A 137,229-nucleotide genomic window follows, 5' to 3' on the forward strand; every position below is an offset into this window, starting at 1 on the left:
TTTGTGTTTTATTAAGTTTTATTGGAGTATAGTTACTTTACAATGTTGTGTTTCTGCTGTACAGCAAAGTGAATCAGCTATCACCCTAACACTTTAGAAGATAGAGTGGACTGGGGTGGGGGAGTGGAAGAGAGGAAGAGGTCCAGACTTGTCATTATCAGAGAAGGGAGGGTCCCACCTTCAGCTCTTCCAGGGACTAGTGCTGAAGAATGTGGATTTACCACATCATCCTTAATCTTTGGTGAAAACTCCCTCTCCCTTTGCATGGCTCAGAAATATAGCAGGACTGACCAGACACACAATGACCTAATAGCTAAGGAAGTTGGAGGAAGTTAAGGGCCCTCTCTTGCACAGAACTCTTCCAAAGCATGGGAGGAGTCCCAGCAATGTGTTAATATGATCATAGGTTTTTGTAGAATTTGAAAAAAAAATTTAAACTGCAGTTGGTCAAGACTGATGTCTCTTTCCTTTCTGACTCCTCCTCCATCACACTTCTCCTTTTGTCCAGTGGCAATGAAGAGGCCACGGGCATTTGGGGATTGACTAACGAAGTTGAGCTGGGAATACATTTAGTTTGGGTGTAGGAGTTACACATCTGTGATTTGCAGTTACTTCTGTGAATAAATAGTAATTATAGTGTTATGGGCTGAACTGTGTCCTGCTAAAATTCATATGTTAAAGTCCTAACTCCCCGTACCTCAGAATGTAACCATATTTGGAGATAAGGTCTATGCAGAGGTAATTAAATTAAAATGAGGTCTTTAGGGTGAGTCCTAATTCAGTATAACTGCTGTCCTTATAATAAGAGGAAATTTGGATGCAGACATGCAGGTAGGACCATGTGAAGATATAGGGAGAAGGTGGCTATTCACAAGCCAAGAGAGAGGAACCTCAGAATGAAATCAACCCTGCCAACACCTGGATCTCAGGTTTCTAGCCTCAAAACCGTGAGAGAATTTCCATTGTTTAAGCCACCCAGTCTAAGTATTTTGTTATGGCAGCTCTAACAAACTTAATACATACAGCTTCCAGGAATACTCCCAATGTCAAAAATTCAGAGTTTATGATATTCATTATTGCAAATTTGAAAATGCTCCAAAATCTTACACCACATATACTAAAGACATTTGGTAGTGTTTTTCCAAGTTTGACAAAAATCCCCCCAAATTATGTGACATTATTACTTACAAGGTGTGAAGGTGAAATTTTTTTTAATTATCAAGAATTTTTAAAAAAGTGATCATGGAGATAGAATCATCTCTTTACGGAAAAATTATATATAATCATCATATAAAAAGACTATCAGGGCTTCCCTGGTGGCGCAGTGGTTGAGAGTCCGCCTGCCGATGCAGGGGACACGGGTTCGTGCCCCGATCCCGGAAGATCCCACATGCCGCGGAGCGGCTGGGCCCGCGAGCCATGGCCGCGGAGCCTGTGTGTCCGGAGCCTGTGCTCCGCAACGGGAGAGGCCACAGCAGTGAGAGGCCCGCGTACCGCAAAAAAAAAAAAAAAAAAAAAAAAAAAAAAAAAAAAAGACTATCAAAGAGCAGGCAGCCAAAAACAAAATTGTGGGGAAAAATATTTAGGTTTGCCACATATGTAATTTTAAAAATTTGTTATTTTTCTTGATTTTGTGATATTTGTCAGCTTTTTAAAAGTTATAATTTTTAAAATATCTTTTCTCATTCTGAAATATTTATTTTACTTGAAAAAGGCCCCAAAAGTTGTATGCTTCAGACAACCGAAAACTTGGATCTATCCCTGGGACTAACGAAACAGATATGGTGAGTTTCTGCCCCAGTTAGGGAAACCCTGCTCCAGTGTTCTGCGCTCTGTCCTAAAAAACAGACGTGAGGGCTGACCAGTCACTGACCAGTCACAACTGCAAGTATTGAGGATTTGGGATAGCAAAAGCTGCAATGAAGGAGTTTGCAGAAGAGAGATTTCAACCGCCAAACTAAGATGTGAGAAGTCTGGAAAGACATTAGGGCCACAGAGTGACTCTAGGCGATAAGCCATGGAGGGAACCCATGGAAAGCCCCCACTTACCTCTCCTTGGGGATCTGCTCCTCATGCTGACTCTACCCTTCAGCATATCCGGTTTCAATTACAATGCGTGTACTAAAGAGTGGATGCTCTGCAGTGACATCACAACTTGGCCATTATGATGTAATGATGAGGTATCTGATTATTCTCGGGCTAGGGCTTCCCTATAAGGAACAGTCTCATTACTTGGTGGATAATTGGACTCTCTTCATTCAGGTGATGTGGGAGTCAATACTATGTTAGAACTTGATCTTTTCCAAATAAACAGAGGTCCTCGCTTTTCCTCTCCATCATATTTCTTGTCCTTTGTTTTAGGATTGCCCTTGATAGACAAAAGGGGCTTTGCTTTTCCCTCCAGTGCCTAAGGAGCAGAATGTAATTTAAATGGCCCCCTTAAGAAAAGCACCCCACCAAAGGGGAAACACGGGGCCTTCACCTGAGCTGTTCCCTTTAACTGCAGCAGCAGCTGGTGCTGGGTGCAAGGGAGCTATGAGCTGGGCCTGGTAACTTTCCCTACCACTACCCAAAAGGGTGGCGTGATACTATAGGGATGTCTCATACCAGGGCCACCCAACTCCTCCACATCTCCTTCCCATCCAACTTTGCATAGCCAGAGGACTCCAGCAGACAGGGAATAGGACTTTCCAGAAACGAGATGGCCAAGAAATGCAGGGTGCCTCTGGGTCTCTTGCCACCCTCAGCCCCAAACAAACAATACTTCTCAGTAGCTTATATTTTCTTTTCATATTTCAACTTTATTTCAAATACGAGGTCTTTTATCCAGAAGGGAGGGCAGTTGCATGAGGAAGCTGAAGTGAGGCACAATACGAGTGTGTCTGGGGCCTAGTGTACAGAGCTGCACTGTGAATAGGGTGGGGAGGCTCGGGAAGGGTCTGATGAGAACGGTGGTTTGAGGGGGATTCACATAGCAAACTTTCATTTCCTCTCCAGGTTAGCTATTCAATGGGTAGATTATTCAGTTGTTGTTGTTTTGTTGTTGTTGTTTTAGCAACTTCACTGTTCTTCAGCGATATCACTGAAAGAAGTGCCAAGGCTGGGGACATACCAGTCCCTTTTGTTTCTCTTTCTGCCTGGACAGGGAAGGGAATGGAAACTAGAAGCAGAAAATGAAAATTTCTGACGTGTCCCTTGCCATGAAAAATCATGGGTCTGACCCTGTGGAGAGAGGCCTGTTTCATAGCCTGGGAATGGGAGGTGGTCAGGAGGCCTGGGTTTAAGTCCCATCTGGAGTTGCACTAACAAATTCTCTGACCCTGCTGGGGTCCCTTCTCATCTCTGGACCTGTGTCCTCATCTCTAGAGGAGTCTGGACCCAGTGATCTCTAAAGACAAGCCTTTTCAGGTCTCTGGATTCTATGACCTGTGGATTGCAAGGATCCAGAGGGGCTCCAGAGAAACACAGGAGTTAGAAGCAAGGGAATGTGGGATTAAGTTGGCAAGTTGAGTTAGGGCTTATTGTGAAGAGAAATGATATATTCATAAAAGCTATATTCATAAAAGAAAACAAAGGAACAGGAAGAATACTTAGGAAGACATCTGAGGTCTGGATGAGAGGAAAGGGCAAGAGTGTTCCTGCTGTGTTGCTTCAAGGACCCGAGCCCCTGACCATGTAATGGTTTCTCTTATGGCCCTTCCCAGTCCATGGCTAACAGGTTATACCCTAAATTGCCCCCATTCGTACAGTCATCAGGCTTTAGAGGAAAGTCCCCACCACAATGCCTAACACATGACAAATCTCTGAAGTTTCTGCCTAATTCCTAGTGTTTCCCATATCAGATTAGACTAGCAGCTTACCCCCAGGCCCTGGGGCAGCTCTGTATAGGAAGAACCAGAAGACTCATGTCTTGGCTCTGTAAAGCTGAGAATAGGGGCAGGGGTGAGCCATGGTACTTCTTAGAGAAAAAGCTCAGGAACAATGAACTCTTCTTGGTTCCCTGCCCCCAACCATTTGCATTTATCTGCTTAGTAATACTCAGGTTCCCAGAGAGGGCCCAAGCACAGACCATCCAGCAACTGTCCTAGTCAGGGACCCTTCTAGTGGAAACTTTAGGGAATTGGCCTGCTCAAGGCTAGTTGGGGTAGTAGGAAGGGGCACAGCATACCAACAAGTGTGGAGGACTGGCTAGGGCCAGGAGAGAATCCCAATGTATGGCAAGGCTGGAGTTCAAATGGGTTCCCAAGTTTTCCAGCAGGCGCAGGTGCAGGCGCAGTGGTTCCTTGCTGATCCTGCAGAGCCGGGACACTGGCACAGGAGGCAGCAGCAAGCTCCTGGAAATAGCAGATGAAGCTTGGGAGCCTTGGTGCTTTGCCTTCTCCAAGCCAGCTGGGGAGGCTGGGAGGATGGGAAGGCAGAGCACAATTAGAAACTGTGGTCTTTTCCTAATAAGAGATGGTATGTGCCAAGGTTTTTTTTTTTTTTTTTTTTTTTTTAATGGCAAGGTTTTAATTTTGCTTTTAAAGGATAATATTATGACATCATGGTTATGCACTGAAGCTCTGGAGATTTCCTGGGTTCACAGTCCTAGCTCTGCCATTTACTAGCTGTGTGATCTTGCACAAATTACTGAGCTTTTCTGAATTGTTTTCTCTCTAAAACAGGAATAACATTACTCAACTCATAGGGTTGTTTTGTGGATTATAAAGCATGCAAGACACCAGATTTTACTGGCTACATAAGTCAATGTGAGCTCTTGCGACTGCTGATACACCTAACAGTAATGCATACACATTACGCAAGAGATTACCACAAACTGAGCCTTGACCCACTCTCCCGCTCCACTATCCTCCCTTGGGCTCTTCATTGGTGACTAAAAAGTGTATTGCTTGGTGGCTTTCAGTACACTTTCTCTCGTCACTCTGCTGGAACTTTGACCTGAGGGTGATCCACAAGATGCATAAAATTCTTTGTTTTTTCCACCAGGTAAAGATGATGCTTAAATGGGCATTTGTTTGAGGAATGACCCAGGGTTTCTCTCTTTCAGCCATTTTTCTTCAAAGGATTAAAGATTTGGAGAGGAGGGGCATGGTAATAAGCCCCATACTCTATTCTGAACGCATGTATGGGCACGTGTGCGTGTACCCTCGCTCACTAAGTGATAAAAGGGGAATCCAGAAAATTTTGAGAAATCAGTAACAGATAGAAATGGGTGTGGGGAGCTGGTTACCTGGGAGCTCCTTGTTCATCTGCAGCATCAGGAACTGCTTTTCCCTCTTCTCCCTTCTAGAAGACTGTCAAGAAGGAGCCTGAGGGAGGAAGGTGGATCAACCATGGTCTTGGAGAAAAGGAAGTAGGTTCTCCACTCCTTCTTCTTCAACAAGGATGAAGAGGGAGGCAGATGGAAATAGAGAAAGCGAAGGTAAATACCGTGTATGCTAAAAGAAAAATGAAAGTGATGAGAAGGGGACAAGGAAAGAGAAAAGCAAAGAGCTTAAACATAGGGTGAGAGGAGAGGAAAAACAAACAACCAGCTGAGGTTAACCAGGAGAGACATAAGGCATAAATGTGAATGGGTAGAAGAGTTCAGCTTTCCCATTTCACTTGCTCAAGGTATGGAGCAGACTGCCATCTTCTGGTACCATTTAATTTTCAAGGTGCTCTGATTCTTGATTTGAAATGTTTTGTTTCTTATACCTATAATCCTTTATACTCAAGAAAGTCCCCAACATTGTTTCCTTTCATTTTGGGGTCTCCCAAGCATCATTTTCCCCTAGAGAGGCAACTCCGCAAAGCTGTCTCACAGCACCCAGGCTGGAAGTCTGTTGGGGCAAGAGCAAAAGCAAGGGGCAGAGGATGAGCTGTGGTTTGAAAGAGGCCCTGGAATACCCTGAGGCTGCAGGCTGGTTGCTGCAGACTGGATGCTTCCTGGGCTCTGGAACAAGTGTCAAAAACTGGAGAACCATTCTCAGGCCCAACCACATGCTTGGGGTGCTGTGTGTTCTGAACTGTAAGCACTCCAACTGTAGGCTGGAGAATGTGGCTTCTAATCCACACTCTGCCCCTCACAGATCATAAAATGTCAGAGCAAGAAGGGGCCTAAAAGATCACCTAATCCAAATGCAGTTTCTCAAGGAGGAAACTCGGGCCCAGAGAGGTGAAGTAACTTGCCCAAAGTTATCCAGCTAGTCAGTGACTTCCTTTTCTTCTGTGGCAGAAGGAATCCTGTGATTCACCTGTCTCTTGACAAATACAGTCCATAAAGTGCTTAGAGATCATTAGAAGGCACCCAGAAAGGTAAGGCTGGCATTTTTCTGGAAGCCCCTGAGTGCACCAACACCTTAGGCACCACATTATTTGGCTACAAGGACAAGCCTGGAGTTGGTTTTGCTTTCATTTTCATCCCCAGGGCTGCCTGGAGGCTGGAGGAAGGAGCTCTGATGCTACCTGCCATCACTCCCCAGCTAGTCAGTGAAGACTGAAGCTAGGGGCTGGCAGGCGTGACAAGGGAATCCTGTCATAATGTCAGGGGCTGGGGAGCAATGGCCAAGTTCCTGGGACTTAAGCAAGGCAATTATGGCTGAGTTAAAGCTACGATGGGCAGGGCTGGGGAACCTGCGGTGGCTAAGGCCAGTAAGAGGGAATGAGCCAGCAATCTAAATGATTTCAACTGTGGTGGGCTCCTAGTTCACACAAAATACATCCTCGGTCCCAAAGAGTTACCCTCAACCTTTGACTGCCTAGGCCGGACGGACCTACTACTCACTTTCTCCCAATGCCCACTCAGGGAAGAGGACGTCACTATCGTCCTTTTACTTCTTTTCTAATCTTCCAGCACCCTTTCCGTCTCCCTCTATGACTTCGGTTCCTCCACTCACATCCATCCCAACCTCCCCGACTTTCGTTGATTCTACCCACACCCCACACCCCTTTGGTTTCCCCCATCCTCCTCGCCCTCCCGGGCTTGACTCTCTAGGGCAGCTCCCCGCCAATCTCGGTTTCTCCCATTCCTCCCCACCAAATCTTCGGGCTCCCCCAGCCCCCCGGTGCCTTTGATTTTTTTCCGCCGTCGGCCGCAGGCATCTCAGATAAAGTGGATCCAGCCCTGGAGCTCCGGGGCTCCACCACTGCCCGGGTGCTCGGGCCCACGGAGAGCATAGTCACGGCCGCCGTTGTTGTCCCAGAACTCGTGGCCGCTAACGCGGTAGCGCAAGGCGAAAAGCAGGGCGCCACCAATGGGTGGCGCCGGCAGGCGGAAGGCGAAGCGGTCGGCGCGCGGCGGGGGCGGGGCCGGACCGGCGTAGGCAGCGGGCTCCTCGCGTTGGGTCCGCCAGCCGTCAGCGCTCCAGCGCACGCTCACGCGCTTCTCGTAGGCCAGGTCCAGCACACGCGCGCTTCCGGCCACGCCCAGCGGGCCCGCCTCGGCGCGTTCCAGGCAGATTCGCTGCGCCCGCAAGCGGGCCGCGAAGCCAGGCTCGCTGGCCGGGTCCAGGGCAGCGCGCGCCTCCTGCTGGGAAAGGAGGAAAGGGGAGGAGGGAGCCCAGGAGAGGGGAGGGGAGGGGAGAGAGAGGGGGCGGGGTCAGGGCGAGGCATGGGACCAATCGGAGGCCGACCCCGGCGTCCGGGCAGTCAGAGGGGAGCCCAGCTGGGAGAGTGGCCTAGAGCCACCTGCCAATGGGGACACCAAAAGGGATGAGCAAGAGCAAGTATAGTGTTCGGGGTGGAGATGGGTGCTCCTAGATAAATCCACTCCCATAAACCCGCCGAGGCCAAATTGGGTAGGTCCCGGGGAAGGGGCGTACCTCTGCCGCCTACCTGGAGACCTCGGGCGCGGGGCTGGCACGGCGCGAAGTGGCGAAGGGCGTCCCTCTGCAGCTGGACCTGCACGTGGCGGGGTACCCGAGGCAGTTCTCCCGGGCGGAAGCGGCGCACCGCGGCCAGCTCCAGCCCAAGCGCGTCGGCGAAACGCACTCTCTTACGGGTATCGGGGCTGCGGCTGTGGGGCACCCGGGTACCGCTGCCTCCGGCGGGCGCAGAGCGAGCCCTGCGCTCCCGACTCGGAGCGGGAGCTCGGGATCGGGCCCCGAGGCGCGTCCCGCCTTCGCCTGGCTCCTCCTCCGGCTCCTCCTCGAGGCTGGGCCGCTGGCTGCGGTAGTAGGCGCGCTCTGTCAGCGCGGCGATGAAGCTCAGGTTGCGGGGGATGTCGGTGCGGGGGGACCGCTCGTGAGACATGGCACCCCCCGCCCCGGCGGAGCCCTCCCGCAGCGCCGCCGCGCTGCCTTCCTTTCCTGTCTCCCACCCGCCTGGTGTCGGCGCAGAAGCTTCAGGCGCCCTTCGCAGTTGCGTACTCTCCTTGCTGTCACCTCCAGAATCCTCCACCTCAGCTCCCAGGGTATTTGACCATCACCTCCTGCGTCTCTCTGCTCTGAGCGTGCGCTCAGCGGCGCTCACCCTCCGGTCCCGCGGCCCTCGCCGACAGCCCTCTGACAGGTGGCTCCCCATCCAGCAGGAGGTGGGCACTCCAGCCTACAGGTCCTGAGTGAGACCACTCTGCCTTTTTTCTTTTCTTTTTTTTTTAACGGCCTCAGCCTTTCGGCACGGGAAGAGTTAACGCAGGGAGTAGAGAGTAACCTTTCCTTTTCTTTTCGGGGAAGTTTCAAAAGGCCCAGCCTGTAACTTTCTCTTCAGGGCTCAACGTCTTCTTTCCCAAACCCTAGGCTCCAGGTTTGGGAGGATGATGGTGGGCGAAAACATGGGAAGGTCACGAAAGCTAGTTAGAGTCTCAAACAGAAGCTGAGATGTGGTACTCAAAAGGGTGGGTGGCCCATTTGAAAGAGTTCTGAGCTGAGAGTTGTGGAAAGACATAGTTTCTGGTCTCACCTCTGGTGCTATTTAGCTGCGTGACCTTGAGCAAGGCACAACTTCTCTGGACCTCAGTTTTCTCATCTGTAAAAAAGTGGATTAGAGTTCTGATCTCTAACCTGACTGTACGCTCTTTGACGGCAGAGGCTGTGTCTGATTCATGATCAGTTTCAGCACATAGTAGGCCCTCAAATTATTGAATGAATCATCACATATCTCTCTTGGAGCTGGGGCTGCGGGGTTCTAGTTCCAGTGGGAGCTCCAAGAAGGGCACAGAGCTGCTTTTTACTCCTTCATTTTTTTCTATATTAGTGGGGGAAAAAATGTGAAGTTTAGTTTTTTTCTAACTTCCTCCTGATCTTATGTAGCACTTACAGTGTGCTAAGTACAGTTGTTTTACAAATACTAACTCATATAATACAGCCATCATAGGACTAAGGAGTATTATGCCTATTTTATGGATGAGAAGATTGAGGGAGAGACAGGATAGGACTCTTGCCCAGGGTCACATAAATTAATATTTGGGGAGCTGGAATTAGAAGTCAGCAGTCTTGCTCTAGAGTCTACTCTTTTATCCACTTAGTTATAAGTGGATTAAAACATTTCATGGTAATAGTTAACATTCTCAGAGCATTGAAATGGGGAATCTTAGAGTGGAAATGGAGTCTCTAAATTTAAAGCAACAGGAGTGTTTAACCGTAAAATCACAAGTGACTAAGTTGGAAATAAATAGTGAGACATATGCTATCTTATTATATAATTTATTCCTGCTTGCATTTTAATTCCAGTACTAACCATAGCAATGCTGTTTAGCCAGGACTCATTTTTAAAGTGATATTGAGTTTTATTTTCTTATTTTACACATACGTATATAATCCATGGACACATTCTTTTCATATTTTAGGGTATAAAATAATGCTACAGTAACTTGTGTTACAGTCAAGCAGTTAAAAACTGTCTTCCTTGCTCTGCTAAAATATGTTATTGACAGAATAGGTAAGGTTCCACGTCAGCCTAAATGGCTAGAGGTTTTCTGGGAAAAGCTCTGTTGCCTTGTCTACGGTTTGAGATGCCATTCCTTGGCTCTGTAGTGTTGGCCTGAGAAGATCCTTGAGGTACACAGCTTTGGACCTGGTGTAATTTGTGTTGGTCCAGCAGTCTTTGTTTCTTAAACAGCCACTGCAGTGGTCTTCAAACATCTGACTGGGCCTACTCAATAACTGGCCAGAGGCATCGAGTGATTTCTTCAGTCAACATTTACTGAGGGTCTATTAGGGTGTGAGGACATAAAAGTGAATAAAATTCAGTGCCTGCTCTCACCGAGCTTATAAATAAATGGGTGGGCAGACAGAAATCTATTCGGATCCTGTGACAAAAGTGTTATTTCAAGTAAATGTCTTAGAAGAAATCAGGACTGCAAATGAAGGACTAGGCTAGATTATTCTATAAAAAAGAAGGCAAACTTGGGACTTCCCTGGTGGTCTAGTGCTAAAGAATCCGCCATCCAATGCAGGGGACGTGGGTTCAATCCCTGGCTGCCGCGGGGCAACTAAGCCCACGTGCCACAACTACTGAGCTCACGCACCTCAGTGAAAGAGTCCACGTGCCGAAAACTACAGAGCCCACGTGCCCACGTGCCCTGGAGGCCACGCAGCACAACTAGATAGAGAAGAAACCCGCACGCCACAACTAGAGAGAGAAAACCCGCATGCCACAACTAGAGAGAAGCCCGTGCACTGCAATGAAGAGCCCACGCCACAAGGAAAGATCCTGCGTGCCTCAACTAAGACCCGACGCAGCCAAAAAAATAAAGAAAATAAATAAATAAAATTACATTAAAAAAAAGAAGAAGAAGAAGAAAGCAATCTTGCTGGTGGCAGCTGGAATGATCAGCCCAAGGACAAAGAAGAAATGAGGATGGTTGAAATGATACAGTCATAAAGGAGTGGAATCGGTGGTATGTTCAGAATACTGGGGAGAACTGAGTTTGGGTTTGCGAATGATGTGGATTCAGTTTGGCCTTGTAAATGGTATGATAACAGCATTGATTACCTGAAGCAAAGAGGGACCTTGAAACAATACAGTGTTAAAGTTAAGACAAACTTTCAAATCAGAATCAGGTTGAGGCCCATCTTCTCAGTATGTGGCTTTGGGCAAATTATGTAACCTCTCCAAGCCTCACTTTCCTCATCCATAGAATGAGGATAACACAACATAAGGATTGGTGTGAAGATAAAATATCAAGTGTGTAAAGAAAGCACTTAGTACCTAATATGTCTTCAAAGTGTGTTAGTCATCACCATCTTTACAGAAAAGACCTTTCTTCTCTAGTTACCATAGAGGCAGATGGGAATACCAAGGCTTGGACTGGAGGTAGAAGCAAAGGGAACCAGCAGGGAAGGAAGATTGGGTTACCTCTTTCGGCCTTTGGTTGGAGAGCGCTCCAAATGGAGCTGAAGGAAGTGCCAGCTGCAAGAGCTGGTGGGCCCCAATCAGAATGCCTGAGGGTGCCCTCGTGTGGATCAGCTGTGGTCAGATGGCTTCACACCCTGTGTAAACATACTGCCTTGTATAAATGATAGACATTCATGTATGTGCATATATATATATGTAATCTGAAAGGATAAACATCAACCTTGACATTGGCAACCTCCAGGAAGGGAGGTGGAATTGGGGGAAGGGCAGAGGGAGGGGGATTGAGGACTTGTATTTTTTTTCTCTACACTTCCATATTATTTGACTTTTTCGTAATGAGAATAAGTTCATGTGTTGGCTAGAAAGAACTAAAAAAGAAACCAATCTAATTACAAAAAAAAAAAATAAAGAAGAAGATAAAGAAAAGTTACCTGCAGAAACTGCTTGCGATCCAAGTCCTGACTCCCTGATGCTTGGCTAAAGCCCCAGCTCACGTAGAGACCACTGGGTTAAAGGTTCTGGAGAAAAGAGGAAGTGAAGTGTTTGGTGTCTGTGTCACGTCTGCTAGTCCCACAGGATGAGGCACCTGGCAGGCAGTTCCCACCGGAATGGGAACTGCTCCTCTTTTCTGGGCACCCATTCCAGGGCTGGAAAAGTTCAACAAGTGCATGGAACATCAGAGACCTTCTGGAAATGCTGAATTTGCTCCAAGGTTTCCTGAGCCTCAGCCGGCTTCTCTGGGTAGCCTCCAGGGTCAGGAGCCCCGTCCGGCTCTCCATGCCCTCCTGGCCCTGCTCTTCCTGGCCTCCAGCGGCCCTCTCTCTTCCTGAGTTGTGGCCCTTCCCAAGCCTGCGTCCCAGCCCCGCCCCTCTCTCTGGACGCATCTCTGGGCCCCATCATCACCCGGCGCCGGGCCCTCCCTCCCGCCCCCCCTTTCTCCTCCCTCCTTCCTTCCCTCCCTTCCTCCCTCTCTCCCTCCCTCCCAGCTCCTGCACCAGGAAACAGCCGGATCCTGGCAGCGGCCTGACCCGTGAGATCCCTAACCTGGCAGGCAGGCGGGGTTGGAGACCGCCTGAGGGTGGGGGTGAGGGAGGAGCTGGGCCTTTGGGCTGCACTGGGGGGAGCGGGAGTAGAGATGGTGTCGGCAGGAAGCCCTTGGCCCTGGGTTTCCCGGGAGGACAGTCATTAAACATGGATTCGGCCACACAGCTGGTAGAGCGTTGGGGGCAGGGGCCTGGTCCCGGGAGCTGCAACCCCAGCCCTTCTCAGCTCAGACCCTGATCCCTGGTCTTCCCCACCTAGCTCTGATCTCCCCCTCCCCTTCCCAGGGCTCCACGCTGGGCAGGAGGATGAAAGGCCCCAGCTGGGGGCTCCTTGCCACCAGCGCTGGGTCCTAAGAGCTGCCATCCAGGCTGGGTGAGTGTCCCCTTCCTTCTCTGTCCCGGGCAACCCTTTGCTTCTCCCCCTTTCCCTTCAGCCCCTGTCTCCTCGCCCATCTTGTGCCTCTGCCAGCATCTTCACATCTTGCCTCTGGGGAGGTCCTAAGCCCCTTCCTCTAGCCAAAAAGGTGTGTACTGTGGCGGGGTTGGTGGGGGAGGTGTAGAGGTGTCATAGAGCTGTTGTTGTCTTGTTATGAAAAGAATCTGAAGTATTTTAGGTGAAATTTACTTGTTTTACATTTAATTTGGCATATTATGAATTTGAGGGCCAGCCCCTCATGCCCTGGCCCTGCACCATGGCCTAATTTCCTTGTTCTTACTCTTCCCGGCCCAGTGGTTTCTGAGATTTCCCCTCACCTCCCTCCCTGTCTCATGGGCTGGGCACACCTGAAATGCTTCCTTCTGGGTCTCTGACCATATATTCATGCCAGTCTTTTGTGTTTGACTCCTACAGCTGCCCGGATGGCGACCCCAGCCTCGGCCCCAGACACACGGGCTCTAGTGGCAGACTTTGTAGGCTATAAGCTGAGGCAGAAGGGTTATGTTTGTGGAGCTGGCCCCGGGGAGGGCCCAGCAGCTGACCCGCTGCACCAAGCCATGCGGGCAGCTGGAGATGAGTTCGAGACCCGCTTCCGGCGCACCTTCTCGGATCTGGCAGCTCAGCTGCATGTGACCCCGGGCTCGGCCCAGCAACGCTTCACCCAGGTCTCTGATGAACTCTTCCAAGGGGGCCCCAACTGGGGCCGCCTTGTGGCTTTCTTTGTCTTTGGAGCCGCGCTGTGTGCTGAGAGTGTCAACAAGGAGATGGAGCCACTTGTGGGACAAGTGCAGGAGTGGATGGTGGCCTACCTGGAGACGCGGCTGGCCGACTGGATCCACAGCAGCGGGGGCTGGGTAAGAAACTTCTCCATTGCTGCCCTGAATATCCCTCTGAAAAGTTGGTCTCCAGGGAGAAGACGGGGGCTCTGGCTGGAGCTGGGGGCGGCTGTGCTGGGAATGAGGCGCAGGGGCTGAGTCTCCCTGTTTGGGTGGAATCAGATGCCCTCACTATGGGTATCACTGGACTCTGCACTCCAGGGCTGCCATGCAGTCATCACTGGGTGGGCTCATGGTCCAAAGCAGAAGACAGAATATACAGTAGACAGTGTAGTGCCTGCAGAGAAATGGCATCCAGCCATCAGAAATTTTTTACACCTGAGTACATGGCATGGGGGGATCAGGGATCAGGGATGGGTGGTGGTCAAGGCAAGCCTTGGCAAAGGATGCCAGTTCTGAGCAGCATTTTTGGCCAGGGAAAGGATGGGATTCAGCTGACGTAGAGAAGGGCAAATGAGCCAGGCGCTCAGGGGGGATCAGAGGGGCTGTCAGCCAGGAGCTTCGGCCAGAGAGGAGCTGGGGGTGGGGTAGTGCTTGCAGTGGATGGAACTGGAACTCTCCCTCTCCTCTTTCCTCCACTCTTTCCTCTCCTGATATCCCTTTCTCCTTCTTTCTCTCCTACTTCCCTTCTCTCCCACAGGCGGAGTTCACAGCTCTATACGGGGACGGGGCCCTGGAGGAGGCGCGGCGTCTGCGGGAGGGGAACTGGGCCTCAGTGAGGACAGTGCTGACGGGGGCCGTGGCACTGGGGGCCCTGGTAACTGTAGGGGCCTTTTTTGCTAGCAAGTGAGAAAGTCCAGGGCCAGGTGGGGCGAGGTGTGGCTGGGGGACAGGAGAGCAGGAACAGAGCAGAGGAATGCCCTTGGAAGAAGTGGGGGAAAGGATGGGCATGGAACGGGGATGGGAAGGGGCAAGGTAGCGTGCAAGAGAGCTGAGTGTGCCAGGCAGGCGGTTGAAAGAGTGAACTGGAGCTATTGCGGAATGTATTGGGAAAGTCAGGAGATGGAGTCATTCCAGGGTTGGGGGGAGGTGGGAGGGATCATGCCTAGAGGTGCAGGCACATGAAACTCTACCTAGAGCTTGATTTGCAGCCCCGAGGAAGGTGGACTTGCATAAGGGGTTGGTGTCTCCTTTGAATGAGTGAGATTTGGGGCAAACACAGAAGGAACATCCCTTTGGAATGGGAGCTTGGGGTTCTCAGGGGTTAGGGAGAGGTGGCTGTGACCATGGGCTGCTGGGACATGCGTGTGCATGTGCACGGGTGCTCGTGTGCATGCTGGGCTGCTTGTCTAATCTGGTGGCAGTGGGATTCCTCGAGGAGAAAACATTCCCTCTTGCAGTGGTGAGAACAAGGGGCGGCTCTCTGTCCCTCCTCCCAACGTCCCCTCCCCTCTCCCCTTGTCCTGCTGCCTCAAGGCCGAGGGAGAAACACTGTATCCAGACTGAGGGCTCTGGCCGCTTTTCTGCAGCAAGTCGTCAGCAGGGCTTTGGAGAGGAGAGCAGCTCTGTAGCTGGCCTTGTTCCTTCATTGTCCCCCTTCCTTGTGCATCGCGCACTTGCTGCTGCCTCCTGGGCTCTGACAGAAAGGCAGGGCTGCGGAGCCGGCGGGGGATGGAGGCTGCGGGAGCGGGAGCCGCCTGCTGCCCTCCTCTCCCACTGGGGCACACTGGTGCCTAAATTGTTCCCTATCTCTGGGACCTTTTGTACCCAAACTTAAACTCTAAATTGGGGCTCTTACTGATTTTCCTTTTGAGTGTGTGGACGTAAATGCAGATCTGGAATACAGTCTGGGTCCTGCACTGTGTCTCGGAGAGACTGTTGATGTCTTGAGAGGAACATTCCAGCTCTGAACCCCATGAATGTGAGGGTGACGTGTACTCCGTGACTGGCCTATTCCATGTGGTGGGCTTTGGTGCTGCTTTATTAAGGGCCAGGTGTCTGGGTTCCACAGTACCTCCCAGGACTTAGAAACATGGATATTTTCTTGGAAGCCACGCTGTTTGCATGGGTTTTAATTTGTACCTCAGAGTCTGAGGATGTTAACTTTAGAGCTCCCTGTCCTCTAGAACAGATTCAGATGACAGCTTTTTCTTTTGAGAAAGACATGATTTCACTCCAGATGTATGCCCTGAGCCAGACCTCACTGCTGCACTTTCCTAGGTGCTAAAATTGCTGCTCTCCAATGCTGACTTCTTCTGACACAGTGCTCTAAAACCCTGCCCTTGATCCTGAGCACTGACCAGCTTAGCTAGACCATGGTTGACTCTTGGAGATATTCACTTGGTCCCAGAATGTGGCAACATAGTTGTACTCACTAGAATGTGGGACCAAAATTGGCCTCAGGTGTTTAGCTCAGACTTTTGCTTTTGAGAGAGGGCTGCACTTTTTAACGGTATTTATAGGGGAGGTGGTGGACTGCATGGGCCACTTGGTCTGTTGTGAGTATGCTGGTACCAGGCACTCAGAGCCAGTCTGTGGCAGGCAGTTGGGGTGGGGGGGTCTCTGACTTGCTCAGGACAAACTAGGCCAGTGGTTTTCCAACTGCTTGGCAGAGCCCCGAAGTTTCCTAGGGGTTGCCTCAGGAGTCCTTGGGGGAGATGAGGCGGGGGCACTGAGCAGGCCAGGCGACTTGCCCTCAAACAGAACAGCTCCCCTGTAGCTGTCTTACATATCGGGGTTCAGGGTAAGATTTTATTTGCATTAAGGGGTTTGCTGCTGAAAAACAAAGTTGGAAAACCACTGACTAGACCATCAGCTCCAAATTGGAGCCTGTGCTCCCCCAGGTTTGGGTCAGACTCTTCCCCCTACCCTCTACCACAGGACGCCTAGCCCTGGTAGCTCTCCTGGGGACCTTTAGCAAACAGAGGTAGCACGGACCGTGGTCAGGTTACCAAAAAGCCCGGCTCTGAGGCCTTCACACCTGGGTGGAAGGAGAGGCTGTTTTCTGAAAGGGTAAAAGGGCTTGGTCTGGATTCCCGGAAGCATAGCTTGGATGGGACCACAGAGGGCAGTTTTGACCTGTCCTGCCCTTCTGAGCTTGAGGGGGAATGGAAACCCCCGAGACTCTTCTGTCAGGGAAAACTAGCGACTCTCTTCTAGAGCCATATAGTTCCTTGGGATTAGCTCTTGGCCAAGAAGGCTGAGTATGGCTCCCAATTTTTAAATCCATTTCATTTTTTTAAAAATAAGGGAAATAAATCTTATTGCCATTTTTCAGAGATTAAATAGGTGGAGAGGGTGTTTCTTGCTCTCCAGAGCCCAAAGGGACAAATAGGGACTTTGCTTAGGCCAAGGAAGGAGCAGAGGTAGGGCAACTAGGTCCTGCACTTATTAATCCCACTCCCCTCTTATTCTAGGGCATACACTATTTTACTTTTTTAAAATCATAAAGCGGCGGGAGAACAGATTTGGTTAGTTTAGAAGAAAAGAAAAAGCTCTATAAATATAAATATATATTCCTGTATTTTTATTTAATAATTTATAAATACCAAGTTCATTTGACTTTTATTTTTGTGTAATATGTAATGGTCGTATTAAAAAAAAATAAATAAAACCCAGAAGTTTAATGAGAAGGACTGAGCAGGGTTTGTGACTTCTATACTGTATAGCCTGGGGTCAGGACATTTCTTGATCTAAGCATCTCATCATGACCTTGTTAAGGCCATGAATTAGATTAATAGGGATTTGGGAAAGTATTGAGATAAAAAAGTTAAAAAAAAAAAAAAAAGGAGGGAATTCCCCAGAGGTCTAGTGGTTAGGACTCTGTGCTTTCACTGCCGAGGGCCCGGGTTCGATCCCTGGTCAGGGAACTAAGATCCCACAAGCTGCGCCATGCAGCCAAAAAAAGAAAAAAGAAAAAAGAAAATCAGAGTTGTTCTCCCATCCCCCCATCCTAGCCAAATGCCCAAAGCCAAGAACTCCATCCGTGCCAACCCAAGCACTGAGATGGTGTGTGTATATGGTACTTTGGAATGGCCACAACAAAACCCAAAACAAAACAAACAAAACCTACCAAAAATCTTTATGATGTAATCAAGTCCCCTGTTGTGGTTCAGCCGCTAAATCAGAAGTACGTGATAATGAGCATTTCTCCTCAATATCCTGCTGCCTACTTCAGACTTAAAATAAGTCTGGCAAAAATGGAGCCCTTGCTTACTTTCCCGCTCCCCTGAGACATTTGGTTTCAGCCATTGTAATGCAAACTGTTAAACTGGATGGGATCTACAGGAATTTTCAGCCCATCCCTCTGTACTTCTAGTCTAGGACCACATCAAAATCATGTCTGACAGGAGTAGTGATCTTAATTTTAAATTACAAGTGGGAGTTTCTAGTCTTTCTATAATCCAATGCAATATAATGGTATTTGGGTTTATGTATTAAATTGTAGTGAGAAATACACTGCTTAGAGGAATCCAGTGTTGTATTTCTATTCTCTCTATATAGAAAAATCTACGGGACAAGCCATGTTAAAATCAAACAGTGGCTTGGTGAACATGGCTCTAGGGAAAAGGGAATTAGATGCTCTTAATAGTTAATATCGTCAGGCTATGATAGCTAGTGTATTTATCCCTACTGCAGTTTGACTGGTTTATAGTTTACCTAATTCCAAAAAGCATTTGCAGCATCTTACTGTAATACACAAAAGACAAAACAATAGGAAAATATAGATTTTTAAAGTAAGGGTAAAGGGAAAATTGAAATATTATAATAAAATGACAGCAAAAAGGAAAACTAACACAGAAAAGCATTCTATAAGCAGTATTCCCAAATACTAAAGGTAGGCTATGAATTCAACTCTGAGCTTCTTGGCAGCTAAAGAAAATTGGAAAACACAATGAGATTCACATCCCTCCTAGGATTTATAAAACCTTTCAGTTCCTCAAGGTAGGCAAAAAGTTTTGTGGCTCTTCTGAGAATACACTGAGTGATATAGTGGACACCAGCCTCTATAACACCTGACAGCAAATATGATGTTGAGTTTTACACTACTGTTTCTTGCAGAAACACCAAATGGGGATTCAGCAGGTCCTAAGCTTGTTCTATCAGGATCGTCACAGTTTAGCTCAAATATGCTCTATGATGCCACAGTTTAAAATAGGGCTAGGGCTTCCCTGGTGGCGCAGTGGTTGAGAGTCCGCCTGCCGATGCAGGGGACGCAGGTTCGTGCCCCAGTCCGGGAAGATCCCACATGCCGCGGAGCGACTCGGCCCGTGAGCCATGGCCGCTGAGCCTGTGCATCCGGAGCCTGTGCCCCGCAATGGGAGAGGCCACAACAGTGAGAGGCCTGTGTATTGCAAAAAAAAATAAATAAATAAATAAAAAATAAAATAAAATAGGGCTAAATTTCAGACTATCTAAATGGACAGATGGATTGTTTATTCTTCAGACAGTTCTCTGTGAATGTTATTTCTCCAAATGATACTTTTGATAAAAATTGGGCAACATTTAGTTACACTTTCTAGCAAATGGATGGATTACAAATATTCTGTGTTTTTAGTTGAGAGCAGATCCTTTGAAAACTTTAAAAGCTGCCTTAAATGTGGATACAGGTGAGATACAAATAAATTAACAATATTTTAAAAATCAACCAGAAAACGTAATATAATGGAATGCTATCTAGTTTTTTATTCATTCAGTCATTCATTCATTCAGCAAATATTCAAGCATCTTAGGTGTGCTGAGGACAATTCTAGGCACTGAGGTAGAGAAGTGAACAAATAGGCACAAATTTCTGCCTTCATGTTACTTTCATTCTAGTAATGGAAACAAACAAAAGCTAAATAACTACCTACCTACATAAATAACTCACAACATTCATTAACATAACATTTCGTGTTAGGTGCCAAATGCTATGGAGAAAAATAATTCATTAGGGCGGGATTGGGAAGGTGTATGTATAGGTTTCAATGTTAAATAGAGTGAGTGGGGAAGGCCTCATTTCTAAGGTAACTTCTGAGTAAAGTCATGAAAAATGAAATTGGAAAAATATTTTTATTGACATGGAAAAATATTTCTGTTATCTTATTAGGTAAAAAAGAAAATAGATTAGAAAACAGAATATATGGTATGATCCCATTTTGCTAAAAAAAATATGCATATACACACACATATATATACCTCTATATGTATTTGTGTATTGAAAGTTTCAGGAAGGGTATATGCCAAAATATCATTAGTGATTATCTCTGGGTGGTGGATTTTATGGGTGATTTTTTCTTTTTGCTATCAGTATTTTAGGATTTTTTTATAAGGAACATATAAAAAAGAAGTTTTTCAGGTACAAAGTTTTCTAAAAGTTAACCAAGCAGAATGGAAATTAAGCAGCCCAACAGAGGCTCCTTCTCACTTAAATGGCCACCCCACTTCCATGCAAGGTTGGACCTAGGGAGTTAAGGTAGGTTGGGCCAGACTTTGCATTAGAAAGTAATTGGAGTTGGCTCCAAAACAGAGGTAAGTAAATGATCAAGGCTCCAAGGTTCTGTGTCAACATTGTCCAATAGAAATATAATGCAAGTCATGTAAAGCAACTATACTCCAATCAAAAATTTTAAAAAGTCAAAAAAAAAAAAAAGAAATAGGGCTTCCCTGGTGGCGCAGTGGTTGGGAGTCCGCCTGCCGATGCAGGGGACGCGGGTTCGTGCCCCGGTCCGGGAGGATCCCGCATGCCGCGGAGCGGCTGGGCCCGTGAGCCATGGCCGCTGAGCCTGCGCGTCCGGAGCCTGTGCTCCGCAACGCGAGAGGCCGCAGCGGTGAGAGGCCTGCGTACGGCAAAAAAACAAAAAAAAAAACAAAAAAAAAAGAAATATAATGCAAGACATATGTAGTTTTACGTTTTTTAGTAGCCTCATTAAAAAAACCAAAAAGAAACAGGTAAAACTAATTTTAATAGTATTTTTTTAAACCCAGTATATAAAGACTACTATAATTTCAATCTGTAATTAATACTGAACAATTATTAAGTTATTTTACATAAGTATCTTTTTCATCCTGAGTCTTTGAAATTCCGTGTATATCTGACACTTCCAGCACATCTCAATTCAGAGCACCATTCACATTTCAAGTGCTCAGTAGCCACGTGTGATGAGTGGCTACCATATTAAATAATGTACTTCTAGATTAGAGGGAATTATTGCAGCCAGTGAAGGTAAAATTTTCAAAGCAGGAGTTAAAAATGGGGATGAAACTATTAGGAAGTCAAGTATTTATATGTTTAGTGAGAAAACTTTTCCCTTCTGGACAGAACTGGACATGCCCTCATCCATTTTTACTGATTTAATTCTCCTTTTCTCAACTCGACAGATCATTCACTTTTGTTAACACACTTTTCCTTCTTCTAGGGCAAAACATCACTGAGTTTCAGTTTTTCCGAAACTCCATGGCCCTCTATTGATAGGTTATTACTGAAGGAAAAGTATACTTATAATGGGTGAATCTTACATCATTACATACCAATTAAAAAAAAATTCATTCTCAGAGGAAAACTTATCTCTTTGATGTTCTCTATGCCTCAACAACAGGCAGGATATAAACTTATTACAGAAGATCGTCCATTCAGTTAACATTTATTGAGCACACAGTGATAGCCAATGGCAATACAAATATAATTAAGAAGGTGTCCCTGCCTTATACACTTTCAGTCTAATAGGGAAGTATATTACAGATCACCATTCAAGTATCTTTTTAAAATGTGTTTGTAAAAGTAATCATGCTTATTAGAGTAAGTTTGGAAGCTGGAGTGTTTTTTTTAATTTTAAATAAAAATAATATACGATATTGTGGGAAAAATCATAGAACATAGAAAATTATAAAGAAGATCAATCATAATAAGCCTACTACCCAGAGAGAATCACTATTAGCATTTTGGTATATTTCTTTTCCTTCAGTTGTCTGTGCTTATATTTTATGATCATACTGTATATACAATTTTGTACACTGCAATTCTGCTTACCATTATATTGCAAGCATTGTCCTTGTCACTAAAAATGTTTTGAAGACATAATGACTATATAAAATTACATATATGTGTGTATAACAATTTTCCTGAAAAGTGCCCACTTGGACAATCAAGTTGTTTACATTTTTTTTTCACTTTGATGAACATCTTTATTCTCAGATGTTTACCTAGGTTTTAGATTATTTCTTTAGAACAGATTATAAGAAATACAATTACTGTGTTAAGAATCTCAACATTTTAAAAACTTTTGTTGCATATTGCCAAAGAACAGATTGTACTGGTTCTTATTCCTTTTCTTCTCCAATGCCCAAGTTGTTTTTTTAAAAAATCAGATATACATAATTTTAATCATACTTTATATACAATTTTACATCCTACTTCTTTGGCCTAACAAAAAATATTTTTATAAGTTACCACACACTACGTGTAAACCTTTTTGTAAAAAAAACAGGCGCATAAAAAAATAAAAATAGGTGCATAATAATCTTGTGATGTAATTATAGTTTGCCTAAACATTTATCTCTTATTGGAATTTAGTCTTTTTCCAGCTTCAGCATTGTACGTAATGTTATCTTTGTGTATTAAAACAGACCTTATAGAAATTTTGATCTGAGCTTTGAAATCTGGTTTTGGATTCCCTGCTCACTTCTAATTAGTTATGACTTTGGGGAGTTACTTCATTCTTTCCTCATCCCTAAAAAAGGTTATGGTTTTGGGACTATTTGCTTCATAATGTTGTTATGAGAGTTCAATGAGATAACATAACAAGGAGTCTAGGATGCTGCCTGTTACAAAATCAAGTGCTCAACAAAACTGGGGTTCAAAGGCATTATTTTAAAAATCACATTGCCCTTAATTGGCTTTCTTAGTTTAAATTAGGTATCAATAAACATCCAAGTCTTGATTTGGTTAAAATCAGTAGAAAAGATTTTTCTTCCAGCAAACTCACAGTCTTTTAGAGCTTGTCTGCGATGCTCAACTTAGTTCTCCCAGACCACTGAAGCTGAGATGGCTGATGAAGTAATTTTCAGTGAAAATTTAAGCAACTGTGACTCTGCTCCAAGTTCTCCTGTTCCTGAGGTAAGGATTTGTGTGAAAAAATGAGGGTGAGGGGAAGAGTGGGGTATACTGTGAAGCTTTTGACTTTTGGTTTGCTAGCAGGAATCTCCTCTTGTTCAAATCCCTCTACCCAAGTCATGTACATCCTCTCCAGGTTGTTTAAGTAACTATTTGGTTGGGCTCATGTGAATCTGGCTCTCAAACCATAGCTTGGTCTGGCTGCAACTGTCCCTCTTGCAAACTTAGCACTGCCGTTCCTTCCTTTTTAATAAATGTGTAGTATCACCACTAAACTATGGCAACCCTGCTTTCCAGGGCTAGGTCTCATTGGTATCTGAGTGCAACGGTGAGGTGGAATTCCTCTGGGGTCTGAAGGAGGGTCTGGGAAAGCGTTGTATATGAAGGGTGGCACCCAGATCCCCAGTCAATGTATCCTTTGGTCAACAAACATTTATTTGGATACTTACTATGTGCTAGGCATATTGCCCCACGGTGGAGATGCAAATGTAGATAGAATCCAGCCTCTCATCTCCAAGCTCTCACAAGCTCTAGTTAGGAAAGGAAACACAAAATGGTTAAGTGCACAGTGGAGGTAGGCCCGTTTGTCATGGGAGAGGAGGGGAGGCCAGTTAGTGGAATGCTTCACAGGGGAGGTGATGATGGGGTTTGCAGTGGTCTGACTGAAGAAGGACTGCATGTACAGAGGCACAGACCTGGGTGCAGATACACCCACTGGAATGAAGAGTGTGGAAACAACATTCACGAAGTAGCCTGGTCTGGAGGTCTCCAAGGCCTCAGTAAGGAGTTTTGAGAGTTAACCCGGCCAGTATGGATTGGAGTGGTGACCCACTGGAAGCTGACCCATTAAGCGGCTGCAGCAAACAGTCCAAGCAAGAGAAGAAATGAAACTGGGGCATGACCAGAATGCTTGGAAAGTATGCCTGTGCAGGAAGACAGCACATACAGGGCTCATGACTAGTACTGGAGTGAGGATTCCTCCCTGCTTTCTGGTTTGGGGAGACCTGGTGGATGCTGGTGCCAATAACCTGGGTGGGAAAGATAAGCTCCTTCCTAGAGAGCGCCATTCAGAACCCTCCATTTACAGCAACATCCCATCTACTGGTGCATTCCTGGTAGAAGACGAGTTTCCAGAAACCGCCACAGTATTTCCGGCCTCTGCCTTCCAAGAGCTCACGAGTTGGCAAACAGCAGCATCAAGATGGCGGCCTCCTAAAGACCAGTCATGTGACCTCAGCTTTCACTGGGAGCCCGGCCGTCCGTTCGGGGGCAAGGTTCACCTGTCACGAAACGGGTGTCAGCCCTTCGAATCTCGCGAGCCAATCGGCATCTGAGGCTGGGCCACTTAGGCGAGGCGATCGGAAGATTGGTCCTTTCCACTCGCCTTGCCAGCGACCAATCACCGAGCGTCATACTTCGCGGACCCGCCCTTAGGCGGGAGAGAAGCAGGAATGTCTCACAGCTAGGCGGTATTGTTACCTAAGGACTTGAGAGGAGGTGGGACGTGTGTTGATTGACCGACCGATTTCTCCTACCGGGATTTGAGGATTTGGCGCAATCCCCCGCCTTAGGGGTGGGGTCTTATTTGATTGCCAAGTAATGTTCCCCAATGGACTCCTAGTTCGTGGTGACGGGCAGGCTGCTTGACTAATGAGTCCTCGGCGTGGCCGGCGCAGCTCTCCAATCGCTGGGCGGCTGGCGCCAGTCTGAGCGGCGATGGCGGCGGCGGCGGCGGCGGCAGCAGCAGCGGGGGCTGCGGGCGGTCGGGGCTCCGGGCCGGGGCGGCGGCGCCATCTTGTGCCCGGGGCCGGTGGGGAGGCCGGGGAGGGGGCCCCGGGGGGCGCAGGGGACTACGGGAACGGCTTGGAGTCTGAGGAACTGGAGCCTGAGGAGCTGCTGCTGGAGCCCGAGCCGGAGCCCGAGCCCGAAGAGGAGCCGCCCCGGCCCCGTGCCCCCCCGGGAGCTCCGGGCCCTGGGCCTGGCTCGGGAGCCCCCGGCAGCCAGGAGGAGGAGGAGGAGCCGGGACTGGTCGAGGGTGACCCGGGGGACGGCGCCATTGAGGACCCGGTGAGGGAAGGAGGGCGAGCGAGCAGGCCGGCGACCGGCCGGCCGTGTCACGGGAGGCCCAGAGCTCAGGCGAGCGGGAGGCGGGCGGGGGATGGGGGTGGGCGGGGAATAACGTGGCTGGGGCCGGGCTGGGGAGGCAGCCTCGACCGCCAGAAGGGGCCCAGCCGGGTTGATTCGGGCGTCATGGGTGCCTAGTGTTGTTCTAGAGAAGGTAGCTTGGTTTTCTTTTCATTATGACCCTCGCGTGGGGCGAGAGAAATGGCCGAGCATGGCTGGGGCCGCGCGCAGAAGGAGAGCAGGGTAGAGCCCCTGCGTTGGTTCCTCTTAAGCTGTTCTCCATACCCTCCCCACTCATTGTAGGAGCTGGAAGCGATCAAAGCTCGAGTCAGGGAGATGGAGGAAGAAGCTGAGAAGCTAAAGGAGCTACAGAATGAGGTAGAGAAGCAGATGAATATGAGTCCACCTCCAGGCAACGGTGAGTAACTGGCGGTTGCACGCGGAACCCGGGTACTGAGATTGGAAGGGTTATCGGAGCACGGTTTATATGGAATTAGATGCTCGGAACCTTGGAGCTGCTTGTCTGAGCAGTTACTGGGCAGTTGCTGCAGTCATAGTCCATTGTGTGTTTTTCTGACCTTTGTGAGACGGGGCCTATGTTTTGGAGATGGTAGTCTTGTGCCTCCCTTTGTCCCTGTTACAAATGTGTTGCTCTTTGTTCTTAGTCTTCCACTATCCTTTTTGGAGGTTGCCAGCTGGTATTTGACCTTCAAGTCCAATAGTTCTTCTTTCAGTTGGAGACCTTTAGTTAGGAGTCCTAAGATAAAGTGCTCAGCTTCAGGGGGCTTCTCCTCTAATCCAGAAATGTCCAGCCTCAGCCGACTTAATTTTGTTCACTTTTCAAATCATTTTAACCGAAGCTACTCAATAGGGACTTGATTTGGGGGCAGGAGGGAATTCCTGTATTGTTTTCTTTGATTTTTAAGACTGTATTAATCTATTCCTTAATTTTTCAAGTATTTAGTGAGCATCTACTGCATGCTAGACTTTTCTAGGTAATGGGTACAGCAGGGAACAGAACAGACCAAAATCTTTACCTTTGCTGCTGCTTGTGGTGGTGGTAGTGGTGCATAGATTGGCCAAGTAGAAAACAAGCGTTTTTTTCCTGATCCTTTTTTCTTCAAAGCTGGCCCAGTGATCATGTCCATTGAGGAGAAGATGGAGGCTGATGCCCGTTCCATCTATGTTGGCAATGTATGTACCAGAGCCTTGACTGGGGTTGGGGAAAGCTCTTAGTTTGGGGGATTATTTATTAGGAGTCTTGAAAGGAACCATTTCCAGGATAGGTGGTGGATTTAAGGGGTGGAGGGAGGGTTGGAATGAGGTGAAAGGTAACGGTGATTAGCAGAGGCTCTGGGGTTGGAAGGAAAAGAGGTTAGTTCCTTAGAGAACTAGATATTGATATGCTTTGGTGTGTATGGATGGCCCAGGCTAGGCAGGGTACCTGCGGAGATGGGAGTTTGCCCTGTTACCTGTGAAATGTACCCCCCACAGGTGGACTATGGTGCAACAGCAGAAGAGCTGGAAGCACACTTTCATGGCTGTGGTTCAGTCAACCGTGTTACTATACTATGTGACAAATTTAGTGGCCATCCCAAAGGGTAAGTGGGGAAGTTGAGGTCGTTTTAGTCACACTTAAAAAACAGATAAATTATGTTTTATATTGAGCAGTAAGTAACCTAGATGTTAAAGTAAGTAGTCCATCTTTTAAGATAGGTGTTAATGTTGATACATATCAAGGATTGCACATAAAGTTGCCTTCAGGGGCCCAACAGATAACAGAGATGGGGGCTGGGTGTGGGGGGATCATGAACTATAAGGGGGGGCGCCTTCTGCTTGGCCCCCACCTTTTTCTGCCTTGCGGAAAACCAGGCCCTCTGTATCCTATCTTATAATTTTCCAAGAGTAGCTGCAAATTTTGATTAAAATCTTCCATTAAGAATTTTTTGGACAAATAATTAAAAATATGAACACACTGTACTCAAACAAAGCATGCCTGCAAGTTGGATTTGACCTGTGAGCTGCTATTTGTATCCTCAGATAAAGTGGCAATTACCCTTTTCAGGTTTGCATATATAGAGTTCTCAGACAAAGAGTCAGTGAGGACTTCCTTGGCCTTAGATGAGTCCCTATTTAGAGGAAGACAAATCAAGGTAAGCCCTGTGCCCTTTGCTGTTCTGGTTCTCTGTAAGCTCTCCAGGTTGGCTCTAAGGCATTGTGTTGTACGTGTCATTCTCAGGTGATCCCAAAACGAACCAACAGACCAGGCATCAGCACAACAGACCGGGGTTTCCCGCGAGCCCGATACCGTGCCCGGACCACCAACTACAACAGTTCCCGCTCTCGATTCTACAGTGGTTTTAACAGCAGGCCCCGGGGTCGCGTCTACAGGTCAGGATAGATGGGCTGCTCCTCTCCCCCGCCTCCCATGAGCCCTGTATGCTTCCTTCTCTCCTCATCTGAGGAACCTCCCTCTTTTACCCTCCCCTTGGTTCCGGGGACTTAGTCTCCTGCCTGTGCAGGGTGAGGAAGGTAGTTGCAGGCCAGGAGGCCAGTCTCATCTTTTTCTGGAGCAGGAATTGGTGATAAGGGCTGGATCTCTCCACCCTGTTCTGAGAGATGCTTCTCCACCCAGCCTTTTTTTCCTTGAGAGTTGATGGCAGTGAAGGTGTTTACACAGAACAGGGCCTCAGAGCAGTGAAAGCACTGTTTGGACATTTGCTACTTTTCCCAGAGTTAGGGAGGGGCTGAAGTTTGAACCTCCCTTGGAAGAAAACCGGAGGCTAGTTGATCCTCCTCAACAGCCATGTGGGAGGATGTCGAGATATTTACTCTTTAGCCAGTCTTTTGCAACTTTCTCGTTGGGCCTAGTGCGGCACCCATGTTGTTGCTTTACTTTACTTCCATTTCTTTACATTTAAATAGACAGTTTAGGCATATAGACTTTGGCTTTTCATAAGATTTACCTGTCTGCTCCCAGGAGTTAGGGAGGATCTGTTGGTGAGAGCCTCGCTTTTAAGAGCTGTGGAGAACTGGAATCTGGATAAACAATGAGTCCTTTTTCTTGCCCCTATGTCTCAGATGCATTTCTTTATTGCCACTGTTTGGCGAGGTAATAACAGTTAATTCCCCACTGCCATTTGCCAGGTGTGTCACTATTTCTGGGATTGTGGGGGTCAGTTTTAGGACTTGGGAAACTTCTTTCCCCTCTTCCCTTCTCAATAACTGGGGCGAGGGCCCACGGGGAGGGGCTTGTACTGAACTATTTAGTGATCATGTTAACACCTAACTCTCCTTCTTTCTTCCAGGGGCCGGGCTAGAGCGACATCATGGTATTCCCCTTACTAAAAAAAGTGTGTATTAGGAGGAGAGAGAGGAAAAAAAGAGGAAAGAAGGAAAAAAAAAAAAAGAATTAAAAAAAAAAAAAAAGAAAAACAGAAGATGACCTTGATGGAAAAAAATATTTTAAAAAAAAAAAAGATATACTGTGGAAGGGGGGAGAATCCCATAACTAACTGCTGAGGAGGGACCTGCTTTGGGGAGTAAGGGAAGGCCCAGGGAGTGGGGCAGGGGGCTGCTCATTCACTCTGGGGATTCGCCATGGACACGTCTCAACCGCGCAAGCTGCTCCCCCTGTTTCCCTGTCCCCCTTTGCCCCCTTGCGGGCTGCTCAAGGGTAGGTGGGCATGGGTGGTAGGAGGGTTTTTTTTTACCCAGGGCTCTGGAAGGACTCCAAACTGTTCTGCTTGTTACCTTCCCTCCATCTTCTCCCTAGCTTTCAGAGTCCCCTCCTGCCTGTTCCTGTCCTGCCAGGTCTACCACCCACCCCACCCCTCTTTTCTGGCTCCCTGCCCCTCCAGATTGCCTGGTGATCTGTTTTGTTTCCTTTTGTGTTTCTTTTTCTGTTTTGAGTGTCTTTCTTTGCAGGTTTCTGTAGCCGGAAGATCTCCGATCCGCTCCCAGCGGCTCCAGTGTAAATTCCCCTTTCCCCTGGGGAAATGCACTACCTTGTTTTGGGGGGTTTTGGGGTGTTTTTTGTTTTTCAGTTTTTTGTTTTGTTTTGTTTTCCTTTGCCTTTTTTTCCCTTTTGTTTGGAGGGAATGGGAGGAAGTGGGGACAGGGAGGTGGGAGGTGGATTTTGTTTATTTTTTTAGCTCATTTCCAGGGGGTGGGAGTTTTTTTTTTAATATGTGTCATGAATAAAGTTGTTTTTGAAAATAAAAAATGTTTGGCCTTTTGGGTGTATGGATTATTTATCTTCCTGTTGTCTCTTAAATCCCAGATGGCTGTTAATTCTTTCTGGAAGTGCTGGTGGTGTGGAGGGGAAGTTCCCACCTAAGGAGTAGGAGTCAGAAGTACAACTAGCAGGAGCATTGTGTGTTTAGCTGAGCTTGATGGGGTTTTCTGGAAAGCATGTATCCCTGATTGGCATTTGAGAGGTACATTAAATGAGCCTGGGATTATAAAGGAATGGCCAGATTAGAGTGCTCTAATAGCACTTTAGTGTGTCCTCTTGATAAAATTTATGTGCAAATGAATTATCCACACCAACAGCCTTAGATTCTTATGTCGGGGTCTGGGTAGCCTTTTTTGTCTTCTCTATCCCAAGGTAGGCTCAAAAAATGAAAAAAAAAAATTAGGGTGACTTCCCTGGTGGCGCAGTGGTTGAGTCCGCCTGCCAATGCAGGGGACACGGGTTCGGGCCCTGGTCTGGGAGGATCCCACATGCCGCGGAGCAGCTGGGCCCCTGCACCACAGCTACTGAGGCCCGCATGCCTAGAGCCTGTGCTCCACAACAGAAGAGGCCACCGCAGTGAGAAGCCCGTGCACAGCAATGAAGACCCAACGCAGCCCAAAAAAAAAACCTTAAAAAAAAAAAAATTAGGGCTTCCCTGGTGACTCGGTGGTTAAGAATCCGCCTGCCAATGCAGTGGACACGACGGTTTCTAGCCCTGGTCCAGGAACATCCCACATGCCCCAGAGCAACTAAGCCCGTGCGCCACAACTACTGGGCCTGCACTCTAGAACGCGCAAGCCACAACTACTGAAGCCCGCATGCCTAGAGCCCGTGCTTTGCAACAAGAGAAGCCGCTGCAATGAATCCTGTGCACCGCAATGAAGAGAAGACCCCGCTTGCCGCAACTAGAGAACGCCGCAACTAGAGAAAGCCTGTGGGCAGCAACGAAGACCCAACGCAGCCAGAAATAAAACTATTTATTTAAAAAGTTAGCATTTAAAGATAATTGCAAAGCTTACGTTCTCTAGCAGTTCAGTGGCCACAATACGTTCAGCTAACTTGTTTTTCTTTTATAAATTTATTTTTTTTATGGCTGCGTTGGGTCTTCATTGCTGCATGCAGGCTTTCTCTAGTTGCGACGAGCGGGGCCTACTCTTAATTGCGGAGCACGGGCTCTAGGCATGCAGGCTTCAGTAGTTGTGGTGCATGGGCTTAGTTGCTCCACAGCATGTGGGATTCCCAGACCAGGGCTCGAACCCGTTTCCCCTGTGTTGGCAGGCAGATTCTTAACCACTGTGGCAGGGAAGTCCTAGCTAACTTATTTTGGATTGTTCCATTAATTAGGGCAAGTGGCTTTCGTTGTTTGAGTATCCTTAAGTTTAGTAGTTGAGTTACTTGGTCATGTTAATGACCTAATTTTTCCATTTTATATTCTAATGTTACATTGGTCTTAAAAGCCTTTGGTACTATATCACACACACACCCCTTTTTGTAGACCCTCCATTACTTACAGAGTTTGTAAGTATTAAAACCTCTATATGTTCTATTGGGCCGTTCACTTATGTTCCTAGGATTTTTGTTCATGATTGCCTCTGACTGAGATGCTCTGTTCAATAATCTTAGGTTAAAGAAATGGCTCTCCATATCCGTGGAGCCTCAGCCAACCTCCCAAATGGTTTTCTGGGTTTTTTTTTTCCAAATGGTTTTGTATTCTGAAATTTCAGGTATCGACCATCCATTTGATCATTTACCTCCTATTGTGTCACTTGTTAGGCATTTGGGGGTCTTCTCTAACTAGATTCAACTAGAGCAGTGTCTCATAAGCTGAGTACGGAAACTTTAGAGGCTGATTAGCAAGAGGCTGGATAAAGTGTTCAGTATTAACTATTTTTATTAGAAAAATGTGCAACATCTTAAGTGGCTTGATGCTGCTAATGCTGGGAAAGTCTTATCTATCCGCCAGGTGGCAGTAAGTGGCTATCTAAAAAAATCCCTGTAACCTGTTGGATCTTGGAGGATGCATTGCTTTTTTGACTCTTTGTTTTTAATTTTCTGTGTTCAGTCAGTTCTCAATATCCTGGTCTGTCCTCTATCCTACTTTAACTGCTTGAGCAACTCCCCACCTTGATTGTAGTGGACTCCTGGCAATAACCTGGCTCCAAACTCTTCGTATTTCCAAAAAGGCCCCTATGCTGCCAAGTGTGGAACTAAGGTTTTTCCCAATTTGATCCAGATTGATTTTTCCTGCCACATTCTTCCCTACATCTCATGTACTGTGCATTGCAGTTGAGTTTTACTTTATTTTCACGTATTGCTCATGCTGTTCCTCCAGCCTGCTATTCCCATCACATCTACTCTGTCAGAATCATAAGATAGAAGCCAAGGTGTATAAGCCAAGTAACGCAGCCAGGAAACTTATTTTGATTTCCTAGTTAGGATGAATCACTCCTGCACTCGGCAAATTGCTCCTATCTGTATTTGGCACTTCATGCTTTCATAATTAAAATAATTACATCCGTGTTTTCCCTTAAGGGCATGGATTGTGCCTTTGTATGGCTCACAGCACCTGCCACTTAGGTGTTCAGAAGGTGTTAATTCACCTTGGAGGGTCCCTTTATTCCGGGCCTGCTGATTCCTATTCTTTTCTTAAGTAAATAAATTTATTTATTTATTTATTTATTTTCTTTTTGGCTGCGTTGGGTCTTTGTTGCTGTGCGTGGGCTTTCTCTAGTTGTGGCGATCGGGCTACTCTTCGTTGTGGTGCGCGGGCTTCTCATTGCGGTGGCTTCTCTTGTTGCAGAGCTTGGGGGTCTAGGCATGTGGGCTTCAGTAGTTGCAGCATGTGGGCTCTAGGGCGCGTGGGCTTCAGTAGTTGTGGCACGCAGGCTCAGTAGTTGTGGTGCACAGGCTTAGTTGCTCTGTGGCATGTTGGATATTCCCAGACCAGGGCTCAAATCTGTGACCCCTGCATTGGCAGGCAGATTCTTAACCACTGCGCCACCAGGGAAGTCCCTGTTGATTCCTGTTCTTAACAGGAATTAGATTTCCTGCTTTACCTGGTCTGTTCATTTTTCCTGTATCATCCTCAGTGATTTTAGAGGAAGTAGCTTGGAAAGCAAGTTGCTTTCTTTGAGAAAGTTTGGTTACTTTTCTGTCAGTCATTCCTAATAAGCTCTCTCTTAATCAAGGGACAGCAATGAGTCCGGTCTCATTCGGATTCTGTGGGAAGGAAGTGTCCTTGAGGAGGAGAGATTGGGGAAGCCTGTCTATAAGATTCCTCTGGAGTGAGTCTGAGTCAGAGGTCCTTTGAGGGACTGTGGGTGATACGAAATGAGTGAGGACAGCCCAGTGCTTTCTCAGAATTTGCCCAACCTGACACCAGCAACAGAACAAAGCAGTGGCTGTTTTTTTTCAATAATGTAATAGCTTTCCTCACTTTTATATGGTTAGATGAGTAGATTTGATTTCTCAAATCATCTAATTTTAAAATGTCAACCCTGCTAATGCCTCTTTCTCCTTTATGCCTATGGTAATCATTCATTCAACAAACAGACATTTACTGAGTCCTTACCAAGTGCTGGGCACTGTTCTAAGTGGTAGAATTTGTTACAGAAAAAGGGATCACTAAGTAAAGGAACTTTAATTTTATTTGCTGAAGAAAGCTTGCAATATTTCTGACTTGCATCGTACCAAAAAGCTCTATGGATTTTTTTTTTTAGATATAATTCACATACCATAAATTTGCCTTTTAAGTGTACTTAAAATTCAGTGATATTTAGTAGATATATTTATAGTAACCATATTATTTATACATATATATGTACATACATATATAGTAACCATCACCACTACCTAATTTTAGAGCATTTTCATCATGGCAAATAGAAACCCTGTGCCCATTAACAAACATTCCCAATTTTCCCCCCATCGCAGTCCCTAGCAACTACTAATTATACTTTCTGTATCTATGGGTATACCTTTTCTGGATATTTCATATAAATGGGATCGTACAATATGTGGCCTTTTCTGTCTGGCTTCTTTCATTTAGTATGTTTTCAAGATTCATCCATGTTGTAGCATTTATCAATACTTCATTCCTTTTTATGGCTGAATAATATTTCATTGTACAGTTGACCCTTGAACAACATGGGTCTGAACTGCATGGGCCCACTTAAACGTGGGTTTTTTGCAGTAAATACGTACTATAGTGCTACATGGTCCATGGTTGGTTGAACCCATGGATGCAGAACTATGACATGGAGGGTAGAGTGTAAAGTTTTTGAGGATTTTGAACTGCATAGAGGGTCGACACTCCTAACCCCCAAGTTCAAGGATCAACTGTATAGATATACCACATTTTGTTTATCCATTCATCAGTTGGTGGATATTTGGGATATTCCCATTTTTTGACTATTGGGAATAGTGTGCTACAAACATCTGTGTACAAATTTCTGTGTGACCATACCTTTTCATTTCTCTTGGGTATATCTTTTCATGTGCTTACTGGCCCTTTGTATATCTTCTCTGAAGAAATGTCTAGCAGATCCTTTGCCCACTTTTTAACTGGGTTATTTGTCTTTATTGTTGAGTTGCAAGAGTTCTTGATATATTCTGAATACTAGACCTTTATCAGATATATATGATTTACAAATATATTTTCTCCCATTTTGTGGGTTTTCACTTTCATTTATTTATTTTTGGCTGAGTTGGGCCTTCGTTGCTGCACGCAGGCTTTCTCTAGTTGCAGCGAGCGGGCTTCTCATTGCGGTGGCTTCTTGTGGAGCATGGGCTCTAGGCACACAGACTTCAGTAGTTGTGGCATGCGAGCTCAGTAGCTGTGGCTTGCAGGCTCTAGAGCGCAGGCTCAGTAGTTGTGGTGCACAGGCTTAGTTGCTCCGTGGCCTGTGGGATCTTCCCAGACCAGGGCTTGAAACTGTGTCCCCTGTATTGGCAGGAGGATTCTTAACCACTGCACCACCAGGGAAGTCCCGGTTTTCACTTTCTTGATAGTGTCCTTTGAAGCACAAAAGTCACGAAGGTTTATGCCTATGTTTTTTCCTAAGAGTTTTATAGTTTTAGCTCTTACATTTAAGTCTTTGATCCATTTTGAATTAATTTTGTGTATGGTGTGAGGTAGAGGTCCAGCTTCATTCTTTTGCATGCAAATAATGCATTTGTCCCAACCCCATTTGTTAAAAAGCCTATTCTTTCCCCATTGAATGGTCTTAACACCCTTGTTGAAAATCAATTGACTGTAAGTCCACAGGTTTATTTCTGGACTTTCAATTCTGTTCCATCAATCTATGTGTCCATCCTTATGCCAGTAGCACAGTTTTCCTTACTGTAGTTTTGTAATAAGTTTTGAAAGTGGAAAGTGTGAGTCTTCCAATTTTGCTTTTTCCCCAAGATTGCTTAGCTATTCTGGGTCTTTGACATTTCCATATGAATTTTAGAATCAGCTTGTCAATTTCTGCAAAAAAGATGGCAAAGATTTTAACAGGGATTACACTGAATCTGTAGATCAGTTTATAGAAGATTGCATCTTAACAATATTAAATCTTCCAATCTATGAACACAGTATGTCTTTCCATTTATCTAGATCTTTAATTTCTTTAAACAATGTTTTGTAGTTTTCAGTGTACAGGTCTTGCACTTCTTTTATTAAATTTATTCCTAAGTATTTGAGGTTTTGCTATTTTAAATGGAATTCTTAACTTCATTTTCAGATTGTTCATTGCAGTTGTCTAAAAATACAGCTGATTTTTGGAATTCCCTGGTGGTCCAGTGGTTAGGATTTGGTGTTTCACTGCCAGGGGCCTCGGTTCAATCCCTGCTCAGGGAACTAAGATCCCGCAAGCTGTGTGGTGCAGCCAAAAAACAAAAAAACAATTGATTTTGTATATTGATCTTGTATCCTCCACATTCAATCACAAGTTAAGTAACCTTACTGAACTTGTTTATTTAGTTCTTATAGCTTTTTGGTGGATTCTTTAGGATTCTCTGTATACAAGGTCATGTCACCTGCAAATATAGTTTTACATTGTCTTTTCCATTCTTGGTGCTTTTTACAGGCATATCTCATCGTATTGGGTTTTGCTTTATTGCACTTGGTAGAGATTACATTTTTTACAGATTGAAGGTTGGTGGCAACCCTGCATTGAATAAGACTCTTGGAGCCAGTTTCCAACAGCATTTGCTCACTTCATGTCTCTGTGTCACATTTCGGTAATTCTCACAATATTTCAAACCCCAAACCAACAAAAAGTTTATGACTCACTGAAGGCTAAGATGATGGTTAGCATTTTGTAGCAATAAAGTATTTTTAAATTAAAGTATGTACATTGTCTTTTATAGATATAATGCTATTGCACACTTAATAGACTACAGTACAGTGTAAACATAACTTTTATATGAACTGGGAAACCAAAAGATTTGTGTAACTTGCTTTGTTGCAGTGGTCTGGAACTGAGCCCACAGTATCTCTGAGGTATGCCTGTATTTCATTTTCTTGCCTCATTTCCCTGGCTAGAACCTCCAGTACAATGTAGAATAGAAGTGATGAGTGCAGACATCTTTGTCTTGTTCCTGATCTTGGGGGTAAAGCTTTCAGACTTTCACTGATAAATATGATGTTAGCTGTGGGTTTTCATAGCTGCCTTTTATTCCATGGATGTTTAAGGTAAACACTGCTCTTCTCCATGTATACCATGTTCTGTCGTGTCTCTAGGCTTTGCACTGTTTCTTCTTCCTTTCTGTCCCTGGCAAACTCAAGACTTACCCTGTAAGGTCCAATCCAAATATCTGAGAATCTTTCCTTGACTGCCTCCAATAGAGTATATCCTGTCCTCCTTAGAGCTGCTACAGCACTTTTTATATTTTTCTGCATTTTCTATATAGGATTGTAATTATTTATCTCCCAGTGTTCTGAACTCTTGCAGGCAAGGACCATGCCCCCCTGCCCCAGATCTGAGGCAGCACAAGACAGTAGTGGATAATCAGTAAAAATCGGTTGCACGGTAGCCAGGCTAGGTTGACTGAATGAGGAATGGGAGTGGCTTTCATATCACTTCATGTAACTTTTTTTTTTTTTTTTTTTTTTGCGGTACGTGGGCCTCTCACTGTTGTGGCCTCTCCCGTTGCGGAGCACAGGCTCCGGACGCGCAGGCTCAGCGGCCAGGGCTCACGGGCCTAGCTGTCCACGGCATGTGGGATCTTCCTGGACTGGGGCACGAACCCGTGTCCCCTGCATCGGCAGGCAGACTCTCAACCACTGCGCCACCACGGAAACCCCTCATGTAACTTTTTTAGGTTAGAAATGTACCCCGTATATCCTTTTAATTTTCTCCTCAATAATCCATTATGGCTTTTACCTGTGAATCCAACTAAAACATTTCTAAGAACTGTTCATGCTTTGTCAGTACAACCTCTCCAAGGAAAGTAGTCATTTCCTTGTTTGCCCGTAAATGATCTCCAAGTTCCTGGGGTACCTTCTAAGCTTAATATTACAGGATAAGTAATACTTTCTTTCATGGTGTTTAGAATTATTTTCTATCTGGTATGTGGTAAGAAGATTGCAGGCTCTCAGTTCTCAAGATCTGGCTACTCTAATTACCAGTCACCTCAAAAGTTACCTCTCCAAACCTCAGTCTCCCCATCTGTAAAAAGCCTAAGAAATAATAACCATTTTTCATGGGGTTATTGATGACGATCCAGTGAGATCATGTGGTTGGTGACTTTTAGAGCAACTGACAGGATGCCAGTTGTAGCTACACACATTGGTCCTGTCCACCTAGACCAGGAATTGCTTGGGGATGAGGGACTGTATCTTTGTGCTTCCTTGATGCTTCTTGTATGCTATCATTCTCTTTGCCTTTACCTCTTTGGTTGAAGTCAGAGAGACTTGCTTTCTTTCACCTACCCTCCTACAGGAGTTGCTGTAGCTTCCTGAGTGTTTTTATTTTCTTGCCCTGGACCTTCTTCCAGCGGTATGCAGAGAATGGGTTCTTTGAAATGCCTCTTTGACACCATTCCTCACAGTGTGCTTTGGACAGTGTCATTAGCATGTAAGTAACTTCTTAGCTTTACCTGGGCTCTTCCAAAAAGTACTTATCTACCATCCTGTTGGTTCTTACAGAAACTCTGGAGACAGACAGCAATGAGTATGATCTCTCAGTGAGTGTTATCATTGGCAACCCAAAGTTAAAAAGTCAACATTGGAGTCAGTTTGGACCACATAGACCCTGTTCTACAGAATGTGTGATGCAGAATCTCTAACTGTGAGGGAACTATGGTGGAATAAAAAGAGCCGCCAGAAGGCCTGGATTTAAGTCCTCGCTCTGCCTCCTCATGGCAGTTCCTTCCATTTCTCTCATTTCCATTTCCTCAGTAGTTAGATAGGATAAAACTACTAATACCTATTACAGGGGGCTGTGAAAATTAAATGAGAAGGGTTCTTATGAGTTCTCCAGTGATTACTATTGAGAGCCCAGAAGCATGGCTTAGTTCCTAGAGCTTTGGGCCTGGGGCATGGACTGGCAGAGGGGAAGGATAGGAACACTGGTGTTGCAGGGATCTCTGGGTAACAGGGCCCCCCTTCTCTGGAAGAGGCTGGCCTCAAGATCTGCTTTTCCTAAGAATTCCTCTCTCCAGGACCTCCTCACCCTTTCCTACCTCCAGGCCTTTGCTCTCCCTATGTCCTTTGAATTGAGAGCTATGTACCTGTCTCCTGGGCCCTTGCCTAAGGTCTTTCTGCCTCTCTGAGTCTCACCTCCTTCAGGAGGCAGCCTTTCGATGCTCCAAACCACTGGTCTCTCTTCCTCCTCATTAATATTCCCAGTGTTAGATGGATTTTAAGCTCCTTGAAGGATGGCCCATGCCCTAAACATCCAGGATGCAACTGGTCTGTAAATCCGGCACATGAAACATTTGTTTAAAGAATTAACAAATACAACTTTTTGAACACCTATCGTGGGTCACATGTTGGTGTTTCAAAGTTGAGTAAGACGAAGTTCCTGTCCTCAAGGGGCTTACCATCTAGTGGGATAATTTAAGAGGCACTTACAATGTACTATCTTGTTTAATCCTCAGAGCAACCCTTGAAGGAAGCTGGAGGTTAAGAGACTTGCCCAAAGCCAGGCCAGGGCTAGTCAAAGGCAGGCCCTGGCACTGAGGTGGAAGGCCTAGTCTCCTACAGCCCCCTCCCAGGGGGGCCTAGAGACTCACTCCTCACTTCCAAGGGTAGCACGCAAAGATTGGAAGGAGTTGGGAAGCTGGCCACGGTGTGCATCCCTAGAGAGCTCCAGCTCCAGGATCCAGTTTTATCCCAGCTGTCACTCGTTAACTTTGTAACCTTGGGCAAGTTACTGAATTTCTGAGTGTCAGTTTCGTCATCTGTAAAAGAAGAAGAATACTGTCGTGGGCATCCATTGTGTTTACCTGCACAACTCCAGTCCTACTTCTGCCATCAGCACTCAGGTACTGCTTTCCCCTCCCCAGTTGTCAGTAATAGGGGTGGGGTGCTGTGATACACAAGCTAGCGAATCACTTGCTCTCTTGTCTTTTCTGGCTCCTGGCCTTTTATGACTAGCTCTGCTTTTCCTTCTACTCTGTGAGCTCCGCACCACAACCTGCCCCACCAGATCCCTTTAATAAATTGCCTTTGTGTTTAAGTTCATTAGAGTCAGTCCGTTATTATTGCTTGCAAAAACAAGAAACTTTAATTGATCCAAACACCTACCTTGCAATGTTGTAAGGATTAAATGATTAAACGAAGTTTGTAAAGTGCATAGCCTAGTCCTAGCAGAATAGCAAGCAGTGAGTAAGGGGTGGTGGTAGTTGTCTGTAAGTTAACATGGTGGGGGAGTGAGAAGAGGGGGCAGGTGCAGGGAGGGGGAGGGAGATTTTTACTGGTTTGGGTTCCACTGAGAAGGACAACAGAAGGGAGGGAAGTCCAGGCTATGATATGCTCATTTATTCAAAATGTCTTTATTGAAACAGAATGATAGAGCAAGAAAGAATGAGGTCTGGGAGGATGTCTTTGGGCATAGGATGGAGCCCAGACCTGGTGGATACAGTGTGGAGCTCCCTCCCTGTCCCCTGACTCTTGCCAAGGAAGTGAACACAAAGCAGCAAGGAGGAGATGGGGTTGAGGGCAGCCCTCTGAGCTCTCCATGATGACTGGCGTGAGGTGCCTCTGAGGCTTCAGGGCAGCCCTGCCTTCCTCATTCAGTCCTCCCGCTCTCCTTGCCAGGGCCTTGTGCCACCTTTCTGTATGGGCCAGCCTCCTGCCAGGGTGCTCGAAGGTCGCTCAGAGGGCAGGGTTGGGGGTGGCAAGCAGTGGAACGTGGTCACAGCGGTTAGGGGGTGGCTGCCGCAGCAGGGAAGGCCGGCGGCACAGCTCCCCATCCCGGAGCACCTCAGGCAGGAGCTTGCGTTTGGTCTCCGGCAGAAGCATGATGCTGAGGATGCAGAGGAGAGCACAGGCCGCCAGCACCACGTGCTGCAGGAAAGCTCCATGGCCCATGTGGAGGCGCTGGGCTGGGCCACTCAGCCCGCCAAGTGCCCCCAGTGCCATGATCAGGCCCAGGCCTCGGCCCCTGGGAGAGACGGACAAGGCACTGAGCCTGTAGCTGTGGGCCTCACCCCAGCTCTTCTCCAGCAGCCTCCCCTTTTTCATCCCTCAGGCCCTGTCCTCAGCTGGAGACCTGGAGACTCCCCTGGCAGCACCCCTGCTCTCACCGGACAGTGGTAGGGATGACTTCAGCAGCAAGGAGGGTGCTGAGGATGCCAGCAGCTTGGGAGGAGAAGAGGCCAAGGACAGAGAAGGTGGTGATGGCAGCCTCGTTCAGATCTGGAGGACCAAGAGAGGAAGCATGTGAACGGAGGTGGGGAGATCATGTTTGGCCTAGTCCCTGCCATCATCCCCTCTGATCCCTAGCTGGGTGGGTCTGGGCATTCACTCATTGCTTGAGAGAACAGACAGGATTGTGCAGCTAGGGGGAGAATTGTGGAAGATCTGGGCAGGGTCTGGTCTGGTTTTGGGAGGCCTGTGCCAGAAGCAGTGGCTGAGCCCGTCTGAGGCACCTCTGCTGGGGTTCCTTTGCTGAGCCCACACCATGGGGAAGGGAGGATGCTCACAATCCCACAGGCCCAGCAGGACCAGGGACGCAATGCCAGTGAGGGTCATCGAGAGAAGCAGGATGCCCCGGCGGCCAAATCGGTCCACGGTGACTCCCAGGAAGACGCAGGCCAGGGCAGCTGTGCCGCTGGCCAGCAAGGAGCACAGGTAGAAGTCTGATGGGCTCCCTCCTCCTCCCACAGGCTGGTAGCAGTGGCGAATGGCGTGGGCAATAAAGCTGTGAGACAGGGTGGGGAGGCGAAGAACGGCATCTGAATCTCCATCTGCAGCCTTTCACAGCCCTGGCTGGCCTCTATAGGGGTCCTCAGGCTTTCCCCACCCGGCCAGCCCCCATCCCAGCTATTGGCCTGGCCCTTGGCTCAGACACCCAGGCTCACTTGGTGAATCCCAGGATAAGTAGATTTTTCCAGATGTTGCGGTAGTTGAGGAGGGAAGCGAAGGAAAAGGAGGATGTTGCAGGGAGAGGGCAGGTGTTCTCCAGGTCTTGGGAGAGAGAGAGGAGCTATCTGTTAGAAGGAACAGCTGAGAACCCAGGGTCCTCCCACATGGGTGGTAGGGACCCTGGGAGAAGGTGGTACAGCTACAACAGAGGGCACCATCATGTGTGCACCCTGAGGTATCACCTGTAGGGACCCCTGTCTCTTACCCTGCAGGGCCTCCTGGGCCTCCTCTCCCAGCATCTGCCCATGGGGCCGGTTCCGCTCAGCCAGTATCCTCAGCACAGACTGGGCCTCCTCAATCTGTCGCTTCACTATCAGCCACCGTGCGGACTCCAGAAACAGGCCAGGCCAGCTGGGGGTGGGGTGGGGGGTACACTGTGAGGCCTCCTGAATCCTGACCCTGGGACGGAAAACTCCCACCTCTGAGGGGCTGGGGCTGGAGCAGGCCTGGACAAGGGGCAATGGAGAAGAGGAGGGGTCTCCAGGCTAGAGCTAGGTTGGAGGCAGAGACGGGAACGGCCAGACAACAGGTGGAGGGTGATACTGACCCATAAAACAGGAAGAGGATGCAGGGAGCGGTGATCATTCGCTGCAGAAATCGCCAGTCCTTAGAGACAAGGGCCAGGCCCAGGAACAGGAAGTGCCCCCCTACCCCCACTAACTCCCCTGCCAGGGCCACCCGAAGCCTCTGGGTTGGGTCGCACAGCTCCAGGCCTGGAGATACAGCAGGGACAGGGAGGAGAGGCCAGGGAGGAAGGAGGCGAGGGAGAGAAGGGGGGAGAGGGAGGGAGGAGGACAGAGAGCAAGGTCAGCCCCTGAGTGGAGGCTGCAGCCATCGCCTCCCACAGGCCAACCTCTAAGGCAAAGAGTGGAGAGATGTTCAGTTCTCTCTCCTCTCCCACTCAAACCTGGGAGGGCTCAAGGGTCAGAGTCCCTGGTGGGTTTTCAGCATTCCCAAATTATGGGCCCTTTCACACCAGACCTCTTACTTGACTTTCACATTTAACCCTTGTTCAAGGTCATACAGCTACTCAGGATTTCATTTTTAAAATAAGGCTCATTCCCTGACAGCAGTAAGTCCAGAGCAAGGAAAGCCTTAAAGATCATGGGAGGAGAGGGGTGTGGAGAGAAGGAAGACCCCTGGATCCTTCAAAGGCCTGGGCAGAAAGACAGCTGAGATTCCGGACAGTTGAAATCTGGGGCTGAAGAAGGGACTGAGGGGATCCTAGGGAGCAGTGGGAATGGCCTGGGGATACAGACAGGCAGGCATGAGTCCCTAGGGAAGGAGCTCTGGGGGGGTGCCACTCACGCATCAGGTAGACCCCAAGGTCAACACCGGCAAGCAGAAAGCCCAGGAGGAATCGGAGGGCCATGACACCTGTGGAGGAGCCTGCAGCAGCCCCTCCCACTCCACAGGGGCCCACCAGTCCCAAGGTCAGCAGCACAATCCCACGACGGCCAAACCTGGAAAGTAAGGGAGAGCCTCTGATCACCCAGACTCCCTGGGGGAGGAGTTGCTGGGTGGGGCCCAGCTGCCCACTTCAAAGCTGGAGGTATGAGGATGAGGCCCTGGAGTAAGGCTAGAGAAGATGGGAGAGGATGGGGACCATGGTTGGCTACTGGGCGCTGGGGCGAGGCTATGGTTCTGTGGGGGTAGGACCATTGACTCTTGGGATGGGGCTATTGGTCAGAGATGAGGGCATTTCTTCATGGAAGTGAGACCAACCATCAGAGTCGATGGGATATTGCTTAGGGGACTTGGAACCATTGGTCCTTGGGCATAGAGCTATTGGTCAGTGGGGATGGAGCTTGTCTTGCTCAGACTGGTCAGAGAAGATGGGGTCATTGATATATGGGGTTGGAGCTATTGATCTATGGAGGTAGGCCATTGGCCACTTGTCCATGGGGATAATATTGGTCAGTGAAAATGGAGCTCTTGATCTTAGGGGACTGAGTAATTGATTTTGGGGGATGAAGCCATTTTTCCGTGGGGTTGGGGCATGGGTCTACTAATCCATAGGGGTGGTCAGTGGGCATGGGGCCACTGACCAGAAGATGGAGCCATTGATCCATGGGAATGGAACTCTTAATCTATGGGATAGGGCCATTGATCAGCAGGGATTATCACTAATCTTTGAAGATTGGACCGTTTGATCTTTAGGGATGGAGCTATTGATTCATGGGATAGGGATCTCAGTCCATGTAGATGCGGCAGTTGGCCAGTAGGGATGAATCTATTAATTCATAGGAATAATCAGTAAGGATGGGGTCACAGACCAGAGGAGATGAGACAATTGGTCAATGATGATGGTCACTGACTATAAGTCAGTGAGGACAGGGCTACTGAAGGCTAGGCTATTGATTTTGGGGGATAAGACCACTGATCTATGGGGATGTAGACTGGGGTCACTGGTCATTGGGAAGGGGGCACCGATAGCCTAAGAGTGAAGCTACTGACCCAATAGGGTGGAGCCATTTTTCCATGGGGCTAAGCTTATTGGCTAAGGTTACTGAATTTAGGAGACTGAATTATTGATCTTTGAGGATGAGGTTCTTATTCCACAGGAATGATGCTACTGGTCTGTGGGTATGAGGCCACTGATGCATAAGGATGGGCTATTGGCCTATGGGTTTAGGATCATTTGACTATTGGGCAGTGAGGATAGGCATTGATTTTAGGGAACTGGATTATTCAATGTTGGGTTGCCTTTGATCCATGGGAGGTGAACTATAAATCCATTTGGATGAGACTGTAGACCAGTGGAGATGAGTCTAATAATCCACAGGGATGGTCAGTGGAGATGGTGTCGAGGATCCGAGGAGATGGGAGTTTTGACCCCTGGGAAGAGCTATTGGTTGGTGGGGGTGGGCTGTTGACCTTTGCGATGAGGCCACTGATTCCTGGAAATGGGGCTTTTGATCTGAGAGGATCTGAGAGCACTGAAGGTCTATGAGGATGCGGCTGTTAGTCTGGGGGAGGGGTGCTATGGTGGTCACTGATCCATGGGGGTTGAACCATTGACCCCCATGAGGGTAGTCATTTGTTTATAGAGTTGAGCTGTTGGTCAGCGTGAATGGAGCTGTTGATATTTAGAAATTAACATAATGAGCTTTAGGAATGAGGCCTTTGAGATGGAGTTAACAGTCCAGGTGGATAGGGCTGTTAGCAAGGATGAGTCTGTCAATCCATGATGATGGTGAGGGAGGTGCTTGGTGGTGATAGGGACGATAGAGGAGAAGTTAGGACTTTCGATCTGTGGATATAGGGGTTTTGGTCAGTCGGGATGGGCCTATTGTCTTTTGAGATGAGGCCATTGATCCATGGATCTAGGCGTTGGCAAGGAAGGAAGAGTTATTCCCTGTGTGGAAGAGGTATGGAAGGAGTATTTCTTGATGGGGAGTGAAGCTGAGACAGGGGTGAGGCTGCATATCATTGAACAGAAGAAATCCAGAGAACACTGCAGAGTCCACCGAGTCCCCTTCAGCCTCTTGCCAAGGCAAGCTGCCTGGGCCAGCCTCCCTAGCACCCCCTCCTCTCTACTCGCCCAGCTCTCACCTGTCTGCCGGGTAGCCCAGGAACAGGTAGCCAGAGGCAAAGCCCAAGATGAAGAGGATCTGCTCCAGGATCACCTGCCAGCCCAGGTCACACACCAGATCCCACTAGAGACGTGAGAGGGACGGAGCGGGTGTGAGGCCCCTCGCTGGTCGCTCTCGGCCCGCCCCCAAACCCGCGGCCCACCAGGCTGCCTCACCTGGCCGATGGCGTTGGTGGTGAGCACGGGGAGGCCGTTATAGTCCCAGTCCTTGAGGCAGTGGTTGAAGTCCGGCGGGGCGAAGCCACTGCACGAGGGGTCCGTACTGGTGGCGATGCGGCTGGCGGCGCTGGCTGCTAGGGCGGCGCTGGCGACGCTGACGCCGCTGGCGTTGGGGGGCTGCTCCCAGCCAGAGGCGTTGGGGGCGAAGGCCCCGTAGTGGCAATGCAGCGGGGGCGCCAGCGTGAAGATGGGGTCCGAGGCCATGCCCAGCGCCACAAAGAGCACGGGCAGGCAGCAGAGGCCGAGCTGCAGCTGCTGGCCGCCGCCCAGCGCCCCCACCTGGGCGAGCAGCGCCTCGAAGCTGAGGGGGCCGGGGGGCACGGCCAGCGACAGGCTGCTGCCCATCCCGTCGCCACCCGCGTCGCCCTCCCCCTCCCGCTCGCGTTCGCGCTCCCGCTCACCCTGCAGCTGCTCCGTGGGCACCGCATCTCCGAGGGTCCCGACCTGCTATGTGTGGGGGGGTGAGGTAAGGGGTGTGTGGGGTGGTGGCAGGAGAAGGGTGAAGCGGAGAAAACCGCAGAGTAAGGGAAGAGGCCGGGAGCCAGCGGGAGGAAGGCGGGCGGCGGAGGAGGGGGCGCGGGAGGAAAATGCCGGGCGCTTGGCGGGGGTGCGGGGAGATGATGGCGTAGCCCCCAGGGCGCGGGCACTTACTCCGTTGGGGCTGGGGGTGATCTCTACAGTGCTGTCGATTTTGCTGCCGCCCCCGCCATTGGGCTCGGGGGTCCCGGTGGCCACCCGGGGAGCCAGCTTGCCGACCGCAGGGGCCCTGGCGGCCCGCACCGAAAGGATGCACTGCCTTCTGGCCCAGTGGCGCGCCCGGTGCCCGGACACAGAAGCCGGAGAGACCCTGCTCTGCAGCTCTGCAGCCGCGGGCGCCTCCTTCGTCTCCGCGATCTCTGCGCTGCTTTCCCCTCCCCTTCCTCCAGACTCTCCTCCCCTTCCCACGTCAGCAGAACCTTCGGTCCAGACTCTTCGTCAGAGAGAGGAAGGGGGGCCAGGGCCCAGCGGAGGGAGAGGATGGGGCTCTGTCTCCGTTCCCTGGGTCTGCGGGCCATTGCGGTATAAAGGGGGGGAAAAAAAACAAAGACCCTGAAGGATAGTAGATCCCAGGCAGATGCCAGCAATTCCTCCTTTGCTTCCAATTCTTCCTTCTCATCTACCCATCCATCCACCTACCCACCCACCCATCCATCCATCCACTCATTCATCAGTAAAATGTATTAAGTGTCTGCTATGTTCTGGCCTTGTGCTGGGCTTTGGGGATAACAGGATGGACAAGACCGACCTTGGAGTAGCTTACTGAGGAGACAGACGGGTATACTGGAAATGATGATACAGGGCATGCATGTGGTGGACTGGGCTGGGCACTGTACTCAGCCTTGGCCTTAGTCCTCTACAAGACCACTTGTCTGGTTTCACCACCCCCTCCCTGGCTGAGTCTCCATCATTTCTCAACAGCATTTGGCACTGTTGGCCACCCCTTCCTCTAACCACTTTTTTCCTTGGCTGCTAAGTCCCACACTCTCCTGGTTTTCTTTCTCTTGCTCCTCTTTTCTCTACTGCAGGCTTATCCTCCTCCTCCTTGCCATCATTCAGTGTCTGCGATCTTCAGAGGCTTGGTTCCAGGTCCTCCTCTCATCTCACACTGTTCTTTCCACCTCGGGATCTCACCTCTGCCCACGGCTTCTATCACCCCCAGTATAAACAATACGAGCCAATACAAACCTGATCCCCAGATCTACATTTCCAGTTCCCACCTCTCTTCTGAGCCCCAGACCCATGAAGCCACCTCTTATTTGACCTCTTACCTTGGATGACTCACAGGGATCTCAAACTCAATACATCCAAGACCAAACTCATGTTTCCCCCCAACCCCCCACCACCCTGGTTGTCTTCTAGTGCTTCTTTCCTCACTGAATGGCACCCTCATCATCCAATTGTGGCCAGATGCTCAGTTGACAGCCCTTGGAGCGCCCTCGTCCTTACCCCCATGTCAGATCCTTTACAAAACCCTGTCCATTTTACTTCCTATATAGTTCTCAGATATTCTGCTTCTCTCCAACTCTACCACCACTAGTCAAGCTACCTGTTGTACAGACTTAGCCTCAATTCTTAACCAGTGTTCTGCATCTGCTTTGTTTCCATCCCTCTTCCCCATCTGTTGTTCATAGTGCAGACAGAGTGATCTTTTCAAAATGCAGATCTGGGACTTCCCTGGTGGCGCAGTGGTTAAGAATCTGCCTCCCAATGCAGGGGACATGGGTTCGATCCCGGGTCCAGGAAGATCCAACATGCCGGAGCAACTAAGCCCGTGTGCCACAACTACTGAGCCTTGCTCTAGAGCCCGTGAGCCACAACTACTGAGCCCACATGCCACAACTACTGAAGCCTGTGCGCCTACAGCCCGTGCTCCGCAACAAGAGAAGCCACTGCAAGGAGAAGCCTGCGCACCACAACGAAGAGTACCCCCTGCTCGCTGCAACTAGAGAAAGCCTGTGCGCAGCAACCAAGACCCCACGTAGCCAAAAAAAAAAAGCGTATCTGTTCATGTCCCTTTCCTACTTAACAGCCTTCAATGTCTTCTCACTGTCAAGGTAAATACTAATTTTCTAGACACCTCAAACGTGATCCTATGCTCTCTGCAGCTCCACCTCACATCTCTCCCCAAACTCTCTGCGCTCCAGTCACACTGACATTCTTTCAGGTTTTCCGGTGCCACGGATCCCTTGCATTGAGCTGGTCTTTACACCTAGAAGGCTTCTCCTCCCCCTTAGTCAAGTTCTCCTCATCCTTCAGCTGTCAGCTTAAGCATATTTGCCTCAGAGAAGCTTTCCCTAACTCCTTGAACTGCTACTCAGAGTGTGATTTACAGACTACCAGCAGCTGTATAACCTGGGAGCTTGTTAGAAATGCAGAATCGCAGCCCTTTGAGTCATAATCTGCATCTTAACCAGATCCCTAGGTGTATGTACATTAAAGTGTGAGATACACTTCTCTAAGAGATTTGATATCTAATAGGTACTTTATTCTCTAATTCCAGGTAAGGGCTGAAAAGGCATGTCCTATCAGTCTCAGCCAGGAAATCCATTCCCTCGTGTCTCCACTGAACCACACTTCTAATTTGTCTCCTCTGTTGAGAAATTTTCCAACTGTGGGAAACTATCGTAAGGCACTAAGCAGCCTCACACCACTTTCCCTCCCCCAACTCATTTTAGCGTCTCTTGTCCCTTCGGGATTTACTTTTGGTGTTGTCACAGCCAACATGCCTTGGGGGTTTGTTTGTGTCCTTGTGTCTGTCCTGGAATTATAATCCCTTTAACTTTCTGTGGTGCTGGGCTGTTCACATGCATTATCTTGTTAGGGCCTCACAACAAGCCTGTGAGATCATTATGCTCATCCTCATATTAAAGATGAAACCAGGACTTGGAGGGACTGAGGGGATTTACCTGCAGACATATAGGTACATGGAAACTTGCACTGAGACCTCTGACTCTAATTCCAGGCTGATCTCTTGAAATTCTTTCTGGAAGGTGATGGAGGATGGCCCCTGTTACAAGTCTTCAACACCTGGGGTAAATTTTGGTGGCCTCAGAATCTGAAAATGAGTTTCCTTTTGAGAGTGAAATGAGAACAAAGAACCCAAAATGGAGGAGGCAAATGCATGGGGAAAGGGGCCAAGAGACTAAGACTGTGATTGAATTTTGGGGTGCCTCCAATCCAGTCACTGTGCCAGAGTAGCATCTTGGGAAAGCAGAACTGAAGCAATGGATCTGTGGCTTGGACTACTTCCCTTGTGGTAAATGGCTGGAGTGATCCCCTATCTAAGCCATGGCCCATTAATTTCACCAAAGCTCTGTGGACTATGGACTTCCAACGCATTAAATTCACTGGCCCCTCAGCTCCTCTAAAAAATGGTGTGTCCAGAAGGACAGTCAGGAAGCCTGGAAAGGGGAGTTGAAGGGGCTAGACCTTCTTGGGTTAACTGAAGGGAGAGGGTGCCCAGGCCAGCAGCGCTCTCCAGTTGGCCAGAGCTGTCCTATGGCACAAAGCTGAGGACAGCTGGGGTGACGTCTTCAGCATGGCATCATGAAGGCTCTCTTGTGGCCACCCTCTCCACATGTGCACCTCTCTAATGACATCACTTGACATTGGTCTTGGAGGAGAGGCCTTGGTCACAAATCAGGGCCTGCCTTCCTGGTATGCCGTGTTGCAGACTCTTCTTGGTTCTCTCATCCTCCGAGTCTCAGCACAGATACCACCTCACCTCCCCAGCAATTCTGTCTAAAGTCTCCAATGGCCTCTCCCCTCATCTAGTTAGTCTGGCATATCACCCTGTTTATTTCCATTACCAGCAACTGTCAACTTTGTGGCAGGTTTCTTTCTTTACTTACTTCTTTTAGCTGACTTGTTTATATCCAGCCCACCCCCATGATGTACCTTCAGAACTGCGCCTGGCACATCACATGGGAGCGGAGAACCTGCCAGATGAATAGTTGTTGAAGAAACAGCAAAATTTTCCCCAAAACCCTAAAGGCAGCCTGCCCACAGCGTGCGTCTCATCATTTTGGCCAAGGATACCAGGCCCACTCCCCAGGCTCCCAAGAAGCAGAGTCAGGGAACCAGACAGCCTGGTTTATTGAGATGCACCAGCGCCCAAGGCCCATCTCTCCTGCCTCCTGTGGGGAGGAGCCCTCTGGCCTCTCCCAGGCCTTCCCATTCTGGGTGGCCAACGTCCTGCCCTCACTCTCAGCTAACAGTGAGGCACTGATGTTTTAGAGCCAAGACACAGGACAGGAAAGGGGCTCCGGGTGGCCCCTTCCCCCAGAACCTGAAAATGATTCAGGTTTCAGCTACCTGAACCTCTGTGGGGCCGAAATCCCAGAGGCAGGCAGCCACGTGGTGCCCAAGAACCTCTGCGTCAGGCTGAGGGAGGAGGAAGGTCCAGTTCCTCCTTGCCCTGGAGGGCCTGGCGCCTGCCCCTGACAAAGCAGGGAATAATATTAAATATAAATAATTTATACAAAATGGCTCGTACAAAAAGCTGCGGGGTAGGGGAGGAGGTGCCTCTGTGAGAGGCTGAGATGACTGGGGCGGGGGGAGGGGGAGAGATGCCTCCACCTCTCCTGTCCCTAAAACAGAACCCTCCAGCTGCCCAAGGCCTGGAGGGGGCTCTGGCAGGCAGGCGAGGGCAGAGCAGGGCCAAGGGGCTCAGGGGGCCAGGCTGGTGAGCAGGGTGGTAAATTGCAGGGCCCGCCCTGCCAGCTCCGCCACACACTGCACCATCTCTTGGGCCGCTGGGCCGGATGGGTAGCCCATGGCGGCCCCCTTGACGGCCAGCACCGTGGCCCGCAATGCCTGGCCCAGCGCTGTGCCTGCAGCTCCGACCTGTGCTCGCAGAGGGGTGGAGGCTGCCAGGCGGCCCAGGGTGTCCCCAACAAACACCAGGCGGTGAGCGGCCACCAGCACCTGCTTGCCGTGGGGCACGAAGAGGCGCGGGGGCTGGTTGGCCCGGGTGCTGGACATCAGGGCCGCCACGGCTGCCTGCAGTGTTGAGTAGTGGCCCTGGCACTGCCCGGCGTAGAAGTGCAGGAGCTGTAGATCTCCGGCGGGAAGAACCAGTGGCTCCCCTGGGGACGGGGCCTCCTGCGGGCCGAGAAGAGTGGTCAGTGGGATTGCTCTCATCACTGCCGCTTTTGTTCTCATTTCCTTTCTCCTTCCCTCCCTTTGTTCCTCATTCCTTCCTTTCTCCCTGAGCTCAATTCCTTTAGATCGTACCTCTGCCCATCAGACAATTTAGATTCTCATAGCGAGTGGCAGGAAGGTGCCCAGAATTGATGTCAGATAAATCTGGATACAGACAACCTCAAAATCAAGTCTCTGAACTTCATTGTTTCCTTGTCTCTAAAATGGGGAGCCTAGGACTGCACTGTCCAGTGTAAACGTAAGGCGAACCACCCATGTAATTTCATATTTTCTAGGAGCCACATTAAGAAAAGTACAAAGAAATTGGTACATATTTTCTAACTCCATATATTAAAAATGTTGTAATTTCAACACTGTAATCAATATGAAAATTATTGAGATTGTTTTTCATACTAAGTCTGCAAAATCTGGTGTGCACTTTATATTTACAGTACATTTCAGTTTGGACCGGTCACATTTGGAGGGGATCGGAAGCCGCATGTGGCTGGTGGCTACCAGACTGGATAGTGCAGCTCTCGTCTCTGCCTCCTAAGGCTGCAGTGAAGATTAGCTGATACGATATACAGAAAGGGCTGAGAACAGAGAATTGCACACTGTAAGCACTATGTGAGTGCTAACTATGGCTGTGATCAGTGCTGACGCACGCGATGTGCTGAGCATAGGGTCTGGCACTTGGTACAAACCTGACAAATGGTAGCTACTGTGATTAGGACCATTCTAGATCAGGTAGAGGAGACCATCTCACTTTCCCGAGGCCCAGAGAGATTAACTGGCGGCTTCAGAGCCCCCGGCTTCTTAGTGGTGGAGCATGGATTAGGAGCCGGGTCTCTTAGGAACCCAGGAATTCACAGTTGGGAGGGGCCTCAGAAGTCACCCGGCCCAGCAACTCTCCTGCTCCCTTGACTGCTCGGTTTTCTGACTCTTCTCCAGCACATTCTTTCCTCTCTTTCCGAATCCCTGATGTCCTTTTCTAAGTTCCAGCTCCTTCCCGAATTCTAACTCCTCTCTACTCCAACCGTCCTGTTTCACTGAACTCTTACCCCCATCCTAAATCGATTTCCCTTGATGCTCAAGTTGAGAATAGCCCTTCTTCCAAGTTCCTGCTCCTCCTCCCCCAGTGCCCCTTCTCTAGCACCACCCCCGTGGGGTTACCTGCTGCTCTGGTGGCCCCCTCTCCAGCAGTTCAGGATCCCCTGGGGAGGCCTTATCCCGGGGCCTGGCTCCCTGAGCTTTATCCATGCCCTGCAGTTGGGGGGAGAGGGTCTCAGTGCAGGGGTGGGGGAGCAGGCTGAGGTCTAGCCTCCATGGTCTTCCTACACCTCCCCACTCCCACGTGCTCCCGAAGGTCTCTCCTGCCATCAGATCTGCAACCCCTTGACTCTAGGTCCGGGAGAGCTCTGGTGGCAGGTCAGAGGTCTCAGGGACCCCAGGCTGGGTTTAGGGGGAGGAATGTGGCACCGATACAAGTGATGTGGCCAAGTACTGGGGCCCAGGCCATAGGGTACAGGGCCATGGATGGGGATGAAGGGAAGGGAGGAAGCCAGGGTCTGCATCTGGGGCCTCAGGCCTCCTTGCTCCTCTCCGCACCCCCGGCTCTCCTGGAGCCATTTCTGGTGGGGCTGGCTGGAGGCGAGCTCACCTTCAGGTGGACATAGTCATACTCCTCGGCCATCGGGATGCCCTCATACTCATTGTGGTGTCCTTCTTGATGGTCCTCCACCTCCCCGATCTCTGGATCCCCCTCGACCTTGGGGCACCCGTAGCCCGGCAGGCGGGGTGGGGGCGGGGGCAGAGGCCGGTCCTGGATGCTGCCCTTCCGGCCTGGAGCAGGAGAGGGGGCCGGGGAAGGGCTGGGGGCCTCTGGGACAGGCAGGGCTGGCAGAGGGCGGCGGGACAGGCTTTCAGCTGAGGGCAAGCGGGGCCTGTGTGTGGGTGTGGGGCTTCTGGCCAGAAGCAGGGCCAGGGCGTCCAGGTCATTGGAAGCTGAGGCTGCCAGGGGCTCTGGAGAAGGGGGTGTCTCCGGCCCCAGCAGGGGGACGTCGTAGATGCCCTCGTCAGTGCCCCCGCTTTCCCCGTCTGCCAGCAGTTCTTCCGGTGCTTCGTACAGATTGAGCAGGGCGGATGCTCGTTTCAGGTTGGAGGGGGCAGCATAGAGGGGGGGCCCTGGCTCCCGGCCCCCCTCCCAGTCCAGATCTGGCTCCAGGTCTGACTGTGGCTTCGGGGCCAGAGGCACATCATAGGGAGCTTCATCTTCTCCAGGGGACTGCGGGACAACCCAAGCCAGAGGGCGGGAGAAGGAGGCCGGGGAGTCATAGGGGCCATTAGAGGGAACTCGGAGGGCAGTGGGGGGTACGTCATAGACCTGGAGAGGAAGCAGTTGGTTACCCTCAGTCTCAGCAGTGGGCCCCCATTCCGCTAACCCCCACCACTGAGAGCCGTCTGTTCCCTGCCCAACATACACACAAACCTCTAGCCCCTCACCTCCAGGGCATCTCCAGGGGCAGCCTGTTGGGTCCCACTGCCTCTGGGGACCTTGTAGATGGGATCAGGGGAGGGCGGACAGGGTCCAGCCAGAGGTCCCGAGGTAGGACAAGGCCGAGCTGGGGGTGGCACCACATACACCTGAGGGATGAACACAGGCAGGTGGGTCAGGTGGTGTGGGGACCAGGGGATCAGATAATGTGTGCCCGGGAGGAGCTTAGACATCTTCCAACACCCTCCCTGTACCAGTGGGGAAAGAGCCCAGAAAGGGTTGGCCAACAGGATTAGCAGAGCAGAGCCGGTGCAGAGCTGCCGTCTCAGGGCTCTCCCTCCTCCACGTGCAGGCACCGGCGGATGGCATGTCCTGGCCTGGGGTTTTGGGGGACTCCAGCTCTCACCTCCTGGTCCTCATTGCCGTGCTCTGGGGCTGGATGTGGCGAGCCAGGCTGGGCTGGCGGCACCTGGGAGAGGCCAGGCTTGGGTGTCGGGCCATTGGGAAGGAGCTTCACTCTGTTGGCAGGCACAATGCCCTGCTGGCCATGCAGGGAGCAGAGGCACCAGCCGTCCAGCCCACCAGCGCCTTCCCTCTGCAGCACCCGTAGAACGTCCCCTCGGCGGAAGGACAGTTCCTGGGGGGACTCGGCGGTGTTGTCGTACAGTGCCCGGGCCAGCTGGGCCTGGTGGGTGAGGTGGGAGTAGGGAGAGGGGTCTTCACACACATATCAGGTCATGTCACCCCCTGCTCAAAACACAGAGCTCCCCACTTCCCTCAAGCTAAAAATCTGACCTCCTGACTCAGCTCTTCCTGACTGGGCCCTGCCTGTCTCCAGCTTTATCCCTTGCATTCTCCCTCTCTATTCCTTGATCTAGACAAGCTCTTTCCCACCTCAGGGCCTTTGCAGTTCCTTTACCTGTCCCCTGACTGTTCATTTGACTGGCCCTTTTTCATCCTTCAGTTCTTCTGAAATGTCTTCTTCTCACTCTTCTCCCCACCCCATTCTGTCTGTCTCCACCCATTGTTTCCTTCACAGTACTTTATACTATTTGTCTATTTACTTTAAAAAATCAATTTCTTCCCTTGTACTGTCAGCCCTGTGAGAAAAGGGATTTCTATATTCCTAGCCTCCGCAATAGGCCTAACCTGGAATCAGTCCCTCATGAACATATGTTGAATGAATTACGTGAGGAAGTACTGAAAAGGTCTCCCATAGAATCTCCTTTACCTTCCCTGTTTCCCAGTCAGCATCCCCTATAAGCAGGTTAGATTAAGCAGCCGCAGAGACCCCGCATTCTGAGAACGAGTGGCAGAAGCCCAGCCCAGACAGAGCCTCGGCATAATAAGGAAGAAAACAGAAACCAAAGCAATTGTTTTGTTCTCAGTCTGAGGAAGTAAGGTTCTACCAGCAGAGGCTGAGGTTATCATGGAGAAAAGTGTATACGCTCGTGTGTGTTTGTGTGTGTGTGTGTGTGTGTGTGTGTGTGTGTGTGTGTGTAGGCAAGGGGGCTGGTGGACCAACCAAGAGCAAACATTTATCAGCCTGTTTCCAGTCCTGTCTGGTGGGGACATCTAAGCTTTTTCCTTGGAGAGCTACAGGCTCAGGTAAGCCACAGACATCAAGTGCAAATTATATAGCCAGACACTGAGCGAGCGTTTGCACTGATCATCTCATCTCATTTAATCCTCACAACAACCTGATGAGGGAGGAGCCATCATTATCCCCATTTGGAAAGGAAATTGGAACAGAGAGGTTGGTACTTTGCCCAACGACATACAGCTGGTGCGGCATGATTTGAACTCCAGGCTGTGGGATTCCAAAAGCCTCTCACTCACTCCTCTGCTGCCTCTTCACAACCACAAGCCTAAGGATCTACTTTTGGGGAGTTCCCTGGTGGCCTAGTGGTTAGAATTCCAGGCTTTCACTGCCGTGGCCCAGGTTCAATTCCTGGTCACAGAACTGAGATCCCACAAGCCGTGCAGCGCACACACCCCCAAAAAAGGATCCACTTTTTTCTTGTTATATTAGTAACAGTAGTTAAGTCAAGAGGGCCCATGACATATATCCAGACAAAACTATAATTCAGAAAGAAACGCACACCCCTAAGTTCACAGCAGCACTATTCACGACAGCCAAGACATGGAAACAACATAAATGTCCGTTGACAGATGAATGGATAAAGAAGATGTGGTACATACATACAATGGAATATTACTCACCCATAAAAAAGAATGAAATAATGCCATTTGCACCAACATGGATGCAACTAGAGATTATCATACTAAGTGAAGTAAGTCAGAAAGAGAAAGACAAACACCATATGATATCACTTATATGTGGAATCTAAAGTATGGCACAAATGAACCTATCTATGAAACAGAAACAGAATCATGGACATAGAGAACGTACTGGTGGTTGCCAAGGGGGAAGGGACTGGGGGAGGGATGGAGTGGGAGGTTGGGGTTAGCAGATGTGAGCTATTATATATAGAAGGGAGAAACAACAGGGTCCTACAGTATAGCACAGAGAACTATATTCAATATCCTATGATAAACCATAGTGGAAAAGAATATAAATAAGAATGTACATATATATGTATAACTGAATCACTTTGCCGTACAGCAGTAACACAACATTGTAAATCAACTATACTTCAATTAAAAAAAAAAAAAGGGACTTCCCTGGTGGCGCAGTAGTTAAGAATCCGCCTGCCAATGCAGGGGACACGGGTGCCAGCCCTGGTCCGCGAAGATCCCACATGACGCGGAGCAACTAAGCCCGTGGGCCACAACTACTGCGTGCTGCAACTACTGAAGCCCACACGCCTAGAGCCTACACTCCACAACAAGAGAAGCCACTGTAATAAGTAGCCCGCTCACCGCAACCAAAAGTAGTCCCCGCTTGCTGCAACTAGAGAAAGCCTGTGCACAGCAATGAAGACCCAAGACAGCCAAAAATAAAACAATTAAATAGGGCTTCCCTGGTGGTGCAGTGGTTGAGAGTCCACCTGCCGATGCAGGGGACACGGGTTCGTGCCCCAGTCCGGGAAGATCCCACATGCCGTGGAGCGGCTGGGCCCGTGAGCCATGGCCTCTGAGCCTGCGTGTCTGGAGCCTGTGCTCCGCAACGGGAGAGGCCACAACAGTGAGAGGCCCGCATACCGCAACAAACAAACAAACAACCAGAATTAAATAATAAAAATTTAAAAACAAAATAAAAAGATAACAAGAACAAAAAGACTTAAAAAACAAAACAAAAAGAGGACCCGTGGCTCAAACATGACTCAAGTTCATAGGAAGTCTTCATGATGCCCAAGTTCCCTTTGCTAGTCTCTCTTCACTGGGCTCTGGTTCCACCAAGTTATTTGGTAGAATCAAGCTTAAGTCACCCACAATGTCAAAATATATTCCACTTCAGTTATGTTTCCTGAGTGACCCGAGCCTGCTGGCAGGATCCCAGGCAGTGGTGGAAAGCAGGTAGTTAGGCATTACTGAACAGGTAATCCATGTGGGCTGACTAACTCAGTGAAACATCTCAAGCTCAAGATCTCTGGCAGGCTGCATTTGGCCACCAGGCCCTGGGGGAAGGATGGCTGGCTCAGCCAGCATGAGTGCATGTTCCTCGTGGCCGGTGTTTCCCTCAGGTGGAGAGGTTGTCCAGCCCTTTATGGCTGGGTGGTTTTAACAATAAGCTGACTTCTCTTGCCTGATTCCAAATTATCAAACCCTTTTCTGATTATATTTTGGCTTCTAAAGGATGTTGTCCCACAGAAAGCCAATACGCTAGCCAGATGACACAAATTCCTGGTTAGCTTGGCCTTTTTCTTTCTAACTGTAAATTCGAAATTGGTGTTTTGGATCTAGCCAGGGGGTTAAAAGCATGGTTTCTGAGGCAGACAGATGTGAGTTTGAGTCCTGGCTCTGCCACTTTCGAGCTGGGTGACTTTGGGCAGTTTGTTTAACCTCTCCAAGCTTCAGTTTCCTCCTTTATAGAATTCCATATCCATAGCTGAATATCCACTTTCAGCTAATAACAGTACTAGCCTCACAGGGTTGTTGTGAGGACTGGGTGAGACACTGCATCAAAGAATCAGGACAAACCCAGACAAAGCTCAGGGCCAGCTTAGGGCCAGTAAATACTCAATAAATATTAGCTGTTATTAGGATCCCGTGAGTTTCATAAGAATAAATACCAACACCCCTTGCTCCCCCAGGCAAAAGATCTACCTCCTGGGACTACAAAGCTGACCAGCTGACCACTTGGCTCCTGAGAAGGCATCTTTATGACAGAGTACCCCACTATGTTCAGGACCTCCCCTTCTTCTGGCTCCGAACTAGGGTCTGCTTGCCATCGTATAGATTGAGGAGCTGAGAGGTGTTTGGTCTGAGAAGGAATGAAAATCTAACTCATCCTCGAGGGGTGTGGGAGGATGTCAGAAGCCATGCTTCTCTTCCCAGCCTCACAATCCTCCTTCGCAGGATGCCCATTCAGAGGGGGCCAGAAAGCAGGTGGCAGCCTCGTTTTCCCTGGGAATCCTAAGGCCTAGGGAAGGGTGGAAAGGGGACAGAGTTGCTTGGATTCAGACTACAAGCAGTAGAGGACAGAAAGCAGGGGCGGGGCTGTGAAGAGTTCCTCCCTGTGTCAGGTTTGAATTCTGTCCAATGGGACCAAACCTCTGGGCCTTGCAATTGCGGGAACCCAGGCCAGAGTCCCTGATAGACTGATTGATGATGGGTGTGGCCACCCCAGCTCTACCCCCTCCTCAGGGGCCCAGCTGATTTGTGAGGGAGTGGCTGTCTTAAAGGGGGGTGGCCGTGGGCCACACGCTCACTGGGAGGCCTCCTCCCACTGGCCCATCATGCCAGCTGTCTCCTCCCTTTGTCCCCAGTCCTAGGAAAGTGGCCAGAGGCTGGCTGACATCACCTCCCTTCCTCCCTCTATTTTCTCTTGCTCCCTGCCCGATCTCCCTCTTTTACTTTATTTCCCACCTTTCTGCCATCCCTCCTCTAGAGAAGGGCCCCCTTGGGCCCTTTGCCCTCTCCTATTTCCCTGGAGCCACCTCCGTTCTTTCAGCCCTCTCCCAACCTTCTACTAGCCTCCCAGTCACAAGCCCCTGCCAACCTCCAGTGGCCATCTGTTCCCGCCCATAAAGAAGCAGATAGGACTCAGGCTTGCCCCCTCCCCTCCTTCCAGGAGCAGCCTCTGGAAAGAAAAAGGGGAGAATGGGGAGGAGGAGGAGAAGAAAAGGGGGAGGCCAGATCCAGTAGGAGCTACGGATGAGGAGTGAGAGGGGGAAAGGGAAACAAAAGTGCCAGAAAGGGGACACAGTCTTCCGAAGAATCAAGGGGCCAAGGAGCGAGACAAAGAGAAGGCAGAAATAAAAGTGACAGCGGTGCAGGACAGGCTGTGGACGTCTCTGCCCGGCAGCCTCCTCTCTCTGGTGGACTCACCGACGTGGCTATGGCCATGGCCTTGGCCTTCCGCGCGGCCAGCTCCAGGCCAGGCTCGGTTTCGCTGACTTCAGCAGCGGCTGCCCCGCACCATGGAGGCGGCCCCCTGCTGCGGCGCCTGAGTCGTGGCCTCCGCAGAGGTTGGAGGAGGAGAAAGAAAACCCACGAAACTCCCCAAATGGGAGGCAGCTTGGCCGGGCAGGAGGAGGAGCGGGGCGGGCCGGGGCGTCGCTGCGGGACCTCATCCAAGGGCGCGCGCTCTGCCCCGTCCCCGCGGCCTCCCGGGGGCTGCCGGGTGGACCAGGCCCCCGGAGCTGCCTGTCCTAGGCCGAGGGGGCACCCCGGATCCGCACGGGCCCAAAGCTCCCTTCCAGTGCCAGGGCGGGCGGGGAGGCGGGAGCTGAGGCTGCGCTCGACGCCTCTCCGGGCCGCTCAGGGCGGCCCCGAGGGCAGGGAGAAGCCGCCGAGGCGGTCGGGCTGGACGAGCGAGTTTAGGGGCCAAGCCTCCCCACCCGGCTGCCGCGCCGGAGAGCGGTGCTCCCGAGGCTGAGGGGCGTCGGAGGCTCTACGGCAGCCCCGCTGCGAGGGAGGGGGCTGGGGGGCAGTGAAAACTGAGACGTTCGTCCCTCTTCAAACTCGCCCGACTTGGCGAACCGAGGCCAGGCTGGCGCCGAATGCCTCAGAGAGCGCGGCGGCTGGGCTGGGCGGCCCGAGTGGTTGCTTTCTGCCCAGACTCTCGCAGCCCCGGCGAGGAGGCGGGTTCCCAAGCACGCACACTAGCTCGCAGCGCGCCTGGGGGTCTGGGGGCGCCGCGACGGCGCCTCACTACCCGCACGCGGGCCCGGCTCGAAGGGGCGGGACGGCCTTCCCCACACGCCCCTCTCCAGCCCTCGACGCCGGCGCTCCCGCTCCCACCCTCGGCCCCCGGCCCTCGGCGCTGGCCCCGCCGCCCCGCTTACACGCACCCTTGGCGGGCCCTCTCCGCGCGCCCCAGGGCTAGGGGCAGCCCGGGTGTCTCTGGCAACCGAGAGAAAGGCCACAAAGCAAAAGAAGGAGCAAAGAGAAGGCGAAGGAGGAGCAGAGGCCAGGGTCCTGCGGACTCGCCTGGAGGTGGGGCTGGGGGGGGACACAGAGCGCTGGGAAGGCTCCGAGGGTCGCGCGCGGCCTTCAGGCTCACCCCCCCGCTCGCGGCTCCCCTTCCCTCCCCTTCCCGGGCTCCCGGCGCCCTTTCTGTGCAGCTCCTTTCTCCTCCCCTCGGGCCCTCTCCGCTCCGGCGCGGGGCTCAGTCCCGGGGATTAAGAGAAAGGAGGGAGGGGAAAAGGGAGGGGAAGGGAAGGGGCGGAGGAGAAAGAAGGACGGTCCCTCCAAAGGCGGGTGTTGAGTTTCAGCTCAGGACCCTCGGGCCAAATTGCACGCCCCCTCCCGGCTCCTCTCCCCCGTCGGCTGCAGCCCGGCGTCGCGGCGAACCTCCAGGTGGTCTGGTTCGCTCCCTCCCGGGAGCTTTCCTCTCCCCGTCACGCCCCCGATCTCCCCCGCCGGCCCCGCGCCTCTCTGCATCCCTTTCATTAGCCCCACATCTGTCTTTCCCTTGGGAGGGAGCACGCTCCTTCCGCCTTTCTGGGGTTCTCCGCGGAGCCTGTCTACTCCCTTGGCAGGGCCTCCGCAGGGGTCTGGGGCTGGACACGGATTCGAGCCCTGGCGAGAGAACGTGATGCCGGAGCATCTGGTCCCGGAGCCGCGGGCGGGCCGGTTGTGCCGCCTCTTAACGCTTCTCTGCCAGTCTAGGCCCGTCCCCTGCCCTCACTCTGGCTCGCTCCTGAGGAGCAAAAGTGGGAACTTAGGGCACAAAAGGGCAGGCCTCTTTCAGAGGAGCTGGGATTGCCCCCAGGCTTCAGCTGGAAGGACGCGGCTCGGGTCCCAGTTCGTGTGCGCTGCCTCCCTCCAGTTGCCCACCCCCTCCCCGCCCACCCCGCGTTCTTCCTTTGGGAAGAACACATCGAGGCCTCTCAGAGGCTCCAGAGAAGCCTTCCTTCTTCCATTTTTGAGGTTCCTGGAATTTAAAAAGTGAGATGCCAAACTGGATTGAAAAACTGTAGCATGTTTTCAATATTTACATTTAACACATTAACACTTCAAACACGTAAAGTAGACAATGGCTCTATGTATGGCGTCATTTGGAGATAACATCAGAAGTCTAATTTAAGGCCCTTTGTGAACCTGAGGCCGGGGATACAGAGAGGCTCCCTACCTCCCCTCCCATCCCCCTCCACCCTCGCATTCCACAGGCCCACTCTTCCAGGCATTTGCCAGCAGGGGAGGGGGAAGCACCTGACCCAGCTCCTTCTTCTCCCTGTTGCTTGGGCACCTGTGAACAAACTCAGACTCCTTTAGGATGGGAGAGGAACTTTTAACATTTCCAGATGCATCTCAAGGGAGAGCTCCCCCATTCCAGTTTCAGCCTGGTCCAACTTCTCCCAGACCTCAGCCCTGGGGGGCCTGGCTGCCTGGAACACAGATATTCAGCTTCTGGGGAGTGACTTGGTATATGATCTCTGCCCAGGGGACTGCCAAGGCAAATTGGGACTCAAGATGGAGGTGGGCAGGAAACCCTTTTCCAAAGATGAGTGCTCTGATTGGCACAGGGGAAACAGATGGAGGTCGGAAAAGGCTAAGCAGGAGGGAAGTGCTGGGACCCGGCAAAATGGTGGTTTGAGAGGAGGGCAGTGAGGCTCACTGCCCTCATTGTAGCTGAGCGCCTAGCTAGTGCCTGGAGCTAGGTGAGGGGGTTAGAGTGCAAACCTGCAGGAAAACAAGTCTGTGCTTCTGGAGTGCCCAGGCAGGAAGTGGAGCCAGTCAGACTCCGGAGTGAATCCTGGTTTGTCAGCTCTGTGACCTTAGTCAAGTTCTGGAACATCTCTGAAGCTCAGTTTCTCATCTGGAACAGTGGCTTTGGTGAGGAGTAACTATATGTAAGGTGCATAGCACAATGGCCTTTCCTCTTCACCTTGGCTTCCCACAACTCCCCCTGCGCCCCCAGCTTGTACCTTCATGAAAGTTCAAAGTGTTTCTTTGTTGAGGGCAGGAGGAGCCTTCTTCCTGTCCTTATGCCTCATCTCTGCCCTCTCCTTCGCAAACTGAGGTTTCAGGTGATGCTAACTTGTTCAAGGAGAGTTCTGGGCTCCAGGTTAGGTTGGAGAAAACCCAGGCTGGGTGGTAAGCTAAGACCCTGGGTGGGCGGCAGCCTCAGGCAGGGGGGCCCTCAGCTTCGGGGCTTGCGTTTGCCGCTATTCAGGGGGTAGAAAGGCAGGAACCCCTCCATCAGGCTTTCTGGGTCCCAGTCTTCTCTCCCACTCTTGTCCTTTCCCAGCAGGGCCAACCGGCTGATCTCCTCCTCATCCCACCCTGTGACCTGTTCTTGTTATTCCTGCTACTCAGAATTTCTCGGGTGCTCATGGATTCTTCCAGTTCTCCTCTTTTTGGACCCCCACAGCATCCAGATTGGCTGCATTCTAATCCTGGCTCCCACACTAGCCACCTCCAACCTTGGCAAGCTATGTGACCTCTGGGAGCCTCTGGTTTCTTGTCTGTCAAATGGGATAATAATGGAACTGAGGATTAAGAGAATCCTGAGAACTGGAGTTCCCTGGTGGCGCAGTGGTTAAGAATCGGCCTGCCAATGCAGGGGACACGGGTTCGTGCCCTGGTCGGGAAAGATCCCACATGCTGCGGAGCAACTAAGCCCGTGTGCCACAACTACTGAAGCCCGTGCGCTTAGAGCCCGTGCTCCACAAGAGAAGCCACGGCAATGGGAAGCCCGCACACAGCAACAAAGAGTAGAAGCCCATGTGCAGCAACGAAGACCCAATGCAGCCAAAAATAAATAAATAAAATTAAAAAAAAAAGATTCATTCATTAAAAAAAAAAAAAAAAAAGAATCCTGAGAACAGTGCCTGGTCCATGATGTGTAAATGATGGCTCAAAGCAACTGTTACTACTGTTACCTGATGCCAGTTCTGTGGGGCAGCAGAACGTCAAGGACATGGAACTTGCCTTCAAGAAACCCACATCATGTAGATCATGCTTGAATACAGTTGATACCTTCCCACTGAACTTGACATAAAATCCAAATACTCCGGACTTCCCTGGTGGCGCAGTGGTTAAGAATCTGCCTGCCAGTGGGTTCAAGCCCTGTTCCGGAAGATCCCACATGCCGCAGAGCAACTAAGCCCGTGCGCCACAACTACTGAACCTGCGCTCTAGAGCCCCCGAGCCACAACTACTGAGCCCATGCGCCACAATTACTGAAGCCCGTGCACCTGGAGCCTGTGCTCCGCAACAAGAGAAGCCACTGCAATGAGAAGCCCACGCACCCGAACGAAAAGTAGCCCCTGCTCGCCGCAACCAGAGAAAGCCCGCACGCAACGAAGACCCAACGCAGCCAAAAATAAAAAATATATATAAATTAAAAAACAAAAAACAAATGTTCCGCCACAGCCTTTAAGATCCTATGTGAGCTGGTCCCTGCCCACCTCTTCACCTCATTTCATCCCACCCTTTCCCTTAGCCTTTGCTTTCTACCCACACTGTCCATTCTGTTTCTGAAACATGTCAAGCTCTTTCACCTCTAGGACTCTGCATGTCCTGTTCCCTCTACCTGGACCACTCTTTCCCAGACTCTTTCCATCATCTTGTCAAATTCCACATCTTCAGAAAGGCCTTCCCTGGCTTTTTTTTTTTTTTTAAGATTTTTTTTTTTTTCCCTGCGGTACGCGGGCCTCTCACTGCTGTGGCCTCTCCCGCTGCAGAGCACAGGCTCCGGACGCGCAGGCTCAGCGGCCACGGCTCACGGGCCCAGCCGCTCCGCGGCACGCAGGATCCTCCCGGACCGGGGCACGAACCCGTATCCCCTGCACCGGCAGGCGGACTCCCAACCACTGCACCACCAGGGAAGCCCTAAATATTTTTTTTTGATGTGGACCACTTTTAAAGTCTTTATTGGGGCTTCCCTGGTGGCGCAGTGGTTGAGAGTCTGCCTGCCAATGCAGGGGACACGGGTTTGAGCCCTGGTCCGGGAAGATCCCACATGCCGCAGAGCAACTGGGCCCGTGAGCCACGGCTACTGAGCCTGCGCGTCTGGAGCCTGTGCTCCGCAACAAGACAGGCCGCGACAGTGAGAGGCCCGCGCACCACGATGAAGAGTGGCCCCCGCTTGCCACAACTAGAGAAAGCCCTCGCACAGAAACGAAGACCCAACACAGCCATAAATAAATAAATAAATAAAGCAAAACTGTCAAAAAAAAAAAAGTCTTTATTGAATTTATTACAATATTGCTTCTGTTTTATGTTCTGGTTTTTTGGCTGCGAGGCATGTGGGATCTTAGCTCCGACCAGGGATCAAACCTGCACCTCCTGCATTGGAAGGCGAAGCCTTAACTCCTGGACCACCAGGGAAGTTGCCTTCCCTGACTTTTTAAAGTTAAGTTGCCCCTCCCTCCACCCACCCCCCACCTCCCAGTAATTCTCTATTTCTTAACACTGTTTCCTTTTCTTCATAGCACTTATTATTATCAGAGATTATCTTGTTTCCTTATTTATCATCTGTCTCCTTCTAAAACGCAAGCTTCTTGAGGCAGGGACCTTATCTGGCTTGTCCTCCTCTGCGTTCCTAGCATTTAGAATGGTGCCTGGCATATAATAAGTGCTCAATAAATATTTGGCAAATGGGCGAATGAACAAGGCAACCATGACTGTAGGACAGAGTTGAGTAAGCCAAAGGCCCACCATGGGGGAGGCACCAGCCTTGGGCTGGGGGAGGGAGTTGCTAGGCTTTTTGTCCTTCACTCTGATTCCCTGCGTGTCTCCCAGGCCAGACTGGGTTCTCTTTGAAGACAGGCTCCAGGCACCTTGTAAGTAAAGGTGATACTACAAATAATTAGCAACCGGTACCATCGTGGCGTCCCCATCAGGACACAGGAGCCTGTTCCGGAGGCCTCCGTCTGGGCCAGGCGGTCTCCCTTTAGTTGCAGGATCACAGGGAGGTTGTAGTGTGGACGTGCTCCAGCCCTGAAGACAGTATCTATTTACCAGCCGGGGCAGCAGTAATATTTCAGCATTTTAACCACCAGTGCCCCTGCCTCACCTCAGGTGAGTGCAGATGAGCTTCAGTAGGCCCTGCAGGGCCCTGGTTTCAGCACTGTTGCAGGGGCTGCTAGGCTGGTTGGCACTTTTGTGGCCACCTAGGTTACCCCCAGCCCTCCGCCCAACCCGCACCAAACATGCACATTTCTACAAGAGAAGAGAGGCCCCTAGGCGGAGAGCTGATCAGAAGCAGGGGAAGGACTTCAAGGCAGTGGGTGAGAACTCGGATGACTTTCTGAGGAAGGGCAGGACAGCCATCGTAGCGTTTTGCAAGCTTTCTTGGCCGAGGTGGGGTGCTTCCTGTCACATCCTCCCTGCTCTTTCCTGCTAGGGGCTGATCTCTTCCCAGAGGCTCAGGGGTGGGACTCTCAGCTGGTCCCCCGTGGCTGCCAGGTCAGGCCCAGGCAGGTGAGGACACATGGGGAGGCACCCTTGATATTGGGTGCTGGGTGAACTTTCCTTTGCTTCTGCCTCTACATTCTCCCCATTGCCACCCCCATCTCTCCACACCCCTAGGGATTCCCTGGAAGCTGAAGCGACTCAGGGATTCTTAGTCACCCCAAGAGGAAAACCCTCTGGAAAATGTTTCTCATGGCAGGGAGTCATCCTGAGGAGACCCACAGCTGCTCCTGAGATAAGGGGGGAGACTGAGCAAATGGGAAGAGGTGAGTGGGGACGTGTGGCTCAGAGCGCAAGTTCTGCGTCAGGCCTGGTCAGGCAGGGGACTGCCCTTCAGGGGTTTCCTTAGAGGAGGTCCTGGTACAGAGGCAGGGGACACCCCAAAGGCCTCTCCTGGAGGGAATGTCCCACGCAACCAACGTGGGTCCTTCGCGGCATCAACAAGTGAAACAAGTAGCTGGGATCACTTCCAGCTCTTTCAAGCACGCTGTCCTGGATAGGGGCCAAGATCAAGAGGTCCGGGCCCGTGTCAGCCTCTGAGGTTCTGATTGGTTTGGGGGAGACCCAAGGGATCCAGCTCTTCTGGAAGGCCCCCTCAAAGCCTTTTCTGGGGTTGGGGGTTGCTCGGGAACACCAAAAGCCACCCCGGGGGCCACGAGCCAGACCTAAGGCTGGGGAAGAGGAAGCTGGAGCCGCGGATCCCAGCCAGCAGGGCTGAATGCCTGAGCGGGCAGGAATGCCCTGTGGCCTGGGGCAGGTTCAGGAGAGACCTGTCCCAGCCCATGCCCAGGTGAGTAGGAAGGCCCTTACAGGGGGGCTTCCCTTCCATCTGCAGCCAACCAGGGATCAGCAGAGTGTGGCATCTCCATGCCAGGAGCTTAGCTTTGGAGTTGATCAGGGCTGGGGTGGGAAGCCAGTTTTGCTTCTTCCTAACTGTGTGACCTTGATGAGGTTACTCAGTTTCTTTGGGTCTCAGTTCTTCATCTCAATATGGAGACAATAGTTTCCATCTCATAGTTTTATTATAAGGGTGAAATGAGCTGATGCATGGGCAGGGCTTGGCACCGTCCTGGCACATGATGCTCAGGAGCTGAGGGGCGGATGGAAGTGAGAGCATGCCTGGGAGCACAGGGCCAGAAGGTGGGCCAGTGGGAGCGGGCTGATGGATTCCTGGCCTCAGTGCTCTTCCTAAGTGCCCCTGCTGTCTCAGCCACCACCTGTTTCCCCTTAGCCCTCACCCCACCTCTACTTCCAGGCCCCTGCAAACTCACCAGAGCAGCTTCTCCCACTTCAGAATGACCCCGACCTCAGCACTCCTCTGCTTTGCCCTAAAGCATTCGAAGGATTCCTTCTCACTCTGCCATTTAAGTTATTCCTGGTTCCCTTTGTTTATTTCCTGAGTCCTTGGTTACCAGTGGGGTATTTTCTAAGGGAAAACACATGCAGATCAGGAAACATCATTCTAGAGACAATGTCTGTGTATGAGTGTGTTGAGGTGGAGCGGGGTGGCATTGTGGGTGTGCGGAATGAAGGGGGTTGATGGACAAGGATGAAGAGAAAAAGGTGGGAAGGAGGGAGGCAAAGAGCCCCCCCAGATGGGGTGGCCCCTGGCTGACCTGAGTCTTCGGGGCCAGGCCCAGCTGGAGCCTTGCCAGAGCGCACATACTCCCTCCTGGCCAACAGTGGTCCATGGAGCTGAGACTGAACGGGCTCACCCCCTGGCCTGAGAGTGGCAGCTCCCCCTGCCGTGGTCCTCATGCCCAAGGCCCAGTGAGTAGGGGTGGGGGCCAGCTGATCTGAGAGCTGGGTGTTCCTGTTGGCTCTTAGATGAGACTGTCGCCTTGCCCCTCCTCTTCCTGGCTCTGCCTTCTCATTCATGCGATGGGAAGGTCACCCACCACTTCTTCCATCAGGCCCTGCACACCCAGCCAACAAATTGATGGCTCCAGGCCTTCCTGGCAGCCTGTGGGGTTAGGCCTGTATGCCTAGCCCGAAGAGGGTCAGGGGACGTTCAGGTACGGGGGGCGGGGTGGCCCCCGGGGAGGGTGGGTAGAAGTTAGGGAGAGGGTAATGGATAATGAGAAGTCATAGATGATTGTGGTCATAGAAGTTGGGGTCATCGAAGATGAGGAAGCAGTCAGACAACAGAAGGGGTCAGAGAACAAAGAGATAGAGGGAAATGTTCACTAAGGTCGGTGACCAGGAGGACATCTGAGAAGAAAGGGAAGAGAAGAGACAAGGCCATGGGTGGGAGCAGCAGGGATCGTAGAAACGAGGCCTCTTGGAGAGAGACCAGGATGGTGTTCCCTAATTTTGGGTACCAAGCGAACCAGGGAAATTCCAATAATGCCCGTTCTCAAAGGCATAGAATAGCAGGATACTATTGCTTTGACCCATGCCCGGAAAAGTATAAAGAACAAAGTTTACCCAATAGGTTAATGGGCTTACAATGATGTGAATCACAACTTCCGTGAGTCTAGCATTTAAATCAGCTTTTGAAAACACTTGCAAGTTTTTTGGGTTTTTTGTTTTTGGTTTTTGTTGTTGTTGTTTTTATGGTACGCGGGCCTCTCACTGTTGTGGCCTCTCCCGCTGCGGAGCACAGGCTCCGGACACGCAGGCTCAGCGGCCATGGCTCATGAGCCCAGCCGCTCCACGGCATGTGGGATCTTCCCGGACTGGGGCACGAACCCGTCGGCAGGCAGACTCTCAACCACTGCGCCACCAGGGAAGCCCTTGTTCTGTTTTTTAATCTCAGGTCACACCCTCCAAAAGGTAGTGGAAAAAAATTTGAATAAACAAAACAGGTTTGCTGCAGATAAAACTAGGACTCCTAAACTGCTCCAGTCAACCTGCTTCCACAAGGCCCTGCTGTCAGCCAGCGCGACACCCAGGCTGGGCCAGCAGCATCCGGCATGTACCAAGTGGGTGCGCAGGGGCCTGGCTGAGACGTGCTGAGCAGGGCAGGAGCAGAGGTGGGGCTAGGGTGGAGGAAGCTCTCAGGTTTGGGGCTGGGGACCAGATGGGGCATGAATCCAGGAGCTCAGGGAACAGCTAGGGGAGGGGGCACCCAGACTAAGTGGAAGCAGTTTTCTCACTGACCTTCTCCTACAGGTGGTTGCATTTTTGGCAATGGTCTTGGGAACCCACACCCTCCATTTGCGGCCCCAGAAGGGCTGTACCCACTGGCCCAGCTGCTGCCCCAGCAAAGGACAGAACCCCACTGAGGAGTGGCTGAAGTGCAACACTGTGCTCATGCCTCCCCCAGAGACCACCAGCCTTGCCCACCACCCAGAATCCTGCAAGGCCAGTGAAGACGGACCCCTCAACAGCCGGTCCATTGCCCCCTGGAGATACGAGTGAGTCTGCTGGCCCCTGTCCCCTCCCGAACACCTGCTCATGTGCTGGTCAGCGTGTGTGTGAGGGACCAGGGGAGTTCCAGACAATTCCAGCCTACCTGCCCCCTTTTACCTCAGGGAGGTTATCAAGTTTGGGTGTTAGACAAGGCCTAGCTCTGACTCTTATTGGGTGACCTTGGGCCAATCACTCAAGCGTTCAAAGCTTAGTTTTTTTCATCTGTAAAATGAAATAATATTCCACAAGCTAATGATGCAGATCATAGGAAATAAGATACGAAAAATCTGTACTTAGTGCAGAAAATGTTGGTTTCTTCTTCTTCCTCTACTTCTTCCCCGCCTCCTCCTCCTTCTTCTCCTTCTCCTTCCCCTACAATGGCTGTGTTTTTCTAACTAAAATATCAGAGAATAATGTACAGTACAGGCACGAAGCAGCCCAATACCAAATGCTACTGCCCTGAGCCATGAATGGGTTATAATTATACCCTCCCTCTGCTCTGGGCGGGGCAGCTGGGTGGTTGGAGCCCCAGGCTGGTTATCTTTGATCATGAGCAGTCTTATTCTTTTGCTGTGTGCCACACACATAATCCTCTATTTGTGTCATGATGTAAAAAAATGTTAGGAAGCCCTGAAATCGGGACAATGAATAAAAATATTAAAAATTAGTGCCTTAGGGATCCCAAACATATTTCTCTTGCAGTCTTGCATCCTCACGGGGTGTCTGTGTTCCCACTCTCTGTAAGTCTAGTTCTGGCTTAGCCTTGTCTTTGGGGATGGATGGAGAAGGTCAGTGGGTAGGGAGGGGTCAGCTTTGATTGAGACTAGATCCAGGGTGGCGACTGTAGGTCACTATGCTTTGAAGTGGTCTCAGAAGGCTGGCTAGGTTCTGGGCTAAATCTAAAGAGGTGGGAGCCCCTTTGGGGAAGCTGGGTACCAGATGGCTGACTCGGCTAGGATCTAGACCCCTGGTTGGGAGGCCGTGAGCCCCCGATAACCACTCTGCTGTTCTTCCCCAAAGCGTGTTCTTTGCAACTCTTGTCCCACAAGCTGTTCCTCAGAAAAAAAAAAAAACGATGATGTCAAGTAAGTGGGGGAAAAACTGCTGCAGGCCCCACTCCTTGGAGGTTCCCAGTGTGCCCAGCACCTTCACGGCAAGAAGTCCGCAGAGAAGAGACCATTAAACTCAGCGCTTCCCAGACTCATTTGGCCACAGACGCCTTCTGCTGCAGTGTATTTATTGGGGAATGCCACTCTGGGAAATGCCACACTAGCTGAGCCCCAGTCTGCGAAGTCCTGTCTATTTGGAGGATGGTTTTACAACCTAGGGGCTGTTTCCCTCTGGGCTTCTGGGGTCCCAGACCTTTGGAGCACCTACTTTTCATGCCTTTTAGGGACCATGAAATCCTTTTAGAATAAGTCAATAAGCCTTACCACACACTCTTATGTGTGCTTATAATACATGCACAGCCTGTGTCTGGAGGACGGGCAGGATATGGCAGATAGTGGCTTCCTCTGGGGAGGGGGACTGGGGAGACAGACTGTCAGCCTTCACTTGATGCTTTCTTATACTTGGATATAAGAGCAGTTTTTACTTTAAAAATTTTAAAAAAAACCCTAAAAAATAATAACAATTACAAAAAGGAACCTCAGGCTAGAGCCCAGTGTATGTATCAGATGGAACCAGTGCTGGTCTGGTGGAGCTGCTCACCTGCCCCACCTCCCTTAGGGCTCTGGGACCAGCTGGAAAGTCACTCTTCTATTCCCGACCCTCACTGACAGTTGGGGGAAATAAAATCCAGGGAAGAGGGGGTGACTTGTTCAAAGCCACCTGACATGCTGGTGGGTACCAGAGCTGGAATAAGAAGCCAAGCCCCCAACAGTCCTGGCATTTCCACCCTGGGCCCTCGCTGCTCCTGGCCAGTCCCCTGTTTGCCGGCCAGCCTTACCCCCAGGACCTGACCCTTGCCACCCCTGCAGGTTGGACAGAGACTTGAACTGGCTGTAAGTGGTCTGTAAGACGGGAATAAAGACACAGACCTACTAGAGAATGGACTTGAGGATATGGGGAGGGGGAAGGGTAAGCTGTGACAAAGCGAGAGAGTGACATGGACATATATACACTACCAAACGTAAAATAGATGGCTAGTGGGAAGCAGCCGCATAGCACAGGGAGATCAGCTCGGTGCTTTGTGACCACCTAGAGGGGTGGGATAGGGAGGGTGGGAGGGAGGGAGACACAAGAGGGAAGAGATATGGGGACATATGTATATGTATAACTGATTCACTTTGTTATAAAGCAGAAACTAACACACCATTGTAAAGCAATTATACTCCAATAAAGATGTTAAAAGCTAAACAAACAAACAAACAAACAAACAAATAAATAAAAGTGGCCTAATTTGTCTTTGGCATTCCTGGTGCCTGAACATCTTGTGGTGCCCAGCCTGGTCCCTCTTCCTCCCCACTGTCAGTCCTCACCTACTGCTCTCTCCCTCTGCCCTCCAGAGTTTCTGCTGTGGCCCCCCATCCCTCCCCTTCCCTGGCTCCCTGGCCCAGCCCTAAACACTGGGGTGGGGGTCAGGCCGCCCTCCTGGCATGCTGGAGAGACAGAGGCCCATTGAGGTACTGCAGCAGGCACACAGCGCCCCCTTGTCCCCCAACAATCTGCCTTTGTCCTCAGTTCTGGCTGCTACTGCTTGGTTCTGGGGGGTGCTGCCTGGGCTGGGCTCCAGCTCGCACCCTCCCTAAAAGGAAAAGGGAGAAAGGATGGTGAGGAAGAAGGTTAAGGTTAGGGAAGAGGGCCACAGACTTCCTCAGGCTTGGGTCCTTGGGGGCTCCTAGGCCGGCCCATTTCTCAGCTCACCTCCCAGCTCATCGTGGTTTCTCCGCGGACCTCTTCCTCCCCTCCCTTCTCCCCTCTGTGGGCAGGCGGGGTTGGGCTCCAAGTAAGGGGAGGGTTGACCACTCCCCCCTTGCCCGCGCCTCCCCTCCCATGTGCTGCCTGGGGGGCAGTGCACGCACCAGCCGAGCACTCTGGGCAGCTGGGTGCAGGCCCTTCTGGGCAGCCGCCTTCTCCAGGGTCCCACAGCAGCCCTGCCTGCTTCACTTTCAGGTTTCTCGCAGTGCCTTCCTGCTCCTCTCTGCTTCCCCATCCTGTCAGTTTTCCATTTTCCTGTTTTCCTTCCTGGCTGGTGGCAGGGGCTGTGCCCGGTGGGCCCCGTGGAGATGCTCAGTGCTTGGAATCGCCGGGACCGGCCCCCTGAAGAGGGGGCAGCTGCGGGGCTCCAGGGCTTCACCGTGGACAAGACGTTCCTCTCGTCCCTCAAAGGCATCCTGCTGGAAACTGAGCTGGTAACAGCTGCCTCCCTGATCTGCAGCCTCCATCTCCCAGCCCGCCCCCCCCCACCAGGGCTCAGCCCTCAGCAGCCTCCCTCCCCAGGCTCTCAGGACACCCCTCTGGCCCCAGCTGCCCCACTTCCCCACCCAGCCCCTCATCTCCCATCTGGAGGCAGCCACAGCAGGTTTCAGTTGCTGCAGGAAGGATTGAAGTTAAACAGAGGACAGCTCTCTGGGACATCGAGGGGGTGTGAGGCACAGGGACAGCGGGGACAGCGGTAACGCCAGCCGGTCTTTCCCCGGGCTTTAAGATGGCCACTTCTTGGCATGTCCAAGAAGTTCAACTACCAAAAAGGGCAGACGTCCTGCAGCCCCACTTTATCTGCTGCCTGCTCCCCATGAATATCTGTCCTCAGGAAAGGAGCTTCCCTGAGTCACTTAGCAAGACCTACTAGTAAACTTAAGTCCTCTGCATATACGCCATGCTACATCGCCAGAGCTGAGGGGACCCCAGAGTCCACCCTGGAGCATCTGCCTTCTAAACCTTGCCTCTTGGCATGGAACCAGAGGCTCTGGTCCTTGTCAGAAGAGTTTTAGGCATCCAGGAGTGGGGGAAGTGTTACGGGGCATGGGGTGCCTCCTGGGGGCACAGGCTGATGTGGGTGCCACTCCAGGGGCGGGCATTCCCATTGTACTCGGGGCTAAAGGGGGACCCACTATCTTGTGGATTTCACAGAGTGGCGGCTCCTGGAGCCGTGCAGCGTGGCCAAACTGCTGGGGCTGCTGGCATCCCGAGGCAGGGGGAGCATGGGCGGGCAGAGGTGGGGGGCCAGAGTCGGACCTCAATCGGTAAAGGCCCTGGATGTGGGTGGCTCCAGGGATGGCGAGACCTCCAAGGACAGGTGGTGGGGCCGGCTGGGGGAGCTCCGGGGAGGGAGAAGGCAAAGGCCTGGCTGTGCCTGTGTCCCCTTCCTGGCAAGCTTCCCACCCTCGGTCCCGCAGGCCCTGACCTTCATTATCTTCATCTGTTTCACGGCCTCCATCTCCGCCTACCTGGCTGCTGCGCTACTGGAGTTCTTCGTCACGCTAGCCTTCCTCTTCCTCTACGCCACCCAGTACTACCGGCGCTTCGATCGGCTGAACTGGCCCTGTCTGGTGAGGGGCCCTGCCTCCCCCACCCCGTTCTGGTCCCTTTCTTCTCTGCACGTTGAATTTTCCTCTCCTCTCCCAGCCTCTCTCCTTTTCCTGGTTTAACAAGGAGTCCGGCTCCCATACCCAGCACTCAAAACACTCCTTTGACCCACATCCCTCAGATCTGCTCCCTTGTCCAGGTCCAGGTCCAGCCCCAGCCCAGGCCCCTGGCTTCTCGTCCTGGTCCTGGTCGCTCTGCATTTATCTTCATCCCTCCCCTGGGCAGCTGTGTGAGCTCTCTCTCTCTTTGTGTCTCAAGCATTTGATGTCGTGTCCAAGGGTATCTCCATGTAGGGATTCACAGTGCCTGAGGGTCAAGCTGCTGACTAGCCTGGAAAACCTCAGGGTGATGCTCCCTGCCCTCTGCTTCCCTTTGACCCTGCACCCCCAACCCCCAGGACTTCCTCCGCTGTGTCACCGCCAGCATCATCTTCCTGGTGGTCTCCTTTGCGGCTGTGACCTCCCGGAATGGAGCTGCCATTGCTGCTTTTGTGAGTCCAGCCCCACAGAGCTCTCTGGCTCCCCAAGGACCTTTGGCTGGTGGTTGCACACTTTGTGTGCCTCTCTCCACCCCAAGCTCAACCCAGTGCCCAGGGTCTGCCTCACACCTTGCCCCATATCACCCACCTCCCTCTCCCCAGTATCAATGGCCCGATGGTCTTTGTTGTGCCATCCCTGCTCCTACGCCCACAGGTTTTTGGCATCATCCTGGTTTCCGTCTTTGCCTACGATGCCTTCAAGATCTACCGGACTGAGATGGTGCCCAGGGCCACCCAGGGTGAGTGCCTGTGCTCTGGGGAGAGGAGATGTCCCCTCCACCCGCTGCCCCAGCTACCCCACCCTGCCATGCCCTACCCCACCTGGCTCCATCTTCACAGGGGACCAGTAGTGATACTGGGGCTACCTGGCTCCTGAGCCCAGCCAGAAAAGGGGGACAGCGGAGCCCAGACACGTCTCCTTTGGATTCACTAGCTCCCCAGCCTACTGTCCACCACCCCAGCCTACAGCGATGGAGCCAGGCCTGAGAAGTCACCGGGGATTTGTCTGTGGGGCCTGTGAGATCTGGCTTCTGATGAAGCTCGGCCAGGGAGGGGGTGTTATGGACGAAGGGGAGGGTACAGGAGGAAGCTGGTCATTCCCAAATTAAAAGACTTGAATCCTACTGGTGAATCTTTTTCTTCCCCCCATATTAGGCAGACTAGGAATGCCAAAGAGTATTCATGGGAATGTTGCCTGGAGCAGGTCATGGTCCCTTCTCTGGGACCAGGTGTGAACAATGAGGAAGTGGGGGCTTAGACATCCTCCAACATAAAGCTTCCATGCCACAACTCTCGTGTGCAAGGCCACCTTGCGGTGTGCCTTGTGGCCGGGCACCCAGGCTTCTGTGTCTGAGAAGGCGCGAGCCTTCCGGATGTGAATGAGCGCCCACTTGCCAAGCTATTCACACCCCCATCTTAGTGGGTTTGAGGTGAGGTGCTTGCCTGGGGCGTGTGTAGAGCTCCCCCTGGTGGTGTGGGGAGGACTTGGCCCGCAGGCTGCCAGGGAGAGGTCAGCATCAGATGAGGGCAGAGATTCCCACATTGCTGGAGCTGCATGAGCCCTCAGATATCAGCTGGTTCAATGCCCTCAATTCACATAAGAGAGGACACGCCCAATTAGGGGAAGTGACCTCTTTATTTGTGACAGAGTTAGGGCTGGAGCCCAGCTCTCCTAACACCTGAACAGGTGTTCTGGATATTGTACTGAGCCCCTGTAACTCATAAAAAATGGCCCAGCCTCATTTCCAGCTCCCTCCACCAGCAGGTCCACCTTCCCAGCTTGCCAGTGCCTCAGCAGGACATTTCCTGAGCATCCCATGTGCAGACCCCGTGCTGGGTCCCAGGGGTTCAGAGGTGCCCAGCAGGCCCATCCTTGAACGTTCACAGATGGGAAAGAAGACCAGCTAGTGAAAGGCAGTCATGGCTCAGGGGCACTTTGGAGTCGGCCCTGCCTGGCCCATGACCGCTCCGTGTGGCCGGGACATCCTTGCCCAGCCCCGCAGAGCAGCGTGGCCTAGCTCGTCCAAGCTGACTTGCTAGCCCCTCTCCAGTGCTTCTGTGTCCCTGCCCTGAAGTGCCTTCCTTCTTCTAGGGCGCTCCTTCCAGATGCAGGCCCCAGCACCCAAGCCCTGCCTGAACCTGAACTCTGGTAGAGTTGTTCTGCTCCCCTCGGCGCTAACCACCAGCCACTCCGGGTCTGGCTTTTCCTGCCTCTGGGTTCCCGTTCTCCTGACCTCATGTCCTGGCTCCTCACCGGAACTGGTAGCCTCTCCAGGGCTAGAACCGACTGGCTTTTGTGTTTCTCTGGTCTCTGCTCGCAGTTCTCAGGACTTTACCGACAGGCCATTCTCAAGACTGGTGACCAGCCTTGGGCAGGGGGCGGTCAAGGTCTCAGAAGAGGGAGCGGAAGGGCTTAGCCAGGGGAGTCCAGGAGATCGGGGTGGGGGCAATGAAGGGATGAGAAGGTGGTCAGGAGGGCCTGGCCATATTAAAGTCCAGCAGGGGGCAGGGATTTGCTAGGAGCAGAGTGGGGTAAGGACCCGCCTTGTCCCCTGAGCAGCCGTGTGACACGGGCCAGCCTGTCCCTGGTGGGAGCTCAAAGGGAGCAGAGTGTGCTCTGTGGTGCGCACCTGCGCGGGCCCTGCTCATCTGTGTCTGTGTGAGAGGTCAATATGAGACAAGCGGTACTTAGGTTTGGTCCACACTTTGGTTCAGTTTGGTGTCAGCTGGCTCCAGAGTCTCAGGATGCCCTCACGATGAGGTGTGGCCCACAGACCCAGCCGACTGTACCGGGGGCTGATGGGGAGCGGGACTCCCTGTGGGTTACTTCTAAGGGGCTGACCAGAAAGGGACCTGTGTCACCCTCTTTATCCACATCTCCATCCCCAGCCAGCTCTGAGCCTCTCCTGGCATCGGAGGAAACAGGTGTCCCAGGACAACTTTAACTCCTGTGGCCTCAGGGGTGGGGTAGGTGGAGGGTGGCTTCAGCTTCTGCAGTGCAATTCTGTCTCCTAGTGTCTAGAACTGGCTCACCCTCTGGTGCGTTTGTTTCCTCCACTTTTGGAATTTCTCCCTCTCGTCCCTTGTCTGGTTGGCTGAGCAGTAGGGGGACTCACGGCTCTGGCACCTCAGGGAAGCCGCCTCACCTCCATGGGCCTCGGTTCCTCTTCTGTAGATGTGGGGTGTCTTGGCTCCCCCAGCTCTGACACAGGGGCAGGGCCCCCCTCCCCCAGGAGTCCAGGATGGCTCCTGGATGGTCGGCGGGGAAGGATAGGGGCTCAGGCAGAGTCTGGCACTCATGTTTATTGCAGGTCAGCAAGAGCGAGGTTCAGAGGTAGTGTCACTCCTCATCGTGCATTTTTTGCTGAGAAAGAATAAAAGGTGTGAGGGGGCAGCTGGCGGGAGGGAGGAAGGGTGTGGGGAGGAATCTCTAGGGCTTTGAGGGGCCTAAGGGAGATGCCCTTAGTGGGGAGAGGTTCAGGCCTCAGGGATCTTGGGGTCCCATTTAGGGGTCCTTGTGGTTCGGGGGGGGTGGGACTGGGCTTTCTAAGGAGGTTCCAGTCTGTGGGGGGGCTTCTCTGAGCAGGAGGGGGGATGCTCAGGTGTGAGTGCTGTGGGACCCTCAGGGCTATCCAAATACAGGGGGAGGAGTGCCCACTAAGAGGGCACTGACATTGGGGCCGCGCTGCTGGGGGGTGAGTAGCAGGGTCTGGGGAGGGACCCACCTTGGCGCCGATGTCGCGGCTCTTGGCCCGCAGCTTGTTGACCTGGGACTCGGCGATGTCCGCCCGCTCCTCTGCCTCATCCAGCTCGTGCTGCACCTTGCGGAACTTGGACAGGTTGGTGTTGGCCTGTTCCTCCTGCGGGGGTTTGGGGGGCGGGAGGATGAGGCGAGAAGGGGCCCAGCCTCCTAGTCTGTCCCTGACCAGGGGCTCAGTGCTCTTACCCCTCACCCGTGTTCCTGCAACAGCCTTGCCAAGGGTGTCCTGCTCCTGGCTTGGCCCCCTCCTCAAACTTGTCCAGCACTCAGACTCCCAGCCACTCACTGCCCAAGAGGAATCCCACGCTGCCTGGTCTCCCTGCCCTCAGAATCCAGCTTCACCTCACCTGTCCAAATGTGACTCTGACAGTGCTCCTGGACCGCCGGGGGTTCCTGCACAGGTGTGCTCATCAGCACGTCACATCCACACTTCTGTGCTCACCCGGATGTCCTCCCCACTGTGCTATGCCTGCTCAGGTCCTCTTCCAGGCCCAGTTCTCCTGCCACCTTCCAGCCTTCAGCACTGGCTGGCCCCCTGACCTGCATCAGCAGCTGCACTGCCTTCTCTTGGGCTTACCGGTATATGGATTATAAGCAGCTTGTGGGCAGGTCCTGGGTGGAATAAGCTTTGCTCTTATTAACTTAGAGTGCCTGACACAGCTCTGAGTTTGAGAGTTAAAGTGAACAGCAAACCCTCCATCCAGGCCTCACGCTGGGGTGGACACTTGTTGGTTCTGACACATAGGAGGGGTGTGTGGAGAAAACCATGAACTCACCGCCTCCTCGGCCTGGCGCTTGTAGGCCTTGACCTTCAGCTGCAGCTTGTCCACCAGGTCCTGCAGCCGCAGCAGGTTCTTCTTATCCTCCTCCGTCTGGGGGCATATGGGCGGGAGAAGCCAGTTTTAGGGGCGGGGGCAGAAGCGATTATCTCTCCCTCCCTCACCACCCCATCTTCTCCTCACGCCTTAGCTGCTCTTCCCTCCAACAGGTCAGGTCAAAGAGGTGGTGGGGAGGGCTTCCCTGGTGGCGCAGTGGTTGAGAGTCCGCCTGCCGATGCAGGGGACACGGGTTCGTGCCCCAGTCCGGGAAGATCCCACATGCCGTGGAGCAGCTGGGCCTGTGAACCGTGGCTGCTGAGCCTGCGCGTCCGGAGCCTGTGCTCCGCAACGGGAGAGGCCACAACAGTGAGAGGCCCGCGTACCGCAAAAAAAAAAAGAGGTGGTGGGGAAACTTCATCTCTGACACTGCTTATAGGTCAAAGGGCACGGCAAGGTCCTCAGTCCAGGATCTAAAAAGCAAGGAGGGCTGTGGCCTTAAGGTGAGAAATGGGAGGAGGGGCTCGGAACCAAATGGGATTTCTTCATCTGATAATATGGAAACATCAGGGCTGTTCCAGCTCTAATCTGGAGCACCAGAGGTGCTCTTGGCCAGTGGTTCTGGAGTGAGCAGAGAGGACTAATGATGAAAGCAGAAAGAAGGGATTATCATAATCCAGATCATTCTAATCTATCATAACCCAATATACGTTGTACTGGGTCACGTATTGGGCACCAGGATCACTGGCTCCAATGTCACGTGATCATTCCTGATCATTGCATGTGCTAGGACGCTACTTCCACTTATGCCCACAATACACCTGAAGTTCTACATCTGTATCTCTTCCCTGTGCCTCCCATATCCAGCTGTCAAATGGACCAATACCCCCTTCCTCTGTCTCTCCTGCCCAGGCACACTGTGAAAATAACAGGTCAGAGGCATAAGCTCTGAGCTATACAGATGGAGGGCTTAGAACATTTTGGGATTTCTTTCTCCAAGGCCTTCTGTTTGTTGTCCCAGAAGTTCCATGGAAGATCTGAGCCTTTTCCCATCCTTGACTTTTATCACTAAAATGCCACACAATGCCCCTGCCTCTGAGACTGGTGGAAAGATTGCTTGGACTGCTCTGAAGCCTTCATGGTAGTGCTTCAGGTTATTAAAAAACTGGGGAGGGCTTCCCTGGTGGCGCAGTGGTTGAGAGTCCGCCTGCCGATGCAGAGAACGCGGGTTCGTGCCCCGGTCCGGGAAGATCCTACATGCCGCGGAGCGGCTGGGCCCGTGAGCCATGGCCGCTGAGCCTGCGCGTCCGGAGCCTGTGCCCCGCAACGGGAGAGGCCACAACAGTGAGAGGCCCACGTACCACAAAACAAACAAACAAACAAACAAACAAACAAAAACTGGGGAAATGCTGGTTCAAAGAGCTTTCAAGAAGTAGAAGTAGATTCTCCCTTCGCTAGAAACATTCATGGACTCAAGCCAAACAGTCTCCAGAGATTGTGAAAGAAAATTAATCTCAAGACAGCTTCTCAAGGAGCAGGTGGCAGGAGGGCTGGGTGGCTCTGTGTGGGGCCGGTGTGGGTCAGGAGGAGGGGCGAGGGATGCGCTTTCATGTCCACTCCTAAGGGCCCGGCCCCAGAGCAGCGGCCGCGCCCACACCTGGTAGGTGAGCTCCTTGATGCGACGCTCGCTCTTCCTCATGCCCTTGATGGACTCTGCGTTGCGCTTCTGCTCGCCTTCCAGCTCATTCTCCAGCTCCCGCACCCGGGCCTCCAGCTTCTGCAGCTGCTTCTTGCCGCCCTTGAGGGCGATCTGCTCGGCCTCGTCCAGCCGGTGCTGCAGGTCCTTGATGGTCTGCTCCATGTTCTTCTTCATGCGCTCCAGGTGCGCACTGGTGTCCTGCTCCTTCTTCAGCTCCTCCGCCATCATGGCGGCCTGTGCACGGCAGAGAGTGTAAAGGAACAGGGCCCCGGGGCCCCTTCTTTCCCATCAAGGATCACCTCTTGCCCATCCTGCCATTTGCTCCCCGAGGCCCTCAAACCCACAGAGTGGCAGAGTCGCCGCTGTTACAGCACAGTGGCCTGGCCTGGACCCACAGCCCTGGTTTGAGTCTTTTGGGGAGGGCAAGGAGGGGAGCGGTCACTCACATCCGTGATGGCCTTCTTGGCCTTCTCCTCGGCGTTCCTGCACTCTTGCACTGCCTCCTCCACTTCGCTCTGAAGCTGGGACAGGTCTGACTCCATCTTCTTCTTCTGGTTGATGAGGCTGGTGTTCTAGATAAAGGTAAAGAAAACTACTGAATGTATGCTTTGCTGCCTGATTCTACACTTTTACCCAGAGAAAATTAGAACGGGTCATTTTTAAAAAACATGTCTTGCTTTTAGTATTTTCCTTGCTTTGCACCTGCTTTCTCTTTTCCTGTGAAAATAGATATATTCTACACATTATATCTAAAGGGACTCAGCTCTGAAGAAAGACTTCAAGCAGGAAGGGGTCTGTACTTCTACTCCTGAGCTCTGTAGTAACATGTCTGTGCAGGAGTATGAAAATATTCCAAGGAAAATGGGAAAAACTTGGTTAAAGGGACTGTATCCTGGAAGTGATTATAGTTATAGAACGAGTTGGGTAAGGAAGAGAGGACCACATCAGTGGGTGATGTCATTCCCATATGTACTAGATTACGGAACAAAACTCCACAGGGCAGTGCAGTGAGATGGACATAAAAACCGACTATAGCTGAAAACAGTGTATATGGGATTGCAGAAAAATGGTGTTCTGTGGAGAATTTGGTTTGCAAGTAGATGCAGTTGTGCTTCTTTCAACTCCAAAAGTCCCATTTTAATACAGCAAGCTGAGGCTGGCTGTCTTCTAGATGTAGGATATCACATAACAGCATGCATTCCATGACTCCCAGATCTGTGATTTTGCCAGGCACCACCAATCCACCATGACACTCTTAGCTTTTAAGTGTAGACCCCTTTCTCAAGGTTGTGGTTCCGCAGCCATGACTAACAGAGGCGAGCTGGTCCAAGAGATGAAATAATTTATGATCCAGGTTGGACATATGCTTTCTCAGGGCATCTGATTCAGAGCATTGCTAGGTGTCCTGGCTCTGCTGCTCGGCAGGTTTCTCCTGGCCTCTCACCTGGGAGTGCAGCAGCTGCACCCGCTCACTGGTCTCGATCAGCTCCTGCTCGGCCAGCTTCCGGGACCGCTCCGTCTGCTCCACCACGGCCCGCAGCTCCTCCAGCTCGGCCTGCAGCAGGTTGTTGCGCCGCTCCACGATGGCGATGTTCTCCTTCAGGTCATCGTTGGCACGGACCGCGTCATCCAGCTGGATCTGGGTGTCCTGCGCATCAGGAGAGTGGGCGTGAGAGAGGCGGCTGGGCTCTGGCCCATCAGAAGGCTGTCAGCTGAACTGGATGCTGTGGAGAGCCCCTGGCGGTGGCTCAGGTGGGACCTGTGGAAGGTGTCTGCGACGGCCCCGGGGCAGGAGGGATCTGGTGCTGTGATGGGATGCCACCCCCCAACTCGGCCACCAACCCTCTCTGGGTGAGGTGACTTCCTGCTTCCAAGAGTCACCAGGTACCTTCAGCAAGCTCTGGAGGCTCTTGACTTGCTTCTGGGCCTCGGCGGCCACGCGGTTGGCGTGGCTGAGCTGGATCTCCATCTCGTTGAGGTCGCCCTCCATCTTCTTCTTCACCCGCAGGGCCTCGTTGCGGCTGCGCGTCTCCGCGTCCAGGGAGGTCTGCAGGGAGTCCACCACCCGCAGGTGGTTGCGCTTCGCCTGCTCCATCTCCTCGTCCTTCTCTGCCAGCTTCCGCTCCATCTCTGCCTTGATCTGGTTGAACTCCAGCTGGGCCCGCAGGATCTTGCCCTCCTCGTGCTCCAGGGAGGCCTGGAGGGGAGAGGGACCGAAGTTGACAGTCAGGGCACAGGGTACATTGGGGAGGGAGGCTGGGAGGATGCAAGGTGTCACCCAGGAGGGGAAGAGCTGAGAAGAGATGGGGAGGGGGGACCCCTGCATCCCAGGCCATCCGGCTGCTCTGGGGGAGGAAGTGCTGGATATCCCCGGTTTCCTCTGTCAAGGAAAGGGTTCTGAGCTCACAATTGTCAAGACCCTCCAGCACCAACACTGCATGATCCTGACACATCTAAAATATCATAGAAAAGGGAAGGATTTTTACAACCACAAATTCAAACATTTCTCTTTGTTTCCCAGGCCCCTCACCCTGTAGTGAAAAAAGTTAGAAGCCCCAAATCTCAGGGCTATCGCTAGGTTCTTACAAATGAACAGTAACAATAGCTAATATATATTAAGCGCTTAAGCACGTTACCTCATTTAATCTTCATAATAGTCATGCGTAAAATCTCATGAGGTATGTACAACTGATGCCATTTTACAGATGAGAAAACCGAGGTACAGATAGCTTAAGGAACTTGCCCAATGACAAAGTGGTGGTCCTGAAGCCAAGTTTCAAACTCAAGTCTGTTTGAGTCTGGAGCCCATGCTCCCACCCCCTGTCTGAGGGGTTGTTATGATGGCCAGGTTTCAACTTTATAAACCCAGTGGGAAACAAACCTATGATCAAGCTGTGTGTGGCATTTTCCTTTGCACAGACCTTGGCTTTGGAGGTAGTCATGGGTAGTGGGTATATGACCTTGGACTAAGAATAAGGAGCTGATAGATTTTGTCTTGGGTCAGCATCACCCCCAGGTGAGGGAGAGTGCGGAGTCAGAGACAGGAGGGCGGGGGTGGGTAGGAGAGGGTCGGAGGCAGGGGTGCAGGCAGAGCCAGGCCCTCACCTCGGCCTCCTCCAGGGCCGACTGCAGCTCCAGCTTCTCAGCCTCCAGCTGCTTGCGGACCTTCTCCAGCTCGTGGATGGTCTTTCCACTGGAGCCCAGCTGCTCAGTCAGGTCGGAGATCTCCTCTGTGGGAGGGGCGGGCCGCTCAGCTGGGGGCAGCCGGGGTCCAACGCGGGGCACGCCTCTAGGAGCCGCTGGGTGGCGCCACGTGCGGACCCTCCCTGCCCCGCCCCCGCCCCCGGCCTGGGCCCCGCACCCTGCAGGTTCTTGTTCTCCCGCTTGAAGGTCTCCAGCTGCTCCAGGGACTCCTCGTAGGCGTTCTTGAGCTTGAAGAGCTCGGTGCTGAGGGAGCGCGCCTCCTTCTGCGAGGACTCCAGCTCCGACTGCGACTCCTCGTACTTCTGCTTCCACTCGGCCAGGATCTGCGGGGACAGGACGCGGCTCACCGGGCAGCCCCAGCCCCACCTCCAGGGGCGCCCAGGCCCCTCTCCTGGGCTCAGCCTCCTCCCAGCCTCTGCCTCCTGGGAGGACGTTCCTGACTCCCGCCTGCCCGCCTGCTCTGGCCCCTGGCTGCGAGCCCCCAGCCTGGGCCCACCTTGTCGAAGTTCCTCTGCTTCTTGTCCAGGGCCGCGGCGGCCGCGTTGGAGCGCTCCACGTCCACCATCAGGTCTTCGATCTCATTCTGCAGCCGGTGCTTGGTCTTCTCCAGCGAGGAGCACTTGGCGTTGACGGCCTCGACGGCCTCCTCCGCGTCCTGCAGCCTCTGGGCCAGCTTCTTCCTGCCCGGGGCGGTTGGGTGTATGTGTGTCACTCTACCTGGGAACCGTGGGGCCTTGGGACGGCCCCTCCCTGAACTGCCCGATGAGGAGGGCCCGGCCCTCCCACCCAGCTCCTTGGGACACTGAGCAGCCCTTCAGGCCCTGGAACCCCAGCCTCCAGGGAGCCAGGGCTTCGGGTGCTTAGAACAGAGGCTCTTCCCTACGGGGAGCGGCATCAGGGTGGCAGCCCTCACCTCTCCCCACCCAGGCTGATCGGCGGTAGCTCCTCTGACCAACAAGCTTTTTGCTCGTCTTATACGTGAGCATCAGGTATAACCCGGGCCAAAAGCTCGCCCGTCACAGGAAGTGAGTCAGGGCCAGCCAGGGTTCACTCAGAGCGCAGGACCCCAGCTCCCTCGCAAGCACCTGTATTGCCCACCACGTTTCTCCCTACCTCCTCTCTTCCGCCTCAAATCTGCCTCCCGTGCCCACTCTGCCTGTCTCTACCCATGTCCTCTTGAGCCTTCCTCTCTTAGAAGCAGGGTGGGGGGCTGCCCAGGACTCACTTGGCCTCCTCCAGCTCCTCGGTCCTCTGGATGGCGTCCGTCTCATACTTGGTCCTCCACTGGGCCACCTCCGAGTTGGCCTTGGACAGGACGCGCTGCAGCTCGGCCTTGGCCTCCGTCTCCTCCTCGTATTGCTCCCGCAGCAGGTCACAGTCGTGCCGGGCTGACTGCAGCGCGTGGGCCAGGGCGTTCTTCGCCTGAGAGGGGCGGCACCGGGAGGCGGGCTCAGCGTCTGGGAAGGTGGGAGGGAAGGCCCTCTCCCCATTCTCCAGATCCTTTTCATATCTATGAACTTCAACCAAGCCCCGGCCTCCTGCAGGGTGAGGGCTGGTGTGGAATCTCAACATCTTAAGGTACCTTCCCAGTTTGCCCATCCCTTGCAAATAAGAAAGGAGGCGCTCAGTGATGTTCGGGTGTGGCTTAGCGGAAGAGTAGAAGAACCTGGCCTGGAGGTTTTTTCATTACAGAGGCCTCTCTGCAGCTTCCAGGTTCCATTTCTGAGGTTGGTTGCCCCAGGGCTGCCATCAATCCTGTCCGCTGCCCCGTAGCCGGGCCTCACCTTGCCCTCCTCCTCCAGCTGCCTCTTGAGGTCCTCCAGCTGCTGGGTGTAGGAGAGCTTCCCTCGGGTCAGCTGGGAGATCAGAGCCTCCTTTTCCTCCAGTTGCCGGGACAGCTCACCTGCAGGTGGGAACAAGCGTTTGTGGGCCATGGAAGGGGGCAGCTGATGCTCTTCCGTGAGGCAGGCGCAGGGCTGGTTAGGGGCACCCACCGTTCTCCGTCTGCAGCTTGGCTCGCTGGGTGGAGAAGTCATTGAGGGAGCGCTGGGCCTCTTCTAGCTTCGCCCGGTACTCGTTGGCCTGGTCCTCCAGTGTCCGGGACACCTTCTCCAGGTTTGCCTTCAGGCGGTAAGGGACAAGAGAAAGGTGAATGTGGGAGGGGCTGGGTTGACTGGAGGAAGGAAGGGAGGGCCAAGGTTGGGGAGAGCACAGAGGCAGGGGGTGGGGGGTGAAATGGGGCGGGGCTGGAGGGGCACAATCTGGAGAGGATGCATGAATTAAAGAAGGGAGAGATGGTGAGGAGATGGAGACACAGGTGGAGGGCAAGGCAGGTGCAAGGGAGAGAGGCCAGAGGGTGACGAAGGGAGTGAGAATAAAAGCGATGGCAGAGAGGAAGTGGAAGGAAGGCGCACTGCGAGGCTGTGAGGGAGGAGAGGGCGAGGAGAGGAGAGCAGAGGCCCACCTTGGCCTTGATGATCTGCTCCATGTTGGAGGTGACGTCGTCCAGCTCCAGCTTGAACTCGCTCTTCTCCTTCTCCAGCTTCTGCTTCACGCGCTGCAGGTTGTCGATCTGCTCGCCCAGCTCGGCCACGCTGTCGGCGTGCTTCTTGCGCAGGGCGGCCGCCGTGGCCTCGTGCTGCAGCGTGGCCTCCTCCAGGTCCCGCCTCATCTTCTGAAACTCAGCCTCGCGCTTCTTGTTCATCTCGATCTGCACAGACGTGGCCCCGCCGGCCTCCTCCAGCCGCTCACTGATCTCCTCCAGCTCCCGGGACAGGTCTGAGCGCAGCTTCTCCACCTTGGCCCGGGCAGTGCGCTCGGCCTCCAGCTCTTCCTCCAGCTCCTCGATGCGTGCCTGGGCAGGGTATAGGGGGCTCAGACCCACCGCCTGACCCCTCCATCAGAGCCCCCTCCCCAGGGCTCTAGAAGGCTCCTGGCCAAAGCACCCAGGTCCTGCAGAGCAGTGGTTCTCACCAGGGGACATTCTGTGCCCCAGGGGACAGTCAACGAGGCCTGTAGACATTTTTGATGGTCATGACTTGGGGAGGGGGTGTTGCTACTGGCATCTAGTGGGCAGGGGCCGGGGAGGTTGCCAAACATCCTATAGTGCACGGACCGTCAGTGGGAATTTGGTTGAAGCCAAACCTTCAAGGCATTTCCTGGAGGGGCATCTCAGACCCAGTCTGAGCATCTGCAGCCCTGAATCCTGAGAATCTGTGTTCAGAGAGGGATCTTGAGATCCCGTGAGGTCTTGGGTCTCAAAGATTCCACAGATTCACTAGGCTCTGCTCTGCTAATGATAAGGCAGGAAAGCTGGTGCTTGTATTTTACAAATATTTGCAACAATGTGCCTCCAAATAATCAAAAACTTTTGTAATCTTCCGAATTAACCACAAACTCCAATCAACCATATTCCTCACTCTCCAGGGCTTACTTTATTTATGCCCAGGGCTGGGTTCCAGCTTAATTGTTCCCTTCCAGGCCAGGTGAGTGCTAGCAGGGTGCCCTCCTCTGTATCATGTCCTTACCTCATTATTTTCTGGCCTTAGCCTTGGCCTGACTAAATTGGCAGAATGTCCCATTTACAATTTTGATCTGTTGTCTGACTAGGAAGGAGCAAAGGGGAGGATTGGTGGGATCCCTTCATCTGCGGTTATGGAGGGTGTTGATGGAATGTGTGTGAGGGGGTCCTGGGAGAAGGAGAGAGAGGACCACCACACCCCTGCTCCCAGGATGGAGAATGGGGACTGAGTGCAAGAGCTTGGGCAGGAAGAAGGAGGAGCCACAGCCCATTGCCAAGACCTGGTGAGGATAACGGCACAGTTGTTCTGGGTTCAACAGTCAAAGAGGTTGCCCAGACCAGGGTAGGAGAACCTGGGGACGTCCTAATATTCACGCTAAAACCCAGAAGGGGCACCCAAGAAGATGGGAGGGAAGAGTATCACTGAAGGCAGACCAGCCCCTGAGCAGCCCCCAGAGGAGGGGAATTGTGTTCATGTGTCACTTGCACCCTGGGCTATCGACCCTGAATGCTGAGGGGAGATCAGTTCTCTCCACTAGTGGTCTCATAAGAAAATGAGAGGATAAATAGCTGAGTCCCTGTGGCCTTGGAGTCACTATGTCCAGATGTGGCCGTGTAGCTTCTGCAGCTATGAAATGGGAATGAGAGTACCTGCCTTCCTTGCTTCCAGGGCTCTTCTGACAAACTTGGGACTAAAAGTACATTAAAATTCAGGGTGCATTAAAGGCAAGGGAGACTCTGGCTGTGAATCCAGTCTCCTCCTGCAGAGGGATGAGAAAGCCATGCGAAAGACAAAAGAACATCTTCTTGCAAGTGGCTGGCTCACTTCTCTAGCCTGAGCTATATTAAAATAACATATATATGTTGCCTCCTGGTTGACAAAGTGGGCTCCTATACAATATCTCTCTGCAAGGCAGGGGTCATTAGTCCCATTTTACAGACGAGAGGAGAATCTGAGGCTCAGGAGGGGGAGTGACTTGCTCAAGTTTGCAGGAGTTGACTCCATATCACGGTGCTCTGTGGGGATCCAGCCTGAGTTAGTGGCTAGGGTAAATACCTGGGAAGAATAAGAACAGAGCTTCCCATGGGAAGGTGCTCCATGAAGGCCCTTCTCACCCCCATGAAGCAGGGAGAAGCACCAAAAGTAAGGGTTAGAGGAGGACGGAGCCCTACCAATTGTCCCAGAGCAGAAAACCCATGAGGTGGAGCATAGCTCAGCAAGAGAAGCCCTTTTAGTAAGTATGATCCCCACCCTCTCCCCCAAATAGTCCCCCAAATAGCTGAAATAAGACATTATTGCTCTAATGGGGGAAGGCTGATGTTCCCGAGTGCCTGTGAGTCAGGGCTGTTGGGGCCTCCGGGCGGCTTGGAGTTCTAGATACTGTCTAGAACCCTAAGCAGCTCCTACAGCCTCAGCTGCCTCAGCGCCATTGAGCTCCTGGGTGGCTACACCCAGAAGAACTTCACCTGGTTTTCCTTCAGTTTCTTCTGCAGCTGAAGGGCCAGTGCCTGCTCATCCTCTATCTTACTGTTCAGCTGATTAACGTCAAACTCCTTCCTGGAGGAGAAGAGGGTGACAGGTGGTTTTCCTTTCTCTGTGCCCATCCTCTCCTTCTGCCTCGGCAGGCAAGGACCAGTCCCCTCCCCCGGCCCCGAGGGTGAAGGTGGGGGGCGGGGGCTGTGTGGCCGGAGCAGCCTTGGCCAGAGGTGCTGCAGCACCTTGCACTCTAAACCTCAGGCCAGACACCCTCAGTAGCCCTTCCTGGCCGCCGCAGGCTCCTACTTCTTGAGCTTTTCTTCCAGCTGCAGCTTGTCATTCTCTAGGTCCATGTTGCTTTCCTGGGTCAGCTTCAGGTCACCCTCCAGCTTCCGCTTGGCTCGCTCCAGGTCCATGCGCACCTTCTTCTCCTGCTCCAGGGATCCCTCCAGCTGGTGGAGAAAAGAAAATGAACAGGGTGTAGGAAACCTGAGATCCACAGTGCATCCTCTTCTGCTCCCTTCTAAACCCAAAGTCCAATGGGATTGGTAGTCAGACCAGCAGAGTTAGCCCTGCAAGCATGAAGGATTAGAGACCCAGCCTAGTGAGGCACTGCAGAAAGAAAAGGGCCCCAGGGGTCATGAAAGTTAGTTCTAGGGATTGGGAACCCCTTGGCCATTGGTGTTGCCTGAAAAATCCCAACCTGAGAGGGATGGAGCATGGTTGTTACTACTCACATCATCCACCTGCTGCTCCAATTTGACCTTAGACTTGGTCAGGGTGTTGACCTTGTCTTCCTCAGCCTGAAGGTCATCCAGGGCTTGTTGGTGGGCCTCTTGCAGAGCTTTCTTCTCCTTGGTTAGCTTGGCAATGATCTCGTCCAGCCCAGCCATCTCCTCTGTCAGGTTCTTCACCTGTTGACCAAGAACCCCATCCCCTTTAGGGTCAAAGGTCACCAACCTGGAGACATCTGTGGAGACCTCCAATGCCAAGGACCGGGGCCACACTCAGGTCTGGGAATCCTGAGGAGACTTGGGCTGGAGCCAGAGGGAGCTGCCCTCACCTTGTTCTCTGTTGCGTGCTTCTCCTTCTCCACCTTGGCCAGCGTCAGCTCCAGGTCATCAATGTCCCTCTTGAGCTCAGAGCACTCGTCTTCCAGCTTGCGCTTCTTGGCCGTGAGCTCGGCGTTCATCTCCTCCTCGTCCTCCAGCCTCTCGGTCATCTCCTTCACCTTGGCCTCCAGCTGGATCTTGTTCTTGATCAGCTGGTCGCAGCGCTCTTCCGCATCGTTGAGGTTGTCTTGTTCCTGGGAGAAGAGGACAGAGAGGAGAGATGGTGATGAAAGAGAGAAGAGATCCAGGGTCTTAAAGAGAGCCAGAGCTCTGAGACTCATAGTCCCTGGTGATGAGACGGGCTATAATCCAGGGGAGGGGAGAGGAGAAATGGTCTCACCGCCTGCACTTGGAGCTGCAGGTCGTTCTTCTCCTGCAGCAGGGACACCATCTTCTCCTCCAGATCCTTGCGTCGAGCCTCCGACTTCTCCAGCGTCTCTTTGAGGCGCCCAAACTCCTCCTTCATGGTGGCCATCTCCTTCTCTGTCTCCGCGCTCTTCAGCAGCGGTTTGATCTTGAAGTAGAGCTTCATCCAGGGCCAGTTCTTGACCCCCATGAAGGCCCGAATGTTCCACTGGATTACCAGCAGGGCATCCCTGGCAAAGAAACATGGAGGCAGGGAAGGGCACTGTAAAAGAGCACTTCGCAATCATGGGGCCAGCAGCACTCGGCTCCCAGCACATCTAAGCAAGTTTGTAGGCACCTGAGGGCAGGAACCCTGTCTTGTAGCCTTGATAGGCAACCCCACCTCAGCATAACCACACTGAACATGGAGTTGCTCCATAAATATTTATTAATTGATCAATTCAACAAAAGGGCAGTTTTTATCTTCCTTACTGGAGTATTAGTAGCTATGGAAGCTACCACTTGCAGAATGTCTACTGTGTTCGGTGTTTCTAATCTCATAAGAACCTCAAGCATGTTAAAAATATGATATTTTCCATTTATGAATATCTATAATATATGTGTAAGTCATGAAGCATGAAACAAAATGATTGTCCGTGAACTCATCACCCAAACAAGAACTAGAGCATTGCCATCACTGATTCTACCTGTGGGCTCCACCCCATCCCCTTTCCTGGTCCTTCCACCAGAAGCAGCCACTACCTTGAATCTTGTGTTTTTTGTTTCCTAACTTTTTCAAAAAATATTTTAACCATATATGTATGCATCTTTTAACAATATGCTATTTTAAAAATTATTTCTGACCTTTATAAAAATTGCATCACACAATAGGTATCCTTCTGTGACTTGCTTTTTTTACTCAGCAATATGCTCTTAAGGTTCAAACATATTGTACCATGTAGTTTTGGTTCCCTCCTTTTTCGTTTCTTTATAATATTCCCCTGAATGAGTATACTACTATTCACCCATTCTCCTGTGGATGAAAATTCAAGTTGTTTCCAGATCTTTGCTATTTTGACCAATGTTACTATAAAGTTTCTTTTTTGTCTCATGTTGAATATGTGCAGGAGTTACTCTGTGGGAATGCACTCAGGAGTGGAAAGGTATGTAACTGTTCAGCTTTAAAAGAAAATGATACGTTGTTTTCCAAAGAGATTGCACACATTTACACATCCATAAGCAGTGAGTCAGACTTTTTGATTTTTGTCAATCTAGTGTTTAAAAATGGTATCTCATTGGAGTCTTAATTTGTATTTCCCTAAGGGGAATTTTCTTTTTTAAAGAATTCAAAATGAGACCCAGAGTGGCAAAGTCACTTGCTCAGGCTGGCTAGTAAGTGGTGGAGCCAGGATTTGAATTTAGGTCTCCTGACCCATGCCACTTCGCTCTGCTTGTCTGCCTCTTACATCTCTGGGAGTGCCTCTCTCTTTCCCTCCAGCCTCACCTGCGCTCCAAGATCTTCTTGAACTCAATGCGCATGAGCTGACCCCGGGCTTGTGCCTGGATGCGGGTGATGATGCGGCTCAGCCTCTCATCCCGCATCTCCTCCAGCAGCCCCAGCAGCCCCGCCTTGAAGAACACCTGGGGGTGAGGGGTAGAGACAAGGGGGCCACAGCCTCAGAGAAGGGTAGCCAGGGTGGAGGGAGAGTGTGGGAGACCCTGGCTCAACTTCCCAGGGCCCTGTTATCCACACATCCTAGACCTGGGAGTGAAATGTGAAAAACAAGACAGAAAGGAAGCCTGGGTTCCAGCCCTTGGTTGATACGGGTAGCCAGGAATCAGGGGTCTGCCTTCCAAACTCCCAACTGGTCCACTCAGCATGGTCACACATCTTGCAACGCCACCCTACTGGGCTCTGGACTCACCTTGGTGTGGCCAAACTTGTACTGGTTGTGGTCAATGTCCAGGGAGCCCAGCAGCTTCTCTGTCCCTTTCCTGCTGTCAATGAACTGGCCCTCGGGGATGGCTGCCGGGTTCAGGATGCGGTACCTGGGAGGGAGGTGCCCGTAGTTACCCACGTTCTGCACTGATCTTCTCTGCCCAGAGAATCTGAGGCCACCTGAAGACTCCCCTCCCACCCGAGGCTGCCCATGCTCCCCCTGTTCCCTGAGCCCTGGAGGGCCCTAGTACTCACCTCTGCCGGAAGTCCCCGTAGAGAATGCGGTTGGGGAAGCCCTTCCTGCAGATGCGGATGCCCTCCAGCACGCCATTGCAGCGCAGCTGGTGCATGACCAGGGGATTGTCCATCACCCCTGTGGCAGGAAGGGAGAGGGAGGGCATCAGCCTTAGGGCAAGTGGATGCCAAGTGCCCTCTCCAGACTAGAACCTTGTGCATTGCTCACCGGGAGCCTTCCGTTCATTGGGGATGATGCAGCGCACAAAGTGAGGGTGGGTGGTCCTCAGGTTGGTCATCAGCTTATTCAGATTCTCCTGGGGGTGGATGAGAGTTGGAGGTCAGGAGCCACAGGGACCATCCCTTTGGTCCCTGAGCCCTGGGACCCAGACAACCTGTCACCAGAACCCTCAAAGGGATAGGGAGCTGATACATAATTTATGATGTGAGTTCAGGCTTGTATAGAATTTACACGCCAAAAACGACCACATAACTCTAGCTTCTTTCCTCTCTAAACTCAGAGCATCAGGTTAGGGTGGTGCAGACAAAATGCTCTGGGCTGGGCCTGTCCACCACAAGTCTCTTGGCATCTCTGGGCCCTTCTTACCCGGTGGAGGGCTGATACTGTCTGAAATGATGAGCCCTTTTTCTTGCCTCCTTTGCCTTTACTGCTGTCCCCTAATAACAAGAGAAGGAATGATAAACAAGGGCTTGAACACAGAGGAGCCCTTGGGTAGGGGCAAGGCTCTGCTGCTCACTAGATGTGTGACTTTGGGCAAATAATTCTCTAAGTCTCAGTTTTCTCATGAGGAGGAGAAGAAGATTAGAAAAGATCAAGCATGGAGCGTGCCCTTCCGGTGCCTGGCACAAAGCAAGCATTGAAATAATATCAGTGCTTTCTCTTCCCATTCCCTTCTAACCCCTACCCATGCTTACATCTTTCCACTTTCTACTTTTCTTCTTGTACTTTACCCTCATCGTTTCAATTCACACCCTTTCTCTTCCTTCTCTGAACTGGAGGCTCGTTTGTTCTACTGTATGTTCAGTGATCCTCTCAACATTTACTGTGACCTCCTGCAGGCACGGCTCCATGCCAGGCCTGCGGCAGTGATGTGCTGCCCCCCTCACTGATCTTCAGTTGCTCAGAGTCTTGAAGAGATGCACAGCATGTACAACAACGTCCATAACCCAATGGGCAAAATGGCACTTCCACAGAAGGGGTAGAGATGGGCCGCTGTGGGATCTCCTGACCCCCTCCCATGGCTCACGGGCTCCCTCCTGCCTTTAGAGTTGTGTGCTTTGAAGCAGCGGGATCCTGGCCCCTTGCACCTCCAGAACTGCTCTGGCAGTGCAGGGCTGCCCTCTTACCGACATCAGTGGAGGCATACGAGGAGAAGAGTGTGGCCATGAGCTTGAGGGAGGACTTCTGGTACAAGCCCACTACCGTCTCGTTGAGCGGGTCTTTGTTCTTCTCCAGCCAGCCTGTGATGTTGTAGTCCACGGTGCCAGCGTAGTGGATCAGGGAGAAGTGGGCTTCCGGCTTCCCCTTGATATTACGCGGCTTCTGGAAGTTGTTGGACTTGCCCAGGTGGTTGTCGTACAGCTTGGCCTTGAAGGTCATGTCAGTGGCCTTGGGGAACATGCACTCCTCCTCCAGGATGGACATGATGCCCATGGGCTGATGGCGGGGTGGGGAGGGGGAGAGCATCACTGAGTGCACTCCCAGGCTTGCAGAGTCCCATACCCCGACAGAGGAGAGACTGCAGCCCAGTGTAGCAGGCAGGCCACAGAGAGCCCAAGCTGGTACCTCGTGTCCCAATACAGGAAGCCAATATTCCTGGAGTTAACCTAAATCCGAATACGTTCAGATCTGGCCAATGTAACCTCTTTCTGCCCCAGTGGACCCAGAGAAGAGCCCTGTACTCCCAATCCCCAGCCCCCGGCCCCACCAGGGCTCAAGAACAGCCCCTTCTTCCTGAATGGCTCCCTGCGTGGGGTGAAGGCTGGGACAGAAGTGTGTCAGAGGCGCCAGACCACAGGGCAGGCCAGACTCGTGCCTATATGACGGGTAACAATCGTTCAAGGAACGGTTAGAGGGATCGGGTTCTGCACAGTGTCCTGCACTTCAGAAAGTGTAGCAGCTCTTGACTTTTCTTGGGACAGGGATCCTACTGAGAATTTGGCGAATCCAAAGACTCCCTCCCCAGAAAAATGCACATACACACGCATACTTGCATATACACCTCGCCCACCACCAGTCCACACACACTTCTACATACAATTTCAGGGAAATCTGAGGCCTCTGGAAGAGCAGCACCCTGGATAACTACGCAAAGCTTGTGGGGAAGGCCCTGTTTTCTGACTGGCCGTGGCTGGGCTGGGGGAGGGGCAGCTGCTGCGGCCTCTGGCCTCCATCAGCAATGGAGCCCTGGGAGCAAGTCAGCACTGGGAGCCTCCCACCAGCTCCGTCCTGTCTCCTCTGAGGAACCTCCATAGATAAGAGGAGCTGAAAACAGGCTTATCCTCAGCCAACAGGGAGAGGATGGGAAGCCAACATGTCTAGTTTCAGCCTAGTTTCTTCCCATGAATGATGCTTCTCATGGGGTGTCAGAGGGGCCAGGAGCCCTCTCCTTCACTACATCCCCCTCTTAAGACCCTGGGAGGTGTCCACCAGACAGAACAAGGTCTTAGGTGCTGGGGAGAGAAGGAAGGGCTGGACCTGTGTATGCTTCTGATGTCACAGTGTGTGAAAGCAGGGCTTGGGATTCTGGGGACTAGTTTCCTGGGTGTAGAGGGACAGGGCTGCCACTTTGTCTGGGATGGCAGGTGAAGGGGACCGTGTGGAGGGGCCGAATCGGTACCTTCTCGATGAGGTCGATGCAGGCCTGCAGGTCCATGCCGAAGTCGATGAACTCCCACTCGATACCCTCCTTCTTGTATTCCTCCTGTTCTAGCACGAACATGTGGTGGTTGAAGAACTGCTGCAGCTTCTCGTTGGTGAAGTTGATACAGAGCTGCTCAAAGCTGTTGAACTACAGAGCGGGGGGTGGGGGAGGGGAGCGGGTCAGGCGGGCAGCTGTCCGTGGCCCATGGGGTGGGCCCAGGGCTGCGTCCAGCCCGGCAAGGGGTGCAGCTTGTCCCTCCCCTCCCCTGTCAGGGCGGGGAGGGAGAGCCCCCTGAAGACACATGACCGCCTCCACCACTGCGGAGCCCACCGCCGTCCCCGCGCCTGGCCTGCAGCCGGCTCAGCCAGCAGTGGCTGCCTGTGCGAACCAGTGAGTTATGGTTCTCCCGGCCCCGGGGCTCCCCACTCACGTCGAAGATCTCGAAGCCGGCAATGTCCAGGACGCCTATGAAGTACTGGCGCGGCTGCTTGGTCTCCAGGGTGGCGTTGATCCGCGTCACCATCCAGTTGAACATCTTCTCGTACACGGCCTTGGCCAGCGCCCCGATGGAGTAGTACACCTGCTGGACATTCTGCCCCTTGGTGACGTACTCATTGCCCACCTTCACTCGAGGGTGGCACAGCCCCTTGAGCAGGTCGGCTGAGTTCAGCCCCATGAGGTAGGCGGACTTATCAGCATCTGGTGGAGAAGGAAAGGGATAAGCAAGCACTTTCAGCAGACCCTCTTTCCCTGCCCAGGACCATCAGGTCCTACCTCTCTCGTTAAACAGTTGCAAATAGGGACTTCCCTGGTGGCACAGGTTTAAGAATCCGCTTGCCAATGCAGGGGACACGGGTTCAATTCCTGGTCTGCGAAGATCCCACATGCCGTGGAGCAACTAAGCCTGCGAGCCACAACTACTGAGCTTGCGCTCTAGAGCCCACGAGCCACAACTACTGAGCCCACGTGCCGCAACTACTGAAGCCCACGCTCTTAGAGCCCGTGCTCCGCAACAAGAGAAGCCGCCGCAATGAGAAGCCCGCACACCGCAACGAAGAGTAGCCCCGCTCACCCCAACTAGAGAAAGCCCGCACGCAGCAACGAAGACCCAACGCAGCCAAAAAAAAAAAAATCGTTGAAAGGCACCCCTTTTGGACACAGAATGGGAGACTGTGCTCCTAGAGGACTGTCTCTGCATGACTGGCAGACACCCATCCCCTCAGGCCTTCTCAGCGCCTGCTCTCCTGTCCTCGAACCTTCAGTGCCGTCGGGCTCGGCCTGCTCCTCCCGCTGCTTCTGCTTGAACTTCATGTTTCCGTAGTGCATGATGGCGCCCGTCAGCTTGTAGACGCCGGCCTTTTCCTCAGGAGTGAAGCCCAGCACGTCGAAGGCGCTCTGGGGCAGGGCGAGAGAGGCAGAGTGAGTGACGGGGCGGGCGGCCCAGGAGCCCCGGGACCCGCCCACTGCCTCCTCGCTCACATCCGTGGCCGCCAGCTCCTCGGAGTCGTCGATGGAGGCCACGGACACCTCCCCCTGAGACACGAAGGCGTAGTCGTAGGGGTTGTTGGTGACCAGCAGCATGTCTGTCCAGGCGAGGGACAGGGCAGGGGACAAGGGGGTGGGAGGGGGCACGGTGGGGGGGAGGGGTGGGGAGAAGGGAAGAGCGGGAGCAGGTAGAGAGGAGGACCGTCAGCAAGGACCAAGGGGAGGACCCAGAAGAAAAGGAAAAGTGGGCGGTGAGGACCCAGGGTGGAAGGATGGTGGGCGAATGACAGGTGGGAGAAGGGGAGGCAAATGCAGAGGAGAAGGAGTAAAGTAGCAAGGAAGGGTGGAAAGGGAGGCAAGAATTGACACAGGGGAGTCCAAGGTGAGGGAGGAAGAGAAAGGCAATGGGCAGATGGAAGGAGGGGGGGTGAGCAGGCTGGCGGGACGGGTGAGGAGGAGGAGGGATCTGCCCTGCACAGGCGGGCTTGCGGAGGGCGCTGGGGGCAGCAGGGCCATCGGGCTGGGCTCACCCAGCAGCTCTGGCTTCTTGTTGGACAGGATCTGGTAGAAGATGTGGTAGTTCCTCTCAGCCTTCAGCTGGAAGATCACCCGGGACTTCTCCAGGAGATCTGAAGTGAGGAGAGGGGAGGAAGGCAGGTAAGGAGGGAAAGAGCCAAGCCAGCAAAAGGGTGGAGGTCAGGGGAGAAGAGCTCTCCCGGCAAGTGGAGAGAGCCAGGGGAAAGATACGGTTGAAAGGAAGAAGAATTCTAAAGCCAAGAGGCAAATGTAGACAGAGACAGAAGATGGAGGGGAAATGTTGAGGTGGGGCATCCAGCGGGAATGAAGGCAGAGGTGGAGCACCCGGAGGTGTGGGCAGGGCTCCCCACGTACTCACAGGTTTCTATGTCTGCAGAAGCCAACTTTCCAGTGGCTCCAAAGTGGATCCTGATGAATTTCCCCTGGGGGCAGATGGGACAAAGAGTGAGAGAACTGGCCACAAGAGACACATGGAGATCCTGGACCTCATTGCAACCCAGAATGCCCTGGACGGTTCTGGAAATGTAAATGACTTCTTTGGAATCCCAGTTTAGTATCAGTAAAACAGGGAAGAGGATGCCCATCCCCACATGCCACCCAGGGATCTCTGAGCAGAAGCAACACAGGAGGGGACTTCCCTGGTGGTCCAGCTGTTAGGACTCTGCTCTCCCAATGCAGGGGGCCCAGGTTCAATCCCTGGTCAGGGAACTATCAATAGATCCTGCACGCCACAACTAAAGATCCCGCCTGCCACAGTGAAGATCCCACGTGCCACAACTAAAGACCCAGCTCAGCCAAATAAATAAATAAATAAATATTTTTTAAAAAAAGAAAGAAATGACACAGGAATGAGCACTGATAGAATGTGTCCTGCTTATACCTCTGATATGATCTCTTGTAATCCTCCCAATAACCAGCAAGGTAGATACTACTACCTCTGTCTCACTGATGAAGGAACTGGGGCTCAGAGAGGTGTGGGGACTTGCTGGGCAGATGGAATGCTGGGGAATTGGCTCCAACGCCCATGTTCTCTTCCCACTTCCAGTGTGGAAGAGCTTTGGAAACAGTCATAAGGAAAATCTAGAATGTGACCCAAATCAGCCCTGTTACTCGGCTCTGGAACAGCTGTGGTGGCTCTGGGTCTCTTTTCTTGAGTTCCCAGCACTTGGGGGGCCGGGCTGAGTGGAGAGGGTTTGGAGTGTGTGTGTGTGTGTGTGTGTGTGTGTGTGTGTGTGTGTGTTATTTGATATCCCCAAACCAAATGCAGGACAATCAACCAGGTGGGGTGACTGTTGGCAAAACTGCACCCCCCTTTTTTTTGCTGAGGCCGCATGAGGCCCGTTGGCAGGGGTCAGGTGCACTCACGAAGCGGGAGGAGTTGTCGTTCCGGACGGTCTTGGCGTTGCCGAAGGCCTCCAGGGCGGGGTTGGCCTGGATGATCTGGTCCTCCAGGGTGCCCTGCAGAGGGAGCAGAGTGCGAGGCTGCATCTCCAGTCCACCTCCAGGTGGTGGTGGGGAGGGCGGGTGTGTGGCTGGATGAACTGCTGGGGGGTCTGCAGCTCCAACGCATCATATTCAGACCTCAGAGTGTGTGTCTCCTGCCAGGTAGGTCTTGAGTACTGGGCTCAGGGGTGCAGTCTTCACTGTTTCCCAGGGCAGGGCTAGGGGTCCCCTGGTCAGCCCGCCCCCAGTCCCCCTCTGCTGAGCCCGTGGCCCACCCGGCACCTTGGTTGCATTGACGTCCTTCTTGCCTCGGTCACCTATGGCTGCGATGCTGGCAAAGTACTGGATGACACGTTTCGTGTTCACAGTCTTCCCTGCCCCAGATTCTCCACTGGGGGCAACAGGGACCCATCAGAACCCAGATTCCCACCACCCTCCATTCGAAGTTCAGCACTGCACCCCCCTCTCTCAGAGTCCCAGCCATCTAATCTCCTCCCCCGAGGCCCAGCTCCCTGGAGAGTCTGCCCAGCACTGTAGGTCACTCCGGCACTCCTCGGAGAGCCCAGTTCCTTGCAGTCTCCGCCTTAAACCTTTCCTCCCCACCCCATCACCCCCAGGAATCAGCCTGGGTCCCCCCCAGCCCACGCCCCTCTGTGGGTGGATGGTGTTTGCTCACGTGATGAGGATTGACTGGTTCTCCCGATCTGGAAGAGAAAAGAGCAGAGGCAATGGGGTCAGGGCTGAGGGCCCAGGTCCATGGGTGTGGGGCTGAGGGGCCACAGGTCAGAGCAGCCGGCTCACCTGTCAGCATGTACTGGTAGGCGTTGTCGGAGATGGAGAAGATATGGGGCGGCGCCTCGCTCCTCTTCTTGCCCCGGTAGGCGGCCACCACCTCGGCGTTGTACACCGGCAGCCACTTGTAGGGGTTGACGGTGACGCAGAAGAGGCCCGAGTAGGTCTGAAGCAGGAGATAGGGCAGTCATGAGAAGTTGGAAGGGAGAGCCTGGGATGGGCAGTGGTGACAGGCAGAGGAGTCCCTGGTCAGCCCAGCTGGCTCCTCTCTTCCTGCAGCTGACCAGGGATGGGATGGGGGCAGAGAGCCGTTTGGGAGAGTTCCAACCTCCTCCCAGTGAGAGAATCGCCCCGGCCTACTTTGGACTCTGTGCAGGACAGGCTGCCCGCCATGTGCAGGACACACTCACGTAGATCATCCAGGCTGCGTAGCGCTCCTTGAGGTTGAAAAGCACCGCAGGCTCGTGCAGGAAGGTCAGCATGGCCATGTCCTCGATCTTGTCGAACTTGGGCGGGTTCTGCTGCAACACCTGGTCCTCCTTCACGGTCACTGTCTGGGGAGGGGGTGGGGCAGTAGGACAGGGGTGACCACACTCCCACCAGGACCCTTGCCAGCCTCGCCCACTTACCTCCTCCCAGAATACAGGCTGTGACCTGGCCTCGTTCCCCTAGCTCTTCTCTCACCAGTGCCTGGGCCCTAGCCCATAGCTCCCCATGACACCAGATAATCTACCTGCCCACTGTCTCTCCCTTCCTAGGAACTGTCCTAGAGTCCCTGTGTCTTGCCAGTTCCCCAGACCCTGTGCCCATGAGCATCACCTTTCAGTCCCTGCTTAATTGTCTAAGGCTGGCCACTCTCTGACCTGTGCACACACACCTTACCCTGACTCTGGGGGGCAGTACTTCAGGGCATCAATTGCTCAGGGCAAACCTTGCCACTAACGGAAAAACATCTCACCCATCTACCCTACACTCTTCACTGGTCACTGTCAAATGGTTTGATCGCCACTGGTCAGTTTGCCGTGCCCTGACGTCATGAGATCCTGCAAGTAGGTATTCCAACATTTTTTTACAGTGGAGAAAGCTGTAGATCAATAACTAAATGATTTGCCAGCATGGTGGCTGCTAGTGGCAGAGCTGGGTTCAGGGTCAAAGTCCCCAGAGGTTGTGGCCTGTTATTACACACCTCAATGGGACGCAACAGTCAGCCAGCATGTCTGCGAGACACACGGTTCTGAGCCACTGCTGCTGAGCAGTGGCAGTTCTCGTGGCTGGCATGAGGGACCAGGGCTGTGGATTTCTGAGTGTCAGTTGTCAGCCCTGGACTGAGCATTCCACTTAAGAGTTCCTGCTCTTTGCGTTCATCGGTAAAAGTTTGCTCTTGGTATGGCTGGGGAGGACTGGGGAGACTCGGTTCATGGAGGAAGCTGAGGCAGAGTGGAGGGATGCAGGTTTGAGAAGGGAGCTTCATTTGATGCTGTGTCTATGCCCTCTTTATCTAAAAGTCCCCTCTGAGGAGGAAACCAGCTGAGGTTTTCAGCTGCCAACATCCTCTCTGGCAACGGGCTGGCGTGGGGCCTTGTTACACCTGCTCAGACCTAACAAGAAAGGTCAGTTCTCACTCAGAGGCTGGGCTTCTCGAGGGGGGCTCATCCAGCACCCCCCCTGGCTTTGGCTCTTCTCCAGAGCCCCTCAGGTCCCACTGCATGTGGCTCCACCCCTGCACCCACCACCCTGTGCTGTGCCCCACGCACCTTGCCATTCTCTGTCTCGGCAGTGACCTTGCCTCCCTCCCGGGACAAGATCTTGGCCTTGACAAACTCTTCCTTGTCATCCGGCACGAAGCACTCAGTGCGGATGTCGAAAGGCCGGGTCTGGGCCTCTAGACGCTCCTTCTCTGACTTGCGGAGGTACTGGGCCGCCGCCCCAAAATCGGCCATCTGGGCATCGGTCATCTTGTCCCTCCTCTGTGGCTGAGACAGGAGGGCCCAGGCCTCAGTGGGTGGCATTGCCCTCTGCCCCCGACTCTCTGCTCCACCTCCTCACCACCTGGGTCCTATCACTCTCACCTCTCTACCTGGCCTGGGTCCAGCCCTCCCCAACTCGGGTTCTGCTTCCCTTGCCCTCTGATGTGAAGCTGAAGGAGAATCTGTCAGGGGTGGAATTGGCTAGAGTTTGCTAAGGCGAGGTGCTGAGCTGCTCAGAGGAGAGACAGGGGGCCCCTGGTGCAGCAACCTGGCTTCCAGGAGAAAATTGGGGTGGTTCTCACCCGGCGATCTCTTCACAGAGAATCCTGGAGACTCTGGACCATGGGCGGAGCCACAGAGGTACAGCCAGGCAGAGGGAAGAACAGACAAGGAGAATGAGGAACAACGGAGGCAGGCCCGTGGGGAGAAGTAAGCCGGGAGGCTAAACCGAGAGCCAGCCGAGTGGGACAGACCGACATGGGCAGTCAGGGGCAGATGAGAGGCAGAGAGACAGGAAAGAAAGGATGCAGAGCTAGTAAAAGTGAGAGGAGTGGGATGTGGAATCCGAGCTGGAAACAGAGAGGCAAGGAGATTAGAACACGCAGCTGTGAAGGGCAGGAGGAGAGACAGACAAAGAAGTATGATAGTGACAAGTACTGACAAAGACCAAGAGGCAGAATAAAATTGGGCAAAGAGAGGGAAGCCATCCAAGGAGGGACAAAGATGGAGAACGCACACGCAGGACACAGAAAGCAGGAGAGGACAGATGCAGGGAAAGAAATGCAGATAGGAGAAGCAAAGAGGTTTCTGGTTTTCCCCTTGGAACCTCCCCTCTGTCAGTGGAAACTTCCCAGGGCTGGAGAACGTCAGTTTTAGCAGAACCCTTGGGCCTCCAACTGACCTGCACCCCCGTTCCCCTCAAGTTGGGGGCTCTGAGGGCTAGCTACGGAGCTCCCACCCAAACCCCATCTTACCTGGTTCAGAGGAGTGTCACTCTGTCCCTAGAGCGCGATCCTTTATATCCCGCTGCACCCACCCACTGCCTAAATTTGGAGTCCTTCCCTAGGGACCCTCCCTCCCACCTCTCTCCCCTCCCAGCCCCTCCTCCCTTGATCCCTTGGCTCTGGAGGTGACAAGAGGACAAGAGGACCTCCAGATTTGCCCATGAAAGGTCTGTCGCCCTAGCCCCTCTGGCTCCAGGGCCTTTTTTTAGTCCTTGGGCACATTCCTCCCCTCCAAAGGACTGATGGGCAGATAGTGGGAAGACAGGACTTCTCACACGACTGCCCCCGCACCACCAGGCCCTTTACCTTGGTTATTTTTAACCTGAAGGGTGAGATGAGCACGCTGGGTGAGGGCCACCTTCTTCTGCAGGCCAGATGCTTGTCCCCTGCCCCCAACCACGGGCTCCCCTCCCTCCTTTCCTCCCGGGCCTGTCCTCACACAGCCCAGGCTGGGAGCAACTCCCCACTCTCTCTGGACCTGGAGTCCCATGGTGCTGGGGACTGGCAGCTGGAGCCAGGATGCCCAGGGAGGGGCTTTACTTCCCAGCAACTTGACTCAGTTTCCTTTTGTCAGGAAAAGAATTGCCATGCTGGCCTCTCTGTGCAGTCCTGGTTTCCTTCTGGTCCCCAAGTCTGCAGGCAGGTGTCCTGGGAACGTGAGGCTGCATTACTCTGGGGACACATCTGGAGCCCCCAACCCCTTCCCTGCTGCTCCTGATACAGTGACCACCGTCTAACCGCTCAAACAGGGGAAGGGATTCCCCCATGCCACCAAAGCAGATTCGCACCCAGACCCACAGTCCAGCACCCTCACACATGGCCTTGGCCACCATGGGTCCGTGCCCATTCTTAAACACATGCATACAGATATTTCACACTTACACACTTAAGTTTGCAGATTTTCCTTCTTGCTTTTATGCACACTGAAACACACATTTGCACAAATAAGCTTTTACCCCTCCTCTGCCACCCTCTGCTCCCAGTGAGGGGCGGGGTAGGGTGGGGAGGAGCAAGGGGCAAGAGGCGTTAATCCCTGGGCCTGAGGGCGGGGGTGTGGGGGGGTGGCGGGCGCTGCTCCCTTCCGCCTCTCTGGGCTGCCAGAGGGTGCAGGTGCTGCTGAGGCTGGCTGGGGTCCTGGCCGCCCCGGGAATTTACACGAGCTGGGCCCCAAGCTCTGCATTCTGCAGGGGTGGGGCGGGGCTCTGCCGTCTGATCCCCCTCCCCAGGTAGAACCCCAGCGCTCCCTCCCGACCCTCATGGGGCTCATACTCACATGTCTGTCTTCGTGGGTGCCCCCCAGCGCCCCAGGCCCTCAGGGCCCCCCTCCCCAGCCTCCAGTGATGCCGCCTCTCAGAGGCGGTAGGTTTCAGGTCTTCAACAGGCCATGCCTGTTATGACTAAGTGGACATTGTGTGCAGGAAACAAAGCCAGACTCCCCTGCCCTGGCTTGCCCTACACCCTCACACCCAGGAACGCTCTCCCAGCTGCCCCTCCCAAACCATCTCCTGTCACCTCTCAATATAGCTCTAGAGTGGGGAGGTGGGTAGGACAGACAGGGGTCAACTTCTCTGCTTTCCACCAAATATGTGTTCTCTCCCCCAAGGCGCCAACTCCTTAGGACCCTCCACTGCCCCATTAATGGACTCAGGAATACATCTGTCTGCAGGGAACCTGTACTCCATATCCAGTGTCCTTGGGGGGACCAACCCCACATTCCCATCTCCAGCAGGTGCATATGCCAAATTGTTCCCCCAGGGGATGCAAGCTACTTGTCCCCAGCTCTAGGTCACTGGAGGACCTAGTGTGCAAGCTGGGGGTCAGTCCGTGGCCCAGTACGCCACTGCCTGGTTCCCACTGTCATGGCGACGTGATAAGGGGCTGAGAACACGAGGTCAAGCTGGGTCAGGCCCAGATGACAAAGACTAGGCTTTGTCCTCAGGGAGCCCTATGTCCTAAGCAGGCCAGACTGGGTACAGGTGGAGTGGGGGTGAGGGGTAGGCAGGAAGCTCCCACTGTCTCCTGTGGAAGGAGGAGGAGGGGAGGGGTTAAATTGGTCCCAGGGCTCTGCCCCCCGTCTGGCCTGGTTTGCCCGTCTCTCCCTTTCCTAGGCCCCCTTCTCTCCCCAGCTCCACATCCATCCCTGCTCTCCATCCTCCCGCAACTGCCTCCTAAAGCAACTCCTCATTCTGCTAGAAGTCCTGGACAGTGAGGGCACGGGATGGAGACTCCTGCCACAGGAAAGGGGATGAGGAGGCAGGACTAGCCTTGGCACCAGGTTGCCCCTCTTTTGCCTGGCTCCCTGTATGCCTGCCTCCCTTTCCCTCTGCCTGGTTCCCTGTCTCAAAGTTGGGCCTGGGGCTTCCCTGGTGGCGCAGTGGTTGAGAGTCTGCCTGCTGATGCAGGGGACATGGGTTCGTACCCCGGTCCGGGAAGATCCCACATGCCGCGGAGCGGCTGGGCCCGTGAGCCATGGCCACTGAGCCTGCGCATCTGGAGCCTGTGCTCCGCAACGGGAGAGGCCACAAAAGTGAGAGGCCCATGTACCGCAAAAAAAAAAAAAAAAAAAAAAAAAAAGTTGGGCCTGGCCTCTGATTCTCCCTGACACCATGTTTCTGCCCATCGAGGGGTCCGACATGCCTGCATTTCCATGAGTCTCTGACTTCTCCAGGCCCACCCTCGGCTCGCTCTCTGCCTGTCCCATCTCTGCCTCCACACCCTGCTCCAGGGTCTTCATCCGCTTTTCTCTAACCTGAATGTTCTCCACTTTCCTGAGTTTGCTTGCATCTGAAGGGGACCCAGGATTCTCTCCTTTGCCCAGTACTGCCCCACCTCGCTCTCCCAGCTTCTCGATCCAAGGCTCACCCTCCCTCTCTCCTCTCCCATCCTCTCTCAGCACCTTCCTTCTGTGGCTCGGCTGCCAGCCCTGTCAACCGGCCCCCATCCCCGGGTCTGCTGCCCAGTCTCTGGTTGTTCCTCAGCCTCTCTCCTCTGCTCTGGGAGCTTGGATTCTCTGGGCCTCCCCTGCATCTCCTTTTTCAAGTGTGTCCCTCTCTTTCCTTCACTTATCTCTTCATTGCTCTCCGAGTCCTTCCTAGGAAGAGAAGAAGTGCTAGGCAAGGAGAGTGGAGGAGGATGTGAGGAGAGAGATGGGACAGGCTGTGGGACTTTCCAAGGGAGGACACAGCACTTCCTCTAGCTTTTCTCTCTGTTGGTTTCCCTGGTCACCGTCCTCCAGGTTTTTGAGCCCTCTCCCTCTCTCTCCACTGCCCTGCTCCTCAGGTCTTGCCTTTTTCCTTCCCTATTCCCCTTCTCCCCTCTCCCTCTCCTCCCGTTCTCTAATACTGGCATTCCCTCCTTCTTGGCTGCTGCACTGAGAGCTCGGAGCCCAGAATGGCTGTGTGTGGTGCATGGGGGAGATTGAGGCCAGGACCTCCCAAGCCCCTGCCCTCTGTGGCCCATAGTCCCAGGCCTTCCCTGAGCAACCCAGGTGTGGCAGCGACTCCAGGGGGCCTAGGCTTGTTTAGTTGGAGGGGAGCCTGCTCCTTCCTCCACTTTCCAGCCCTCTGGCAACCCATCCCCTCCCCTCCCTTCCCCAGGGTCCTGCTCACATGTGACTCTCCCCAATCCCTCCTCTGCCTGCCTTCCCTCCAGATGGCCTGCTCTAAATGGGCCAAAGGACCCCTGTCTTCCAGCAAGACCAGACGAGGAGGGTCTCGGGAACAGAAGCTACCGTGGGAAGTAACGAGGGAGAAGGATGGAGTGCCTTGGACCAAGGGCCAGGCCCCGGGAGGAGGTGAGGAGGAGAGGAAGGTGGGCTAGGGTACAGTTCTCCTGGTCGTGGTGGGGAGGTGGTTGGAGACCGTGGAGGCCGTGTCTGGAAGGGGGTGGGCTATAGTTGCAAGTCCTTGTTCCCCCTCAGATACCTGCCTCAGACCGGGGCTGGGGGCCTACCTGCCCAGGTGGGTCACGCCTCAGGGGGCACGCTTACACACCAAACCTCCTCCCCCCAGCCCAACTTCAGTATTGTCAGAGGTGAGGGTAGTGTTGATCAGATCTGGGGTGTAGGTCCATGCAGGTGGGCTCACTTGCTCTAGGAGAGCCTTAAGGGCTTCCCTAAATCTCCTTTAACTCCCAGGGTCTCTGGGTCAGGGAGAGGGCTGGCAGGAGAGCTGTCCCCTGCTGAGGAGGAGGTGAAGGGGAGCACCGGGCAGGGCAGCACCGAGGATGCTCAGAGCCTCACAGGCTCCCTAGGGAGGCCTCCTGGGTCTGGACTCCTCCTCTGGAGCACCCACCCCCACCCCGTGTCCATGTCCTTGTGTTCCTGTAGCTGGCAGACTGTGAAGAAGAGTCTAGAGGCAGGATCTCACTTCAAGGAAAATTGCTTTATTCTGCTTCCTCCAAAGGGGCTGCTCTCCAGGCTCCAGGACTGGGAGCTTCGTTGCACCCTCAGGATGGGGCAGATCAAGGAGATGTGGCACAGCTACTCCTCGTTCAAGCCCTTTGGAAAGGAAACAAAGTCCAAACTAGCTCCGGAGAGGTGGGTGTTGGGCAGGAATGGGCACAGGCAACAAAGGGGAGATGGGCACCGATGGGGGGAGGACCACTGTGTGATCTGAGGGAGGCCCCCTGGTGGTGGGAGATGGGTCCTAGGGGTCAGTGTGGAGGGCAAGTTCTGGAGGGTAGGGCTCTGGGGTCAGCTGGAGTGATGCTTCCTGCGTGAGGACAAGGGGTCCTCTGGGAGGTACATCTTAGGTTGGAATTACAAGGTTGAAGGCCTAAACTAGGTGGAAGAGAAGTAGAAATAGCAGCTGGGGGAAATTGGGACACACTAGGTGTCTATCAGTTGGGGTCTTTGCTGACCACCCTAGGGCTGGGATTCACAAAATCATTGGTAGTCAGAACGGGAAGAACCCTAGAAATCATGGAGGACTGAGTTACCCCGCCTCTGGGGTCGTGGGGTTCAGCTGTGGGGGTGAATGAAGGGGAGGGATGCTGGTGCGAGGGGCTCTGTCTGAGGGGGACCGATGTGTGTGTGGGTGCTGCCGTGCGGGAAACCCACCTTGGCGCCGATGTCGCGGCTCTTGGCCCGCAGCTTGTTGACCTGGGACTCGGCGATGTCCGCCCGCTCCTCTGCCTCATCCAGCTCGTGCTGCACCTTGCGGAACTTGGACAGGTTGGTGTTGGCCTGTTCCTCCTGCGGGGGTTCGGGGGGGTGGGAGGATGAGGCGAGAGGGGCCAGGGGTTATTAGACTCCCAGCCTGGGGGACGGCTCCTTGTCCCCTCCTCCAGGCCTGGGCCCCATCAGGGTCACTCACCGCCTCCTCGGCCTGGCGCTTGTAGGCCTTGACCTTCAGCTGCAGCTTGTCTACCAGGTCCTGTAGCCGCAGCAGGTTCTTCCTGTCCTCCTCCGTCTGGGGGTCGGGCAGAAGTGAGCATGGCATAGTCATGGGGAAGCACTGCAGCCCCTTCCCCACTCATCAGCTTTACCCTGAATGCAATATCCTGACCCAATTCAACTTCTGGATCCTCACCAAACACGTGAGTTCTCCTTACAATTTCTTATCAAAAAAGGTACGAATACTTTTAATGGTTTGTACCAAGAAAGAGTCTAGGGAGTGGATGGGCTCCCGGAAATTGCACACAAAACTGTGTGTGTGGGCTTCCCTGGTGGCGCAGTGGTTGAGAGTCCGCCTGCCGATGCAGGGGACACGGGTTCGTGCCCCTATCCCGGAAGATCCCACATGCCGCGCAGCGGCTGGGCCCGCGAGCCATGGCCGCGGAGCCTGTGTGTCCGGAGCCTGTGCTCCGCAACGGGAGAGGCCACAGCAGTGAGAGGCCCGCGTACAGCAAAAAAAAAAAAAAACTGTGTGTGTGTGCACAGGCCCTGGGGGGTCCTGGGGGGTCCTGGAGGCCCATGGAGAGTAAGCCCCCTGTTTCTAGAACCCAGCGTGTGCTGGCAGGAACTCTGGGACTGCAGGCCTGACGGGATTTCCTGGGCTCCTGGGAAATGACATTGACTTGATCTAGGTTAAGGACAGTATGCATAGAGGGATGGTGACTCTCTGGATTGGAATGGAAAGAAAATCTAATTGACAGTCTGATTCTAGAAAACACCATAAGAGCTAAAGTCTACACTTCCCTGAGTAACCGAAAAGTTCTGAGATTCGTTTTAATGGTTTGGTGTTTTTTGGTGGTGATGACGCCAGGCTAAGGTTTGGCTACATATTTGCTTTCTGGTAATCTGTGCTGGGTGAGCTCTGCTCAAGCTCTGGTGTCTGCAGGGGAAAGGCTGAGGGGGAATGCTGAGGTGGAACTTGAAGGCCAGGAGGCTCAGAGACTGCCCTCGAGCCAGGGGACACTCAGGGTAGAACAGGGTCAGGCAGAGGAGAAACAGGGCAGCCAGGGCCTGTACTCTCACTCCTTGACCTGTAAGAGGCTAAGAGAGAACACTTCATCCCTCTGGGGTGGCTGTCACCCTGGCTTCATGCCATGATGCAGAGGCCCCGGCCCCAGAGCAGCGGCCGCGCCCACACCTGGTAGGTGAGCTCCTTGATGCGACGCTCGCTCTTCCTCATGCCCTTGATGGACTCTGCGTTGCGCTTCTGCTCGCCTTCCAGCTCATTCTCCAGCTCCCGCACCCGGGCCTCCAGCTTCTGCAGCTGCTTCTTGCCGCCCTTGAGGGCGATCTGCTCGGCCTCGTCCAGCCGGTGCTGCAGGTCCTTGATGGTCTGCTCCATGTTCTTCTTCATGCGCTCCAGGTGCGCACTGGTGTCCTGCTCCTTCTTCAGCTCCTCCGCCATCATGGCGGCCTGTGCACGGCAGAGAGTGTAAAGGAACAGGGCCCCGGGGCCCCTTCTTTCCCATCAAGGATCACCTCTTGCCCATCCTGCCATTTGCTCCCCGAGGCCCTCAAACCCACAGAGTGGCAGAGTCGCCGCTGTTACAGCACAGTGGCCTGGCCTGGACCCACAGCCCTGGTTTGAGTCTTTTGGGGAGGGCAAGGAGGGGAGCGGTCACTCACGTCCGTGATGGCCTTCTTGGCCTTCTCCTCGGCGTTCCTGCACTCTTGCACTGCCTCCTCCACTTCGCCCTGAAGCTGGGACAGGTCTGCCTCCATCTTCTTCTTCTGGTTGATGAGGCTGGTGTTCTAGATAAAGGTAAAGAAAACTACTGAATGTATGCTTTGCTGCCTGCTTCTACACTTTTACCCAGAGAAAATTAGAACGGGTCATTTTTAAAAAACATGTCTTGCTTTTAGTATTTTCCTTGCTTTGCACCTGCTTTCTCTTTTCCTGTGAAAATAGATATATTCTACACATTATATCTAAAGGGACTCAGCTCTGAAGAAAGACTTCAAGCAGGAAGGGGTCTGTACTTCTACTCCTGAGCTCTGTAGTAACATGTCTGTGCAGGAGTATGAAAATATTCCAAGGAAAATGGGAAAAACTTGGTTAAAGGGACTGTATCCTGGAAGTGATTATAGTTATAGAACGAGTGGGGTAAGGAAGAGAGGACCACATCAGTGGGTGATGTCATTCCCATATGTACTAGATTACGGAACAAAACTCCACAGGGCAGTGCAGTGAGATGGACATAAAAACTCATTACCGAGTATAGCTGAAAACAGTGTGTATGGGATTGCAGAAAAATGGTGTTCTGTGGAGAATTTGGTTTGCAAGTAGATGCAGTTGTGCTTCTTTCAACTCCAAAAGTCCCATTTTAATACAGCAAGCTGAGGCTGGCTGTCTTCTAGATGTAGGATATCACATAACAGCATGCATTCCATGACTCCCAGATCTGTGATTTTGCCAGGCACCACCAATCCACCATGACACTCTTAGCTTTTAAGTGTAGACCCCTTTCTCAAGGTTGTGGTTCCGCAGCCATGACTAACAGAGGCGAGCTGGTCCAAGAGATGAAATAATTTATGATCCAGGTTGGACATATGCTTTCTCAGGGCATCTGATTCAGAGCATTGCTAGGTGTCCTGGCTCTGCTGCTCGGCAGGTTTCTCCTGGCCTCTCACCTGGGAGTGCAGCAGCTGCACCCGCTCACTGGTCTCGATCAGCTCCTGCTCGGCCAGCTTCCGGGACCGCTCCGTCTGCTCCACCACGGCCCGCAGCTCCTCCAGCTCGGCCTGCAGCAGGTTGTTGCGCCGCTCCACGATGGCGATGTTCTCCTTCAGGTCATCGTTGGCACGGACCGCGTCATCCAGCTGGATCTGGGTGTCCTGCGCATCAGGAGAGTGGGCGTGAGAGAGGCGGCTGGGCTCTGGCCCATCAGAAGGCTGTCAGCTGAACTGGATGCTGTGGAGAGCCCCTGGCGGTGGCTCAGGTGGGACCTGTGGGAGGTGTCTGCGACGGCCCCGGGGCAGGAGGGATCTGGTGCTGTGATGGGATGCCACCCCCCAACTCGGCCACCAACCCTCTCTGGGTGAGGTGACTTCCTGCTTCCAAGAGTCACCAGGTACCTTCAGCAAGCTCTGGAGGCTCTTGACTTGCTTCTGGGCCTCGGCGGCCACGCGGTTGGCGTGGCTGAGCTGGATCTCCATCTCGTTGAGGTCGCCCTCCATCTTCTTCTTCACCCGCAGGGCCTCGTTGCGGCTGCGCGTCTCCGCGTCCAGGGAGGTCTGCAGGGAGTCCACCACCCGCAGGTGGTTGCGCTTCGCCTGCTCCATCTCCTCGTCCTTCTCTGCCAGCTTCCGCTCCATCTCTGCCTTGATCTGGTTGAACTCCAGCTGGGCCCGCAGGATCTTGCCCTCCTCGTGCTCCAGGGAGGCCTGGAGGGGGGTGGGGAGAGAGGGTCCGAGGAAGTCAGGGCACAGGGTTGGGGCAGGGGTCTGTCCATGAATTGTGGATACAAAGTGAGTTCAAGAGTGGTGTAAGTGGTTCAGTCAAAGAAGCAGAAGGAGGAAGAAGAAAAGAGAATTTGAAAGAAAGAAAAAAAAAGTCCTAAGAGAAGGTGATTCAGGCTCTCACAGAGGAGAGCAAGCTATGAAGACAAAGAGGAAAATGAAGAGAGCGGTGTTGCCAAGGAAACCGAGGCAATCAGGCACAGAATGTAAAAACCCGAAGAGGGAGGCAGAGATGGAAGCGGGGTGGGGGAGTGAAACAGGAAATGTTGTCTAAGATGTAACAGGTAAAATGTTTGTGTGAAGGGAAGTGAGTGACCGGTTCATTCGTTCATTCCACAATATTTGTTGAGTGCCTACTATGTGCCAGGCACTGTTCTAGGCTCTGAGAATGAAGCAGTGAACAAAACAAAGGGAGATGAGAACAGGGACCATAGTCTAGAGCTCAGCTTCTTCTCCCACCCCCTGCACCCCCTCTACCCCTGTGCGCGCACCTCGGCCTCCTCCAGGGCCGACTGCAGCTCCAGCTTCTCAGCCTCCAGCTGCTTGCGGACCTTCTCCAGCTCGTGGATGGTCTTTCCACTGGAGCCCAGCTGCTCAGTCAGGTCAGAGATCTCCTCTGTGGGAGGGGCGGGCCGCTCAGCTGGGGGCAGCCGGGGTCCAACGCGGGGCACGCCTCTAGGAGCCGCTGGGTGGCGCCACGTGCGGACCCTCCCTGCCCCGCCCCCGCCCCCGGCCTGGGCCCCGCACCCTGCAGGTTCTTGTTCTCCCGCTTGAAGGTCTCCAGCTGCTCCAGGGACTCCTCGTAGGCGTTCTTGAGCTTGAAGAGCTCGGTGCTGAGGGAGCGCGCCTCCTTCTGCGAGGACTCCAGCTCCGACTGCGACTCCTCGTACTTCTGCTTCCACTCGGCCAGGATCTGCGGGGACAGGACGCGGCTCACCGGGCAGCCCCAGCCCCACCTCCAGGGGCGCCCAGGCCCCTCTCCTGGGCTCAGCCTCCTCCCAGCCTCTGCCTCCTGGGAGGACGTTACTGACTCCCGCCTGCCCGCCTGCTCTGGCTCCTGGCTGCGAGCCCCCAGCCTGGGCCCACCTTGTCGAAGTTCCTCTGCTTCTTGTCCAGGGCCGCGGCGGCCGCGTTGGAGCGCTCCACGTCCACCATCAGGTCTTCGATCTCATTCTGCAGCCGGTGCTTGGTCTTCTCCAGCGAGGAGCACTTGGCGTTGACGGCCTCGACGGCCTCCTCCGCGTCCTGCAGCCTCTGGGCCAGCTTCTTCCTGCCCGTGTTGGGGGAAGGGGGGTAGTGGTGGGAGAGGGTGGGGAGGACGGAGGGTGTGGATTTGGACAAGGGTACACATTGTGAGTCTTGTAGAAAACAGTCTTTGAAAACTCAGAAGCATAGTTGGAGAAACCTGAGGACAGGCCCAGGGGCTGAGAATGGGGCAGGCAGAGGTTCTGGGAGGTGTGAAGACCCACAGCACCCGGAGGGCCCTTTGCGAGGCCTCCCTAGTCTCTAGGCTGCAGACACGGAGGACACGTGGGCTCTGAGCACCCCCATCTCCCCTGCCATGGCACCCTGCCCCAGGTGGGAGCACTCTGCCCTCAGACAAACCTTTTGTTCGTCTTATATTCGGATGAGAAACATAACGCGAGCAAAAAGCTTCCCTGAGAGGAGAAGGAGGTGGGGCCAGGGCGGGGTCCTCTGTGTGGTCAAAACGCAGCTAAGCATCCATCCCCTGTGCCGGACCCACTGAGGAGTGGGCTGGGCTGCATCCTACCCTCACAGGGGCCTCAGCCAGAGGCAGGCCGCCCGGGACTCACTTGGCCTCCTCCAGCTCCTCGGTCCTCTGGATGGCGTCCGTCTCATACTTGGTCCTCCACTGGGCCACCTCCGAGTTGGCCTTGGACAGGACGCGCTGCAGCTCGGCCTTGGCCTCCGTCTCCTCCTCGTATTGCTCCCGCAGCAGGTCACAGTCGTGTCGGGCTGACTGCAGCGCGTGGGCCAGGGCGTTCTTTGCCTGGGAGGGGCGGCACCGGGAGGCGGGCTCAGCTTTCCCTGTGATGCAACTCCAGTTCCTGCCCGTCTCCTCACCCTAAATTTCAGTATCCTCGCATAGCCTCACCTATCTCTAAATCCCTAGTGGACCTGGAACGGTTTACTAAGTACTAAAAGCAAAAAAAGTCCGTACAGCACTGCACTATTTACAGAACGCTTCCTGCCCGTCCCCCCGTGCTACTCACTGCAGCAGGCGTTATCATCCTCACCCCTGTTTTACAGGGAAGGAGACGGAGGCTCAGAGCGGTTAGTTGATTTCCCCAAGATCACCAAGCTCTAAGAGGCAGGTTAGGATTTGAGCCCTGGCCTTTTTTAAAAGTCATAGTCGTTTCCCTTTTTCACGAGCCCAGCAAAGTGTGAAGAATTTCAGGAACCAATGGAGTTTCTTTCTGCAGTTTTCAGCTTGCCTTGCTAATCCCAGGACCACCTGTACAGTTTCTGCATCCCATACCTATACCCAGTGAAGGCCATCACACTTCCCTAGTTTATTTCCTCACCTCACTCCCTCCGACCTGGGCACCCTTACTTCATGCCCTCCAGAGACAGCAGCAGAAAGACAGAGGGCCTCCGCATGGGGAATAGATTAAGGAGGCGCGTGGTAGAGTCTGGGCTATTATCCCTTTTGGAAAATGGGAAAATACTGGGTAGACGGCAAGCCTCATTCTTAGGGAAGAAAGTGATGTGGATGCGAGGCCAGCCAGAATGCTGGAGCAAGTGCCCTGAGTCCAGGCCTCACCTTAACCTCCTCCTCCAGCTGCCTCTTGAGGTCCTCCAGCTGCTGCGTATAGGTGAGCTTGCCTCGGGTCAGCTGGGAGATCAGCGCCTCCTTTTCATCCAGCTGCCGAGACAGCTCACCTGGAGAGGCACCGAGGCACGCTCAACTCTCAAAGGTCAGTCAGTCCTCTCTCCCCCAACCCCTCCCCTAACCCTCAGGTCCCATTCTCTGGAGAGATATGTGTGTGCATCCAAGCCTGGGGTGGCTCAGGAAGCTGGGAGACTAGGGTGGGGCTCACCGTTCTCGGTCTGCAGCTTCGCCCGCTGGCTGGTGAGGTCGTTGACAGAACGCTGGGTCTCCTCGGCCTTGCTTCGGTGCTCATTCATCTGGTCCTCCAGGGTCCGGCACATCTTCTCCAGGTTAGCCTGAGACAGGAAGGGGAGTCATACGATCTATGTAGGGGGTGCTGAAGGGGTGTGAGCGGTGCAATTAAAGGAGAAGGGAAGAGAAAGGCATGGAGGAACGAAAGGGTCCAAGAACTGGGTCGAAGAAGGGAAGCGGGAAGCTGAACCATCAAAGAAGAGAGAGGAGACACAGACAGAAAGTGGAGGCAGGTGGAGGGAATTGGAGGAGGGGAGAGGAGAGCAGAGGCCCACCTTGGCCTTGATGATCTGCTCCATGTTGGAGGTGACGTCGTCCAGCTCCAGCTTGAACTCGCTCTTCTCCTTCTCCAGCTTCTGCTTCACGCGCTGCAGGTTGTCGATCTGCTCGCCCAGCTCGGCCACGCTGTCGGCGTGCTTCTTGCGCAGGGCGGCCGCCGTGGCCTCGTGCTGCAGCGTGGCCTCCTCCAGGTCCCGCCTCATCTTCTGAAACTCAGCCTCGCGCTTCTTGTTCATCTCGATCTGCACGGACGTGGCCCCGCCGGCCTCCTCCAGCCGCTCACTGATCTCCTCCAGCTCCCGGGACAGGTCTGAGCGCAGCTTCTCCACCTTGGCCCGGGCAGTGCGCTCGGCCTCCAGCTCTTCCTCCAGCTCCTCGATGCGTGCCTGGGCAGGGTATAGGGGGCTCAGACCCACCGCCTGACCCCTCCATCAGAGCCCCCTCCCCAGGGCTCTAGAAGGCTCCTGGCCTGTCTGGAACAGCAGGCAGCTTAGTTCCACCAGTGGACAGGTAGAAATAAAAGGATTTTGGTGAGATGGTTTGGACAGCTGAGTTTGGGCCAGAACATTGTACATTCTCTTTATTGGAAGGAAAGTGGTTGAAGCTTGCTCTTGAAGAAGGACAAAGAGACCTGTGTTCCAAGGATAGTTTAAGCAGTTTTGTGGCAAAAATAATAGAAGTTGGAATGAGAGAGCTAGGTTCGTCTGACCAGACAACTAAAGACCCAACACAGTGTCCACTCTAGAGGTAAGAACTGAAGTCACAGACCATCAGGGCTGAAGGGGCCTTAAAAGCCACAGGGAACAAGGGAGGACATATAGACCCAGAGATTGGCAGTGGACTCCCATAGTCACCAGCTGAACCACAGCTGATGTAGGAAGCTGGGATTTCTGTCCCCAGACCCGTGAGTGTTTCAAGATCTCTTCCTATGTCATCCTTGGATCAGCCAGCCCTCCTCGAGGTGCTCCACAGCGGAACTGTGATGGCCCAGCACCTCCCTTCACAGACACAGAGCCAGTGCCTGTGATGCTGGGCGAGAATGGCCTGGAGGAGGGCTGGGGGGCTGAGGACCAGCCCAGGGACCTTACCTGAAGCTCTTTGAGCTTCTTCTGCAGCTGGCTGCCCAGGGCCTGCTCATCCTCAATCCTCGCATTGAGGGCGTTCAGCTCAAAGTCCTTCCTGTGGGGAAGGAGGGAGGGTGAGGCAAGGGAGGCTGGTTGGGCTCCAGGAGGGCCTGCCAGTGGTTGGAGAAGGTAATGAAACAAACGAGGAGCAAAATTTCATCAAAAAACCCCCAGCTTCCAGGGCTGTTGTAAGGTCCCTGAAAGTGTAACACCTGCTGAAGGATTGAAGTTTAATAGGAAATATAACAGGAAGAGCACTGTAGGTGGAGTGACAGGACCTGGGCTCCGAGATGCTCCCTTCTTTGGTCTGTAAAATGAAGGCGTTGGACTAGGTCGACTCAAAGGCCCCTTTTAGCTCTGATGGTTTTTAATTCTGTCACTGTTACTTTGGGCAACTTGGTAACCTTTCTGAGCCTTCCTTTCCTCTTTAGTAAGTGGGATTCAAGTACCATTCTTAAAAGGTGGTTTGAGGATCACTGGGATCATATATTTATTCATTCAGCAAGTACTGTGCCTGGGGAAGTGTGAAGACTTCCTGGTGAGACTGTAGACCAGGATGAGTTTCACGGCCTTTCATAGTCCTGACCCTAAAGCACCATAAGATCTTTGATCATCCAAAAATGCCCCACAGACTCACTGTTTACCAAGTGCGAAAGTGGATCTACACATTTTGGAAGATCTTGCAATAAGAATTGGAACCACAAGATCACTGAACAAAGAAGTAGCCAGACCATGCACTGCTCATACGTGGTGGCTGAGCCATTTCTCTGTGGTCCTCTGAGCTCTCTGTGAAGGACCTGAAAGGATTTACCTGAGAGGCTTTTGTGTGGAGCTTTCCTCCATGTTAAGCAACTGGTCTCCAAAGAGACTTGTGTATAAAGGGGGTGAGCTGTTATTTTCCATCCCTTTTGAGTGCCCAGCAGGAAGAGAGGGCTTGAGGGATCCGGGTTAGACTTTTGGCAGGGAGGCCTGCCGGGCACTGATGTGCGTGTCTGGGGGAGGAAAGCCCTCTTCCTGGAGGCTTTGCCCACAGTCTTGCACCTACTTATGGAGGCTGCATGAGGCTGTTGCCTCTTAGGATGGATGTCTTGGCTCAGCTAATATTGTCATGGGCAGAACAGTCTGCTGGGCGGGGGGTGGGTGGGTGGGGGGAGGAAGGGCGATGGGGCGGGGAACACGCTACTTTTTTAGCCGCTCATCCAGCTGCTGCTTGTCGTTCTCCAGATCCATGATGCTCTCCTGGGTCAGCTTCAGGTCTCCCTCGAGCTTCCGCTTGGCTCGTTCCAGGTCCATGCGCACCTTCTTCTCCTGCTCCAGGGATCCCTCCAGCTGGTGGAGAAAAGGACCAATGTGCCCTGTTAGGCCAAACATCCTTATTTGGTGATTTGGGAGCTTAGTCCCTCTGTGGTTGAGGAATCCTGAGAGGTGTCAAGACTTGGGGAAACTTCTCCAGAATGGGCCGGTTGTTGCCAGGGGACTGTGAGAGCACCTAGCATGGAGGGTTGCTCAGTAACTATTCGATAAATGACTGAATGAATGACTGTGGGATGAAATCCCAAAGCTACGTTCATTCATTCTGCATCCTATAAGCACCTACTGGATACCAGGCCCCATATTAGGCACTGTAGACACAAAATTGAATAAATCCAAGTTCCCACCTAAAGGCAGCTTCCGGTCTATGGCTGGGACCAATACTTCAGTAATGATAACACAGAGTGATAAAGAGTGATTCAGTAGAGATATGCTCAAAGGACTACCTGTGGGAACAATGATCACTGAGGATCAGATCCTGGCTAAAATATTAGAAATCCAAAGATCATTCTTGAGGAGCTTCACAAAATTCCCAAGAAAATGTTTCATGTTCTTACGAGATAACCCTCTAAATCCTGTGGTTGAAGGGAGAGACATATAGGCTTGGACATAAAGTTAAATAAGGAAGCCCACCTCTACTGTTGATCACATCAGCAAGATGAGATATATAAATCAGAATTGATCACCCCTCCCCTTTTCTATTCCCCAGCTCCCTTCTAGAAAGGTGTCAGGAGAGGGAGCACTCTCCAACCCCACCCCACCAAATATACACACACACACAAGCACAGATGGACATGGTATACCTAGGTCCTTGTGACAATCTACTTACATCGTCCACATGCTGTTCCAGCTTGACCTTGGCCTTGGTCAGGGTGTTGACCTTGTCCTCCTCAGCCTGAAGGTCATCCAGGGCCTGTTGGTGGGCCTCTTGCAGAGCTTTCTTCTCCTTGGTCAGCTTGGCAATGATCTCGTCCAGCCCAGCCATCTCCTCTGTCAGGTTCTTCACCTGTTGACCAAGAACCCCATCCCCTTTAGGGTCAAAGGTCACCAACCTGGAGACATCTGTGGAGACCTCCAATGCCAAGGACCAGGGCCACACTCAGGTCTGGGAATCCTGAGGAGACTTGGGCTGGAGCCAGAGGGAGCTGCCCTCACCTTGTTCTCTGTTGCGTGCTTCTCTTTCTCCACCTTGGCCAGCGTCAGCTCCAGGTCATCAATGTCCCTCTTGAGCTCAGAGCACTCATCTTCCAGCTTGCGCTTCTTGGCCGTGAGCTCGGCATTCATCTCCTCCTCGTCCTCCAGCCTCTCGGTCATCTCCTTCACCTTGGCCTCCAGCTGGATCTTGTTCTTGATCAGCTGGTCGCAGCGTTCTTCTGCATCAGCCAGGTTGTCTTGTTCCTGAGGGCAAGGTACAGAGGGGAGACTGTTTGGTGGGTGGGGTCCTCGCCCTGGCAAGTGCATGGAGGGACAGGCTCCACCATCAAAATAGGAGGGGAGCTCTAGGATCTCCCCAGCTGAGAAGAACCTCGGAAGGATGGGGAGAGGAAGAGTTTTAGGGCAATGTGACGGGAGCTCTGGGGGATGAGAGCCGAGAGGAAGGGAACCAGAAGTCTTTTTATCTGGCCCTCTTCCTCTGTTCCTCCATCAAAGGGAGGGAACTGCATCTGTTGATGCCAGCACTTTACATATTTACAACCTAGTGAGATGGGTGGCTTTGTTTCCCATCTAGAGATGAGGACATTGAGACTAAAAGATAATGCATTGTTCGCCCAAGTTTGCAAAATTATTAAGCTGTGGACCCAGGTTGAACCCTAGTGGAAAGCCCATGTTTTTAAGTTAGTTCTTTCTCCCTTTCCCTTTCTTTCCCTTGAGAGACCTCTTTGGAGGTCTTTGGAAGTGTTGATTCCAGAATCCTCTGCCTATGACGGCACAAGATGGTGAGCCCCTGGGTGGGGAAGTGCAGGGTGTGGGGGGGATGTGGGCAGGGTAGGGCAGAAGAGCCAGCAGAGGCCCGGGAGCCTCACCGTCTGCACTTGGAGCTGCAGGTCATTCTTCTCCTGCAGCAGGGACACCATCTTCTCCTCCAGCTCCTTGCGTCTAGCCTCCGACTTCTCCAGAGCCTCTTTGAGGCGCCCAAACTCCTCCTTCATGAGGGCTATTTCCTTCTCTGTCTCTGCGCTCTTCAGCAGTGGTTTGATCTTGAAGTAGAGCTTCATCCAGGGCCAGTTCTTGACCCCCATGAAGGCCCGAATGTTCCACTGGATTACCAGCAGGGAGTCTCTGTGGGGGCACAGCAAGAAGGTTGGTGAGAGAGCTTCCTCCCTCCTTCCCGTCCTGAGGCCTTGGCTCCTGGGTCATGGCCCTGTCCTCCATCCATCCCACACTCCGACAGCAAGGCCCACCCTGTGTCTGTATGTGTGTCGTGCCCCCTTTGTCATTTGAAGACCTGGTGTGCTCTTTCTCCTTATACTGCCCTGAACCAACCTGGGCCTTAGAGACCTGAGAACCTCCTTTTGAGATCTCTCACCTGCGTTCCAACAGCTTCTTGAACTCCATTCTGGAGAGCACACCCCGGGACTGAGCCTGGATGCGGGTGATGATGCGGCTCAGCCTCTCGTCCCGCATCTCCTCTAGCAGCCCCAGCAGCCCCGCCTTGAAGAACACCTGTGGAGAAGGTGTGTGTGGACATGACTAGGACAGGCAGGAGGGAAAAGAGGGGGTGCTTATCTTAGGGAGGCTAACAAGGCAGGAAAGAACTGGAGGAAGGAGGTCAATGGAAGCTGAAGCTGGCATGGGGGAGCCGTGCTGTCTGGTCGATGGGGAGGGCTAGCACGTGGTTCAGTAATGTTCCTGAGATGGTTGGTAAAAGGAAAGGAGCCATGAGGTGAGGAGTCAAAGGACAAGACAGGTCTTCCTGTAATAAGTTTGTTTCCTCCCTTTCCTCACCTTGGTGTGGCCGAACTTGTACTGGTTGTGGTCAATGTCCAGGGAGCCCAGCAGCTTCTCTGACCCTTTCCTGCTGTCAATGAACTGGCCCTCGGGGATGGCTGCCGGGTTCAGGATGCGGTACCTGGGAGGGAGGTGCCCGTAGTTACCCACGTTCTGCACTGATCTGCTCTGCCCAGAGAATCTGAGGCCACCTGAAGACTCCCCTCCCACCCGAGGCTGCCCATGCTCCCCCTGTTCCCTGAGCCCTGGAGGGCCCTGGTACCCACCTCTGCCGGAAGTCCCCGTAGAGGATGCGGTTGGGGAAGCCCTTCCTGCAGATGCGGATGCCCTCCAGCACGCCATTGCAGCGCAGCTGGTGCATGACCAGGGGGTTGTCTATCACCCCTGTGGCAGGAGGGGAAGAGAGAGGAGTGTGTGGAGAGAGCACGGGACTAAGAGCCAAGGGTTCTGGGTTCTGATCCTGGCTCTGCCATGTACTGGCCTATAACCTTAGCAAGTCAGTATTTTTTCCTAGCCATATTTTGAGAGTAACCGAAAGGCTTTCACAGTCCTTATTTTATATGGTTTATGCCTATTATCATAGGTGATAGCCAGGGCAAATATAGCCCATTTTCTAGAGAATAAAATAAGCCCAGACAGGTTAAGGGACTTGACCGAGGTCACTGAACTGATCAGAAGAGAGCCAGGCCTTGAACCCAGGTACCTGAACTCCTCCATCTCCTTATGATTCATTCAGAAAGGGATAAACAATCCTTACACGTGTCACCAGCGGTTGTAAGGCACTCATGAGGTAATGTCCATCAAAGTGCCTTGCACGTTACTCTGAGCTACACATTCCAAATGTAAGGCAGCACTGTGGCCAGGGTGGGAAGTAGTGTGTGAGACTCCATGGGCAATGTGATAAGAGTGTGATTTGGAAAGCTCCATGGTGGGAGCTCAGGAGGTGACCTAGAAGGCCCTGACCCCGGGGCAATGCGTCTCAGCCTTGGGCTGGGCCCAACTTCTTTGGCTCACCTGGAGACTTTGTCTCATTGGGGATGATGCACCGCACGAAGTGGGGGTGCGTGGAGCGCAAGTTGGTCATCAGCTTGTTCAGATTCTCCTGTGGCCCAAAACCCAAGAGGAAAAAGTAAACAAAGGGAAAGAAAGAGAAGTGAGCGGAGAGGAAGGAAGGGAAAGAGAGACAGAGAGAACGCGAGGAGCTAGAGGATAAAGGAGGGCTAGGGGAGACGTGGAGGGGGAGAGGATGGGAGGCAGGAGGGACAGTGAGCGAGGTGAGATGAGAAAGGAGTGGGAGACGAGGCCAGCAGATGAAGGGGAGAGAAGACAGTGTGGACAGGATCTGGAAGGGCCTGAAGAGACTGAGAGGGAGGAGCTGGGGATGAACCAGGCAGGGGGCGAGCGGGGCTGGGGTAGCGCTGGGTCACACACTCACCCTGTGCAGAGCTGACACGGTCTGAAAAGAGGAGCCTTTCTTGGCCTTGCCTTTGCCCTTTTCCATAGCTGTGGGAAGGAGAGTCGAGAAAACGGGACGAGTGTGCATGTGGGGAGTCTGGACAGGGGGTGAGGAATCACAACCTCCCTTCATATTTAACCTGCAGGCGAGGGTCTTCACTGTGGGTGCCTCAGCTTCTCCACCCAATTCTATCTCACTGAACCTGTAAAGCTTGGGGCCCAGCCTGACATGGAAGTGGTGGGGTGTAGCACATGACCTGCCTCAGAACCACGGCAGAAATCCTGCTCCCAGTCCCCTGGGTCCCAGTCTCCACTCACGTGTGTCAAACCCAGCATAGTTGGCAAACAGGGTGCCGAGCATCTTGAGTGAGGATTTCTTGTACAACTCCACCACCGTCTCGTTGAGCGGGTCTTTGTTTTTCTGTAGCCAGCCTATGATGTTGTAGTCCACGGTGCCGGCGTAGTGGATCAGGGAGAAGTGGGCTTCCGGCTTCCCCTTGATGTTGCGTGGCTTCTGGAAGTTGGCGGACTTGCCCAGGTGGTTGTCAAACAGCTTAGCCTTGAAGGTCATGTCAGTGGCCTTGGGGAACATGCACTCCTCCTCCAGGATGGACATGATGCCCATGGGCTGAGGGTGGAGGGGAGAGCATCACTGAGCCTGCTTTAAGCAGATGGAGATGGATCCTGCTCTAGGGTCAATATTTGCAAATGGAGATGCTCCTTTGGGTATTAGGTATCAGTGTCAGCTCTGAGTACAGTTATCTATTGACTGGCACCTGTTCAAGCCTTCCCAAGGTGGGACTTTGTTTGATTTCGGAGGGACCTTTGTGAAAGTCTGGGAATGTGGATGCTACAGGTGCTTTACATACCACTCCATTGCCCAGATCCCTGAGATGATGGGGTTGAAAATAGATGTTCTCTTATGCTCCCCTGTGCCACCCTCAAACTTCCTGCTCCTTGATGAGTAAACCAGGGCCGCAAACACACTGGTGTGGGAGGCCATCCTTGAGGTGCCCGTCCTCCGTGTGTCCATTCTCAAGCCTCTGGAAACTCAGCTCTCCCAGGCACCACCCTCTCCTCGGTGATCAGGATAATGCAAGGTTCTGTGAACTAGGGCTTGGGTTTCGTCTGCTGTCTGGATCGTGATCCCCAGAAGGGAGAGGGGTCTGCCACTTTTCTGGGCCGTTCATGCATGTGGGGTGTGAGTGGAGAGTTCAGGCGGAGGGGCTGAAGCGGCACCTTCTCAATGAGGTCGATGCAGGCCTGCAGGTCCATGCCAAAGTCGATGAACTCCCACTCGATGCCCTCCTTCTTGTATTCCTCTTGTTCCAGCACGAACATGTGGTGGTTGAAGAACTGCTGCAGCTTCTCGTTGGTGAAGTTGATGCAGAGCTGCTCAAAGCTGTTGAACTACAGAGCGGGGGGTGGGGGAGGGGAGCAGGTCAGACAGGCAGCTGTCCGTGGCCCATGGGGTGGGCCCAGGGCTGCGTCCAGCCCGGCAAGGGGTGCAGCTGGTCCCTCCCCTCCCCTGTCAGGGCGGGGAGGGAGAGCCCCCTGAAGACACATGACCGTCTCCACCACTGCGGAGCCCACAGCCGTCCCCGCGCCTGGCCTGCAGCCGGCTCAGCCAGCAGTGGCTGCCTGTGCGAACCAGTGAGTTACTGTTCTCCCGGCCCCCGGGCTCCCCACTCACGTCGAAGATCTCGAAGCCGGCAATGTCCAGGACGCCTATGAAGTACTGGCGCGGCTGCTTGGTCTCCAGGGTGGCATTGATCCGCGTCACCATCCAGTTGAACATCTTCTCGTACACGGCCTTGGCCAGCGCCCCAGTGGCATACGCCACCTGGAAGGTGGAGGAGAGGCCCGGATAAGAGAGTGGTAGGAAAGAGTGAGTTGCAAAGCTCCCACTGCACCATGCTAGCCCCCCATTTAGCTTCTGAAGATGACCCACCTGCTGGACATTCTGCCCCTTGGTGACGTACTCGTTGCCCACCTTCACCCGAGGGTGGCACAGCCCCTTGAGCAGGTCAGCTGAGTTCAGCCCCATGAGGTAGGCAGACTTGTCGGCCTCTGGAAGGAAAGGGCAGGTAGCAAAGTTGGTAAAGGATGAGATGACTCCTCTGCAGATGTAGGCTTCAGTGGCTCCACAGCTGCTCCCCGCATCCCTGACTCCCACCTTCGGTGCCATCTGGCTCAGCCTGCTCCTCTCGCGGCTTGAGTTTGAACTTCATGTTTCCAAAGTGCATGATGGCTCCCGTCAGCTTGTACATGGAGTTCTTCTCCTCTGCACTGAAGCCCAGCACATCAAAGGCATTCTGTAGGCAGGCCCCATATTGGTGGAAGCCAGAAATGGGAGTATGGCAGGTAAGTGAGACTCCTCTTTAGCTGGAGAGAGATCTTGTCTCCCGAATCCCTGTGAGTTCTGAGACCCCCATCCCCAGTGGGGAACTCCAAAACTAAGACGGGAGGTACAAGAGCCGGGTGGGGTGTAGACTGCCTCAGCCCCAGCATCAGTGGTCAGGCTGTTCGCTGGAGGTGCTGTGGGTTGTCCACTCATGTTTCCTACTGTTACCCCTCTTCTAGGCCCTACCCTTGCTTCCCTGCCTGGACTTTTCCTATGTGTCTATACCTGTTCTTTACCTAACAGCCTGCCCCATGCCCACGGCATCTGCATGACCACCACTACCCCGTTTCCCTTGCTAACGCCTTGTTTTTTGGCTTGTCTGCTTCTCTGTCCCATGGCTTTCAACCCTCTCTGCTTTGATTAAAAACACCAAGTACTGGCCTGCCCTGTCTTACCACACCCGTACCCCAGCACACCCTGGTTATAGGGCACATTCTGGTCCTCAGGGAGCGCCATACCACTTTGAACAACAGACAGCCAGTGTCTTAACTCTATTCCTGGGCCAGTGAACTGGCCCCATTTACCCCTGACCGCCAATCCCCTCGCCTCTCAGCTGGGTCCTCACGCACTTACATCAGTGGCCATAAGCTCCTCTGCATCATCAATTGATTCCACAGTAGTCTCTCCTTGGGAGATGAATGAATAGTCATAGGGGTTGTTGGTGATCAACAGCATGTCTGGGGGGAGAAAGACATGGTTAGAATGTGGGTGCAAACCCCTGGCCCTCCCTGGGGCTATCTGCCACATGACCTGCAGAGCACATGAACAGGGCTTAACAGGGTCCTACATCCCACAGAACTGAATCCAGCAGTGCCATAAACCCAGGGCCTGTCAACAAGCAGCTGCAAGCCCAGGTGACCAGGTTGCCATGGAGATAGTTGGTCTCGGTTGGTAGCTGTGACTCACCCAGCAGCTCAGGCTTTTTGTTAGACAAGATTTGGTAGAAAATGTGATAATCTCTCTCTGCTTTCAGCTGGAAAATAACTCTGGATTTTTCCAGAAGGTCTGTGAATAGTAGGGGAGAAGAAAGAGAGGAAGAAAAGGTTGGGATTTAAGTATAAGGAAATAGAGAAAAAGGAATGATAAATGTAGTGAGAAAAGGACAGAGGGAGAGGGAGACAAGAGAGGGAGAGAGACGCATACACAGACACACAGAGATGGAGATGGAGTCCCAGAAGGAGAGAAATGATCTCCAAGAAAAGTCCCAGAGAAAGACACACAGATGTGCAGACAGAGATGGAGAAAGATCAGAGGAAGTCTCAGAAGGAGATGAATATATAGACCTAGAGACACAGAGATGGAGAGAGGGAGAGAGCCTGAGGGGCAGGCCCCTAGAGAAAGACAAAGAGGGAGGTTGAAACAGAGATGGTTGGAATGAGGGTGAGCTCAGGCTGAGCCCTAGCAGATCCATGGCACTCACAGGTCTCTATGTCTGCAGATGCCAACTTTCCGGTGGCCCCAAAATGGATTCGAATGAATTTCCCCTGGAGAGGTGGAGAAGAGTGGTGATGAGTTGAGGGAAGGCTCATACTTGACCCCAACCCTTGACCAGCCCAAATCCCAAGTCCAAAGTCAGGGACCACTCACAAAGCGGGAGGAGTTGTCATTCCTGACGGTCTTGGCATTGCCAAAGGCCTCCAGGGCGGGGTTGGCCTGGATGATCTGGTCCTCCAGGGTGCCCTGCAGAGGTCAAGAAGGGTAGCAGGTGAGAGGCCTCCTCCTCGCTTTTTGTGGTGCAGGCCCCTGGAGGACAGTAGGCCTACCTTGCCTGAGGTCTGCTCTTTCTTGCTGCGATCGCCAATGGCGGCAATGACAGCAAAGTACTGGATGACCCTCTTGGTGTTGACCGTCTTCCCTGCCCCGGATTCTCCGCTGTCGGGACAGTTGGGCTTATTAGGCAGTGAACAAACATTGTTTGAGACCAACAAGCCTAAAGTCAGGAGAGATTGCCTAGTTTTACTTGGCAGGGGGAGCCCTGAAGCAGGAAGCCACCAGGTAATATGCATCTCAAACACACAGCTGTACTCTGACGTACATATGGTAAAGGGTAGCAACCAGGAAGGATGCCACAAGAAGGTGTGGATTTGGGCAGGTGGAACCTTGTCTTAGCTGGGCAAAGTCAATCAGAGGAGATGGGCCTGGGCTGTTTGGAAAAGAATGGGTGGGGCTGGAAGAATGCGGAAGGTTTACGAAGGGAACGATGAAAGAAAATGAAGAGGTGAAGAAGACGTGGTGTTACTGGGATTATGGATAAATGAGTGATGAGCTGGAGGGGCGTGAGTGAAGGAGATGGGAGAGGAAAAATAAGAGAGGGATGGGAAGCAGAAAGGAAAGGGGGAGAGCAAGGAGAGGTCAGGGTGAAGGCCAGAGAAGAAATCAGAGCTGGTGTGACGGTGGAGGGAAAGAGAACCGTGGGTCTATGCACAGGGCCTGGGGTCCTGATAGGGGCTGGGCTCAGGGAGATTCTGGAAGGGAACAGGTAGGAGCCACACTCACGTGATCAGGATGGACTGGTTTTCTCTATCTGGGGGGGTAAAATGGGGAGGAAAAGTCAGGAGCCACACAAGATGCTCCATCTGGCTTCCCCCCAACACCCCGCCCCAGCTCCCGGCCTCTCTTCGGCAACTCCCAGAGGCCTGAACCCCTCCGGAGGAGGAAGGGCCCTCAGGAAACCCTTTGCTTGGGGCCTGTCACCTGTCAGCATGTACTGGTAGGCGTTGTCGGAGATGGAGAAGATATGGGGCGGCGCCTCGCTCCTCTTCTTGCCCCGGTAGGCGGCCACGACCTCGGCGTTGTACACCGGCAGCCACTTGTAGGGGTTGATGGTGACGCAGAAGAGGCCCGAGTAGGTCTAGGGGAGGCAAACAAGGAGTGAGTTGCCAGTGATGAAGGGGGAGGGTTGGCAGTTTTCGGAGTCAGAGAAAGGTCTTAGGAGAGGAAGAGAAAGGAAAACATATGAAGGCGTGCTCAATCTGAGGAATCCCAGCCCTCAGGGTATTAGAATTGCACCAAGGATGCAGGGATTGGGACAGAGTGCAATACTGCCTGGGCACAAAAGACAGAAACTCTCGGGACTCCAGGAGGTGGAAATACATGGAGCAGGAAGCCACTAGATTGAGAGGGATGTCCCGGGGTGCACTCACGTAGATCATCCAGGCTGCGTAGCGCTCCTTGAGGTTGTAGAGCACCGCGGGCTCGTGCAGGAAGGTCAGCATGGCCATGTCCTCGATCTTGTCGAACTTGGGTGGGTTCTGCTGCAACACCTGGTCCTCCTTCACGGTCACCGTCTGCAACAGCCCATGTGCAGGCCCTGCTGTCAGCCCCCTCAGCAGGGATAGGATTTGGGCAAGTTACAGGACAGCGATGCTCATGAGATAAGGACCCAGGGTCCCAGAGAAGAAAGACCGGATGCTGGGGATGAGAAGGGCTATTTGGAAGGAGTAGGTCCCTACCCAGAGGAAGGGCAATCCTGGTGGCACCCCTCTCCGGCCACCCAGGTGTGGGGGGCATCTATGGTGGCCTCTCACACCGGCCCTGCCACCCACCTTGCCATACTCCGTCTCGGCGGTGATTTTGCCACCCTCTCGAGACGAAATCTTGGCCTTGACGAACTCCTCTTTGACATCAGGCACGAAGACATCCTTCTTGAGGTCGAAAGGCCTGGTCTGGGCTTCCAGCCGCTCCTTCTCCGACTTGCGCAGATAGGGGGCGGCCTCCCCAAACGCAGACATCTCTGCATCCCCCATGGCTGCGCCTGCATCGGGAGGGAAAAGGAGCTGGCTGCCCTCCCCTCCACTCCCCTCTCGGGGCTCTCCCCTTCAGCAGGAGCCCCGAAGCCTAGCACTGTGCTCAGGGCTCAGGAGGGGTCACCGAGAGTCCCTCGTTCCTTGAGCTCATCCTCTAGCCCGAGAATGCCCTAGCAAACCTGTCGGGGCAGAGGGGGGAGGCTAACTTCTGTCCCCCATGGGGCTCTCCTAGAGGAGGGAGGAGTGTCCCCGGCTTCTGGGAGCAGGAAGCTAACTATACCCACTGTACCCGTCTTTGAGCCTCATCCCTCCCTGGCTCCCTCACTAGTCACAGGTAAGAACTCCTGGCCACCAAGCCATGCTCCCAAAGCAAGGCAGAAACTAGAGTTGTGTGTCTTCCCAGATCCCCCCACACCCCATCTTCAGCTCTCCTTACCTTGGCTTCTCGAATGTGCCTTTGAGAGGAAAGGGACTCAAGCTGGCTGGGGCCTGGAGAGAAGGAAGGCTGGTCAGGACTACTTCCCTGCCTCGCCCTGGCCCCGCCCTTCATCTTCCCTCCTCTCAGGCCTGAACATGGGTGGGCGGTGGTGGTGGCTTCTCTGGTCGTGTCCTCTCTCTTGCTTTCCCCGCCCAGGTTCCTGATGTCAACTCAATGAGCCCCTGACTCCTCACTCCTGGCACATGGCCCCACCCTTGCCTATCCCCATCTAGTGAAGCTTGCCTTTTTGAGCCACCTGACCAGTGGTCACATTTTGGGGCTTTACAGCTTACAGAGCGCTTTTATGCACGTACTGCTACTCAGTCCTCACCCCATTCTACAGAGGAGGAAATCTAGGTTAACCGGATTGCTTGTCCAAGAACACGTAACAATAAGTTGTGGAGCCAGGACTTGAACCCCAGTCTCAGGACTCCAAAGCCAGTTCTCATCCTTCCTGTCCCCGTTTTATCGTCATTTGTGGCGAACGCAGTCAGAGAGGAGCCCCTGTGGGTCTCTTCTCGTAGACAGACCCATGGCACAGCCTAATGCTCTCCACAACAGACGTGCACATTCAGTATGTATACAGCACAAGTACAATGTCAAGGGTACGAAGACAGGAATAGCCACACCACGTGCCTGTGCCTGGGGGCAACTTTTACAGGGGGCACACACACGGCAGTGGGCTCGACTCCTGGTTGTGCACACGAGCCCTTCCGCCTGCGTGGACGTGGGTAGTTACACATCGCAAGCCTCACAAGGCTAGCATTTATGCGCACACTTCTTAAATAATCGTCCTCCACCTTCCTCTCGCCCCTCCCCACAGATGGACCTACCTGTCCTCGGGCCTGATCATAAACATGTCTCCCAGTTGATATTTTTGTGTCTTAGGCAGTGAGGTACATAGCCTCCCTCACCATGCATTCAGACACCACACACGCGCGCACACACACACACACACACACTCCCCTCTTGTGCATTCTGGTCCCACATGCTCAGATACAGAAATCTCCCCCTGTAGCACATGAGCCCCCCACTCCCCTGGCACATACATGCATGTTTAGACCTTCCCATGTGTGCTCAGTGACCGGACCTGGTACTCTGCATGAAGCCCTGCATACAGCTTGCTGTTTCCAGGGAGCCCCTTTTGAAACCTGGGGTCCCTTTTCCCAGAGAAAGGCCCCCAGCTCTACTCTCTTACCTGAGAGCAGCAAGGAAAGAAGACAGAGTGCAGGACAGAGCTGTGGAAGTGACCTGGTCAGGGGCTGTATATATGGGGCAGCAGGGCGCCCCCCACCCCCACCTGCACCCAGTCCCCAGCCAGATTTAGAAAGGACTGTTGTCACTAGAAGCATTTCCCCCAGGCTCCCCCCCCTTCCCAAACCGTGCTCCCCTCCCCGCCACCTCCAGCTAGGAAACAATTGGAAGTGGTTGTCATTGTTATGGCATGGAGTGAGCAGGGTCTGATTCCAGGGGGCGGGGATGGCTCCAAGTACAGCCAAAATACCTCCCAGGCCAGGCCTCACATTCCACAGCTGGCGGGAGAGGGAACTGACCACGACCACCATGACCTCAGGCAGGCAGGGCCCTGGCCCTCTGTTCCCCGTCTCCCCCCCGCTCCGTGCTCTCCTGGCCCCTGACACTGATGCCCTCAGGGCCCCTGCCCACCAGGACCAGCCTGGTTCCTCTTGCACAGTGTCCTTCCTGCTCCTTGGCCTGGGTCCTGCATCCAACTGTGAGATAGGACGGGGCTGAGTGTCAGCAGCAGAGGGGTAGGGCAGAGTTGGGCCCAGGGTAGGGGCTGGATGGGGGCAGCTAGAAGGAGGTTTCCCAGCCAAATGGCAGGAACGACGACCAGGGAGCTTAGAGATGGGGACTCTGGCTCGGGCACTGATTTCTTTGGATGGCTGGGCAATGTGTTGAGGTCACCAAGCCTCAGAGCCAGACAGGTCTTAGTGATGGGTCCAAGTCCTTCACTTTGTGGAGAGAGGAAATGCCTTCTTTAAGGTCATGCAGCCAGTCAGGGCAGCAAGATTCAAGGGCGGTGGGGAGGAGCTCAGCAGATGGAGATGGAGCCCAGCCTGTGGAGGGAGGCCTGGGAAGGAGGGCTGGGAGTCCAAGAATTCGAGGACCCACTTTGCGCAGAGGGCAGGACCCGGCTGCCTGATGGTCCTAGTTTGGAGCCTTTTGCCCGTTTTCCTAGCTCTGCCCACGGGTACATAATGCCCTAGCCCAGGGCCATAGATAATACAGCTGCCCTGATCTAGAAGGAGATGCCTAAACAAGACAGCTGTGCCTGCCCACACCCCTCTTGTGTTCTGTGGGGTGATATCTCTCCGGCTCTGGTGAGACTCGTATTCTGGCAAGTTGGGCAGAGGGACAGGAAAGATCTCCCACTTCCCTGGGGGCCTGAGGAGAAGCCACAGAGGAGGGGAGGAAAGGGAGCTGGGGCTCAGCCTGTGAGCACAGAACGTAGACGATGCCACTCCTCCTGCAACTGGGTGTGCAAGCTTCACTGGCTCCGTGTCCAGGCAACCACTGCGTGGTTTGGTTTGAAATTTCCCCTCCTTCCCAATCACAGCTCTTCAGTGCACGTGGGTTACTCCATCTGATTAGCTGTCTGCTTGGAAGGAGAGCTGCAGGCTGGGGGATGGGGTGCAGCACAGGTACACTTTGAAGGGGGGTGTGCAGCAGGGTAGGGCCAATCCAGGTGGGGGCCTCGGTGAGGGCTGCTTGGTAACGAAGACACAGTGTGAGGGTGCTGAGCGGCATTAGGGGCAGGGAGCAGGCAAGTGGGAGGCGGACCATGAACCGCAGGAGCTGCGCGTGCAATGCAGCCGCAGCTCCGCAGTGTCAAGGTATGCAGCTACTGGGTAATCCCCACAGGCCCTGCCCAGCAGATCAAATTCTGGGGGTTCCTGACCAGGCCCTGCCAGGTGCTGAGCGATGAGGCCCACTGGTAGGGACCTCAGGACTGGTGATGAAGCGCAAAATCTCTTTTCATCCACCCCTCCATCTTTCCAAGCTAAAGCTGCCGCCCCTCTCTGGTTTCCCAGGGCTCAGACACAGATGCAGGCAATTGAGATGCACAAAGAGTGTTTGGGAGATAGCTGAGCCATTTCAAAGGCAGTATCTTCATCATGGGCCAGCCTCTGTGGCGTGGAAACGAAAGCCTTTTCTACAGTTAGTAATAGTAAATCAATCGTACTTCGTTTCCCTCCCGTTGGGTTTGAGGGGTGCTGGCCTACTGGTGTTATGGCGTTACTGTTCTCCACACCCCACTTCAGAATAGTACTCGTCTGTCTGCCTCTAGGCTCCCTGCCTCAGTGCCCCAATTTGGAGACAGACTGGAGGGTCTGAGGTCCTAAAGATCCCTACTCTTTCTCCAGCCCTCCGGCACCTACTCTTGGCTCCATTATGATTCTCTTCCTTCTGCTCGCTACTGTTTGAAGACTGAGCAGCTTTGCTGATTCCTTCATTCAACGAGTATTTATGGAACAGCGATGTGCCAGGCGTTGTTCTAGTCAATAAGGATCTAACAGGGACCAATACAAAGATCCTCCCTCCAGACAGCTCTGTTCAACTGTTTGTAGAAGTGAAATCCAGGCCTGAGCTTAGAGCCAGTGCCTTTGCTCACATGCCCGTTCCTGGTGGGAGGAGCGAGGGGCCAGGGGCCCCTCGTGTGGCGGGTGTGTGGGGAGAGTGCAGAGTGTACCGGAGTGATAGCAGACAAGACAAAGGAGAGAGGAGCGAAATGCTATAAATAAAGAGGGGCCCGAGGGAGGGCCGCTTCACCAAGGTAGACCAAATAAGGCCTGGAGTGGAAGGAAGGTAATCTGTCTCCCCTGCTCTCCCCTCCCCAGCATTGTGACTGCTTTGTCTGGGCTCTGTCACCACCCCGATCAAGTGTCAGGCCCAAACAGGGGCCATTTGCTATGAACATGCCAGCGGGAGTTCAGAGGAAAAGTTGCTAAAATTACTACCAGGAATGGGAGGAGGAGGGGTGCACTAGGGCAAATCAGAGGAGACCTCAGCATGAAAAGAGGGAAATCAGAAAGGAGCTCCCAAACCCAAAGGGATGGGAGCAGGAGAGGGGTAGAAAGAGGCAGGGGTCTTGGCCCAGGAAGAGGAAGGAGGCACGGGTTGTTTGTGCACATGGGAGAGGGGACCCACCCTGCACTGGCCCAGCACTCCTATCTGCCTGCCCCCAGAGTCCCTGACCTTGGGGGGATCCCTACCCTGGCTCCACACGAGCCTGGGCTTAGGGCCTGAGCTTTGTGCCTGTCTCAGGTTTCCCTTTAGAGACAGCTGTTGCTTCTTGTCATTCTTTTGTCTTCCTGCTGGCTTCCAAATCTTTGACCCCCTGCGCTCTGCCCCCACTCCCTTGTCCAGTCTCTGCTTTCCGATAGACAGTGGACAGCTGGATGGAGGGGCCTGGGGAGCTGGGGCTGGCCCAGTTTACTTTGGGGTGCTGGGGAAGGTAGATCTTGCCTTCAGGGAGTGTTTAGAGGGGCACAACTCACTAAAAGAGAGGCTTGGGGGTGTGTGACTAGTCTGGATCTAGGCTGGAGGCCTCAGAGAGCATTCGCGGGGCAACCTGGCAAGCTTTGGAGTCGGTCACAAAGGTCCACTTTGAAACCCAGCCCCTCCATTTCCCAGCTGTGTGGTCGATGTCAGTCATGGAACCTCTCTGAGTCAGTGTCATCATCTGTAACACGGGGATAGTCACGGGCAATTAAGGCCATTAGAGTTTGCACAGATAAAGGTTCCAACACAGTTCCAACACACTATATGTCCCTAGACATATTAAATGGCCGCTTTGGGCATTAGGAACACAGACCTGACTGCAGGCAGGTAAGGTGGTTTCCCTGCCATAGGTTCTGTGCCCCACATCTCCCTCAGTCCCACTAAGTCCACTTGGTTCAAGGGATGGTCTGGGCCAAGGTAGGTCAGAGATCCAGCAGGCCCATGGTCTCTTTTGCCCAGATTGTGGCCACCCTTGGGAGCAGCATGACCAAGAGGCAGTCCTCAGGATGTCCTAGGTCCAGTCTAGGCCCACAGCCCAGCCCTGAGGCCAGGAGAGACACCACTGCATGACTGACAGGCCACTGTGCTGAGTCCCACCAGGAGTCACTCAGACTAAGTGGTGACATTGGCCAAGGACACCTGATGGGAGCAGATGCCCTGAGGTGGAAGCTGCTTGACCATTAGAACCAACCATCGGTTAGATTTTGTGTGTGTGTCCAGGCCTGAAGCTCTTAGTGATCCTGGGTGGAGCTGCCTAATGGAGCTGGGCTGGCCCTAGGGAATGGGAGTTGGGGTGTGGAGGGGGGCAGATAAAACTGAGGCCCTCAGCGAGGGGACTGACCGAGGTTCCTTCAGCGGTTCTAACCATCCCTGGGCTTGAGCCAGACTTAGCATGTAGAGGGCCTAGGAACCTCCGGAAGGAGAATGGCCAGGGTGTTTTGCTATGAAATAATCGGGCAAACTGAAAACCAGCACCCTGGAGTCACCTGGGCACTTCGGTGTTACACCTTGAGCCCTGCACACTGCTCTCTCTGTGCTGGGCTCTAGCTGGGGACCCAGCCCAGGTCCCTGGCTCCGCCACCCAAGGGCCTCTGGTCTGTTCATAGGCATCCCTGGGGCAGTATCCTGGCTGCCAAGCCTGGATCAGTCCAGGATATAGAGAGACCATGGGATTTAATAGGAGTGGCTGGTAATTGCTCAGTGAGGAACCAAAAGGTTGAGTAATCAGCTGCCCCTTCCCAAGGGGAGAAGGGGTTCTCTATTTTTGTTTAGTCAGAGACCCCCTTTTCTTTTTTTTGGGGGGGGTGGTATGCGGGCCTCTCACTGATGTGGCCTCTCCCGTTGCAGAGCACAGGCTCCGGACGCGCAGGCTCAGCGGCCATGGCTCACGGGCCCAGCCACTCCGCGGCATGTGCGATCTTCCCGGACCAGGGCACGAACCCGTGTCCCTTGCATCGGCAGGCAGACTCTCGACCACTGCGCCACCAGGGAAGCCCAGAGACCCCCTTTTCTTAAGCAAGCCTCCCTGGTACCATCGCCTGTCTCCCCACCTCTACTCCTACCATAAATTCAGGCGAGTGGCCATGAGCACATGTGCCTACACACTTTACACATACATGGGTATGTATACATCTCTGCAAAACACCTGTGGTACAGAGACAGAGCCGTATCTGTAGCCAGTCTCAAGACAGAGCATTCGTGTTTGATGAACTCGCCAGGAATGCCTCTCTTCCAGCTGCCAGCCTGTCTCATTCTTCCTTCCACCCTCCATCTGGGTCCCAGTCAGTCACTTAATCAGGCACCTTGCTGAGCCTGCTGCATGCTCAGGTCTGTGGGAGCCACAGGAAGACCACATGGCCTCTGACTCACAGGCATTCCCATCCGGAAGCCACAGGTAGCACACTGGAAACCAAGTGAGGATGGCTCAGGGCTACACAGTGTTGTCCACATCCAGGACAACCCCAAGGCAGAGAAGCTCTTGTTCAGTGTGGGCTGGAACAAAGGTTTCTAGGTGGGGCTTGAAGGGAAGGTAGGACTTTGAGAAGCACTGGGAGCAGGGATGTGGTCTAGGTGGTAGGAATCCCAGCATGACCAAAGGCATGGCAGGGGAATGGCGTGGTGAGGTAGTAAGGACTCAGAGGACATACGCCTGGCCAGACTCTGGGCTCTGGAGACTTCAGGTGGGCTCACATTGTAGAAGAGGGGGAAAGGGCTGTTTGTACGTGGAGTGCCTATCTGTGCCAAGCACCACGCCTGGTGTTAGATGCACATCATCTCCCTTAACGCTCACATTTGCCAATCAATTAAATTGCATTTTATGGTTCAGCAGTGGGGTCCAGAGAGCTAAGAGGTTTGTTCAAGATAAAGCAGAGGGACTTCCCTGGTGGTGCAGTGGTTAAGAGTCCGCCTGCTAATGCAGGGGACATGGGTTCGAGCCCTGGTTCGGGAAGATCCCACATGCCGCGGACCAACTAAGCCCGTGCACCGCAACTACTGAGCCTGTACTCTAGAGCCTGCGAGCCAAAACTACTGAGCCCGCGTGCCATGACTACTGAAGCCCATGTGCCTAGAGCCCGTGCTCTGCAACAAGAGTAGGCACTGCAGTGAGAAGCCCACACAACGCAAAGAAGAGTAGCCCCCGCTCGCCACAACTAGAGAAAGCCCGCGTGCAGCAACAAAGACCCAACACAGCCAAAAATAAATAAATGAATAAATTTATTTTAAAAAAATCAAGCAGCAAGTGTGGTGCTGGGATTCAAGCCCCATTCTGTCTTACTCCAAGGTGCTTTCTGCTGACTCTGCCATGTGTCCCAGACTAGCAAAATGGACAGTGTCCTAGAGGCAGCGAAGAATGACTAAAGCTCTGTAGACAGACCTGGGAGCAGTCACTGTGATGTCATGACAGCAGAATTCGAGGGCCCAGCACACGTATTACTGGGCACTTTGAGGGAGAAGATGCTGAAGGCGGGGAGATTGGAGAGGAGGGTAGGGTAACAATTAAGGTCAGGAGAACAGCGGGGCCAGAAGATGCAAAGGGGAAAGGGCGAGGCTGGAAGGATTTCTCAGGTAGAAATAAAATGCCTTGCTGACAGACTGGACGCAGGAGATGAGGAAGGCAGACTCAGGACTGTGTGATGTTGGCAAGGATGGGGGTAGCAGCAAAAGGGAACAAGCTCTTAGGTGGGCAGGAAGAGGACAACGTGTTTGGTTCAGGGGAGTTGGAGGTCACAGTGGGGCACCTGATGAAGATGGTCTGCATCCCTGTAGGAAGTTGGAATTAATGGAACTGGTGGGCAGGGCTGGTACATGAGACCGACTGCCTCGGGGGATGGCCGTGAGATCGGAGAGCTTGGAGAAGGCGACTCAGAGAGCACCAAGGAGCACGAGAAAAGGGCAGTTTCCTAAAAGCCAGAAGTTCTTCAAGAGGAGCAGGTGGCCATAGCGTCAGATGCCAAAGACAGACTGAATGTCAGGGTGGCAGAGAGGAGGAACTCGGGTGATCTTGGAGCAAGCACCTTCTGCAGTCACTGGGCAGAGCCAGGCTGCAGCAAGGTATTAAGAAAAGGATGAGTGGCCAGCAAGTGGAGGCAGTGCGTGTGACCCCTGCATTTGAGAAGCTTGGCAGTGAGTTGAAAGATTAGACAGCAACTAGAAGGGGAAGAGGGCCGAGTAACATGATTTGCTCTGTTTTAAACATCGAGCAGTCCTGGGCCTCCCTGGTGGCGCAGTGGTTGAGAGCCCGCCTCCCCATGCAGGGGACAGGGTTTGTGCCCCGGTCCAGGAAGATCCCACATGCCGCGGAGCGGCTGGGCTCGTGAGCCATGGCCACTGAGCCTGCGCGTCCGGAGCCTGTGCTCCACAACAGGAGAGGCCACAACAGTGAGAGGCCCGCGTACCGTAAAAAAAAAAAAAAATCGGGCAGTCCTGCACTTGTGAAGAGGGGGTGATAAAAGATGCCCTTGTTTTGTTTTCCAGTCCCTTTTACATTTTCTGGTTCTGGTTTCTTGTTCCTTCTCTCTTTTGGGAAGCTGGAGGGGTGGTTTGGGAATACTTGGAGGGCTGAGGTGACTGCCTCCATAAAGTGGGCTTGCAAATGGGAGGAGACTCAGCTGGCTCGCTCCTCATTCCCAGAGATGCACACAGGGAGCTCACAGCAGGGTACGGGGGCAGCCGTGCTGTCATCCTGTGGCCCTCACTGACTGAGGCCTCCTGTGTTCCACGGTATGAGTACTAGCCTAGGGCTGGAGGGCAGAGAGTAGCCCTACAGAGTGATCTGGAAACATGAGTAGCACCCGTGGCTCAGCTTCTTCTGCTTGCTTATGCCTCAGTATGTTTATTGCACCTGGGAAGATGATGTTCCTGGTTTGACGACCCAGGTACCTCTGTCCCAACCCATAACCTGCCGTGGGAGAGAACGGCTGGTCTCCTGGAGCAGGGCTCTCGCTGGTGTTCCAAGAGGATGGAAGGTGGAGGCCGGTTCTTCTCTGATCTGCCTGCGCTGCAGTGCTGGGCAGCATTCCTGTTGCTGGGTTTGCAAGCCTGAGTTTTAGTGCAGGACTTTGATACCCGTCCTCTGCCACATATGCCCCAAAGTTCTATACAAATATTAGAAACTGATTAAGAGCACAAAGAGATACATACACACATCACGCAGGTCCTTCCTGTCATGGGCAGGGGTGCTAAGCCACCTCCCTGGGTCTGATTTGGAACAAAGGAGCCGGGGAGCTGGCTGCTGTTTTCTCCCAGGGGAGCTTTTCAGGGGCAGCAGGCAACCTGACTGCCAGCTCACCTCGGATCCATGGACCAGACTAGGGATTGAGAGCTGGTCACGGTCCTCAAGGTCTCAAGAGACCAGAGCCGGGGTCTTAGCTTCCCCACCTGCAGCAAGGAAAGAAGAGCCTTTATCAAAGGGCTATGGACTGACTAGATAAAAAAAGCCTGACCCATATTGAGCAGGAAGAATGGGGAGGCAGTAAGATGGGAAGGGAGTTGGTTTGCTGGGAGTGGGGAAGAACCAGGAAAGGGTGCGTGGGGACCAGGAGATGCAGCGGAGGAGTAAGGGGTGAGGCGGCAGAGCTGAGGTTCAGCTGTGAACAGACCAAGACTGCAGAAAGAGCGTCAGAGCTGTGTAGCTGGGTATCTGTGCATTGTGGTGGGAGATGACCTTGCCCCAAGGACAGAGCCTTTATGCTCTGAGAAGTCAGGGCAGGGGACAGTTTCCAGCCCAGCCTCCCACGTCTGGGCCCCTTGTCTCTGAGATTACAGCCTCGGCTGCCAAGAGCAGCTCCATGGGGGTGGTGTGACACAAAGCAAAAGGCCCTTTTGTGGTACTGGGTTCCTAAGAATAGCTCTGGCTGGGCTCCGGGAGGTGTCCCCTATGGCCTGCATGTCCTGGGTCTCGTCCTCAGAGGCATCCCTTTGCCTGGTGTCTAGTGCTGATGGTTTCCAGTAGTTAGGGGAGTAGAGGCTGTCAGCCCACCTCAATCTCTGCTACTTGTGCTTGTCCAGCTCAGCTTTGAGGGAGGGGACACAGCAGCGGGACAGAGGGAGGAGTGGACCAGACACTGGTCCAAACGTGTTAGGAAAGGGGAGACAAAGGCCACCAGCCTGGAAAACAAATCTGGCACGTGAAGCTGAAGAGAGTGAGGAGTGAGGAGAGGTGGTGGGCAAAGGGGCCAGGAGGGAGACAGAAGCAGGGGGAAAGGTAAGTGGGAAGGACTTGTGGAAAGTGGTGGAAGGAAGCAGATCCAGGCAGAGAAGTAGGGAAAATAGGTGAAGGGGTAGGAACTCAGGAAGAAAGGGGATGAGGAATAAGGATGGGGCTGGAGAGGAACGGGGGACAGGAGGAGGGGACGGGAATGGATGGGCGTTTGCAGAGAAGAGCAGATGGAAAGAGAAGAGAAAGAAGTGGTGAGAGAACAGTGGTGGGCACCCCTACAGAGACACAGGGCAGGGGAGGAGGTGGGGCGGCTCTTGGAAGAGCTTGGAAAAGAGACACTCCCGAATGAACGCCATTCCTGTGAGATAACAATGCAGTTCAAATCCCTCCCTAATCTCCTGTCCTATTCTTAGCCCTGCGTCCTCTCAGAGAAGAGGCCACAGGGCCCTGCGCTCTGTCCCTTCCCCCATGCCCTTGGCTAGAATTAGACAGACATGCCTGCATGGTCATCTGCTAACCAGGGTCCTCCTGGCTTCTGGCACTGTCACTGGAGAAGAGCGTGGAGAGGTGGAGGGAAGGAGACAGGAAGGTCACTGCACACCCTCTGTGGACCAGGCAG

The 137,229-nt window shown here is 53.1% G+C and overlaps 7 protein-coding genes across 25 annotated transcripts; 2 read left to right on the forward strand and 5 right to left on the reverse strand.

Moving 5' to 3' along the window:
• Positions 1–2,796: 2,796 nt before the first annotated feature.
• PPP1R3E (protein phosphatase 1 regulatory subunit 3E) lies at positions 2,797–12,181 on the reverse strand. Of its 11 annotated transcripts, XM_081227219.1 has the most exons (6): positions 11,709–12,181; positions 7,816–9,165; positions 5,231–7,510; positions 4,169–4,398; positions 3,861–3,924; positions 2,797–3,133 (listed from the first exon to the last, which is right to left on the reverse strand). In XM_081227219.1, exons 2-3 carry the CDS (start codon positions 8,230–8,232, stop codon positions 7,085–7,087), a joined length of 843 nt encoding a protein of 280 aa, XP_081083345.1. In that variant the 5' UTR covers positions 8,233–9,165; positions 11,709–12,181; the 3' UTR covers positions 2,797–3,133; positions 3,861–3,924; positions 4,169–4,398; positions 5,231–7,084. The 11 variants fall into 11 exon arrangements, with proteins under 11 accessions (XP_081083345.1, XP_081083340.1, XP_081083336.1 ...); XM_081227214.1 differs by having other exon boundaries at positions 2,797–4,398; positions 11,709–11,795; positions 11,962–12,181; XM_081227210.1 differs by lacking the exon at positions 3,861–3,924.
• Positions 12,182–12,231: 50 nt separating this feature from the next.
• LOC308613403 (bcl-2-like protein 2) lies at positions 12,232–28,258 on the forward strand. 5 transcript variants are annotated; one of them, XM_081226875.1, is made up of 7 exons: positions 24,325–24,690; positions 25,051–25,165; positions 25,874–25,941; positions 26,242–26,348; positions 26,813–26,900; positions 26,987–27,138; positions 28,056–28,258. In XM_081226875.1, exons 1-7 carry the CDS (start codon positions 24,340–24,342, stop codon positions 28,093–28,095), a joined length of 921 nt encoding a protein of 306 aa, XP_081083001.1. In that variant the 5' UTR covers positions 24,325–24,339; the 3' UTR covers positions 28,096–28,258. The 5 variants fall into 5 exon arrangements, with proteins under 5 accessions (XP_081083002.1, XP_081083004.1, XP_081083003.1 ...); XM_081226879.1 differs by lacking the exon at positions 24,325–24,690 and adding an exon at positions 24,823–24,901; XM_081226876.1 differs by lacking the exons at positions 24,325–24,690; positions 25,051–25,165; positions 25,874–25,941; ... (2 more) ...; positions 26,987–27,138; positions 28,056–28,258 and adding exons at positions 12,232–12,307; positions 12,606–12,693; positions 13,171–13,610; positions 14,233–18,682.
• Positions 28,259–38,124: 9,866 nt separating this feature from the next.
• On the reverse strand, positions 38,125–45,302 carry SLC22A17 (solute carrier family 22 member 17). Of its 4 annotated transcripts, none has more exons than XM_081229415.1 (10): positions 45,028–45,163; positions 44,314–44,823; positions 44,118–44,221; positions 41,871–42,025; positions 41,110–41,275; positions 40,768–40,913; positions 40,499–40,604; positions 40,121–40,338; positions 39,722–39,833; positions 38,125–38,374 (listed from the first exon to the last, which is right to left on the reverse strand). In XM_081229415.1, the coding sequence occupies exons 2-10, from the start codon at positions 44,719–44,721 to the stop codon at positions 38,371–38,373; spliced, it is 1,419 nt and encodes a 472-aa protein (XP_081085541.1). In that variant the 5' UTR covers positions 44,722–44,823; positions 45,028–45,163; the 3' UTR covers positions 38,125–38,370. The 4 variants fall into 4 exon arrangements, with proteins under 4 accessions (XP_081085541.1, XP_081085542.1, XP_081085540.1 ...); XM_081229414.1 differs by lacking the exon at positions 38,125–38,374 and adding an exon at positions 38,937–39,579 and having other exon boundaries at positions 44,314–44,820; positions 45,028–45,302; XM_081229413.1 differs by lacking the exon at positions 38,125–38,374 and adding an exon at positions 38,937–39,579 and having other exon boundaries at positions 45,028–45,302.
• A 2,495-nt stretch (positions 45,303–47,797) lies between these two features.
• EFS (embryonal Fyn-associated substrate) lies at positions 47,798–58,251 on the reverse strand (the record flags this gene model as incomplete). The annotated part of the gene is given in 10 exon segments (XM_081229412.1): positions 47,798–47,971; positions 48,814–50,019; positions 51,232–51,321; positions 51,719–52,441; positions 52,561–52,701; positions 52,959–53,237; positions 58,007–58,068; positions 58,071–58,118; positions 58,121–58,205; positions 58,207–58,251. Coding segments are annotated over 9 exon segments (1,908 nt in total). The 3' UTR covers positions 47,798–47,971; positions 48,814–49,584.
• A 12,873-nt stretch (positions 58,252–71,124) lies between these two features.
• CMTM5 (CKLF like MARVEL transmembrane domain containing 5) lies at positions 71,125–75,738 on the forward strand (the record flags this gene model as incomplete). The annotated part of the gene is made up of 6 exons (XM_081228273.1): positions 71,125–71,250; positions 72,238–72,390; positions 72,825–72,917; positions 73,120–73,204; positions 74,557–74,613; positions 75,698–75,738. 6 exons carry the CDS (start codon positions 71,125–71,127, stop codon positions 75,736–75,738), a joined length of 555 nt encoding a protein of 184 aa, XP_081084399.1.
• Positions 75,739–75,804: 66 nt separating this feature from the next.
• Positions 75,805–99,666, reverse strand: MYH6 (myosin heavy chain 6; the record flags this gene model as incomplete). Of its 2 annotated transcripts, none has more annotated exons than XM_081228601.1 (37): positions 75,805–75,825; positions 76,190–76,324; positions 77,001–77,096; positions 78,697–78,972; positions 79,185–79,310; positions 80,183–80,386; positions 80,627–80,935; positions 81,844–81,968; positions 82,100–82,265; positions 82,439–82,622; positions 83,168–83,364; positions 83,727–83,845; positions 83,937–84,063; positions 84,407–84,796; positions 86,930–87,020; positions 87,246–87,391; positions 87,677–87,853; positions 88,003–88,245; positions 88,392–88,647; positions 89,901–90,037; positions 90,322–90,445; positions 90,591–90,708; positions 90,799–90,886; positions 91,177–91,247; positions 91,938–92,247; positions 93,431–93,601; positions 93,885–94,153; positions 94,711–94,849; positions 94,934–95,037; positions 95,470–95,568; positions 95,835–95,898; positions 96,842–96,934; positions 97,202–97,310; positions 97,596–97,623; positions 97,721–97,877; positions 98,122–98,265; positions 99,466–99,666. In XM_081228601.1, the coding sequence occupies 37 exons, from the start codon at positions 99,664–99,666 to the stop codon at positions 75,805–75,807; spliced, it is 5,814 nt and encodes a 1,937-aa protein (XP_081084727.1). The 2 variants fall into 2 exon arrangements, with proteins under 2 accessions (XP_081084727.1, XP_081084726.1); XM_081228600.1 differs by having other exon boundaries at positions 75,805–75,828.
• Positions 99,667–105,616: 5,950 nt separating this feature from the next.
• Positions 105,617–125,949, reverse strand: LOC308614063 (myosin-7; the record flags this gene model as incomplete). The annotated part of the gene is made up of 38 exons (XM_081228274.1): positions 105,617–105,646; positions 105,742–105,876; positions 105,998–106,093; positions 107,216–107,491; positions 107,704–107,829; positions 108,709–108,912; positions 109,153–109,461; positions 110,028–110,152; positions 110,284–110,449; positions 110,623–110,806; positions 111,351–111,547; positions 112,322–112,440; positions 112,599–112,725; positions 112,957–113,346; positions 114,049–114,139; positions 115,268–115,413; positions 116,225–116,401; positions 116,551–116,793; positions 117,420–117,675; positions 117,923–118,059; positions 118,342–118,465; positions 118,611–118,728; positions 119,359–119,446; positions 119,780–119,847; positions 120,118–120,427; positions 121,039–121,209; positions 121,493–121,642; positions 121,751–121,869; positions 121,976–122,114; positions 122,777–122,880; positions 123,110–123,208; positions 123,624–123,687; positions 123,791–123,883; positions 123,967–124,075; positions 124,700–124,727; positions 124,898–125,054; positions 125,347–125,490; positions 125,749–125,949. 38 exons carry the CDS (start codon positions 125,947–125,949, stop codon positions 105,617–105,619), a joined length of 5,820 nt encoding a protein of 1,939 aa, XP_081084400.1.
• Positions 125,950–137,229: the final 11,280 nt, after the last annotated feature.

Source organism: Mesoplodon bidens (assembly GCF_964165515.1).
Source record: "Mesoplodon bidens genome assembly, chromosome: 3".
In the NCBI taxonomy this organism is placed as follows: Eukaryota; Metazoa; Chordata; class Mammalia; order Artiodactyla; family Ziphiidae; genus Mesoplodon; species Mesoplodon bidens.

Coding starts and splice junctions, on each gene's coding strand:
- PPP1R3E (XM_081227214.1), bottom strand. CDS start 8,232: ATGTCTCACGAGCGGTCCCCCCGCACCGACATCCCCCGCAACCTGAGC. Junction 7,511..7,815: donor CCCGCGCCCGAGGTCTCCAG/GTAGGCGGCAGA, acceptor CTCCTTTCCCAG/CAGGAGGCGCGCGCTGCCCT.
- LOC308613403 (XM_081226875.1), top strand. CDS start 24,340: ATGGCGGCGGCGGCGGCGGCGGCAGCAGCAGCGGGGGCTGCGGGCGGT. Junction 24,691..25,050: donor ACGGCGCCATTGAGGACCCG/GTGAGGGAAGGA, acceptor CACTCATTGTAG/GAGCTGGAAGCGATCAAAGC. Junction 25,166..25,873: donor GAGTCCACCTCCAGGCAACG/GTGAGTAACTGG, acceptor TTTTCTTCAAAG/CTGGCCCAGTGATCATGTCC.
- SLC22A17 (XM_081229414.1), bottom strand. CDS start 44,721: ATGGGCAGCAGCCTGTCGCTGGCCGTGCCCCCCGGCCCCCTCAGCTTC. Junction 44,222..44,313: donor CCACCAACGCCATCGGCCAG/GTGAGGCAGCCT, acceptor TCACGTCTCTAG/TGGGATCTGGTGTGTGACCT. Junction 42,026..44,117: donor CTGGGCTACCCGGCAGACAG/GTGAGAGCTGGG, acceptor CTTACTTTCCAG/GTTTGGCCGTCGTGGGATTG.